This window comes from Hordeum vulgare, chromosome 4H, assembly GCF_904849725.1.
Source record: "Hordeum vulgare subsp. vulgare chromosome 4H, MorexV3_pseudomolecules_assembly, whole genome shotgun sequence".
Classification (NCBI taxonomy): domain Eukaryota; kingdom Viridiplantae; phylum Streptophyta; class Magnoliopsida; order Poales; family Poaceae; genus Hordeum; species Hordeum vulgare.
In genome coordinates, this window is record NC_058521.1 from 55,922,290 (window position 1) to 56,066,468 (window position 144,179).

Below are 144,179 nucleotides of genomic sequence, written 5' to 3' on the forward strand. Positions count from 1 at the left end.
TTCAGATCTGAAATTATTATGTTGTCACCAATATATGTGTGTTTTAGATCCAATCTTGCAAGTTGTAGTTACCTACTATGTGTTATGACCCGGCAACCCCAGAGTGACAATAACCGGAACCACTCCCGGTGATGACCATAGTTTGAGGAGTTCATGTGTTTACCAAGTGCTAACGCGTTGGTCTGGTTCTTTATTAAAAGGAGAACCTTAATATCCCGTAGTTTCCTTTTGGACCCCGCTGCCACGGGAGGGATGGACAATAGATGTCATGCAAGTTCTTTTCCCTAAGCACGTATGACGACACACGGAATGCATGCCTACATCACATTGACGAACGAGAGCTAGCCACATATCTCTCCGTGTTATAACTGTTGCATGATGAATATCATCCAAACAAATCACCGACCCATTGCCTACGAGTATGTTGCTACTGCAACAAAAGACCTTCCAACGGCGCCAGAAAAAGGAGTGTTGCTTGATACTCCTCAGCAACGGCACCAGTAATCCTTCAGCTGCGGCTACGCCTTAAGGGACTTCCTAGGCAAGTATGCAAAGGATTTCCCCCGTGGCCTTGGAGCCTTGTGTTGGTGTTCCCTCGAAGTGGAAAGGGTGATGTAGCATAGCGATGGTAAGTACTTCCCTTAGTTTGAGAACCAAGGTATCAATCCAGTGGAGGAGTATCTCAAGATCCTGCGCAAACACAAATACTTGCTCCCGGCCCTATGAAGGGGTTGTCAATCCCTTATAGATTGTTTGCGAAGTGAGAACTGAAAGCAACAAAGTAACAAAGCAAAGTAAAAGCGGAGGTGTAGACGATGGATGTGAATAGACCCGGGGGCCGTAGTGTTTACTAGTGGCTTCTCTCATGAAAGCAGGTAGACGGTGGGTGAACAAATTACTGTCGAGCAATTGATAGAACCGTGCAAAGTCGTGACGATATCTATGCAATGATTGTTTCTATAGGCATCATGTCCGAAACAAGTAGACCGATACTTTCTGCATCTACTACTATTACTCCACACATCGACCGCTATCCAGCATGCATCTAGTGTATTAAGTCCATAAGAACAGAGTAACGCCTTAAGCAAGATGACATGATGTAGATGGATAATCTCAAACCAATGATAAAAACCCCATCTTTTTACCCTTGATGGCAACAACTTGATGTGTGCCTTGCTGCCCCTACTGTCACTAGGAAAGGTCACCACATGGTAGAACCCAAAACCAAGCACTTCTCCCATTGGAAGAATCATAGATCTAGTTGGCCAAACAAAACCCAAGACTCGGAGAGACTTACAAGGATATCAAATCATGCATATAAGAAATCAGCAAAGACTCAAATATAAATCATAGATAATCCGATCACAAATCCACAATTCATCGGATGTCGACAAACACACCGCCAAAGAAGATTACATCGGATAGATCTCCATGAAGATCATGGAGAACTTTGTATTGAAGATCCAAGAGAGAGAAGAAGCCATCTAGCTACTAACTACCGACCCGTAGGTCTGAAGTGAACTACTCACGAGTCATTGGAGGGGCGATGATGATGATGAAGAAGCCCTCCAACTCCAAAGTCCCCTCCGGCAGGGCGCCGGGAAGGGTCTCCAAATGAGATCTCGCGGAAACGGAAGCTTGCGGCGGCGGAAAAGTATTTTCGAGGCTCCCCTGATTTTTTGCGGAATATTTGGGAATTTATAGGCCAAAGACCTAGGTCAGGGGGCGGCCAGGGAGGCCACAAGCCTGCCCACCGCCGCCTCCCCCCTGGTGGCGGAGTGGGGGCTTGTGGACTCCCTGGAGCCCACCTAGCTTGGCCCAAAAGCCCCGTGGTCTTCTTCCGTTCGGGAAAAAATCATTTCGCGGTTTTCTTCCGTTTGGACTCCGTTCCAAAATCAGTTCTGAAAAGAGTCAAAAACACGGAAAAAACGGGAACTGGCACTTGGCACTGAATTAATAAGTAAGTCCCAAAAAAGATATAAAAGGTACATAAAACATCCAAAGAAGACAAGATAACAGCGTCAAACCATCAAACATTATAGATACGTTTGAGACGTATCATTTGTCCCACTACTACTGTTACTTGTTTTGCTCTGCTGCTGTTACTATTGTTGCTGCTGTTGTTACTTGTTTTGCTCTGTTGTTGTTACTACTGTTGTTGCTCCTTTTACTTGCTACTGTTGCTACTTGCATCTGCTGTTACTTGCTACTGTTGCTACTTGCTACTGCTGTCACTACTGTTGTTCCTTGCCACTGCTGCTACTTGCTACACTGCTGCTACCTGCTATAATACTTTTCTGGCGCCATTGATACAATCGTTAGGAATAGTCTGCCGTCAATAGATCGTTTCTGACACCGTTGTTATCATATTACTTTGTTGTTGATACTTTGCTTGCAGATATTAATCTTTCAGTTGTGGTTGAATCTGACACATTCAGTTGCTAATACATGAGAGTATCCTCTCACTTCCTACTGGCGAATCAACAAATTTGGGTTGAATACTCTACCCTCGAAAACTGCCTCGATCCCACGTGCTGGTGGGTCATTGCAAGACAATTTCTAATTGTTGAGCAATCGAGAATAGCATTTGTCTAGCCATTGCCGGGGATCTGCTAAACAACATTTCTCTGGCACCGTTGCCGGGGAGGCGATTGCTATATTCTCTGAGTCACTTGGGATTTATAGCTGCTGGTCACTATGAAGAATCTGAAGGATCCAAAAACCAAAGTCTTGCCCTCAACTACGAGGGGAGGTAAGGACTTGCCATCTAGCTCTGCACTTGATTCACCTTCAGTTATGAGTAAGTTTGCGACATCACCTCTTGCTAGAAATCTTGATATGTCGCGTGTGCTTGATGATACTTATGATGCTACTATGCCTGATACTACTAGAGATGCTATGCCTGATACTGCTAGAGATGCTATGCCTGATACTGCTTTGCCTGATGATGCTAGAGATGTTGTTTTGCCTGATGATGCTATGCTTGATACTGCTAGAGATACTACTTTGCCTGATGTTCCATTAGGGGTATTCCTTGATGCTCATATTGCTAGAGTTACTGCCAATGCTTGTGATGCTTCTGAAACTGCCGATACTATTGAGATAGAACCTGCTTTTGCTCCTGCTAGATCTAGCTCTCCTAGATATGAGTTTCCTGATATACCTGAGGGTTACGTTATGGAGGGAGAGATAGCTGAGGATTTTCTTGCGTGTAAGGATGTCTATGACGCTGAGAAATTACTTCTCAAGCTAGGATGAAATACGACCTGAAGTTTGCCACTTCACCTATCTTTATCACCGATAAGGATTATGAATTCTCTTTCTACCCTGAGATAATCTCTCTAGTCGAATCTGATCCTTTCCACGGTTATGAGTCTGAGATGGTCGTAGCCCATTTTACCAAACTACACGATATAGCCACCCTTTTCACGAGTGAGGAGAAGATCCGCCACTACTATATCCTTAAGTTGTTTCCTTTCTCTTTAAAGGATGACGCTAAAGCCTGGTTCACCTCTCTTGCTCCTGGATGTGTGGGTAGTCCCCAGGATATGGTCTATTACTTCTGTGAGAAATATTTCCCTGCCCATAAGAAGCAAGCTGCCTTGCAGGAAATATAGAACTTTGCTCAACTCCAAGAAGAGAGTCTCCCACAAGCTTGGGGGAGGCTCATCCAGCTACAGAATGTTTTGCGTGATCACCCTCTTAAGAAGAACGAGATACTTGATATCTTCTATAACGGACTTACCGATGCCTCTAAAGACCACCTAGATAGTTGTGTCGGTTGTGTTTTTAGGGAACGAACTATTGAACAAGCTGAGACCCTTCTGAATAACATCTTGATCAACGATAATGCTTGGACTATTCCCGAACCACCTCCTAAGCCAACTCCTAAGAAAAGAGGTATTCTATTCCTCAGTCCCGAAGATATGCAAGAAGCCAAGAAATCTATGCAAGAGAAAGGCATTAGATCTGGAGATGTCAAAAATCTACCACCTATCGAAGAGATCCATGGTCTCGATAACCCGATACAAGTAGTAGAAGTGAATTCTCTGCGTAGGTTTGATGAGAGTGATATTCCTTTTTACAAACCTGCTAGCCTATGCTTTGATGAATTTGACAACTTTGTTGCCAAACAACAGAGTTTCAATGATTATGTTAGCACACATTTGGAACAAAGTACTTGTATGCTTAGCCATTTAAGTGCTTGTGTAGACAGAAATGTCAATGATCTGAAGCTTCTGAGTAAACATGCCTCTATGATTACGACTCAGGTAGAACAAGTACTTAAAGCTCAGAATGACTTGCTCAATGAATTAAACGACAACTCTGTCAGAGTCATTACTAGAGGAGGCAAAATGACTCAGGAACCTTTGTATCCTGAAGGCCATCCTAAGAGAATTGATCAAGATTCTCAAGGAATTAATGCTGATACACCAGTCATCCTAAGGAGAAGAAGAAGGATGATAGAAACCTACATGCCAGTTCACCAAATACGATCACACCGGAAGAACCTGATGATATTTCTGCGTCTGATGCAGAAACACAATCTGGTGATGAACATGAACCTGGTGACAATATTGACAGTGATGTTCATAATAATGCTCAAACTAGCAATGATGAGGATGTGGAGATTGAACCTACGATTAATCCTGATAACCCACAACCTAAGAGATACGATAAGAATGACTTCACTGCTAGAAAGCATGGTAAAGAAAGGGAGCCATGGGTTCAGAGACCTATGCCCTTTCCTCCTAAGCCATCCAAGAAAAAGGATGATGAGGATTTTGAGCGCTTCGTTGAGACGAGAAGACCCATCTTTCTGCAGATGCGGTTAACTGATATGCTCAAAATGTCTCTGTATGCCAAGTACATGAAAGATATCATGACCAATAAACGGAAGATACTAGATCTTGAGATCTCCACCATGCTTGCCAATTACACTTTCAAAGGTGGAACTCCTAAGAAACTTGGTGATCCCGGGGTGCCCACTATACCTTGCTCCATTAAAGGAAACTACATAAGAACTGCTTTATGTGACCTTGGAGATGGTGTTAGTGTTATGCCGCTCTCTCTTTATCCTAGACTTGAATTGGATAAGTTGACACCCACTGAAATTTCTCTGCAAATGGCCGACAAATCAACTGCTTTCCCTATCGGCATTTGCGAGGATGTGCCTGTTGTGGTTGCTAGCACCACTATCTTAACAGACTTTGTTATCTTGGATATTCCCGAGGACGATGCCATGGCTGTCATCCTCGAAAGACCCTTTTTAAACACTGCAGGGGCTGTTATAGATTGCAACAAAGGCAACGTCACTTTCCATGTCAACAGTAATGAGCATACAGTGCACTTTCCGAAGAAACGATATCAAGTACATTGCATCAATGCTATCGAAAAGACTTCATCGATTCTTATTGGGAGCTTTGAATGCCCTATTCCTCGTGTCAAGATGAAGTATGATTTGCTTGTTGGGGAGATACATATCCCCATTGAGGTGACTTAGTGGCTATTCAATGATTCTCCGTTTCTTCTTGCGATGCAAAAAGGTTTTGTCATGAGGATTTGATCAACCCTATTGACGGAATTCTTTCGATGATCATGAAATTGATGAATCAAAGAGTCACATACCTCTATTTTAAGCTTTCACTTTCTGTTGCTTAGAAGAAAAATGATAGATTTAGTTTAGCTTTTCCTGTTTTCTGTTTTAGCGTCCCGGAGAAAAATACCCCGAAAATAAAAGTTCTTCGATGGTCCTGAAAATCTAGTATGATTTTTTCTGGAATACTTGAAAAATACTAGGCTTGAGATCTGGCCTCGGGGCCAGACCAGTGGGCCACAGCCCTGCAGTCGCCCCCCTGGTGGCGGCTAGCAAGCTTGTGGGGCCCACAAGGACCCCCTCCACTCATTCCAGCTCCCATCCTCTTCTTCCACCTCTAGAAAAAATTGTTTCGCAGCTCAAACCCATGTTCTTGCTCATTGGGATGTGATTTTCGATCTCCTTGCTCAAAACACCATTCTCCGAACCGTTTTGGGGAAAATACTCCTTGGTAAGTGACTCCTCCATTGGTCCAATTAGTTTTTGCTCTAGTGCTTTATCCTTCGCGTATTCTTGCTACCTTGGTGACCCTGTTCTTGAGCTAGAAATGTTGATTTTAGCTGGTCCCAAGTAGTTTTAGCGCGTGATACGGTCTCTAGGCACTAGTAGGAGTAGTTGCTACAAGTTGGGTTAATTCTTACTCACTTTTCTTTCGAAGTCTCTAAAAATTTCAGAATTTTTCAGATCTAAAAAGGGAAAAGATGAGGAGGTTCTTGAGAGGCTCTTCAAACCGTAACCCCAAGGAGGATGAGAAGAACCACCCCAAGTACGTGGTTCCTCGAGTCACAGAAGTTCGAGCGTGCGAGTGGCCAAGTGATGAATTTTTGCGCGCCGCTGGGCTTTATGAAGACTTTTATTACTTAGTGGAGAAAGCAGGTCTTACTGCGTTCGTTGAAGATAAGTGCTCACAATACCTCCTCCTCACAAATATTTTCGTTCAAAGCTTCAACTTTTATCCGAGGAAGAATCCTCCCATGGTTGAGTTCATGATATACGACATCCCCCAGTGCATGAAACTACAGGATTTTTGCAATGTATGCAAATTACCTTATGTTGGGGATATTCGTGACCCTCGTCCATGGGACTTGGAGGATTTCATAGGTACAATTGTTGTTGGAGAGGAGAGAGGAGTGTCTCGCGCTAGAATTGCTAGCATACATTTTTCCTATGCTTCGGTACTTCTCGTTATTTGTGGGAAAATGTTTGATTGGCCGTGGGGAGGCTGGATCACTTAGCTCTCCACACCTTGCGGTTTTGTGTGAAGGCCTTTATAACGATAAGACTTATAGCCTAGGTGCTATAGTAGCCCAGCAGTTGAACACCAACCGTTCCAAGGGTATCGTCTATGGAGGTATCTATGCTACCCGTCTTGCCAGACACTTTGAGATACCCGTTAGACCGGGGGAGGAATGAGAGATGCTTCTCCCTGAGAAATATCTGGATTATGACAGCATGGTTCTCCATGATTTTCTGGATAGAGATGCTAGTAGACGGATAATTTATAACCTGGTATTTAGTCAGGGTACTCAAGAGACTATTACTTTGCCTGCTCCTTCTTTGTTCGATCTTCATGCAGGCAGGTACACTATTATGCCCTCGGACATCTACGCATATTGGGGCTTGGCCCAACCACACGTGCCCGTGCCCGAGCCGCCAGTCGAGTACCAGACGCCAATTTATCAGTGGGAGCCAGAGGAGCTCACACAGCATTGGCATCCACAATCTGCTCCGGAGTATCCCGGAGCTGGTTATTTCCCACCTTGGGAGTAGACCAAGCTAGGCCAAAAGCCTAAGCTTGGGGGAGTACGTGTTCTCACCGACCTTAAATCCATGCTTATGCTTTCACTTTGTTAGTCGTTGTTTACACTTTGCCACTGTATAATCCATGCTAGTTTATTTTCGTTTTCTTGTTTTCTTGTTTTGTGTCCTTTTGAGAAAACCCAAAAAGATTTTTCTTTCTTCTTTTGCTTGTTGGGAGTTTTCCTGTGTAAATAGTTTTCTTTTTCTTTGGGTCAAGGTAGAAGATATTGGTTACAATGTTTAGTGGCTCTTGCATGCATACCTGTTTAGCTTTCAAAGAGCCATATTACTTTGTCTTCTCCTTTGTGTTTGCCTGCAGATTCAGCTTAGTCCATTGCACGAGCACTCTTATTATTGTTCACATCATTCGATCGTGCAAGTGAAAGGCAATAATGATAATATATGATGAAGTGACTGAGACTGGAAAAGCTGGTATGAACTCTACCTATTTTGTTTTTGTAAATATGACTAGCTTGTCATGCCTGATTCAGCTTTGTTGTGAGAGAACCATGTTTGGAATGACAACTTAGAGATCATAGTTTCTGATGCCATGCTTAACTAGCTGAGAGTTTATAATGGTTTGTCTTGAATGCCAACATAGATTTTGAGATGACTATGATGTAGTATGATAGGATGGTATTCTCCTTTGAATGATTCAAATGGCTTGACTTGGCGCATGTTCACGCATGTAGTTGAAACAAAATCAACATAGCCTTTATGATGTTCGTATTCATGGTGATTTGTATCCTGTTCATGCTTGCATTCAATGTTAGTCAAACTCATTGCATCTTGATGACTGTTGTCGCTCTCTAGTTGGTCGCTTCCCAGTCTTTTGCTAGCCTTCACTTGTACTAAGCGGAATACTGCTTGTGCATCCACTTCCATAAACCCAAAAGTTTTTCCATGAGAGTCCACCATACCTACCTATTTGCGGTATCTATCTGCCGTTCCAAGTAAATTTGCATGTGCCACTCTCTAAACCTTCAAGAAATAATCTATTTTGCATGCCCGAACCGCTCATGTGGTGACAGGGGGCTATTGGTATCTTCCATGTTAGGCGTGTTATCCTCGACATGTGTTTATTCACTGTCATTCACGATAAAGGGGCCAGTAATTGGAATGCCCAGTTCCACGCTTAAATCAAAAACATAACTGTAAAACAAGACTCCCCCCGGATTGATGTTAGTATGGACGGTACCCGAGGATTCGGCTAGCCGTGGAGTGTGATTGATTGGTGGTGGGGGAGTTAAAACTTTACTTTTCTGTTTGGGAACAGCCTATAGCATGAGTAGCATGGAAGATATTGAGAACTCTTGGTCATTGCATTGACAATGAAAGCATGCCACCCAAAATTATTATCTCTGTTTTCAAATCTTGAGCTCTGGCACCTCTGCAAATCAATGCTTCCCTCTGCGAAGGGCCTGTCTATTTATTTTCCTGTTAAGTCATCCTCTTCTTATATAAGCACCAATTAGAGAGCACCTCTGTCATTTTTATGCTTTGCTTTTGATTGATATTGAGTATGACTATGACTGGATCTTCGTTGCTATGAATTACAATGTTTAGTCGGCCCTTGATCTTTGAAAGTGCTCTGCATTTATGTTTTGCGGTCTCACAAAGAGCTAGCGAGATACCACCTATTCATATTGCTTCATGTTTGTTTTGATTGAATTGTTGGTATTTGAAACTCATTATTATTTGCTCGTTAGCTGATTATGCCATTGACATTAGTTTACTGTGAGAACTTTGTGTCACTTGCTTATGTGGTTAACTTGTGATCTTGTTGAAATTCTGGTTATGAGTTAGACATAGTTGCAACAACTAGATCAAACAGAGTTTGTCAAAGTTTTTCTTTCTCTCTCAGTTTGTCAACTGAGTTGCTTGAGGACAAGCAAGGTTTTAAGCTTGGGGGAGTTGATACGTCTCCATCGTATCTACTTTTCCAAACTCTTTTGCCCTTGTTTTGGACTCTAATTTGCATGATTTGAATGGAACTAACCTGGACTGACGCTGTTTTCAGCAGAATTGCCTTGGTGTTGTTTTTGTGCAGATATGAAAGTTCTCGGAACGTCCTGAAAATTTACGGAGAATATTTCTGGAAAATATGAAAAATACATGTGCAAAGATCCACCGGAGGGGATGGGCGAGTGGGCCACAAGCCTTGTAGCCCCCCCCCCTGGTGGCGGCTAGCAAGCTTGTGGGGCCCACATGGCTCTGCCGCCCCCAAACTCAGCTCTATAAATTCACTTTCGTCCCAGAAAAAATAAAAAGAGAAGATTTCGTCGTGTTTGCGATACGGAGGCGCCGCCACATCCTGTTCTTCATCTGGAGGGTAGATCTGGAGTCCGCTTTGGGCTCCGGAGAGGGGAAATCGTCGCCATCATCATCATCAACCTTCTTCCCTCTCCAATTCCATGAAGCTCTTCATCGTTCGTGAGTAATCTATTCATAGGCTCGCTGGGCGGTGATGAGTAGGCTGAGATCTATCATGTAATCGAGTTAGTTTTGACGGGGATTGATCCCTAGTATCCACTATGTTCTGAGATTGATGTTGCTACTACTTTGCCATGCTTAATGCTTGTCACTAGGGCCCGAGCGCCATGATTTCAGATCTGAAATTATTATGTTGTCACCAATATATGTGTGTTTTAGATCCAATCTTGCAAGTTGTAGTTACCTACTATTTGTTATGACCCGGCAACCCGGGAGTGACAATAACCGGAACCACTGCCGGTGATGACCATAGTTTAAGGAGTTCATGTGCTCACCAAGTGATAATGCGTTGGTCCGGTTCTTTATGAAAAGGAGAACCTTAATATCCCGTAGTTTCCTTTTGGACCCCGCTACCACGTGAGGGATGGACAATAGATGCCATGCAAGTTCTTTTCCCTAAGCACGTATGACGACACACGGAATGCATGCCTACATCACATGGACGAACGGGAGCTAGCCACATATCTCTCCGTGTTATAACTGTTGCATGATGAATATCATCCAAACAAATCACTGACTCATTGCCTACGAGTTTGTCCCACTGCTGTTGTTACTTGTTTTGCTCTGCTGCTGTTACTACTGTTGCTGCTGCTGTTACTTGTTTTGCTCTGCTGTTGTTACTACTGTCGTTGCTGTTGTTTCTTGCTCTACTGTTACTTGCTACTGTTTCTACTTGCTTCTGTTGTTACTTGCTACTGTTGATACTTGCTACTGTTGTCACTACTTTTGTTCCTTGCCACTGCTGCTACTCACTACACTGCTGCTACCTGCTACAATACTTTTCTGGAGCCATTGATACAATCGTTAGGAATAGTCTGTCGTCAACAGATCGTTTCTGACACCGTTGTTATCATATTACTTTGTTGTTGATACTTTGCATGCAGATATTAATCTTTCTGGTGTGGTTGAATCTGACGCATTTAGCTGCTAATACTTGAGAGTATCCTCTCACTTCCTACTGGCGAATCAACAAATTTGGGTTGAATACTCTACCCACGAAAACTGTCTCGATCCCACGCGCTAGTGGGTCATTGCAAGACAATTTCTAATTGTTGAGAAATCGAGAATAGCATTTGTCTAGCCATTGCCAGGGATCTGCTAAACACCCACCTTCCTCAAAACAGCCACCATATACTTTCCTCAGAACAGCCATCATATCTACCTATTATGGCATTTTCATAGCCATTCCGAGATATATTGCCATGCAACACCACCATCCCGTTTTTTATGACACGTACCATCACTTCCATATTGCTTATAGAGTCATATTATTTTCTAGATATCGATTTGTAATATTTGAGTTGTAAATAAATAAAAGTGTGATGATTTGCATTATTAAAGCATTGTCCCGTGTGAGAAAAGGATGATGGAAGCTATGATTCCCTTACAAGTTGGATGAGTCTCCGGACTTTACAAAAAATAAAAGAGGCCAGCGAAGCCCATAAAAAAAAGAGGCCAAATGCCCACCAAAAAAGAGAGAAAAGAGAGAAGGGACAATGCAACTATCTTTTTCCACACTTGTGCTTCAAAGTAGCACCATGTTCTTCATAGATTCTCCTATTTTGTCACTTTCATATAACTAGTGGAATTTCATCTTTTGTACAACCACTTAGTTTTCTTTTTGTGCTTTCATACACTTATAGCTCTAGTGCATTTGTTGCATGGCAATCCCTACTCACTCACATTGATATCTATTGATGGGCATCTCCATAGCCCGTTGATATGCCTAGTTGATGTGAGACCATCTTCTCTTTTTTCTTTGCAACCTCCACCATATTCTATTTCACCTATAGTGTTATATCCATGGCTCACGCTCATGTATTGCATGAGAGTTGAAAAGGTTTGAGAACATAAATGTGTGAAACAATTGTTTGACTATCATTGGGGTTGTGCATGATTTAGATACTTTGTGTCGGGAAGATGGAGCATAGATACACCATATGATTTTGTAGGGATAACTTCCTAAGGCCATGTTATTTCGAAAGGACACAACTGCCTTGTTAGTATGCTTGAAGTATTATTGTTTTTATGTCAATATTAGACTTTTGTTTTGAATCTTATGAATCTGAATATTCATGCCACAATAAAGAATATTACATGGATAAATATGTTAGGTAGCATTCCACATCAAAAATTCTGTTTTATCATTTACCTACTCGAGGACGAGCAGGAATTAAGCTTGGGGATGCTTGATACGTCTCCAACGTATCTATAATTTTTTATTGTTCCATGCTATTATATTATCTATTTTGGATGTTTTATATGCATCAACATGCTATTTTATATTATTTTTGGGACTAACCTATTAACCTAGAGCCTAGTGCCACCTTATGTTTTTTCCATTTTTTTAGTATTGCGGATAAGGAATATTAAACGGAGTCCAAACGGAATAAAATATCTGGAATGATTTTTCTTGGACCAGAAGAAACCTGCCAGACTTGGAGAGGGGGGCAGGAGACCTGCCGGGAGACGACAAGCCTACAGGGCGCGCCCTAGGAGGGGGGCCGTGCCCCCTGGCTTGTGGGCCCCCTACAGGCCTCCTAACCCTAATCTTCGTCCTTGAAATTCCCAAATATTCCCCCAATACCAGAACGACACCAAAATATACTTTTCTGCCGCCAGGAGCCTCTATTCCCATGAGATCCAATCTCAGAGCCTTTTCCGGAAATCTGCCGGAGGGGGAATCGATCACGGAGAGAATCTACGTCAACTCCATTGCCTCTCCGATGATGCGTGAGTAGTTCATCACACGCCTACGTGTCCATAGCTAGTATCTAGATGGCTTCTTCTCTATCTTTGTTCTTCATAATCTTCATGAAGATCTATCCGATGTAATACTCTTTTGCGGTGTGTTTGTCGAGATCCAATGAATTGTGGGTTTATGTTCAGATTATCTATGAATATTATTTGAATCTTCTCTAAATTCTTATGTGCATGATTTCATATCTTAGCAAGTCTCTTCGAGTTATTGGTTTGGTTTTGCCAAATAGATTGGAAATTCTTGCAATGGGAGAAGTGCTTAGTTTTGGGTTCAATCTTGTTGTGTCCTCACCGAGTGACAAAGTAGGGGTAGCGAGGCACGTATTGCATTGTTGCCATCAAGGATAAAAAGATGGGGTTTTCTTCATATTGCTTGAGTTTATCCCTCTACATCATGTCATCTTACCTAATGTGTTACTTTGTTCTTCATGAACTTAATACACTTGATGCAGGCAGGAGTCGGTCGATGTGTGGAGTAATAGTAATAGATGCACAATCTTTTCGGTCTACTTGACACGGATGTGATGCCTATATGCATAATCATTGCTTTGGATATCTTCATAATTATTCGCTTTTCTATCAATTTCTCGATAGTAATATGTTTATCCACCGTATTATTTTCCTTCATGAGAGAAGCCTCTTCTAAAACCTATGGCCCCGGGTCTATTTTCCTTATTATACTTTCAGATATATAAAACAAAAATACCAAAAATATATTACTGCCATTTATTTACTTTTGTTTTACTTTTAGTTCTAGCAATCTTTTATATCTATTTCTATCAGATCTTATCCTTGCAAATAACCGTGAAGGGATTGTCAACCCCTTTTTAGCGTTGGATGCAAGTGTTTGATTGTTTGTGTAGGTGCTAAGATTGGGGCCTTGCTTGTTCCTCCTACTAGATTGATACCTTGGTTCTCAACAAACTGAGGGAAATACTTATCTACTTTGATGCATCACCCTTTCCTCTTCAAGGGAAAACCAACGCAAGCTCAATAATTAGCAGTCGTGAGCTCTGTGTCCGGGCTCACCGGACGCTCCGTTGCTCGGCTAGTCGCGGCGGCAACCTGACCAGCAGAAGGACCAGCCCTGGTTGGTGGTGAGCCATGCACGGCCGAAGTAGCAGCCATCATCGGCTGTGTGAGCGTCTGCTCTATCTGCTGCTTTGGAACACCAGCATCCCAGGTAGGTGGTGTGCCACACATGGCAGAAGAAGGTATAGCAGTCAACACTGGTCGTGGGAGCATCTGCTCCATGTGCTACTTTGAAACTCCACCTCCCCGTAGCTTGCCTAAAGCCGATGATGGAACGAACGAACCAAATCTCAGCTAATTCGTTGTTCTGGGCATAGAAGGTGCGGGCTATTTACCAGAGAGCACAACCCTCGATTCTCTAGCAGAGGCGCCCATGTCCCGTCACCATCCGATGAGTCCTTCCGCCAATCTTGTGATCCATCACCCTGATGACCATCTTCAGTGTCCATATCCATGTGCTGACCCAGCTCCTGGAAATGAGCATTCTCCTCTATCTCAATCTCCAGATCATAACTCCTGCCAGCATAATTCCATCTAACAACATCATGTATGTGTTCAATACTGATCATGCTGACCAACAAGCAAGCTACACCATGTGCCCGAGTGAAGGTCATATCCACCTGTTTCATCTTCCCTATCAAAGAACCCATACTCAAGGTTACCAGAAAGTCATCCAATAGCGTGCTTGGTGCTCCAATAAAACAAACCCAAAACTGCGACACGGGAACCCCCTTCGGCTCCTTACTTGTCCAAGCTTCAAACTCAAGAACAAAAGAGTTGTTAGGAACCTTGCTCATCCCGAACTTTAAAAGTCTAGCAAGATCCTCCTTAGAGGTGAAGTCGACCTTGAAGCTCTGTTCATCCAGTGTCACTCGTGCCCACTGAAAGCTAGCAAGGACCAACTCCCGCAGGCGCTAAATCACCTGATCTTTGGAGCAACCGGTCCGAGCGTTGTCCACACTTGGAGCAACCGAGGTCGACATGGGCGACTTGAAGAACATAAATTCCGAAAAGCAAGCACCATAGATTGTTACCACTTGTTTTAGCCGCAAAATCAAAGGACAGCCCCCCAACTCATGATTTGGCTTGCGTCAAATGTCACAAAACTCAACCGAGCATTCTGCAGCAAAGTGTCCCGGTTCGCCACAACAAAACCAACTTAACTTTTCTTTCTTATGAGCCCACTTAGACGCCTTATCTTCTGCCTTGTTAGCGGCACGCGCAACCTCTGTACCCGTCTTAGCACGTAACTCAACCACAACCAACTTTTGAACTGTTTCTAGATCAACATCACACAAGACCACCTTAGCCGCCCTAGCCCTGTTGGTGGGCTTAGGTGGAAGCTCCTCATTGGGCGATGATACGTCTCAAACGTATCTATAATTTTTGATGGTTTCATGCTGTTATCTTGTCATCTTTGGATGTTTTATGTACCTTTTATATCTTTTTGGGACTAACTTATTAATTCAGTGCCAAGTGCGAGTTCCTGTTTTTTTCTGTGTTTTTGGCTCTTTTCAGATCTGATTTTGGAACGGAGTCCAAACGGAATAAATCCCCGAAATTATTTTTTCCTGAACGGAAGAAGATCAGGGGGCCTGTGGGCCAAGCCAGGAGGGCTACAGGGAGCCCACAAGCCCCCACTCTGCCACCAGGGGGCGGCAGTGGGCATGCTTGTGGCCTCCCTGGCGCCCCCCTGACCTAGATCTTGCGCCTATATATTCCCTAAAAATCAGAAAAAAGATCAAGGGAGCCACGAAAATACTTTTCCGCCGCCGCAAGCTTCCGTTTCCACGAGATCTCATCTGGAGACCCTTCCCGGCGCCCTGCCGGAGGGGACTTTGGAGTTGGAGGGCTTCTTCATCATCATCATCGCCCCTCCATTGACTCGTGAGTAGTTCACTTCAGGCCTACGGGTCCGTAGTTAGTAGCTAGATGGCTTGTTCTCTCTCTTGGATCTTCAATACAAAGTTCTCCATGATCTTCATGGAGATCTATCCGATGTAATCTTCTTTGGCGGTGTCTTTGTCGAGATCCGATGAATTGTGGATTTTTGATCAGATTATCTATGATATATATTTGAGTCTTTGCTGATTTCTTATATGCATGATTTGATATCCTTGTAAGTCTCTCCGAGTGTTGGGTTTTGTTTGGCCAACTAGATCTATGATTCTTGCAATGGGAGAAGTGCTTGGTTTTGGGTTCTTACCGTGTGGTGACCTTTCCCAGTGACAGTAGGGGCAGCAAGGCACACATTGTGTAGTTGCCATCAAGGGTAACAAGGTGGGCTCTGTCTTAGATATGAGATTGTCCATCTACATCATGTCATCTTGCTTAAGGCGTTACTCTGTTCTTTTGGACTTAATACACTAGATGCATGCTGGATAGCGGTCGACGTGTGGAGTAATAGTAGTAGATGCAGAAAGTATCGGTCTACTTGTTTTGGACGTGATGCCTATAGATATAATCATTGCTATAGATATCGTCACGAATTTGCGTGGTTCTATCAATTGCTCGACGGTAATTTGTTCACCCACCGTCTACTTGCTTTCATGAGAGAAGCCACTAGTAAACACTACGGCCCCCGGGTCTATTCACATCTATCATTTCCACTTTCGCTTTTACTTTGCTTTGTTACTTTGCTGCTTTCAGTTCTCACTTGGCAAACAATCTATAAGGGATTGACAACCCCTTCATAGCTTTTTGTGTTTGTGCAGGCTCTTGAGATACTCCTTCACTGGATCGATACCTTGGTTCTCAAATTGAGGGAAATACTTACCACCGCTGTGCTACATCACCGTTTCCGCTTCGAGGGAACACCAACGCAAGGCTCCAAGGCCACGGGGGAAATCATTTGCGTATTTGCCTAGGAAGTCCCTGAAGGCGTAGCCGTAGGAGAAGGATTCCTGGTGCCGTTGCTGAGGAGTATCAAGCAACACTCCTATTTGTGGCGCAGTTGGAAGGTCTTTTGTTGCAGTAGCAGAAGTATTTCTGGCACCGTTGCCGGGGAGGAGAGATCTATCCAAGTAGGTCTCACAAACTCATCTCTCGCCTTTACTTTTTTGCCAGTTGCCTCTCGTTTTCCTCTCCCCCACTTCACATTTGCCGTTTTCATTTGCCCTTTTCCTTTGTTATTTTCTTTTGCCTTTGCTGGTTTTCTTGCTTGCTTGTGTGCTTGTTTGTTTGTTGAAGTCATCATGGCTGAAAACACCAAACTTTGTGACTTCTCGAGCACCAATAATAATGATTTTATTAGTACTCCGATTGCTCCCGCCACTAGTGCAGAATCGTATGAAATCAACGCAGCTTTGCTGAATCTTGTTATGAAAGAGCAATTCTCGGGCCTTCCTAGTGAAGATGCCGCATCCCATCTCAATACCTTCATTGAGCTTTGTGATATTCAAAAGAAAAGAGATGTGGATAATGACGTGATTAAGTTGAAACTTTTTCCTTTCTCGTTGCGAGATCGCGCAAAAACTTGGTTTTCTTCTTTGCCTAAAAATAGTATCGATTCTTGGGATAAGTGCAAAGATGCTTAGATATCCAAGTATTTTCCGCCGGCTAAGATCATCTCCTTACGTAACGATATCATGAATTTCAAGCAACTTGATCATGAACACGTTGCACAATCTTGGGAGAGGATGAAGCTTATGATTAGAAATTGTCCCGCTCATGGCTTGAGTTTGTGGATGATTATACAAATCTTTTACGCTGGCTTGAATTTTGCTTCTCGCAATATCTTGGACTCCGCCTCAGGTGGAACGTTCATGGAAATCACATTAGGAGACGCTACAAAACTCCTAGACAATATCATGACCAACTACTCTCAGTGGCACACTGAAATGTCACCTGGTAGCAAAAAGGTACACGCTATAGAAGAGATTAACTCGCTTAGTGCTAAGATGGACGAGTTGATTAATTTGGTTGCTAGTAGAAACGCTACTATAGATCCTAATGACATGCCACTATCTTCTTTGATTGAGAGTAGCAACGCTAGTTTGGATGTGAATTTTGTTGGTAGGAACAATTTTGGCAACAACAATGCTTTTAGAGGAAACTATGTTCCTAGGCCTTTTCCTGGTAACTCCTCTAACAATTATGGAAATTCCTACAACAACACTTATGGAAATCATAACAAATTACCCTCTGATTTAGAGAGTAATATCAAAGAGTTCATCAACTCTCAAAAGATTTTCAATGCGTCCATAGAGGAAAAACTACTCAAAATAGACGATTTGGCTAAAAGCGTTGATAGGATGTCTTGTGATATTGATGCTTTGAAAGTTAGATGTGCTCCTCCCAAGGTTAATTTGGATGAAACTTTGAAATCTATGCGTGTCTCCATGAATGAGAGCAAAGAAAGAACCGCCCAAATTCGCGCTAGGCATGAATGGTTTAAAAGGGTGCGTTCTAGTGATGCAAATCACGAAGATCTTAAAGTGCTTGGTGTGTCTCCTCTTGAATCTTTGTTTTCGCGTGTCAAACCTATTTATGGAGGGGCTGGATATGAATCCACTTTGGTTGGAAAACGCCCCAATGATTCGGAGTCCACCTATCTTGATGATAAAGGTGTGGAGAGTGGAGTAGAAGAAATCAAATTTTTGGGTAGTAATGAAACTCCCACTTTGGATTTCAAGGAATTCAATTATGATAATTGCTCCTTGTTTGAATGCATTTCTTTGATGCAATCCATTGCAAACTCTCCACATGCTTATAGCCAAAGCAAAGCCTTTATCGCGCATATCGTAGATGCTATGATGAAATCTCTTCAAGAGAAGCTCGAACTAGAAGTCTCTATACCTAGAAAACTTCATGATGAGTGGGAACCTACTATCAAAATCAAGATCAAAAACTATGAGTGCAATACTTTGTGTGATTTGGGTGCTAGTGTTTCCGCGATTCCAAAGTCTTTATGTGATATTCTTGGTTTTCATGAGATTGAAGAATGTTCTCTTAATTTGCATCTTGCGGGTTCTAATGTCAAGAAACCCATGGGAAGGATCGATGATGTTCTTATTGTCGCAAATAAGAACTATGTACCCGTGGATTTCATTGTACTTGACCTAGATTGCAATCCTTCATGTCCCATTATTCTTGGTAGACCTTTCCTAAGGACTATTGGTGCTATCATCGATATGAAGGAATGGAATATTAGATTTCAATTTGGATCACTTTCATATAAAGAAAATAAGATTGCCTTATGAATCTATGATGAGGGCTACTTATGGTTTGAGCACCAAAGATGACTACGTGATTCCATCACATTTCGCCTAGCCAAGGGCGTTAAACAAAAGCGCTTGTTGGGAGGCAACCCAACGAATCTATCCTTTTTCTTTCTGTTTTGTGTTTTCCACACTTTCATAATTCTGTGATGATTGTGTTTTTTGTGTTTATTTTTGCGTTTGTTCCAAGCAAAACCGTTATGATTAGTCTTGGGGATGATCGTTTGGTCATGCTGGAAAAGACAGAAACTTTCCGCTCACGAAAAGAATTTTCATTTTTTTTGTGTAAGAGCATCTGAGTTGATTCTCTTTGCTTCTTATTTCTACACAAATTCTCCAGACTGTCGTAATTTTTAAGAATTTTTTAAGTACCAGAGGTGTACGAAATATACAGATTGCTACAGACTGGTCTGCTGTTAACAGATTCTGTTTTTTGTTGTGTTGGTTGCTTATTTTGATGAAACTATGGATAGTATCGGGGGGTATTATCCATGGAATATTGAAAATACAGTAACCCAACATCAGCACAAGTAGAATTTAAGTTTTCTACAGTACCTAAGGGAGTGGTGGTTTGCTTTCTCATACTAATGTTATCACGAGTTTCTGTTTAAGTTTCGTGTTGTGAAGTTTTGAAGTTTTGGGTGAAGTTCTTATGGACAAAGAGATAAAGAGTGGCAAGAGCTCAAGCTTGAGGACTCCCAAGGCACCCCAAGAGATTCAAGGATGCCGTAAAAGCCTAAGCTTGGGGATGCCCCGGGAAGGCATCCCCTCTCTCATCTTCAATCCATCGGTAACGTTACTTGGGGCTATATTTTTATTCACCACATGTTATGTGTTTTTGCTTGGAGCGTCTTGTATCATAGGAGTCTTTTATTTTTTTGTGTCACAATCATCCTTGTTGCACACCTAGAGAGAGATACATGCACTCACCGTGATTTTGTCGAGCTTCACTTATATCTTTTGGTAGACAATTCAGCTCACATGTGCTTCACTTATATCTTTTGAGCTAGATACTTTTGCTCTATGTGCTTCACTTATATCTTTTAGAGCACAGCGGTGCGTGGCTTGGTAGTTGATCTATGCTTTGAAAGTAGTCTCAAAAGGGGTAGTTATCCAAAGGGATACGAAAACTTCCACCTTCATGTGCATTGAATAGTTAGAGAAGTTTGATTCCTCTCAATTAGTTTTGACATATGGTTGTGGTAATATTGAAGTTATGCTAGTAAGTTGTTGTGGATCTAGAAATACTTGTGTTGAAGTTAGTGATTCCCGTAGCATGCACGTATGGTGAACCGCTATGTGATGAAATCTGAGCATGATTAGTCTATTGAATGTCATCCTTTGCGTGGCAGTCGGGATCGCGCGATGGTTTATACCTACCAACCCTTCCCCTGGGAGTATGCGTTGAATGCTTTGTTTCGATTACTAATAAAACTTTTGCAACAAGTATATGAGTTCTTCATGACTAATGTTGAGTCCATGGTTTAGATGCACTTTCACCTTCCACCATCACTATCTTCTTAGTGCCGTGCAACTTTCGCCGGTGCACAAAACCCAGCATTAGCCTCCCTCAAAACAACCACCATACCTACCTACTATGGCTTTTTCAAAGTCATTCTGAGATATATTGCCATGCAACTACCACCATGACATGTGTCATCACGTCTACATTGCTATTGCATGATCATAAGATAGCTAGCATGATGTTTCCATTAATGTCTATGCCATGCTAGATCATTGTCACGGTACACTACCGAAGGCATTCCATATAGAGTCATAGTTGCTCTAAGTTTTGAGTTGAAAGTGTGATGATCATAATTGATGGAGCATTGTCCCATGTGAGTAGATAAAAGAGCCCAAAGAAGCCCACCAAAATAAAAAAATAAAAAAAGAGGCCAAAGAGCCCACCAAAAAAATGAGAGAAAAAAGAGAGAAGGGACAATGTTACCACTTTTTCCACACTTGTGCATATTAAGCACCATGATCTTCATGATTGAGAGTTTCTCGTTTTGTCACCACCATATAGTTAGTGGGAAATTTTCATTATATAGCTTGGCTTGTATATTGCAATGATAGGCTTCCTCAAAATTGCCTTAGGTCTTCGTGAGCAAGCAAGTTGGATGCACACCCACTAGTTTACTTTAAGAGCTTTCACATACTCTTAGCTCTAGTGCATCATTTGTATGGCAATCCCTACTCATTCACATTGATATCTATTGATGAGCATCTCCACGGCTTATTGATATGCCTAGTTAATGTGACCATCTTCTCCTTGTTTTGTCTTGCAACCCCCACCACACTCCACACCATCTATAGTGCTATAACCATGGCTCACGCCCATGTATTGCGTGAGAGTTGAAAAGGTTTGAGAAAGTAAAGGTGTGAAACAATTACTTGGCCAATACCGGGGTTGTGCATGATTTAAATTCGTTGTGTAATGATGATAGAGCATAGCTAGGCTATATGCTTTTGTAGGGATAACTTTCTTTTGGCCTTGTTATTTTGAAAGTTCATGATTACCTTGCTAGTTTGCTTGAATTATTATTGTTTCCACGTCAATAGCAAACTATTGTTTTGAATCTAATGGATCTGAACATTCACCTCACATAAGAGGAGTTACAAAGGACATCTATGCTAGGTAGCATGAAAGCATCAAAAATTCATTCTTTATCACTTCCCTACTCGAGGACGAGCATGAGTTAAGCTTGGGGATGCTTGATACGTCTCAAACGTATCTATAATTTTTGATGGTTTCATGCTGTTATCTTGTCATCTTTGGATGTTTATGTACCTTTTATATCTTTTTTGGGACTACCTTATTAATTCAGTGCCAAGTGCCAGTTCCTGTTTTTTCTATGTTTTTGGCTCTTTTCAGATCTGATTTTGGAACGGAGTCCAAACGGAACAAAATCCCCGAAATGATTCTTTGCCAAAAGGAAGAAGATCAGGGGGCCTGTGGGCCAAGCCAGGAGGGCTACAGGGAGCCCACAAGCCCCCACTCCGCCACCAGGGGGGCGGCGGGCACGCTTGTGGCCTCCCTGGCGCCCCCCTGACCTATATCTTGCGCCTATATATTCCCTAAAAATTAGAAAAAAAATCAAGGGAGCCACGAAAATACTTTTCCGCCACCGCAAGCTTCCGTTTCCACGATATCTCATCTGGAGACCCTTCTCGGCGCCCTACCGGAGGGGACTTTGGAGTTGGAGGGCTCCTTCATCATCATCATCGCCCCTCCAATGACTCGTGAGTAGTTCACTTCAGACCTACGGGTCCGTAGTTAGTAGCTAGATGGCTTCTTCTCTCTCTTGAATTTTCAATACAAAGTTCTCCATGATCTTCATGGAGATCTATCCAATGTAATCTTCTTTGGCGGTGTGTTTGTCGAGATCCGATGAATTGTGGATTTGTGATCAGATTATCTATGATATATATTTGAGTCTTTGCTGATTTCTTATATGCATGATTTGATATCCTTGTAAGTCTCTCCGAGTCTTGGGTTTTGTTTGGCCAACTAGATCTATGATTCTTGCAATGGGAGAAGTGCTTGGTTTTGGGTTCTTACCGTGTGGTGACCTTTCCCAGTGACAGTAGGGGCAGCAAGGCACATATTGTGTAGTTGCCATCAAGGGTAACAAGGTGGGCTCTGTCGTAGATATGACATTGTCCATCTACATCATGTCATCTTGCTTAAGGTGTTACACTATTCTTTTGGACTTAATACACTAGATGCATGCTGGATAGCGGTCGACGTGTGGAGTAATAGTAGTAGATGCAGAAAGTATCGGTCTACTTGTTTTGGACGTGATGCCTATAGATATAATCATTGCCATAGATATCGTCACGACTTTGTGCGGTTCTATCAATTGCTCGACAGTAATTTGTTCACCCACCGTCTACTTGCTTTCATGAGAGAAGCCACTAGTAAACACTACGGCCCCCGGGTCTATTCACATCTATCGTTTCCACTTTCCCTTTTAATTTGCTTTGTTACTTTGCTGCTTTCAGTTCTCACTTGGCAAACAATATATAAGGGATTGACAACCCCTTCATAGTGTTGGGAGCAAGCTTTTTGTGTTTGTGCAGGCTCTTGAGATACTCCTTCACTGGATCGATACCTTGGTTCTCAAACTGAGGGAAATACTTATCACCGTTGTGCTACATCACCCTTTCCGCTTCGAGGGAACACCAAGGCAAGGCTCCAAGGCCACGGGGGAAATCCTTTGCATATTTGCCTAGGAAGTCCCTTAAGGTGTAGCCATAGCAGAAGGATTCCTGGTGTCGTTGCTGAGGAGTATCAAGCAACACTCCTATTTCTGGCGCCGTTGGAAGGTCTTTTGTTGCAGTAGCATGCGACAACTGCAACCTAGGATGGAGCGACTGACTGCCACCCCCTGCTCTTTGGTCTGTATGTGTCGCCCTGCGTGTACGCCAGCCTTGACACCCCCTCGACGAACCCACCGGCAGGACCACTGAAGACCCTCGTCGGTGCTACGGTATTGTTCCATCATAGCCCGCCCCCACCCGCCGATCAGGAGCCGCGGTGCTGACCAGCGCCATAAACATCGTAACCATCATCACCCCACTAGCCACGGGGCGGCACACGGCCAACTCCTGCGTTCGCAACCCCACAACCATGATTTGCAGGCGGTCCCGAACCTCCTGTCCGAGCATTGCCACGGCCAGCGCCAGGGTTACCTGGCCTCGAGGCCCGCCAGCGTCTACCCCGTGACCACCCCCACCACCCGGATTCTCCTTCGCAGCTTGCGACGGCGGGATGCCTCCACGGTCGACCATTGCTGTCGGCGGTAGCAAGCCCGGCACCCTGGTAGCACGCCCTGAAGCCAACCTTGATAATCCATGCGAGTTCCATCGCCTAACAACCCTAGGTGTCAGCGTCACCAGTGGTTCAACTGCCGCTACAGCTCCAGGCAATCCCTAGATAACTGCATCTGACGGTGCAGCTTGGGCCGAGGACTGGGCCACATACCCAGCCCCATCAGAACCCACGACTGGCTCATCATGGACAGGCCCAACTCGCCTAATAAGATTATTTAAACGCTCGGCCCGAATATTGCGGATCTCATTCGCCGAGTTCGTCGTCGGCACTGGCACCGCCGGTACTGGCCCCCGCCGTTGCTTCTTATTTCAAACGATCTTCCAATTCGAAGAATCTAAAAAATCTGACAATTTGAGATCAGGGACTCACCTTAGGTATCGTACCAACCCAAGGTCGAGGTGTCATCGATGTCGTCTTCTTCCTCGGCGATTTTCCGGCGGTCTCCAACACAGCGGCGGGCATCGATGATGCCACCGCTTTGGCATGCATTGTTGGCTCCGTCGGTGACACATCCCCGCAGTCGTCTTCCTCATCATCCTCATCAGCGAGAACCCAGAAACGTCCTCCGAATCTCTTTCACGCGATCCCCACAGCATGTGAATCCTCTGTTAGATCGACCAACTCCTTCGGCGGTGAGGTCGACTTATCCACCATCAAAATCAGGTGATGTACCATCACCGAGTAAATATCAATCTTTAGCAGACTCCCATGAACGATCTTGTCTTCCTCCTACAAGTACTTTCCAGTGAGAATGTCGATGTCCCGATCTCAGAAATGAGAGGTGCACAAAGCCCTCACATCTGGAACCCCATAGGATCTCGTTGGCCATCGCGTACCACACACCCACCTCTCCGCGACGGTCAGAGGCATCGCCGTGGTGGCCACCGACTGTCCGTACGACACCGCAGCGCCACCATCCTTCCCAGTCGACGGTGCATTGGGTGGACAAGGCGGGGTGAGAATGCGCGACCACCCGGCCCAGTCGGCGCATCAGGCGGATGAGACGGTGGCGAGAACGCGCCACCATCCAGCCCAGTCGACGGAGCATCAGGCGGTCGAGGCGGCAGCGGCAGCAGTTGCCCCGTAGTTGCCCTCACAATCGCCTCCCTCGCAGTCGCCCTCACATCGGATTTTGCATGTCTTGCCACAAGCTCCTTGAATGCCCAAACACCTCGTAGTTTTGCTCGAGCATCATACATTTGAGCATCAGTCACCACAAAAAGGATGTTTTTATATTTTTATGCTATTTTTTTATTTTATTGTTCATGGGTGTAGATGAGCCTACACACTTAATTGGGTTATCGGATAACACTCGCCTATAAACTACCCTGCTATGACCCGTCCAAGTAGTGGGCCATTGACGTATGTGATGTTTTTGCATCCGAGCTCAAATGAGCTCTCATGAACAGTAAATTCAAAAAATATTGTAAAATTGTGGTTTTTTGGACAAACTTTGACAAATGTTCTAAGTGCTCGTAAAATTTCATCATGAAATCTCATTTGTGGAAGTCATGGCAAAAAAAGACAAAATTGAAACTCTGAAAATGCTACTTCTAAAAGCATTTTGGAGCCTAATTTTGTTTTGTTTGCCATGGATTCAAATAATATGATTTCATATTGAAACTTTGCAAGCTATTAAAACATAAGTGCTCCCACTAGTTGAACCAGCATCTTCTACATGCCTTCATTGTTGATTTGTGAATTTTTTTATGTTGCATTCTTCATTCTTCGGCTTTGATTCTAAATAATAAGATGTTGCTTCCCCTCTAGTTTCTTCTCTAATTGCACATGCAGCCACATCATTAGCCTCAATTCTACCAATGAGTGCATGAACATCTATTAAGTTTCTTCCTATCAATAAATCGGCGTATTCTTCTTCCCAATACTAAAATAAGCATCCACCTTTCTACACACATGACCATCTTAATAAGCTACCAAAATTGAACCGAATGGGTTGACAAAGCCGAATGAAAACAAGAATATACCCCATCGTTTTTGCATTTGAAGGATACCCATCCGGGGTGTTGCGACTGTTAGATGTTAGTCGCAACACATCCTATGTCCAGTCATCGCACTATATGAGCGGCATCGGCGAGCCGGCGAGCCGCTGCGTGAGCGCCAAGCCTGGGCAACGACTGGACGAGTCCTTGATGGCAAACCCACAATGGCGGCTTGAGGATGAACCAGTACCTGCATCCGGCGTTGTGGCTTTGCGGGGACTGTGTGGGGTGCTCCGAGCCAATCCATGGCTTGGCACAGCCACCGGTGGCCAAAAACGCCAAATCCGGTGGCCCTGACAAACAACCGCCGATCTGCAACTTTTCGGCCGACCGAGGCAGGAGGAAGTGGTGGAGGCCAATCTCACGCATGTGGTGGCTCGCCGGCATGATCCCGATGGCTAGTATGGCCGAAATCGTAGGCGGCGTCCCGACGGTAACGGGCGGAAATAAGCGTAGGCTGAAATCTCCCCTCCCTCCCGCTCCTCCCGCCAACCTCTCCTTCTATATACAAGGCACCGACGGGGCGAGGGAGAGAACTTGCGTTCTTGCGAGTTGGGGTGGGAATTTTGCCGTGTCCCGTAAAAATACTTACCGGTCCAACGCGGTTGTGGGATCTGAGCGGGCAACTTTTTTCACGCGGAATCGTATTTTCGCGATTATTTTGCAGGTCGGGGCATTATACGGGGTCTGCTAGAGATGCTCTTAGTCCTTGTACAATGCAAGGTGCTTAGGGAAGGTTCTTAGAGAAATAAATCAGGTTTTTCTTAAGCACAGGTGTTTATTTATACAGGTTATACACTTAGTTAGGTGTCTCTCCTATAAAAATAGGCACGGATGCTTTACAATAACCCTGATTACTTTTCTAAGCACCTTCCTTAACACCTAGCATTGTACAAGGCTTTAGAACACTAATGCAAATGTCGTGTCTTTAGGGTGTATTTGGTTTTAGTCACCAACTGGAATGACATGGGTCGATCCTATTCCGAGGGCTCGTTCCTGTGTTTGGTATGTAACTAAAAGAGGACCCAACTCATTCCCACCGAGGGAATATTCGCGCCATATGTGGAACGCGCCATATGCGGAACGCGCCGGTACCTCCAAATTGGAGGAATCACGCGGAACCGGTCTGGCTCTCCCTCTGACTCCTCAATCCCGAGTAATTCGGCTCCTCTCCATCTTGTGTTGCCTCTCTCTCGTCTCTCCCCCTCTCGACCTAAGAGGAGCAGGTGCGGCCTAATCTGCGGGGCACAGTGGCCTAATCTACACGGCACGGCGGCGGTGACCTCATCTGCTGGTACACAGATCCATTGTGTGATGGGGTGCTGGAGCGACCAGGCATGCTGGGGGCTATGCTAACTTATTCTCTGTAAATTACTTCTTCAGTATTTAGCGATGATATATCATCTACTTTTTCTTCGCAAATCGTACCTTTCATATATTCTTGGTTCGTGTGTGTAAATTGCTTCTTTTTTGTTTGTATAGATGTATTGATGCAAGAGAAGTAGTCGTAACATATGTTTTTATCAAAATGAACCAAATTTATTTTATTCTGTCTCACCAATCAAAGCGTAACCGTTTCATTCCATATATTGTCTCAACCAAACTTATAAACGTAACCGACCCATTCTAGTGAAATGAAATGTCATGGAACCATGACATTCCGTTTTAATTTGTTCCGCAACCAAAAACACCCTTAGAATACTAGAAACATGGTGGTTGTCTAGGGTGATAGATGCAACCCGTGGCTCGGTAGTGGACGGGGAAATGCCCTGCTCATCTATTTGATGTGGTTTTGGTGGACTTTCCGTTCACCTATGGGTATGCTTCATTAAGGGTTATTTTTGACTGGTTATATCTATTTTTAAGGTTTATTTTTCTTTTCTTCTCATAGATTTCAGTTTTGAATAAGTTGAAGTATTTTGAAATACTCAATGAACATTTTTTGAATAGATAAACAATTTCCAAATACATGGTGAACATTTTTTTGGTATACACAGGGTTGTCAAAATCACGAATCTCTTGTGTGATTCTATGATTATCATCCAAACTAACACCTCTATTTCTAAGATGTTGGTATGTGGAATTTTCTACAATCTTGATAGTTGAGATTCCATGATTTGTTATCCTACCGTTGGCGCTTCGTATACATGTTTATCATTTCCATATACACAATGAATTTTTACAATTATATTCGGAATATATTTTAAATACATGGAAAACATACTTTTATTGCAACTATTTTTTTAAGAACTTGCAGGAACATGAATGAGCGTTTTAAAAAATAAGAACAAATTATTAAACATGTAATATATTTTTTAAATGTCATGTTTTTTTTATCACAATATTCTTTTTTGAAATTTTGTCATCAGTTGTTTAAACAAGTAAATATTTATTTGAATCATATGAACATGTTTTTCGAATATTAACTTGGAATGAAAAATGAATACTTTAAATAACAGTTAACATCTTGAAACAACCCTTGAGCATTTATAATATTTCAAATTTTTATGCAATTAATAAAACAAAAATATTTCTTCTAAGTATAGAACTCTTAAACATTTAGATAAGGTGTGTGTAGGACATATCTAGATGTGCCATAATTATTGCACATTCAAATAATTTAATCAAGCATAAAAAGAAAAAGAAATACAAATACGAATCTCTGTATAATATCAATGATATAAGATTTACATCCATAATACTTATTACACATCTAGATATACTTTAGCAAAACTGTTTTAGATAATATATAAAAAATAAAAACAGTAAAGAAAATAATTAGAGCTTGCACACCCTGTATGTTCTTTTAGTGGTACACCCTAAAGGTAGAGTGTGTCAAACGCGTGCGCTCACTGAATCAGCGAAACCTAACTGACGAATACTCTTTCTAGAGATCACTCCAACTTCTCAAAAATTGCATGTGTGTCACATGTCGTAATCTGAAAGTTTTTTTTCTCATAGATTTGTATTTTTCAGATATTTAATCTCTTAAATTATGCATCCAAATCACGAACTGTTTTTACCGTTGTATTTCTCGCGTCGAGATCTTTAAAACTAGATCCCATATTGATAGGTTTTGACGAAAAAATCAAACAGGAAGACCGTGTCTCTCGTGGAAGAAAAAAATGTGTTTTTCGCTCTCAACAGATACGACCGTGCCTTTCATAAAAGCAAACATGTGCCTCTCGCGGAAGCAAAAACTTGGCTCTCGTGAAAAAATAAATAGAAAAACACGTTTTTTTCATTTTCGAGAGACATGACCGTGCATCTCGCGAAAGCAGAACCGTATCTTCCGCGGAAGCAAAATCGTGCATCTCGTGAAGGAAAAGAAAACAAAAACCACGTTTTTTCTGTTTCGAAAGACACGACCATGCCTCTCGTGAAAGCAAAACCATGCCTCTTATGAAAGAAAAAAGAAAACAAAAAATACGTCTTTTATCGTTTCCGAGAGGCACGGCCATGCCTCTCGCGAAAGCAAAACAGTGTCTCTCGTGAAAGAAAAAACGTATTTTTCAAAATAAAAAAGCATGTTTTTCCATGATTTTTTAAATTATTTTGACGTTCAATAGCTAAGAAAAACCGACAAAAAATCAAAACGTCAAAATCCCATAAAAACACACTAAAAACCGAAAACACGTGCAAAAGAATAAAATAAAAATTCATAAACAACGTTCAGAAAGCGACACATAACGGCGGCTAAGAATGCGTTAAGTGACGGCGTGTATGGGTGATTGTTGAAAGGTTCTCGAAGGAGCGGTGGCTAACCAGTTGCTCTTATTAATCAGCTAACTTCATAAAAATAATGCTAACTGCGTCCAAAATCGATTCCTGAACCTGGCCATTGTGCGGTACGCTGTAGACTAGCGGGGAGATGAAGGGTGCGCTCGCCGCAGAACCCTATTCGGCGCTAATAGCGCTGGTTTTAGTTATTTTTGTTAACTGACACGCACTCTGCATCTTTCTTCTTTTCTTCTTTTTTTTTTGCTGGGACATCTTTCTACTTTTCCACCGCACAGCTAGTTATTGTTTTCGGCCATACCCTCCCCATCGGACAAACGTTCCAGGTTTTTGTGTTGGACTGTCTTTTTAACAATTATCCAATTATAAAAAAAATCCAATTTATTTTCTTATTTTTTTGTTTTATTTTCTCCTTAACTTTTTCTTCTGAAATTAACAAAAGATTACTGAAAATCGTGAGCAATTTCCGAACTCATGGGCTTTTTTTAATGCTTGATCATTTGCCAAATTCCTGGAATTTTTCAGGACCTTTTTCAAATTCATTAAAATAAATTCAAATATGTGATGTTTTTAATATTTATGAACTTATTTTATATTCATGACATTTATTTTCCAATTCATGATATTCTTTCAAATTTTATGTATAAACTGCATATCCATGATCTTTTTTTCGAACTTGAATTTATTTTCATATTCATGATTTTTTTAATCCGTGAACATTTTTAAAATTTGAGAACTGTTTCTGAATTCATGAATTGTTTCGAATTATAAATATATTTTTTCAAATCCATGAATTCTTTTTGGATGGGTCAAAAATGATTAATGTTTGAATATATTTGTATAATCCATCCTCTTCATATCATTGTTTCAGATGGAGTACAATTTTGGTAACTGTTTTTATTTTGTACTCCTTCAATTCCTTTATGCAAGGTCTATAATTTTTGGCACGGTGATCAAGGCGCATAAAACAAAATTACTCTTGACAAATTTATTGGTTAAAGGCCAGTAAATCAATAAGTCTAAGAAAGTAAGAGATACACACAACCGAGAGATGGTTTTCTTTTTTTATATTTAGTTAGAGATACAGGCCATCATGAGAGAGATACTTTCCTTTTTCCTTTGTGTGGAGGGCTAATAAGGAAATTAGAAGGATTCGCAAAAAATCCGCCTTCTATTGTGGAATTTTATCAAAAAAATACTACTTATGTAAAGGAATGGAGGGAGTACTTAACAAGATCGAACTATCCATCCGAGCTATCGAGGTAACGTGAATTTGCTATACGTCGCTCTTTGTGTCGGATTGTCGTCCTTATGGAGACAGCAACCGAACTAAGCCAACCCATTTATCTGTACCCTAATGATAATGCCTACACGTGTGACATCTCTACACTTCATTCGCATGCCATAATCTCCGTCTGTTTTGGTTTGCACGCACCTTGACGATTTCTGACTAAAATGGTGTGTCCCGTAAACGTAGTGGGGGAGGGGGGTAGAGTGCTCACCCACACGGCCTTGCACGACCCGCAATGCTCGATTGTCAGCTTCGCCGTGTGGGTGAACCCGTCCTCGTCCACACGATGCTTGTACGGTGATAGATGACAATTACTATTGTGTATATATGGCAACTAGTTAATTACACATGGCAATTATGATTGACCATACATGGCAACTATGGTTGAATCACACGTGGCAACTATTTAATCACACATGGCAACTACGAGTGACCATACATGACAATTATAATTTAACCATACATGGCAACTAATTAATCACATATGGCAATTATGATCGACCATACATGACAACTATGGTTGATCATATGTGGCAACTTCCATTAATTAGGCATGGCAATTATAGTTAACAAAGACAGAGAAGTTGCCATGTTTACAACTAAAGTTGTCATCCCCGGATAACTAAAGGTCCCATTAAAACTGTTAGGGCAGAATTGCTTCGTGCCACATGTGCGGGGTGGGGATGCCTAGTTGCTAATGGACGTGTGCACGAAGTAGGTGCGTCCGGACGTGTGGACAATTTTAATGTTCACCCACACAGAATCGTATGGGCTGCCTCCTGAATATGCCACACAAGATTGTGTGGTCGGGTATCTAATATGCTACACATGTGGTGAATACCGTGACCCTTAACGGTAACACCATAAAAAAACGTTCTGGTTTCGTGACTTTGTGGAAGGTTCCTTCTGGGACGGTCCTGAGGTTTTGGGGGGGGGGGGGGGCAGGAAAAACTAAAATTTGGGACCCTTAATATAAACATCACAACCTAATACTCAATATATATGTACACACACACAAACATGTTATCCATAACACTACAAATATATGTCACTATGGTCTCACAATTAGCTGGGGGCATATATGGATGATGAATATGGAGAAAATAGACAAAGGCCTCATTGTCTATCACAAAACATCCATAGAAATACAAAGCCATGTCCAACAATAGTCATGCAACAAGCTATAGAAGTACACTATATGTTGGAGATACCAAAGATTTGGAGGCAGGTAACTCTACGAATTGTCCTTTTTTTTGCCTCTGAAGTTCTTAGACTGAATAATGCATGGTAAGATTTCAATCCTAAACGGCGGTATCCGTAAAATTAAGATAGATTACTAAGTCCATATGAATAATATGAAAAATATTCTTTCATGTATTTAAAAAATATACCAAACAATACTACAACAGTACAAAGCTAGTTTTACCAGTTATCTAACCGAGTAAATCTAGAATTAATTAGCCCATTTATATTGTCATCTAACTGTTAATACTAAAACTAGCTGCTAATATTAGTATCGAAAAGATCACACTGTTTTTAATTTATTTGAGATCCACGTGTACCTCATAAGAACATCGTTTTCAAACTGCCAAAACATAATGGTCAGTGATACATATGTTGGAAGATATCGAGCGGCCAAAATGCTCACACCCACGGATGACGTGCAGCGCCACTATGCAAAATCGTGCGAAAGCAAAACCATGCCTCTCGCGGAAAGAAATGTGTTTTTTCCTTTCCGAGAGGCACGGACGCGCCTCTCACAAAGGCAAAATTATGCCTCTCGCACAAGTAAACCATGCCTCTCACGAAAAAAAAGCGTTTTCTTTCCTTTTAGAGAGGCACGGCCGTGTCTCCCGCGAAGGTAAAATCGTGCCTCTCGCGGAAGCAAAACCGTGTCTCCCACAAAAAAAAGAACAAAAAACACATTTTTTTTTCATTTTTGAGAGGCATGACCGTGCCTCTTACAAAAAAACAAATAGAAAACGTATGTTTTATGCAAAAATTTCTTTTTGGAACTTTTTTTTCGTCAAAAAACTAAGAAAGACCGGTGAAAACCGAAACACCAAAAAAAACGTGTGTGAATTTCTTTTCCAAAAAAAACGCTCGAAACACAACACGTGACAACGGATGAGAACGCGTCAATGACGACACGTGGGAATCTTTGCTGAAAGGCTTTTAAAGAATCACTCGCTAACTAGTTGCTCTTCAGTATAGCATACACGTGTGTCTAGGATGCTGCTACCTGCTTATGAGGTCCCTGGATGTTGGGGGAGCTCCTATACAGTCCTCTAAGCGCGGAAGAAAAGCAAAAAAGTTCTCTATTCCGGTGCTTGAAGGCATGCCGTCGCGGGCCAGCCCAGAAACATGCGGAAGAAAAGCAAAAAAGTGCAATAATCATACTGACTATATGGTAAAAGTGGGATTCAAACTCAAGACCTCATCACCAACTTCGTTGCCCTAACCACTAGACCCAGCTGTCATACAAGTCCACTAAGTGAAACAAAGAACTATTTAAACCATTGTTTCAATATTACACCAAAATTTATTATATATCCAATATTAATTGTCTTAAAATAAATTCAAAAAAAATATATACCACGAATTTTGAGAAATTTTCAATAATTTTGAAAAAAAAACTTCATAACCTTTGAAAAAAGTTCATCGATTTTGAAAAAAGCTTGCCAACATTTTAAAAAGTCAACAAATCTAAAAAGTGTTCTTCATAAAGTAAAAAAGTTCATATATTTTAAGAAAAAAACATCAATGTCAAAATAAATTCATTGAATTTGAAAAACAATATCCATCAAATTTGAAAAAAGTTTATCGGATTTGAAAATGTTCATCGTTTAAGAACAAATCACAAGTTTGAAGAAAAGTCCACACATTTAGCAAAAAAATACCAAAGAAAAACCAAACAAATCCATTCCAAGAAAAAAGAGAAAAAAAATGAAAAAAAATCCACGAACTAAAAGAGCATAAAAAGAACTAAGCTAGCGCAATGTGTTGAGTAGTCCTGAAGTTTGTCTCGTCTCTGTACTGTGAGGTCTCTTGTTCGAACCAGCTTGTCTCACCATAGTTTCGAAGTTTTCAACAGAAAAGAGAAAAAAGAAAGGGGAAGATGGGCCGAGACCAACTAGCCCCGCCCTTTAGGCGCAAGTTTGCAAGCGGGCCCTTAAGCGCTAAATAGTAAATGCTGATGTTGGGGGCCCGGGGCGGCCACCCCCTGCCCCCCTCAGGGCCGGCCCTGGGTTCCTTTTGTCTTTTTTACTTTTTATGCTTCTTCTTTTTTTCGTTTCTGTCTTCTTTTTTTCCGTCTTCCTGTTCTTTTTAGAAATGTTCCTAAATTTCAAAAAAAATAAAGTGTCACCATTTTAATTTTTGTTCACAAATTGAAAAAATATTCACTTTTTCAAAAAATATATGTTTTTCCAAAAATAAACACTTTTTTTTGAAAACATAGACTTCACATTCGTAATTTAAGAATGAAAAAATTGATACGCCGCTGAAGTTCATTCATGTTGTTTCCCCTTGCTCTTTATTCAATAATGGTCGAGTAGATTATTATGAATGGCGCGCTTGTAATCAACACTATTAGTCTCCACGTCGAGTGACTAGATGCATGCGTCATTAGGTCCAAATCACATGTTCGATTCCTTTTGGTCTCTCCTTTTTCACCATTTTTCCCGATAGCCTGGCCCTATTCTGCGTGGGGACATGTGCGTCGTGCTAAAATGCTTCATTAGGGAGTGAAACTAACCAATAATTACTTTGGTGGGCTGAGAGAGGACCAGTTGGCGTGATCTCTGACGTGACTATGTGTCGCATATTCGGTGCTCTCTTAGATGTTTAAATATCTTTGTATGCTGAAAGGATCGATATGGTTGGCTAGAGGGGGGGGCGAATAGACAACGACCACTTTTTAATTAATCTTAACAAGTTAAGGTAAACACTATACGGGTTCACAAATAATATGACAATGAGGTGAACCCTATAGAAGCTAACAACAAGAGCTATTAAGACAAGTAAGATATAGTCACAAGCATAAGCAAATACAAAGTAAAGGTTAGAGATAACCACAAGTGGAACCGATGGAGACGAGGATGTGTTACCGAAGTTCCTTCCCTTTGACAGGAAGTACGTCTTCATTGGAGCGGTGTGGAGCCACAATGCTCCCCAAAAAGCCACTAAGGCCACCGTATTCTCCTCACGCCCTCGCACGATGCAAGGTGCCGTGATTACACTATAGGTGCCCTTGAAGGCGGCGACCGAACCTTTACAAACAAGGTTGGGACAACTCCACACAAAGCTTGGACGCTCCCAACTAAACCACGAAGCTTCACCACAATGGAATATGGCTTCGAGGTGACCTCAACCGTCTAGGATGCTCAAACACCCAAGAGTAACAAGATCCGCAAGGGATTGGTGGGGGAATCAACTTTTCTCTTGGTGGAAGTGTGGATCTAGGCCTTCTCAACCAATCCCTAAAGAATCAACAAGTTTGATTGGCTAGGGAGAGAGATCGGGCACTTTAGAGCTTGTGGAGCAGCAATGGAGCTTAGAGAGGTAAGAGATAGGGTTCCTCAGCTAGAAGAACCCTTTATATAGTGGGGGGGGGGAAATCAGACCGTTTTCCCACTCTCTGCCCGAGTACCAGCGGTAGTACCGCTGTGCCGGAGCGGTACTACCGCTGGCTGCAGTGGTACTACCGCTGGGCCTCCAGCGGTACTACCGCTGACACCAGCGGTACTACCGTTGGCCCCTTGGTAGTGCACAAGCACTACTACCGCCGGGAAAGTTTCGCAAAAGGGTCCGTCCACGAACTACCGCTAGGTAGGTGGAACAAAACACCTGGAGCGGTACTACCGCTGACCAGGGGCGGTACTACCGCTGGATGCAGCGGTACTACCGCTCGCAGTCCAGCGGTACTACCGCTGGGGACCATTTTGCAGAGATAATCGAGACGAATAGGCGAGGGCCGCTCCAAAAGATAAGGAAAGGGAGAATGTGAAATGTGCGTGTGTAAAGATAGATTCCACCCAAACCTTTCCACTACGGATCCCCTCTTAATAGTACGGCTTTCCTATGACTCAAATAAAGAGAATCGTAGAGAGCGTCGTGCTTCCGTTCCAGAAGAGAGGAGACGTGTCGTCTTGTGCCGTTGACGAGTGTTACCTGAAACCTTGACACACACGATTAGTCCTGTACGGTACTGTCATCAATCACCAAAATTACTTAGGCATAAACTATGCCTCAACAATCTCCCCCTTTTTGGTGGATTGATGACAATACGGGATTTGCACAGAGAATAATATGAGAACAAAAAGATAGAGATATATGACAATACGGGACATATGACTCACAGCATATGATGGAAATAAATCTCACATAAGATCATGTCTCACAAAAGATAGCAAACGAGAATCAAACCAAGTTCGAAGCAAACCATACGAGATAAAGCAAAGCAATGCAAAGTTCGAAATGAAAGCAAATCCTAGACTCTCTCCCCCTTTGGCACAAGACACCAAAAAGGGGCACACCTAATGCCACAGGTAACTACTCCTCGTCTTCAGGATCACCAGACTCGTCTGTCCCCTCCTGGTCGGTCTGCTCCTCCTCTTCTGCCTCATCGCCAGACCACTGGTACCCCTGAGCCTGCATCCAAGTGGCCTCAGGAGTGATGTCGTCCTCTGAGCCGCTGGAGATGTCCACATCCAAGGTCCTGAGAACACGCTTATGCCTCTGGCGGCTCTGCTTCTGAGCCACATGTGTCTGGTACTGACCCTTGGCCTGCATACAGAAAAGTGTCTTCATCTTGTCCTGCAGTTTGATCGCCCAAGATGGCATGACAGACGAGCGGGACTGAGAGGCAGTTCCTCTGTCAGCAGCGGTCTCTGTATCTGTATCCATGTGCTGAGAGGATGCAGATGGGTTGGCCCACTTGTCCTTGACGCGAAGCCTGATCGGGTCATGCACAATGTAATCAGACTGTGCGTAGAGCACCTCATCCGGAAAAGCATGTTCCCACTTATGGCAAATGTATGCGAACAGGTAAGGCCCGTAGATAGGAACCTTACAATTGATGATGCAGTTCCAGAGCTCTGTGAACATCACATCTGAAATATCCAGCTGAGCAGACTCCTGAGACATAGCCTCCTCACACAGTAACAACATCTCAGCCAAGTATCCATGGACCTCATCAAAGTTACCACTCCGAGGGAAGAGGGTGTTGCGAAAGATCCGATGCATGATGTCCAGGTGCTTGGGAAGCACCCCCATCCTCAGATACAGTGACTGCAGTCTGTCCTTTGCGGGGGCCCTATCGGTGGGGGCTGCAGCATGAGGACGCAGCCCAAGAGGAGTGTCAGCACCCTGAAAGTCAATGTGAAGGAACTGCATGAACTCAGTCCAGGAACCGGTCATCTTCTTCGACCCAGTCATCCAGATCATGGAACGCTGTGCATCAGGAGAGAAATGGACTCTGACATAAAACTGAGCCACTGTAGTGGGATCAAAGTCCGCCTTGAAGGTGATGATGTCTTTGATGCCTAGTTTGTCAACCAGAGAGAGGGCATCACCAAAGTAGTCCATGTTCCGCTAAAGATGTGCCAGATCAATCCACTGAACAGAGACATGGTTCTTCTTGAAGGAAGCAATCACATCCCGATAGATCCTGCACTGGTCCCTTGCCCAGACATTTTCAACCCCATCGATCACTTCCCTCTCCTTGAGATAGGGGTTCTTGGTGCGAAAGTGCAGAAAGTCCTTGGGGGACATTGTACGGATATTGACCCTCTTGTCCTTGTGAGCGACCTTCTTGAAGGACTTCTTCTTGGGAGGCAGACCAGACGTGGCAGACCCCTCGGGCGCCTCTGTGTTGCGAAACTGTTTGGACGCCGTGTCCCGTGGGGGGTTCGAACGGCAAGCAGAGCCACCTGTGACACAGACCACAAAGCGAAAAAGAGGCGACAAGAAAACTCAAGGCAATGAATCTTGAAAACGCAGAAAAAGTAAACATGCATTGCTAAGCATAAAACACACAAAAAAAACACCGTGAATGCTCCTCGCGGTAGTACCGCCACCCCTGGCGGTAGTACCGCTGGGGGTCATAGCGGTAGTACCGCTACCCCTGGCGGTAGTACCGCTGGGGGGTTTGACTTTCAGATCTGACATATAAAACTCGTTTTCGAGGGCATGGACTGAATATGAACACTAAGACGTACACCCCAGCCCTACTGTCATGAGGAACACATAGTAACAAGAGGTACAAACATGCCTAGGCAAGAGAGAGCACGTTTTAGATATAATCCAAAAGTTCAAGTATTCGATCTAAGACGATGAAATCCTAGAGCATGGCAGCAATCACAACAATTAACCATCAGACCTATACTCCCCTCAAATATTCCCTTCATGCCATCCAATAACTAGCCATAGGATCAACAAGATGAATCCAATCCCCAATGCTCCTAACCCTAGAACACAAAGAACAACCAAATAGAAGAAGGGAGGAGCTTTACCGGGATTCATGGCTCTTGGAGTAGGAAGAAGAGATGAAGCAACCCTTCCACACCAACGGGGAGACGGAGCTCCACGAAGTGAGATCCAAACAGGGGGTTTTCGGGCTAGGGGAGGGAGGAGCCGCGAGGAAGAAGAAACAGATGCAAAAATCGGGCTCCCCCTCCCTTTATATAGCCCAAGGGGTACGGGCCAGCGGTAGTACCGCTGTGGCCCTGGCGGTAGTACCGCTAGCTGGCGGTAGTACCGCCAGGTGCAGCGGTAGTACCGCTGGGGTCCTGGCGGTAGTACCGCTCCCCCTGGCGGTAGTACCGCTCCCCCTTGAAACCCTAGAAATTTTCTAGCTGGTTGTGTTAGATTTTGAAACCTGGCGGTAGTACCGCTGGGGTCCTCGCGGTAGTACCGCTACCCCTGGCGGTAGTACCGCTCCCCCTTGAAACCCTAGAAATTTTCTAGCTGGTTGTGTTAGATTTTGAAACCTGGCGGTAGTACCGCCATACCTAGCGGTAGTACCGCCATACCTAGTGGTAGTACCGCTGGGGTCCTGGCGGTAGTACCGCTGTACATGTTTCAACACGGCTAAGGAAAAAAGGGAAACTTGGGCACATGACAAGTGAGTAAAAAGGGATGACATCCAAGAAAATGAACTGACTTGTCATTGTATATCCTCTCCTTTATACGCAAGAGAGGATGGAGGGGCGGTGGCCGAGGCCACCTATGTTTGAGACAATGGTATGACACCGCGAAGAATTATCCTTGGGTTCATGACCAATGCTCGTCTTTGAAGCACAAGTGCCATTTGACAATGGCTAAAGTGAAAGACTAGATTGATTTACGCATAATGGGGGGAGGGAGAGTTCATTGAGAGAACAACACTCCCCCTATGTCCATGCCTACATCTAGACCAAGATGAAATGTAAAGTGAGGTGCAACATGCCTAGTTTCAATCCACATTACTTGAATCAATGATATTTAGCTCATGCCTTAACTCCCGGAACCTTGCTTCATCTAGTGGCTTGGTGAAAATATCTGCAAGTTGCTCTTCAGTGTGGATGAAGTGAACCTCAATATCACCTAGCTTGATATGTTCAAGGATGAAGTGATGACGAATATCAATATGTTTGGTTTTGCTATGTTGCACTGGGTTGAGGGAAATCTTGATGGCGCTTTGATTGTCACATAGAAGAGGCACTTTGTCACAAGTGACACCATAATCCTTTAAAGTTTGCCTCATCCATAGCAATTGTGCACAACAACTTGCAGCTGCCACATACTCAGCTTCGGTGGATGATAAGGAGACACAATTCTGCTTCTTTGAAGACCAACTTACCAAAGAGCGACCAAGGAATTGGCACCCTCCAGATGTTGACTTCCTCTCCACACAACCTCAAGCCCAATCTGAGTCAGAATAGCCAACTAGATTGAAGTTTGCTCCTTTGGGATACCAGAGGCCAAAGTTTGGGGTATGAGCCAAATATCGAAAGATTCGTTTGACAGCCATGTAATGACTTTCTTTTGGTGCGGATTGAAACCGTGCACATATCCCTACACTCAACATAATATCTGGTCTAGATGCACAGAGGTAAAGGAGGGATCCAATCATGGAGCGGTATACCTTTTGATCCACTGCTTTACCATTGGGATCACTGTCAAGCTTGCATCTGGTTGGCATGGGGAACTTGACCGGTTTGACATCTTCGAGCTCGAACCGTTTGAGCATGTCTTGAGTGTACTTTGCTTGTTTGATGAATGTCCCTTCTAGACCTTGTTTAATCTCGAACCCGAGGAAAAACTTCAACTCTCCCATCATGGACATCTCAAACTTCTCAGTCATTAGCGCAGCAAATTCTTCATTGAATGAAATGTTAGGAGAGCCAAAGATAATATCATCAACATATAGTTGGCATATGAACAAATCCCCTTTAACCCTCTTAGTAAAAAGAGTGGGATCAATCTTCCCAATTTCAAACCCACGATCTTGTAACAACTCAGTAAGGTACTCATACCACGCGCGTGGGGCTTGTTTAAGGCCATAGAGTGCCTTATTGAGTTTGTACACATGATTGGGGAGCTTGGGATGTTCGAATCCCGGGGGTTGTTTGACATATACCAACTCATTCAAAGGACCATTAAGAAATGCACTTTTCACATCCATTTGCTATAATTTGAAGTTATGATGAGAAGCAAAAGCAAGTAACATGCGAATAGATTCTAGACGAGCAACACGGGCAAAGGTTTCATCGTAGTCGATACCCTCGACTTGGGAGTAGCCTTGAGCCACCAATCTTGCCTTGTTTTGAATCACAATTCCATTTGCATCTTGCTTGTTCTTAAATATCCATTTGGTCCCAATGACATTATGTTCCTTCGTTGGTCGAGGCACTAAATCCCAGACTTGGTTGCGCTCGAAGTTGTTAAGTTCTTCGTGCATGGCCATAAGCCAATCCTCATCATCGAGCGCTTCCTGTACCTGTTGAGGTTCACAATACGAGACAAACGTGTGATGCTCACAATAATTCCAAAGCTGTTGACGGGTAGATACTCCCCTTTTTAAACTACCAAGAACATTCTTCATTAGATGTGACTTGGATCTCAGCTTGTTCGCATTCTTGGCTGCTCGACGCTCCAAGAGTTCTTCATTAGATAACGGAGGAGCATCGACTTGTATCTTTTGTTTGCCCTTGCATCTTGAGCCGGTTGTTGGAGCTCCAGACGGGAATTGTGAGACAGTCTCCTAATCATCTTGTCCTTCGACTTGAGCAGGTTCACTAGTTTGATCTTGTATTAGTGGTTTCTCTTGATCTTGATCTTGTGCTGGTTCAGGGTCTTGTAGTAGTGCTTGAATATCATGGGGCATATCACCATTGTTAGGCAATTGATCTTGACCGTGAGCTTGATCAACTTGTTGAGAGTCTTCTCTTTGTTCATCGGAAGCGTGTGGGGCTTGTGGGGTGATGGCTCCACTTGAGTAGAGCATTGTCCTTCTCCTTCGGCCACAAGGGGTTCCTCAATGGGGAGTATTTGACCAACCCCCATTCTTCTTATGGCTTCGGAAGGAATTTCATCACCTATATCACAAAGACCACTTTGCTCCACTTGGGAGCCATTATTTTCGTCAAACTCTACATTACACGTCTCCTCAATTAGTCCGGTGGACTTGTTGAGGACACGGTAAGCATGAGATTTTGTAGCATAACCAACAAAGATACCCTCATGTGCTCTAGAATCAAATTTAGCTAACCGAGCTCCCTTTTTAAGAATGAAACACTTACAACCGAATACCCGGAAGTACTTGAGATTGGGTTTGTTTCCAGTTAGAATCTCATACGGAGTCTTGTTCAAGCCTTTGCGGATGTAGAGCCGATTGGACGCATGACATGCTGTGTTGATGGCCTCTGCCCAGAAGTTGTATGGAGATTTGAATTCTGCCATCATTGTTCTTGCAGCGTCTATCAAGGTCCGGTTCTTCCTTTCTGCCACGCCGTTTTGCTGAGGGGTATATGGTGCAGAATATTGGTGCTTTATTCCCTCATCACCTAGAAACTCATCTAGGGTGTAGTTCTTGAACTCGGTGCCGTTGTCACTCCTAATCATCAAGATCTTTGCTTCATGTTGACGTTGCGCTTCATTAGCAAAGTTGATGACCGGTTGTTGAGTTTCACTCTTCCTTTTGAAGAAATATACCCAGGTATATCTTGAGTAGTCGTCAACAATCACTAAGCAATATTTTCTGCCTCCAAGACTATCAAATGTTGGAGGACCAAACAGATCCATATGGAGAAGTTCCAATGGCCTCTTAGTGTAGATAAGAGTCATTGGACGATGAGCAGTTTCATGAATCTTTCCTTCAATGCAAGCACTGCAAACACGATCTTTAGCAAAGCTCACATTTTTTAGTCCACGAACATGGTCCCCTGTCAGAAGACTTTGCAAAGATCTCATATTGACATGAGCTAAACGGCGATGCCAAAGCCAGCCCACGTCAACTTTAGCCATTAAACATGTCGCAGTCTTAGTGGGTCGCTTCGAGAAGTTCACCACATAGAGACCATTTTCGACATGTCCAACATAGGCTACTTTAAGAGTCTTGCTCCTTAGGAGGACCACAGTGTCGATATTAAAGAATGTGGAAAAACCCATGATTGCAAGTTGACGAACCGAAAGTAAATTGTAGGCAAGTGACTCAACAAGCATGACCTTCTCAATAGATAAATCTTGAGAGACGACCACCTTACCAAATCCCAATACCTTTGACGAGGATGCATCGGCGAATTGGACATGGGTGGGCATAGATGGAGAAGGATGCACATCCACCACTAAGTCCTTGCTTCCGGTCATATGATTTGTTGCTCCACTATCGAGCAACCATGACACCCCACCGGAAGCAAACTCCTGCAATAGATCAAGGCTTGGTTTTAGGTACCCATTTTTTAATGGGTCCTTTCATGTTAGAGACAAGGGTCTTAGGAACCCAGATAGCCCATTCAATATCTTCATCGTAGGAACCAACAAATTTGGCATAAACATGCCCATCACTAGCACAACATAACACATAAGAGGAATTGAGTTTGCCGGCTGTGTTAGTAGGAGCGGTTTTTCCCTTCTTGGGGTTCCCATAGTCCACCTTGTTCCTGTTCACCTTCTGAGTCCCCTCACCCTCTTTGACAAAGATGTCCATGAGGGTGAGAGATCGTTTGTCCTTGTTCTTCCTTTTACCTTTTGACTTGGAGGTAAGTCCAAGTCCTTCCTTTCCTACAACACCCTTTTGAGTGCTCAAAAGATCGTTCAGACTCTTGTCACCTTGTCTGCATGCCACAAGGCCCTTCTCAAGTTTCTCCTTTAACTTGGCATTTTCCTCCACAAGATGAACATGCTCACAACAAGGGTTAGTTGCACAAGTATTATCAATTAACACAAAGGGAGGACAAGTAGAGATCTCCTTGGTAAGCTTTGCTTGGAGTTGATCATGAGACTCTTTCAGAGAGAAATGAACACCTTTCAAGGCTTTGTGGGCCTTGTCAAGTATGTCAAACTCTTCCTTGAGTCTGTCACGGCCAACTTCAAGAGCATACTTTTCAGATTTAAGCATGCGAGTAAGAACAACATCATGATCTAGTTTCTTTTGCATTTTAGCGCAGTCATCGTTATATGACTCCTCAAGAGCCAAACGAAGAGTGCGCTCTTCTTCTAGAGCACTAGATAATTCGGCAATTTCATCGACATAGTCACGGCTATGTCCCTGAAGCTCGGAGATGGTCTCCTCATGAGACTCAATGAGGTCAGTGGCCTCACCCGGTTGTTCCAAGAGAGCAACAAAGTGCTTCTTGGGTTCTCCCTTAATAGTGCATAGAAACTTATCAAGATCATGCTCATTAAGTTCTCCAACATCACTACCTTCTACACAATTTAACAATGAAGGAGCAGAAGTAATGTTGGTCTTAATGATGGGAGTTACCTGATTGGTACCTTTTGCCATGAGGCACTTGGTGATGTGGTTCTCGTTGGGGGCGTTGAAGAGAGACACCTTCTGGGAAGAGGTAGTGGCGATAGCAACAGTTGCCGTTGCCACTGTATCATCATCATCGCCATCATCATCAGAAGGATACTCCTCCAGGGCCACCATCCCTTTTGGGTGAGGTTTCTTCACAAAGTTGTTCTTGATTGGAAATGATTTGGTTTTGTCTTTGCGAATGAGCTTGCCTCCGTTGTCTTCCCTCTTCTCATAGGGACATTCTGCCACGAAGTGACTCACGTTGCCACAGTTATAACATGTCCTCACTCGTTGTTTGGGTCTGAATCCACTCGAGTTGTTCTTGTTGAAGGTGGGTCTTGAGTTCCTTTTATTTCCCGAGAATTGCCTTGATGCAAGAGCCATGTGCTCATGATAAGCATACTTTGTGTCTTTAGGGCAGCTCTCCTCTTCCTCATCATCTTCTTCTTCTTCTTCAAGCATTGCTCTTGCTTTCAACGCAAGGTTGGGTGAAGTGGTTTTTGATCAGACACGAGCAAGTGCATTGTCGGCTGTTTCGTTCATGATTGACATTGGAATGAACTCATCCAACACTTCACTGGAAGACAAGGAGTGGAAGTCTGGCCGCTCACGAATGACAGATGACATGGCTTTATTGAAAGGCATGATGGCTTTGAGAAACTTGCGCTTGACCCATGTATCATCCACATCCTTACTCCCATGATCCTTTAGTGCCACAGCAATAGCAGTCACCCTCCGATAGAGATCACGAGGGTCCTCGTCTTCCTTCATCACAAACTCATCGGCCTTATCAAGTATCACTTCATAGTTGGATCGTTGAATACTTGAGCTTCCCTTGTACAGTACCATAATATGCTCCCAACAATCCTTGGACAATGTGAAGGGACGCAAGTGGGGAAGATCTTCAGGTGGCACAGCAGACTGGAGAATAAACAACGCAGAGTGATTATATTGATTGTCTGCATCTTCTCTTGGAGTGAGGTTGCTTGGGTCATGGGGATAATATCCTTGCTCGATAATTCTCCACAAGTTTGTTGAGCTGTGATTCAAATGAGACTTAATAGAAAATACCCAGTTAGCAAAGTCACCTTTCACAAGTTTAGGAGGAGGACCAACAGGATTAAGACGAGGTGCGAGAACGGGTCCTCCATATGTCATGGGAGGTGGAACCGAAGCATATGTTCCAGTCCCATCCTTTTCGTGAGGTGAAGCAGGTTACATACCTTTAGCCGCTTCCTTAGAGGAGTTGGCCTCCGAATCGGAAATGGTGGGTTTAACCACTAAAGCCGGTTCGGGTGAACTTTTAAGACCATCAATTAATTCTTTAAGCATGGTTTTGACTTCGCTCGTCAAGGACGTCTTGAGGGCTGCCATAGCCGTATTCAAGTCGTCCCTTGTGACCGAAGTCAAGTCCATGTCCTCGGGTTGCCCACGGTTAACTTCCTCTCCGCCTCCCATACTCTTCGGGTGGTTAAACCCTTAATAAAGAGACGTGGCTCTGATACCAATTGAAAGGATCGATATGGTTGGCTAGAGGGGGGGGTGGATAGACAACGACCACTTTTTAATTAATCTTAACAAGTTAAGGTAAACACTATACGGGTTCACGAATAATATGACAATGAGGTGAACCCTATAGAAGCTAACAACAAGAGCTATTAAGACAAGTAAGATATAGTCACAAGCATAAGCAAATACAAAGTAAAGGTTAGAGATAACCACAAGTGGAACCGATGGAGACGAGGATGTGTTACCGAAGTTCCTTCCCTTTGACAGGAAGTACGTCTCCGTTGGAGCGGTGTGGAGGCACAATGCTCCCCAAAAAGCCACTAAGGCCACCGTATACTCCTCACGCCCTCGCACGATGCAAGGTGCCGTGATTCCACTATAGGTGCCCTTGAAGGCGGCGACCGAACCTTTACAAACAAGGTTGGGGCAACTCCACACAAAGCTTGGAGGCTCCCAACTAAACCACGAAGCTTCACCACAATGGAATATGGCTTCGAGGTGACCTCAACCGTCTAGGATGCTCAAACACCCAAGAGTAACAAGATCCGCAAGGGATTGGTGGGGGAATCAACTTTTCTCTTGGTGGAAGTGTGGATCTAGGCCTTCTCAACCAATCCCTAAAGAATCAACAAGTTTGATTGGCTAGGGAGAGAGATCGGGCACTTTAGAGCTTGTGGAGCAGCAATGGAGCTTAGAGAGGTAAGAGATAGGGTTCCTCAGCTAGAAGAACCCTTTATATAGTGGGGGGGAATCAGACCGTTTTCCCACTCTCTGCCCGAGTACCAGCGGTACTACCGCTGTGCCGGAGCGGTACTACCGCTGCCTGGCGGTACTACCGCTGGCTGCAGCGGTACTACCGCTGGGCCTCCAGCGGTACTACCGTTGGCCCCTTGGTAGTGCACAAGCACTACTACCGCCGGGAAAGTCTTCACAAAAGGGTCCGTCCACGAACTACCGCTAGGTAGGTGGAACAAAACACCTGGAGCGGTACTACCGCTGACCAGGGGCGGTACTACCGCTGGATGCAGCGGTACTACCGCTAGCAGTCCAGCGGTACTACCGCTGGTCCCAGCGGTACTACCGCTGGGGACCATTTTGCAGAGATAATCGAGACGAATAGGCGAGGGCCGCTCCAAAAGATAAGGAAATGGAGAATGTGAAATGTGCGTGTGTAAAGATAGATTCCACCCAAACCTTTCCACTACGGATCCCCTCTTAATAGTACGGCTTTCCTATGACTCAAATAAAGAGAATCATAGAGAGCGCCGTGCTTCCGTTCGAGAAGAGAGGAGACGTGTCGTCTTGTGCCGTTGACGAGTGTTACCTGAAACCTTGACACACACGATTAGTCCTGTACGGTACTGTCATCAATCACCAAAATTCCTTAGGCATAAACTATGCCTCAACATATGCATTTTCAGGTTTTAGATGGTATTTTCCCGTCTTCTAGTTTTTGGCCGATTTTTATTCGTTTTGGAGAAGAAATTAAAAATAAAGTTGTACGAAGAAACATTTTTCTTAAACCATGCCTTCACGGAAAGCCGGAAAAATAGGGGAAAGCAATCTAAAATCTTTTTTCAGGCGAAAAATGATAGATGTACAATGTGCCACTTGTCCAATCCTAAGAAAGTGAAAATAACATTTGCAATGAAAACCCTTAATTAGAGATCTCATTATATAGGAGGTCCCATGCAAATGATCCCGCAAGCGAGCGAGGAAAGACTCACTGGGTCGCGGTCTAGTTAGAGTGAATTCAATCTCCGGCCGTGATTTCAAGTGCGTGAAGTGCCAGGCGTTCGTCCTCCAAGCACATGTTCTTTTCTTTTCCATTATTTCAATTCCCTTTTCCTTTTTTATATTTTTAAATATTGTAGATACAAATATGTTAAAGATTATCTAATTCAAAATTTCCAAAATAATCACCATGCATTAAAAAATGGAGTATGACGTAAATAAAAGGCGAAATTAAAAAAACAATGTTTATACCATTTAAAAAGTGTTGGTGATATTTAAAAATGTTCATGTGTTTCAAAATATATTCATGAAAATTTTAAAATGTGTTTCTACAATGTATTTTTTTGCATATTTCATAAGTAAACTCATACGATTGAGAACAATGTTCATGAATCCAGGCTTTATAGTGTAAAATTGTTCACCATCTCTTAAAAATGTGTTCAGCTTGTATCACAAATATACCGTGTATGCCAAAAAAAATATAACCTGTATTAAATTTCTATGACATGTATTTGAGAAAACAATAAAATACAAAGACAAACGATTCGAAAACACATATACACATGAAGGAGAGGACAAACCCACAGAAACTTCTATAACGGTCCAAATCATTGCAGAGGAGCTTTTTAAAGTCACTCTAGAAAGTAGTCGGCTCACTAACTTCAAGCCCGATACAAGATAAGCTACCATCTCACTGTCGGTGAGATATAGCTCCCGCGAGGTGAGTGCACCTTATAACTTGCAAGGAGCGAGCATATACGCTACTGAATACTGACCTTCAATCTGAAGAAGTCCTATAAAAATATTGTACTGGGCCAGCTATATTTTCGTATGCGGTCCAAAAAACCTAGCAGACCAAACATATGTTTCAGACCAATTGCGCAACAGCCTACATGGGTGAGTAAGAAAGTGTAGGTCAAAATTAGGGGAACTCCTATCTGCCACACGCCGCGACAAATTGCTGCCGCTTCGAACAGGTAGGGAGGCTAACGAAGCGACTGGACCGGTCCTGTTAACCAGCTCGTTTTTTTTCTCTTTTTCCCAGTTTCGCTTTTTATTTACTTATTTTCCTTTTTATTTTTTGCTTTATTTTCTCTTATTCTTTATTTCCTTTTGTGTTTGTCTTTATATTTTTTTTTCTAAAGGTAACAGTTTTGAAATGTTTTGAATTTATGAAACTCAAACACTTTTGTATTTAAGAACCAAATTTATAAATGGATATCTTTTACAATTTCTGAAGAATTGTTCAGAACACAAACATTTTTTGATTATGTGAAAAATCCTTGAAACTATGATTTTTGTCTGAAAACAGGTACATTTTTTCAAATTCTTATACTTTTCTAAAGCGCGAACATTATTTTGGAAACATGGATGCTTTTAAAACTTAATACTCAAATTTGTAAAATAGGAACATTTGTTTCATTTTTACTACTTTTTGAAATACATAAACATTTTCGAAAACATAAACAACTTCTTAGTCTATGAACAAATTTTAAGACATGATCATTTTTAAAACTTAGAACATTTTTTTTAAAAGATCATTTTTTGAAATTTTTGAACTGGGAACATTTTTGAACGTATGTATACTTTTTGAAAGAGGAACATTTTTTAAACCTACATACATTATTTTGAAAAGGCAAACGTTTTTTAAAACTTCCGAACATTTTTAGAATCGGTTAACAAAATTTGAACAAATTTTTGAAAAAGAGAAACATTTTTTGTAAAACGGGAACATTTTTTTATAAAAATGTGTAAACAAGAATTGTTTTTCGAAATTGTGACCAATTTATGAAAATAGGAACATTTTTGAAAAATAATGCAGTTTTTTTAATATGAGACAATTTTTGAAACAGGAATATTTTTGAAAATATGAACATATTATAAAAGGAAGAACATTTTGTAATTCCTGATTATTTTAAGCACAAACATTTAAATATAAATTGTCAACAAATTTTGTGCGCGGTGTTTTTTTTAAATTCAAAACAAAATCAGTAAATGTCAAACAGGAAAAATAGATAAAGAACAAAATAACTAAAGTGAAAGAAAAAATGAAAACGAGAACAATAAAATTTTTAAAACAAAGAATATTTTTTTTAAATCCAAAACATTTTTTGAAAATATCAAACATTTTTTGAAAATCGTAAACATTTTTGAAGTTATGAAACTTCTTAAAAAATCCAACTATTTAAAATTTAGAACTTTTTTATAAAAGAAAGTACATTTTCTGAGTTTCAAGAACAATTTTCAAACATGAACTTAGCTCAAAAAATAAAATGACCTTAGGAAAAACAAAAAAAAAAGAAACAGAAAAAACAAACAGAAAAATGAAAAGGGGACAAAAAAAAAGCGGTTCAGAAAACCCCTTGAAGGTTCCCAAAACCGGTGACAATCGAAACTGGGGCTGCGGAGCCTCGTCTATTCGCCGCAAAATGCGGCCAACGGGATTTCCCCACAACTATCCCAAGGGCAAGTCCAATCATGACCCATCAAATGGACCTTACCATATGTCCACACACATGTCTCGAAGTCTCCATCGATATGCGGACGTGAAGACCATTAAACCAGTCACCAAATGTTCATTCTTGGATCAAACTCCTTCTTTAACACGGATAAATCAATCAAAATTTTACCATCCATTTAAATAGTTTCAAACATATGCAATCACAACAAAAAGCACATGATGCTTGATAATGTTTTCCACATGAATCAATTCCAAAAGCTCCCGTTCTCGCTGTCCATGCTAATGCCTCAATTTTCAGCCTCCTTTTCACTCTTCATTTGCACAAAGTAGCACGGTAGTTTTAAACATATTTTGCCGCATCATGATTCAAGTTTGTTGCCTTCATCGCAAGCTTCTTATACTCGAACTTGAGCTTCTTGTTTTGCATGTGAATGAACATATCAAACCTGTGTGTCTTTTTTATCACTTGACCTCATAGCGCTCAACAGGTGCCTCCCCCTTCTTGGTCATGATGTCCTCAAACTTCTACGTCATCTTGGCTGCCATCCCTTCTCGTTTCTACTTCTACAACCCACTTCCTCTCCCGGTTCTTAGGCACATGGGAGGTCAAGGTATTTTTGTCATTGCGGCAGTTGGATTACCATATTCATGTTGATTGGTCATGACAGGTCTTGTGGTACAAAATGCACGTGCAGGCCATCAAAGGAAGACAATGATATGCTCAACAATTTGCAACATTGCGAAACTCAATGAAATAACCAACACACAAATTAACAAGCCACAAAACTTACAAGCTCATGGATTGACGCACAACTTGGCCACTGGTTGAGCACTTGTTTGTACGTGTCGCAAAACTTGTTGATGGACTCTTGTATGATCTAACGTCCATGGTCTTGTCACTACTGATTGCAATTATGGATCACTTCCGTGCGGTAGGGCTCGTATCACTTTTTCTCATGAAACCACTCACGCACGCATTATCAAAATGTCGTTCCATTTTTATCCATGCCATGTAACAGATCCACGGTAGTGGACAACCACACCTCACATATCAACTCGTCCTCCTTGTTCGAGTATGCCAATCCCATCCTCTTATTCTTTGGGTTAGCCCCGGCAATCAGTGGTCGTTTGACTCAAAGTCTGGCTGCTTGGTATTGGTGGACTCTAAATCTGGTTGCTTAGTGTCCGACTGCCACTCTTCTTTGGCCAGGAGTCATCCACTTGTCCGCCTTCATAGCCACCTCCGTCGTGCATAATTTCCATCAGAATCCCGTCCTTTGCCACCATAACATTTGGTTGAGGCATTCCATCAAACAGGACGAGACGTCGATGAACGAGAGCTCCATATTGGAAGCTCGCGATGAGACAAGCGTGCGCAACTCCTAAATTGTCAAGGTCGACAACTTATGACACTTGATGGTCGGAGGTGAAGGAGAACACAGATCGCCGTGATGGTTGTTGCGTGTTTGGTGTACTGCGGTGTTGAGAGGACTAGGCATATTATTGCCCAAGCACCACCCGACTAGTCGCCACCACCTTCTTCGTCATCTCCTTCCCCTTGAGGCACTGACCTTGGTGTAACGTAGATTTGACCTTGCGAGGAAACACATCTAGCTCCGGGTCCAGCGAGACAATGAATCATTGGCTCCTCCGAGGGCTCCACCACAACTCGAACGAGAGAGAGGGAGTGGGAGAGGACGGACTTTCACACCGAAGGAGGGGCTGGATTGTACAAATGCACGGGCTTCGGTATCGTCTTAGGCGGGTTCGTGTTGTCGGAGTCCGACTTGGCGGACCCCCCTTACGTTCCCCTAAACGTCCACAAGTTTGGTGACGGTTTGTGGAATTTCGATCGTCTTTACTAGTTCAAATAATTTTATTGACCGATGTTGGATGACTAAAGTGTCCTCACTATTCGGTCTTACATTTGTGGAAAGTTTGGTGATGCACGTTAGAGGTGCCCTGACCTCCTTTTTTTACGTTCATATACACGTGCATACAATGACCCATATGAACATACACACGCACATCATATTCCAATGAGCATCTTCGAAAGACTGTGCCGGCATATAATCTTGAGATTTATGAAGTCGCTGTAGGCACCTCGTCATCGACGGAAACGTCTCCTCCCACAAAATGTGCATCGCCGTAAATCCTAAAATAAATTCAGAAATAAATGTGAGCATAAGAATTTGAACCGTGATGCGCTAGGCTTGGGGATATCAGAGTTACTCTAACCATCTAACCACGGGTTGGTTCGCGGTGCCCTAACCTTCTAGAGAGTAGCCTTCATGCATGTTCCATTTTATTTGTTTTTTAGAGTGAATACAGCTCATTTTATATCTGCACGTCACTCTGTACTTCTACTCGTTGGATTTTCTACCGGTTCAGTCATATACCAAATGCCGAAGATCTCGCTCCCATATGAATTGCTTAAATTCTTGCTCCATTAAACTTCTGATCCGTCACATGTCATGCCGTCTCATCCAGCACGTATCTTCTTCATGAGTATGTATAAACAATTTACACACTGATAAGCATGCAGCACTTTTCAATTCATCTAGTGCGGGACATGAGCTAGCTATGCAACAAACCTACAGCACTGGAATATATCCTGGATCGCACTGAGTATATCCTATGTGTGCACGTTGTTACTTATTTCTCTCGTCCTCTTATCCAAGGAGCTTTGTTTCATTTTACTTGTCCAACGAACTTGTGAGACAATGTTTCATGGACGGGAAACATCAGAACTCTGCTGTATGTATTTTTATTATTTTTTGAAATAAAATACGAAGTCCAGAAAGTAAAAAAGAAAAACGCAGACAAACACCAGTGAAAACATGTACACTACTAGGTGCTTAGACAAAAGATAAATAATTGCTTCCTCAAGCATTAGTGCTTATTTGTGTTATTTTCTACTCTCTCCTTTCACATATATAAGATGTTTTGGATATTTCAACATGGACTACATGCAAATTGAAATTAATGAACAAACACATTAAAACGTGCCTATATACATTCGATTCACAAAGAAATTAGAACATCTTATATTTATGAACGGAAAGAGTACATTTTGGGGGACTATTATGGTTTTTACCATTTGAAACTTTTGATTTAGAGGTCATGGATCAAGGGCCCCGCCTTGATAGCCTATTTGGCACAAATACCGTTGGTGAAATCATGTGATCCATGATAGCAACCTCCCCTCCTTAATGCGGCAAAAGTTAATATGCACCCATGACTCGTGGAAAAGGTAAGCGCATTTTCTTTTATTAGATCGTCTAAGCACAAATGTACGGTTGTGCTTTCAACAAGTGCATGCCACTATCCTTGGCTGCTCATGCTCAGCCGGCCAGATGGCAGCAAGTGCAATCACATCTATTCATGGTCTCTATCCTATGGCCGTTTTCAGTCAAAATTTATAGCACCACAATGAATTGTGTCCATAACATTATACTGTAAAAGGTTTGAGCTAAATTTGACTTAACGGTGAACTTTTTCATGTAAAAAATCGTTTTTAATTATAGTATAAATCTTTTTAAATTAATTTGATTATTGACAAGTTAATCAAGAAGAAAAATCATTTGCCGATAAGGCAATTACTCAAGAAACTATGATAGTCTAGATTTGTCATGTAAAATTATCAAAGCAGGTGGCGTGTTATGTCGATAGAGATGTGGCCGACATTACACTATGGCCACATGTTATATGGTTCCTTGATGAATCATAGAGCTGACACGTGTTCAATAATGTTTTCCTACCTTATCAACTTACTAATCGCGGGTAATAAGACTTCAATCATGCATGTTGATAAATAATTAAAAACTTATGGAAACTCTACTTAAGCTGATAAGCTCTATTCTGCAAGCTTATTTTGAAGATGTACATTCCAAGATCTTGATCAAGATTATTTCCCCTATTCCCAATATGGATTATAGTACCTTACATCTAGGGCATCCTTTCATATATTCTACTTGGAAAGAATATATGTGTTGCCTACAATTTCTTAATTGATAAGTTCATAGCTAAAATCATCGGTTATACAGCTAATAGGCTCTGCCATGGTTAAATTTAAATTGATAAGTTCATAACACATCTTCCATCCGTCTAATAAAAAATCATTTCCAAGCATACTTCTATTCTCCGAAAATTCTATTGGACTCATATTGAACTCGACAGTTCCTCTAAACCCTCTTCGCCTTGGCACTTTGTTGAAATTATGTACGTGAGGGTGTCTTATGTATTGGAGATCTGCACCTTATGAATAATTATTTAGTTGGTTTGATTGCTTGGGACTTAATTAAGGATCCCTATTCTTTTGCTAATTCAGCTTTGATGCCTAGATATTTTCACAATAGCTTCATGTGGAAAGCTCCTCTATTTAAATTTAAATCTGCCTGTTGGATTTCTGTTTCAAAAGGTCCACTGCGTATGCATCAGTCTTGCCTTGAAAATTTTGCTAAAGGTGACTACAACATTTGGTCTAATCACTGGTGCCCGGACTGGAGAAACATCTATGACCACTTAAAGTCCAATTTGAATTTGACATATCCCAAAGTAGTCAATGGCCTTTGGCATAGTAATTCTAAAGCCTAGGACACTAAGACAATTTCTAGAGATTTGATGATTATTTTAAAGGTCAAATTTTACTAGTCATCATTATCATTCCAGATTTAAATAATGAGATGTGTTCGATTCATACCCCTAATGAGTCATGTACTTAAAATGTGTTTACAAAACTTTCTTGCACGCATCTTCTTCTCCTCCTCAAGGTTTGTGTGGAACCATTACTTATGAGTAAAGATCTATTCTCAACTGGTTTGGGAAAACAATTCTAATGCACCAAGAGTAAAAAAAATTGCATGACGCCTTATACGTCGAGCCATCACTTATGGTGTAAGAGCATCTATAAACTCTTCTCATATTAAAGAAATGTTGCAGGTGTGATCTTATTGGATCTAATTTCTACCTTTTATTTCATCACAACTTTAGCGGAGCTGTTTCGTTCAAGATGGGTGTCAAAACTGACATTGTTTACTATTCTCTTTACCCCCCTTTCAATCATTCAGTTCTTTCTTGAAGTTGCTCACCCTGACTTAAATCTGGAAATTTATTCTTTCTCATTTGGAATATTTGGAAGTCTCGTGAAAAGAAAATATGATCTCCTTTGCAGACCCACTATGTTAGAAAATCAATATTATTGTGATATTTTGAATTTTCATTTTCCCCTTTCTCAAGCACATCCATGGTGCATCGTTTATTTGACTCTCAAGGTAGGAGCCACACTCTGTTATGATGAATAATACACTTTTGAATATACTCATAATCATAATGTAGAAACTCTAATGAATGCCTCTAGCAGTGTACCAGGATGTGCAATCATCTATAGTAAATATGCTAAACAATGAGTAGCAGTGGTTGTGCCACATCAATAGCATGTCAGCTCTAAATGATTATGCAAAGAAAAATGATAACAACATATCGCATATGTAGTCACGTAATGTAAACGAACAATGTATGTTGCATGCTAATATATCTCGAAATGTCTATGCAAATGACATGGTAGGTAGGTATGATGACTGCTTTGGTGAAGATAATCGTTTTATGTGGGGAAGAACATGAGGAAGTTCTCATGTGTGGTTTGGATGTATCATCAAAGTACACACCTAGTCTCAATACCCCAATGCTACTACTCGTATCCCACGCAAGACTTACATCAAGTGATGTCATACCAATATGCTCAATCCAACATGACGAGATCTTAAAGGAAAAGACTCAATTCATCACAACTAGGTGGTAAGGGAAATACATCATATGATCCAACTATATTAACAAATCCCATGTTCTTGAGATCTTGCTGTCTCAAGAACATGAGAGAGAGAGAGAGATTGAACACATAGCTATTGATATATACCCTCAACCTCGAGGGTGAACTACTCCCTCCTCATCATGGTCTCTGCTGGGATGATGAAGATGGCCACTGGTGATGGTTTTCCCTCCCCGACAGGGTACTGGAGTCGCTCCAGATTTGTTTTTCGGCGATACACAGAGTTGAAGCGGCGGAGCGGAATTTCTCTCTTTATTTCTGGGGTTTCTGGGATTTATAAGATTTTTCGGCGTTGGAATCACGCGCAATGGAGCCACGTGGGCCCCACAAGCCATCAGGGCGCGGCCAAGGCCCAGGCCACGCCTTGTTGGCTTGTGCCTCCAGGGCATCCCTCCTCTGCTGGTTCTTCGCTCCAACGTTGCTCATATGTTTCAGAAAAAATCATAAAAAAGTTTCGCGCGATTTCGAGAACTTTCATTTTCTGTACACAAGAAACAACACCACGGTAATTCTGCTGAAAACAGTGTCAGTCCGGGTTAGTTCTAAATAAATCATATAAAGTGCATCAATACCATATAAATTTATTATAAACATAGGAAAATATGGCATGAATACTTCATAAATTATCGATGCGTTGGAGATGTATGAGTCACCCCCGAGTACTGATATATCGGACGATAAATCGCTGAATCTGAAGATTTATTGAACCGTGCTTATTACTACGCAATGCCTCCCCTTAGGCCCAAGTATGGTCAAGTTTCATGTAGTCAACATTCACATGACACAGCTAAAGGAAGCAAGAACATACATATCATCCAAATATCGAACGAATACCAACTTCAAATGATTACTCATAGCAAGACTTCTGATGTCCTCAAGAACAAAAGTAACTACTCATAAATCATCATCATGTTCAAGATCAGAGGTGTAATGAATATGATAAAGGTCTGACCATATTATCTTCCACCAAGTAAACCAACAAGCATCAACTACGAGACATAATCAACACTACCAGCAACCCACAAGTACCAATCTGAAGTTTTAAGACAAAGATTGAATACAAGAGATGAACTAGGATTTGAGATGACATGGTGCTGGTGAAGATGTTGATGAATATTGGTCCTCCCACAAAGGAGGAAGCATTGGTGATGACGATGGCTTTCATTTCCCCATTCCAGAGGGAAGTTTCCCCGGCAGAATTGCTCTACCGAAGAGCAAAAGGGCTCCTGCCCAGGTTTCCGCCTCGAGATGGCGGCTCTTCATACCAAAAGTATCCCTCTTATTTTTCTAGGTCAAAACCATCCATATAGAATAAGATGGGCACTTTAGGCCATTTGTGGGCCTCCCAAGGCATCGGGGTGTGCCCTAGGGAGTGGGCGCACCCCTGTTGCCTTGGGAGCAACACGTGGCCCCCCTCCAGTGGTTCTTGGATCCAATATTTATTATACATTTCATTAAAAATCTCCGTGAAGTTTTAGGTCATTTGGAGTCCACAAAAATTCCATCTTTTTCCATGGCCTTCAGGTCTAGAATTCCAGTTTTCGTCCATTTCTCTCTTTGTATAGTTCTCGCAAATTAAGAGAGAAAAGGCATTAGAATTGTATCATGAAGTGGAATAATGGCCAAAAACAATATAAATATCAATAGGAAATCATGATGTAAAATGGACGTATCAACCCACCACTGCTAGTTTTCATCACGTGCAAAATCTTGGAACAAATTACTTATGGCAGGTGGTTATTTTCGCTCGCCACTGCTCGACTGATACAAGTGGCAGGTTTGAGTTGCTACCCGCCAATGCTACATTTTGAAAGTAGAAGTGGGGGGTTCCTCTACATGTCCGCCAAAAATTTAAGGCCACTCATAAGCCTTTTCCCCATTAGTGCCCCCCTAACCCTAGCCACCAATGGAGGGCTTGCCCTCCAAGGGAAGTATCCCCGGCCCCCACATGGGCCACTTAGGCCCATTCGACCAACCCTCTAAAGGCCTGGCCTTTGGGTCTTCCAATGGCACCCTTGAAAATTCCAGGGAGCTCCAGAAAGATCCCGTATACCTCCTATGTCATTTGGGTAAACATTTCTCCTTGAAAATTTTATGAATTCTCTGTTTTATCCGGTTTTCTCCACACAAAAAGGGTTCCTCAGAGATAGTTCCGCTTCTCTCTCCAAAACACTTTCAATAGCTTTGAAACTATTTTGGTGATTTTGTCTCTTGTTCTTGACCCATTTAGTACTCAACAATTTATGTCCCTTAAGCCCGTGACCCTATAGGTTCGGTAGAATATAGACATGACTGGAACTATTTACTATCAATGATCAATAGACGAATTGTGGACATCCATATTGATCCCTATATCCACAAAAATAATATTCGAGCGAACCAGTAGTTATTGTATGTTATTCCTTTTGCTTTGCATTATGTTACAAAACCCGAGGTGTGATTTATTGTCATCCTGGTGCAACAACAACTTGATCACTATGCGAGTTTCTTCATTACCAGTTTTGTTCTATTTTCTCATTCTCGTGTTTCGGCATCCCCGTGATCGAATCATATTGTGTCCGGATAGACAATGATGGGTACCGTCATACCAAGAGGGCCTTGAGGATATTTATCCATCGCCAGAGGAGAAAATCCCAGTCTTGAGCTATCTAGTCACTTCTCATACTTTTCTGATGAACCTGTAAATTGCCGTTATGGTAACCCTATTACAATTGACATTTTGCAAACCCAAAAGTGCATCAACCAGTATGAAGGAACCCAATACCCCCATGGTCTAAGAAATTATGCTAATGACCTTTACTATATTATGAACTATTAACTTGTGACGAAAGAATCACAAAGTATAACATTCAACTGGGTCTGTTCAACACAAGTGTTTTTCTAACATTATGTCCTCGATACTACGATGGTCTAAGAAATTATGCAAAAATTAACTATACTCTATTATTAAATATTAACTTGTGACAAAAGGATCTCAAAGTATAACATTCAGTTGGGTCTGTTCAACACAAATGTTCTTTCTAACATTGTGTCTAAAGAAAAAAAAACTATGTCCTAATTGTGTTTTATTGCTTTTAGGGGGAGTACAAAGTACTAATGATCTATCTCAAGGTCACTATGTGTCTAATTGTGTTTAATCAACTAGCCTAACACCAGAGTTTTAGGATTACAAGGGTCCTAGTCGACTACATCGACGGAGAGGAGTCATCAACAAATAAGGGGTCCTTGTCTTGAACAGCAAGGCTTCTTGGGTTTCCTTGTAGATCGCCATGGGCCGCCTAAAGTGGTCAAGGACGAAACAAACAAAGTGGGTCCTCGGCCTGGCCCACCAGGCCGGGAGTGGACATGATGAGAGGACCCCTAGCACACACACCATTAGTGTGTGTGTTCGCGCGCTTGTTTCTCAGAGAAAAAACATATACCAAGTGGTACGGTGGTTAGAATGTCATAGTGTGTGTGCGTGTGTATGCGCACGCATGTACGCGTGCGTGTGCATGTGTATGCGCTTGTTCATCAGAGAAAAAACAGGTACGAAGTGGTGCGGTGGTTATGATGTCATAGTTGTACTTAGAATTGGCATTTGTAGCATGGTAGCACCTACAAAATCAGACAAGAAGGACCTCTTTGGGTTGTTGGAGTTTGAAATCATGGGAATAGGAAAATCCAAAATTTGGATGTCACATCCCATGAAATCCTACTGGATTACTGAATACAAGAGCTTTGCAATAGGTATCTTTGGATGGTGCGCAGGAAAAAGAACACATGAATTTTAGAGGATTGATAATAGAGAGTAGGGAGAGATAGTATAAGTGCATTGGGCCTTTTAGAAGTAAAATAAAATGAGGTTGAGGTTCCTATGAGGTGAGGAGCATATGAATGTATTCTATAAGAAGTTGGTGATCCAATTCTTTGATCCAAGAGGTTTTAATACAAAAATTTCCTATGGATTGGAATCCTATGAAATTCCTTGCAAAGAGGACGTGGGATGGATACATCAATTTTCTCTCAGTATTCCTCTGTGTGGTCAAGTTTTACCATAAACCTATAGCACCACTTATATATGTCATGGACATTTTTTAAAACCAATACATATAGACTAACAAAATGATTTTCCAGATGAGATGTTTTACGGTACATCTGAGCGAAATGGACCGTCCGTAAGAGCGAATTCGACGGTCCAGATCCGATGCAATACATAGACTTTAGGTGTATTATATCTGACCCCGAGGGTCATTTTCGGGAGAGGAAAAATTTCGAACTAGCAGCGGTTTCCCTCCCAAATTTTTCGAGGGCATTTTCGGTATCAATTTCAGCGGTATTTTAGGTCCGATTTTTATCCCATTCGCTAGGGTTTCGCCGCGGCAAGGTGTTGGCAAGATCCTCGACGGTGGGGATGGGCCGCCGCAAGATCGCCGACGGGGAGGGCATGGCGGGGAGTGTTTACCTCAGGCTCAGGCCCGTCTGGCGGAGGCAGCGGCGGCGGCGGGGGGTCGTCGTCGGGGCGCCGGCCGCGAGGGAGGCCGGCGGGATCCAAGAACAAGCCCAAGCCGCCGGTCATCATCACGCGGGAGAGCCCCAACACGCTGCGCTCCCACGTGCTGGAGATTGCCAGTGGCGCCGACATCATGGAGGCCGTAGCCACCTTCGTGCAACGGCGGCAGCGCGGGGTCTCTGTGCTCTCCGGCAGCGGGGTCGTCGGCAACGTCACCCTGCGCCAGCCCGCGGCACCGCCCGACTCCGTCATCACGCTCCACAGCCACTTCGGGATCCTCTCCCTCTCCGGCGCCTTCCTCCCGTTGCCATGCCCGTCGGAAGCCACCGGTCTCGCCGTCTACCTCGCCGATGGGCTGGGCCAGGTAGTGGGAGGCACGGTCATCGGGGAGCTCGTCGCGTCCGGGCCTGTCATGGTCGTCGCGACCACTTTCTCCAACGCCACCTACGAGTGCCTCCCGCTCGCCGATGAAGAGTCTGGGGAGGCGGCCACGACAGCCACCGGATCCGATGGGACGCAGCTGCCGGACGGACTGGCTCCGGGAGGAAACGGCGGGATGGGTGCGACAGTCGGCGTGCCCGGACTGCCAGACCCGTCATCGATGCCATTCTACAACCTGCCGCCCAACCTCATGCCTAATGGCGACGGTCAGATGCCACACGATGTGTTTGGCTCCTTCCGGCCGCCACCTCCTGCCTTCTAGCTACAGCTAGCTGGCCGGCAGCGAGGTGTCTCGACTCTCGATCGATCACCCTCTTTTTCTCTTGCTTCGTTCTTCTTTCTTTGAAGCTTCATGTATCACTGTTGTGATCTCTCTCCTTGTTTTGATCTAGGTGCTATATTGTTTAATTATTAGTTAGCTTTGATTGTTTGCCGGTGTGCTTAATTACTCATGGATCAAGGAGAAGCTGTAATTTTTGATCTCGTCGTCACTCGTGAGCACAGTTTTGATCACAATAGCACCGATGTAGCGTTTAGCATCATGTATAATTTAGTGTCTTCAAAGGCATTTCGCATAGCTTCAATCTAGACTATTTGTCATTGCTCGCTATTTAAAACTTTGATCATCAGAATGCTGATCTATCGTATACGTATGGTGTAGGCCATGTGCCAATCCTGTTTTTTCTCTTGACTTTTTTCTCGCCAAAACCGGATGAATGGATGAGAGGAACCCGATTTCTTCTCGTATAGCGTCTTCGCCCCATATATCTGTCCTGTTCATCTCTCGTCCAAACCATGCCACCCATTTGTTCTTTCAGATATCACATGATATGATGACGCATGGGCGTGATCGCCAATGATCATCAAGATAGGATACGTGGTTGGTACACAAATTTCTTGCCCTCCAATGTTTGATCTTGTAGCTTAGGTTTTTCTCGTTGGTTATGTTGTTTGCCAGGGACGGATTTTTTTGGGTGTTGGACGGATTGTTTTAGTGAACTAGCTATGCACATATGTGCGTGGAAGCTTTTTATTCATGTGCGAGCACCATAAGTTGGTCGCCAGATCTTGTGAATTTCACCTCTGGCCTACCTCAACTTGTTTGATATTGAAGTATTTGTTGTTGATGTTGTTAATGGATTGTTTTAGTCTCGGTAGAGAATGTTCCTCGTGACCTGATCCCGGTTCAAAAGGAAATAGGGGTAAAACTCCAAAAATACTTTATTGTCAAGAGCAATACAATGAATAGAAAGGAGATATTTATTTCAAATAAAGTATTGTAACCAATATTATTGAAGTTTTACAACTTAACTCATCCACAATGGACTAAGAACACAGCTAGGAAACCTTCTTGGGGACTAAAACCCAACGACACCCTACTCTATCGCTTTAAGGCCAAGTGTACACTCCACATGTAAGAATGATACACACTGCTGGACTAACTACTTGCATCTTCATAGTCTTCAACCGCAGCTGCATCCGATAGCCTAGCATGGTACGGCTTGAACCTTTTCTTGTATTTCATTTTGTTGTAGGGTGAATCGACAAGTACAACAGGTATCTCTCTTCTGAATTCGTCGATGTTTGCCTGCATGCGAGGATATGTTAGTATCGTTCCATAAGTTTGAGAAAATGACAGAATTTTAGGTGTTACTTTACATACTTGGTCATATTGCATCCTCAGTTTTTCTCCCGTAAATAATTCGATGTTCTTCAGCATGTACAGTGCACTGCAACATTTTATTTTGTTAGATCATCATTTTAGATATTAACAATCTAAAACAAAAACAAAAGCTAATATTATTGACTGACCTCTCATCGCCTTTTGGCACTATAATTTTCCGTACTGGCCATTGCATCACGTTAATGTCTTCCCATGCATTGCTTTCTATCCCATTGATTCGCATCGCTGCTCTCACGTACCTGCAAGCCCAATGGAATGAGAAGTTGCCTACGACTAATACTTACATACGATGTTAAATCCTTTGTTATAAGTAAATATGTTGAAATTCTCACCATGTTATGTACTTGTCTCGGTATCATACAATAGAAAAATGAATCAAGAACCTGAATCTCCTTCCTTCTGGGGTTTACAACCACAAGGAACCAGTGGACATTTAAACTGCGAGTAGGTAGGAAAACCTGGAGTGCACAGATAATTAGATCAACGTGTATAGTAATAAAAAAATATGTTCTACGTCAGGTTAAAATACCATATCATGTTTCAGGTAGCTGGTGCCTTGTGTTGTTCCAGGAATGCCTGTCAAAGCGTCCTCGTAGAGCTTCTCTATCCTACCATCTCTTTTGAGCTTAACGACGCCGGCCAGCCACTCAATGTAAACCAATTGGCCGTCCCTTGTGTCAGTTGGTTCATCATGACGCATGAGCTCGATCGCAGCATCAACCACCTAGAACAATAATCAAGTTAATTGTATCGTACAAAAATGAAACTTCATAAACTAATTTGTGAAATATCTTACTTCATCACACAACCATGGGACGTCAGTTGATTCAACTTTTTGGGTGAGGCATTGCAAATGCTTGGTTAGCATGACAATGTCATCAACTAAGACCATTTGTTCTTCACGATTTGCACTGTTGATCAATGACGCCACAAAATCCTGCCGAACCTCGTCTAGCTGGTCCCTCTGGGTTTCAGGAACTTCTGACCTCTTTTTTAAGTTGCTAGAGCCGATTTTCCTCTTTTTATTGTTCGTGTCCTCGGAATCATTTGTAGACTCTGATGGAGTCTTGTTTTTCCTTTTTTCTTCTGAGTAGAGTACGAAATATACTCGTCATTCTTAAATAATTGCAATGCCATCCTTTTCTTTTCGCCCCCATGATTTGGTGGCGTCGATTCGACCACACTTACTTCTTGTTGCTTTCGAAAGGATTCATCATGGTTGTTGAAAAGGACGTGGATGTCGCCTAGAGGGGGGGGGTGAATAGGCGCTTTAAAATAGTTAAGGTTTAGGCTTGAACAAATGCGGAATAAAACTAACGTTTAATATGTCAAGCACAAAACCTACAAACAACTAGGCTCACCTATGTGCACCAACAACTTATGCTAAGCAAGATAAACAACTAAGTGATAGCAAGATATATTACAATAAACAATATGTCTATCACAAAGTAAAGTGCATAAGTAAAGGGTTCGGGTAAGAGATAACCGAGGCACGGGGAGACGATGTTGTATCCCGAAGTTCACACCCTTGCGGATGCTAATCTCCGTTAGAGCGGTGTGGAGGCACAATGCTCCCCAAGATGCCACTAAGGCCACCGTAATCTCCTCACGCCCTCGCACAATGCAAGATGCCGTGATTCCACTAAGGGACCCTTGAGGGCGGTCACCGAACCCGTACACGTGGCAACCCTTGGGGGCGGTTACCGGTACCCGTACAAATTGCTCGGGGCAATCTCCACAACCTTATTGGAGACCCCGACGCTTCCCGGAGCTTCACACCACAATGATTGAGCTCCGAGACACCACCAAGCTTCTAGGACGCCAAAGCATCCACGAAGAACAATATCAAGGGTACTAAGTACCAAAGGTAGTAAGCTTCTCAACTTCTCACTTCCACGTATCACCGTGGAGAACTCAAACCGATGCAACTAATGCAATGGCAAGAACACACGAAGTGGTCAAGTCCCTCACACTCAAATCCCTCCACAACAACAAAAGCTATGGAGAAATATGAGAGGAAGAACAAGGAGCTCACAAAGAACTCCAAGATCAAGATCCAAGGGGTTCCCCTCACATAGAGGAGAAAGTGATTGGTGGAGATGTGGATCTAGATCTTCTCTCTCTTTTCCCTCAAGAACAAGCAAGAATCATTGGAGGGACAGAGAGTAATCAAGCTCTAAGAATGTCAACAATGGAGATAGAACAAGAGCTCAACAGATGGATAAGACCAAGGGGGAAGAAGACCCCCTTTATATAGTGGGGGAAGGAATCAGACCGTTACCCCCACTTTCTGCCCGAGCTCCAGCGGTACTACCGCTGGCTGCAGCGGTACTACCGCTGGCACTCCAGCGGTACTACCGCTGGCACTCCAGCGGTACTACCGTTGACTAGCGGTACTACCGCTGGCTGCAGCGGTACTACCGCTGGCACTAGCGGTACTACCGCTGGGCCCCTGGTAGTGCAACGGCACTACCACCGCCAAGAAAGTCTTCGCAAAAAGGTCCGTCCACGAACTACCGCTAGGTAGGTGGAACAGGGCACCTAGAGCGGTACTACCGCTGACCAGGGGCGATACTACCGCTGGCCAGCGGTACTACCGCTAGGGCCAGCGGTACTACCGCCAACTCTAGCGGTACTACCGCTAGGTCCAGCGGTACTACCGCTAGGTCGAGCGGTACTACCGCTCGCCACTGAAACAGCCATAACTTTCGCATACGAGCTCCGAATCGAGCAAACCGAAGCTTGTTGGATTCAGGACGACAAGGGCTATCCAAACCATGCGGTTATGAATATGCCAAAGATATAGAGATGTGAGATCTCTATGAATGAAGAACCGGCAAAAACTCCAACATCGAAAACATCATAGTAGATGCATATGGACTCCGTTTTCGATGAACTCGAGCTTGTCATGAAGATGACCATAAGCTCTAAAACTCACAAAGAGAAACACCAACTAAGAATCAAGAAGTATGATGCAAGGATGCAAATGGTTTGAGCTCTCAACGAACGATACGATCAAGCTACTCACTTAAGAGCCCCCCTTGATAGAACAACAATCTATCCTAACCAGAAAACCTATCAAGGGCAAACCTATACCTTGCACCTCATCCTCTAGAGCTAGATGATGATGATCCTGGCTTCCTCAAGATGGACCACCTTTCTTGATTGTGTTGGCTTGATGAAGACTAGTTTATTTCTCCCCCATACTCACTATGGGTGAGCCACTCTTCAGCATATCTTCACAAGTCCATTGCCACCATAATGGACGGCAAGCTTCAAGCATGCTATCTTCGTGCTGATCCACTTGAACTTGCACACCGCAATCTTGATGACGATCATAACTTGACGTCATACTCCATGGGTTGTATGAGATCTTCCCTTTGACGCAAGCCCATGGAAACACACCTAACCCCCACATAGAACTCTCACGAAGACCATGGGTTAGTACACAAACACGTAATGGACAATGCTTACCATACCATGGGATCACTTGATCCCTCTCGGTACATCTTGTACGCTTTGTGTGTTGATCATCTTGATTTACTCTTTGTCTGAGATCTTGATCAACCATTGATGATGATCACATCTTGACGTCATACTCCATGGGTTGTATGAGATCGTCCTTTTGACGCAAGCCCATGTAAACACACCTAACCCCCACACAGAACTCTCACGAAGACCATGGGTTAGTACACAAACACGTAATGGACAATGCTTACCATACCAAGGGATCACTTGATCCCTCTCGGTATATCTTGTACGCTTTGTGTGTTGATCATCTTGATTTACTCTTTGTCTGAGATCTTGATCAACCATGTGTCTCTATGACCATTCTTTGGATAATACCTTGGATACCATCTTGGTCATCATATAAACTCCTTGAACCCAACAGATGGATTTCAAGAAGTGCCTATGGACAAATCCTATAAATGTAACTTAAGGAAACCATTAGTCCATAGGAATTGTCATCAAGTACCAAAACCACATATGGAGATATATGCTCCAACAGTTGTCCTCATCTGTGAATGCACGGGGCTCTTCAGGCTCTCGCGATCCCGTAGCCTTCACAGAGTGGTGCTTACTCCGTCTGTTGAACGGATTCTGTCATATGAAATAAACCGCATGTTAGCCTTTAGCATATTCTTGCTCAGTTATAGGCTTGTCATGGCTTTGGAATGCATTTGCCGTTGCAAACTAAGAGCACCCTCGATATCATCTGCCTCTTTGAAAAGCCTATGAATATCATTGAGATGTTGTTTCATTTTTGCATCAATTCTTTCGACTGATTCATCCTGTACGTGGAATATCACATGTTATTTCTAAAACGACAATGATTGTTTCATAACTAAGTTAACATGCGTACGTCAAAATCTTCATCAAGGTTCTTCATGGAGGGCTCCATGTCATCATTTTTTTATTCCCTACTTACAATGGTGCTTGGCAGCGACCTGCGTGACATCCTTTTGTTTTCCCTGGTTAGAAGCCTGCTCAGCATTCTCAACAGAGGCCTCCATTGGGTGTGAGGGTGCCCCGAGGTCAGAAAGATGTATGTCCTCCACTCCTGGAAATATTCCATCGCGTTTTTTCTTAAAAAAACATGTTAGTCTGGGGTGTTTTCATAGTAAACCAATTTAGAAAAAACCTTGTACACGTAAATTTCCAATTATATATACTAATCTCATAATTCTATGCTTACGTTCAATTCTTTGACGAGGTCCTCCGTGAGCTTGCCATTTGTACAGGTACACCTAAGGCACTCATCCATTTTCTTTTCAAGGATGTACATCCTATCGACTTGTTCTGCACCTGCCTCCCGCACGAGGGAGACAACTTCTTGCAAATCGGTCAATACACGTCTCACGAGTACCTTAATCTGAGCCTTTGAAACAGTTAGAAAACATATAACTAGATACTAGTTGGAATGTTACAATATATATTTGTGTCTGATGTAACTCATTTACCTGAGCGTCAGTCTTCAGTTTGGCCAGCGTACCATCTTATGCTCGAATGAAAGGCCTCGTCGGGTCCTCAACATACTGCAGTTTAGTGTCGTTAGTATCATTTAGAAAATATATATGTTACATAAACCAGACAATGTGCTGACATTTTACCTCTTCAACTCCCAGATAATTATTCTGGATTATATTGTCAACCTTTTTTGCCTTCTCCTCGCTCCAGTTCTGGATCAGCGGCCTTAACCTTGATTCATACGAGATGCTAGAGTCTAATTGGTGCACTCTGAACTTCTCGTAGTACCATGTCTGCATGACAACAAAAGCAGTTAACAAACATTCTCGTACATTATGTAATGTATGTTAGGTAACTGATAATTGTACTACTGCGAATTACCTGCAGTGGTAGATTCCCTCCATAATTGCCTCACCATTTACATAATTCTTCACGCTATCCATAAGATAGTCAAGCGTTAGGTGTCCAAGATTTGTGCCCTTTATCGTCTCAACGTTTCTAACAATCCCAATATATTTGTTATGCACACACTCCTCTTTTGTTCGGCATACATATCTCGAAACTCAATTCAAAAGTATCTCCTAACTAAATCCAAAATAACTCCAAACTCCCTACAAAAATAATTATCTCCTAACTAAATCCAAAATATCTCGAAACTCAATTCAAAAGTATCTCCTAACTAAATCCAAAATAACTTTCTTTGAATTCAAATCTGCTGACAACTTTCTCATGCCACATAACCTAACTAACTCCATCTGTATGTCCTATGCAGAAGGGACGAGACAAGATGAGAGATTGCAGCGGCACTTACATCTCAGAGGTGGTTGCGAAGATCTGGCAAGGTGGACGACGATGACGATGATCTGGCCTCGCGTGAGGGAAGGGGCGTCCAATCGGGGAAGGAGGGGATTAGGCGGCCCCTCGAAAGATCTGGCGCCACATAACCCGAGGGGGATCGCCTGCGAGCGAGGGTGGAGGAGGATAAGGAGAAGGAGGGACTAGTGCGAGGGAGGGAGTGAAGGGGGAGAAGGAGGAGGATGGAGTGGCACGGCGGTGATAGGGTTCGAGAGGAGGTGACGAACCGCTATGACGGCAATTCAAGTGTTACATTAATGCAATTATTAATTTGAAATTTTAGGACAAAAATGCCCCTAGACTTAATTGGGCCATCTTAAACTTTAATATTCTTAGGTCGAAAATGCCCTTGGGCTTTAATAAAGCCCAATTAATATCATCTGTTGGATCGCTTATATAATACATGTGTTGTCGTGTATTATAATGTACCGTAAAATCTCTTTCCAGATTATCAATGAAAACTAAGGCGTTAAGCGTTTTTATATTAGGACCCATTCTCACATTCTTAGCAATTTCTCTCACCCCTAACACCTGCTTACAACCTAGGGATGTATGCTCTTAAAACTGCATGATATATAGGGATGGGTATGCTCCTTTTTCTCTAGACTACAGACATCAATCATGCAGCTCCAAACGGCGGAACCGGTCTAGCTCTCCAGCAAACCTCCGAAGCCACTAGTCACTTGAATAATACCCAAAAAACGAATGGCAGCTAGCTAGCTAACTAACGAATTCGTATCTGTCATATTGATCCATCGACGTTGCATTACGATTCCCCCTAATCATATACCACAAACTCATCAGATTACCCACTTGGACGATCACATTATCCTATGCGCAAGTATACAATATACATCCACGAGTGTCCACGGATCAGATGATGCTGTGTGAGGCCTATCATTTTCGCACTCGTTTGCTAGCTACTTTGCTTGCCGACCTAGCACAATTTGTCGCCATCACGTCTAATTTTAAACGGGGAAGATAGTGTGTTTTCACTTGCAAATTTGCATACATGTATGCATGCATCCAATTAAATATGCAAATGTTAGTGTATATTGACGTGGGACGGGGCGCTCATGGCAGCCCAGTTGTGCTCTTGAATAGTCACGTGTGGAGTGTGTCATCTTCTAACGGCGACGACCTTGGTTGGATTGACCATTTGGCGTCACATGAAAGGAGGAACAATTTGGAAGAGACCCGATGTACAGCAGGCAACGCCTTCTACGCACCATGTGTAACTTCCAATTAGCAATTTTGGACATCAATTACAGGAGAACACTTTGAATGATTAGAAGGACCGTAATATCTTCTGTCCACCGAAGAGTACATCCAACTATAAAATTTACCAAGAAAAATTGCTATTCACAGTAAATTTTGACTTTTTCAGAAGTCGTGTCCGCGTCCAACCTGAAGTTGCATGCGAGCGTGGCAGAGATTTTATCCTACGGCAGCGGCAGCGAATGCGAGAAGAACCCTCAGCTTCCGGGCAGGATGCAGGGCCACGAGTATACGTAGTACGTGGCGGTCACCAATACGAGTGCATGGCTGCATCTAATCTAATTCAATTCCGACCAGAAAAAGGCTACATAATTCTCGAAGGAATTATACTCCCTCCGTGTACGCAAATTGCCTTTGGAGGCCTTCAACTGCAAAATTCAAAAATCATGAAAATTCATATTTTAACATGTCAAAAAGTTTTGATTTTTTTTACAGAGATAGATGAAGGCATAATGCACAAGTGTGTAAATTTTCAGGACAAAATACGTTGTAATGAGGGATGTGAAAAAATATCTAAGATTTTTTATACATGATACTATTCATTCTTCCAGACCATGAACTCATCTTTTGTGTACAAGTCACATTTCGACGTATTTCAACCCGAAATTTTATACACATGCACCTCACATCCTTGTTTACTTATACAATTTTTTTTAATTTTTTAAAACAAAAAAAATACAAATTTTGAAGTTTTAAAAAATCCGGCCTCTATGGAGGCGAGACCCAACATGTCATTCCCCACTCTCCACATCGAGATTGACTGTACCACTATGGTGTCCATGTTCACTGGGTCAACAGTTAATAGGTCTATGGTTGCATTGCTATTGGAGGAAACAAGTCTACAACCGGACCTCTCAAACCCTTTTCAAACGGCCGGACAAACCACTCGGTCACTGTCCGGTCACAATAATTCGATCCATACATGCCTTTTAAACCAGCCTCAAACGTCCGGGCTGACCCACACCCCACAATTCCAGCCCAAATATGGGGCGGATATGGGGGAACCCGGGTGCGCCCTAGCACGCCTGCCACATTGGACCCGACAGCCTAACCCTACGGCAAAATTGCACCAAATTCATCGCAGAACTGTCGAATCCATTTTCGGTTTTCCTCTCTTCTTCCCCCGCGCTGTCCGTCTCGTACCTTCGCTGTCACGCTGATACGTCCAAAATGTATTTATAATTTATGCTTGTTCCATGATTTTTTGGGTGACAATGTTATATGTTTTGCTACACTTCTATATCATTTTACACATATTTGGACTAACCTACTAACTCAGTGCATCCAGTGCCAGTTTCTTTCTGCTGATGTCTATTTTGTAGGGGCTTTTACCCATTTTTCGAAGCCCGAAAAAATCCAGAAAAATATATAAAAAAACAGAGAAACGGAAGCTTTGGGATCACCGAAGGAGGGCCAGAGGGCACAGGGGCCTCCCAAGCGGCCTGCTGGCGCGGCCAGGCCCTAGGCCACGCCTGGGTGGGTCCCACCTCCTCCGGGGCCCTCCTTTGGCCCATATTTAGTATTCAGTGAGGAAACCCTCGCAGACTTTCTGGAATCGCGAATTTCTCCATCGTTTCGCCGCCGCAGCGCTTCCAAGATCGGGAGCGTCAGGAGACCTCTTCTCGGCACCCTGCCGGAGGGATGATTGACCTCTGGGAGCTTCTCCACCACCATGGACGCTTCCCGTACGTGCCGTGAGTAGTCCTTCTTGGACCATGAGTCCATGACCAGTAACTATGTGATGTCTTCTCTCTAATCTTGTGCTTCAATGGTTAGTCCTTGTGAGCTGCCCTACTTGATCAAGGCATCTATGTAATTCTCTTGCTTTTTCTATGCTCGCTTTGTTGGGATCCGATGGATTATGAGATTATGTTTAGATTGTTATGAGTTATATATTTGATTATCCTTTTATATTATGTTTCTTAGTGATTTTTGCATTTTCTCCGTTGCTTTTTATTGCTTTGGCTAAGTAGTAGATCATAACTTCAAGAGGGAGCGTTATGCATGATTGTAGGTTCGGGCCCCTCGATGTCTAGCTTGAGTGACAGAAACATGAGACTAGGGGATGTGTTTGTTGCCACCAGGGAGAAAACAACGGTGCTTGTGACCACGGTTGCAAGGATTGTTTACCTTACGCATAGTTCGTTAATGCAGTTGTCCGTTGCTTTGAGTTTACACTTTAGGTGGGGCTCGCAACTTAATACCGGAGAGATGTTCTAGATAGATATCTCAAGGTGGATGATTAGTAAGTAGATGCTGCTGAATAAACGGTCTACTTGTCTTGGCGTACTGCCCATTACTATTGAACCTCTAACTATCAAGGAGCATAATTAGCATTGAAGTGTGATCATAATTCTGTCAATTGCCCAACTGTGATTTGTTTACCCAAGCATAGTTGTTTATCGTCTTTTGGGAGAGAGACATCACTAGTGACCATCATGTGACTCCGGTCCATATCACCATCATTGTTTACACCTCCATCATTTACCGATTTCATTTACTTTCCCATTGCAATCAATGTTACCTTCCCGCTTGTGTTTTGATCATTTGCAAACTACAAGGCCGGAGAGATTGACAACCTCTTTGTACTCGTTGGGAGCAAAGTTATTTGTTGTGTGTGCAGGTCCACGTCTTCTGCTAGCGCCAGGGTGGAAGCCACCTACTTGTTGAGCCTAGGAGTCCTCCTGGATCGATAAACCTTACAGTCTCCGTTTAAGGGAAATTTGCTGCTGACTACATCTCCACCTTCCGCTTTGGGTAACCAACGAGGGGCGAGAAGTATATCCATCAACTCGTCATCACAGCCGCGCTCTGTCGCCTAGTAGTCTCTGCCACCCCGGCCGCTCGGTCAAAGGGGTCATCTCTCCCAACCACTTCGCGCAGGATGTCGTCCTCGGCCTGGAAGACACCACGGTAAATCCGGAAACTCTCTGGCCGTGTCTTGTGCCAAATGTGTTCGGCAGAATGCCTGACCGGATTTGTTGGTCAAAATTTTAGGAGAAACGATGGATTTCGATGCTTCCTCCGGCGAGGAGTATGGACAGACAGAGATTGATCAACTGATTCAAGATGAGTTCTTCGATTCATCGTATTCGGACGAAGAAGTGGACATGATGATGCTCATGAGCATGGAAGAGGAAATGGACCGGGAAGTGGAGCACATCCTCAATTTCGAGGGCTCAATCAAAGGGAGAAGAGTCATCAATCGAGATAGGGTATCCGGAGCAAAGCTATTGCAGAAGGATTACTTTGATCCGAACTAACTTTTTCGGATGATACATTTTTTCATCGTCGTTTTCGCATGCGAAAACCATTGTATTTGCACGTTGTGGAGGGAGTGGAGGCACACGATAACTACTTCAAGCTCACAAGGAATTGTTGCAGTCAACTCTCTTTCTCTGCCAAGCAGAAGTGCACGACTGCTATGAGGATGCTTGCACTTGGTACTACGGCGGATGCCGTTGGTGAGATGGTCAGGATGGGGCAGAGTACATGCGTGAAAACTACTGTCAAGTTTTCTCGTGATGTGGTGATGGTGTTTGGAGCAGAGTATCTGAGAAATCCAAATGCACAAGACACGGAGAAGTTGTTTCCTATTGGACATGCCAGAGTGTTTCCAGGAATGCTCGGATCAATCAATTGCATGCGTTGGCAATAGAAGAGCTGCCACAAAGGTTTATGAGAAATATACCAAGGTCACACAAAAGAGGCCATCATCATACTAGAGGCGGTGGTGTTACATGACTTATGGATTTGACGCTTTCTTTGTTTGGAGAAGATGATTGATTGTGAACTTCAAATAAAATTAATGTAAAAACTTTTTATAATCGGTACCAACATTTGTTTTACGTGCGGTGTTTATTATCGGATGATCGGCGTGCATGGTTTTGTATGGATTTGAGACTCCGGGTATGAGGTACGTGGATGCATGGAGCAAAATATGAGATGCATGTCCTAATGCGTTCGCTCGCGTGTCCAGACACGTCCGTGGGCGTATAGGGGGCGGATTTGTTTAATCCGGTTGTAGATGCTCTTCGTAGAGAAGGAAATCAGGTGAGCCATGAGTTGGCTCGGATAGGAAGGGCGCCACGCACGGCTGCCCCCCCACCCCCCAACACACACACACACACAAAATATGCATCGATGGAAATTATCCCGTTGTATAATTTTGAATGTGGCACCCCTTGTTGATGCATGAAAAGTTATATTTTTGCAAAGAAAATGAATTCAACGAGCTTCAGGCAAAAAAAATAAAATAAAAAAAGATAAAATAAGCTAGAATAGCCCTGTTTCCAAAAGTTTTGCATGGGCCCAAAGTTTGTTTTCTTTTATTTCACCAAGAGCTGCTGAAATATCCAAACTCCACGAAATTTGGCATGAGGATGATAGGCATGAGCATCTGGCACTACAAAATAATCAGATCTTTTTAATTGTGTCGCTATTTCAGCAACTTTATTTTCATTCACGGAAGTATAAGCACCTGAGAGACAAAATGCCGCAATTCGGCTCCCGAGCTCATGTTCCCTTGCATGAACAGTAAATTCAAAGAAATACTAGAATAAATAAATAATACTCCCTCCGTCCCAAAATAACTGTCTCAACTTTGTACTAGAGTTAGTACAAAGTTGTACTAAGCTTAAGACACTTATTTTGAGACGGAGGGAGTAATAATAAGTCTTTTTCTTTTTTTATGGAAGGTGTTCGAGTGCGTGATATTCGTGCCAAACTTTGTTGTGTTTGGACTTCTAAGTAGCTCTCAACAAAATGAAAAACTGGGTCTGTGAGAAAGTTTACTCTTTGCACACTATTCAAATTGATTTTTTCTCGTATTGCCACGAGCTCTTCAAATGTCCAAACACAATAAGATTGCCCTCAAACATCTTTCATGCAAAAAAAGTAAATCTGATTTTTTTGAATTTGTCTAGCATTTTTTAAGGACGTGGCTATCGAGCACAGCAACGCCCACTCGCGATAGCGAGCGCACATGAGAACAACCAACAACGTGCATTCATTAGCATTTCAAAAGATTCAAAAAAATCATAACTTTTGAACCGAGCGTGAGAATGACGATCCGTTTTTACGGATGTGTTTCTTACGACGAGCTCTTCAAAACTAAATCCTATATAGATAGGTTTCGAGGATCTTTTTTTGAGCAACTTTATGTGCTAGATGAGGCAACTTTAGTGCTATAGGCAAGCAACTCATTTCCCCCTTAGTATGACTATCTATCACCAAAGAATTCTTCTAAGTTGGTTAGCACGAGTAACAGTTGACAACATTTATCTCTAAAAGCTTTACATAATTAAACAATGATGACCAGTTGCCTATGATTGATGTTTAGTTGCCTACAAATACTGTAAAATTGCTCAATTTTGATGCTGAGTTGCCTACAAAATACTATGAAATTGCTCAATTTTGATGCTCGGTTGCCTATTACTGATGATCAATTGCCTACGTTTGATGTTCAGTTGCCTGCCATTAATGCTCAGTTGCCTGGTATTTATGAATAGTTAGCAATTTTTAGTGTGTTTTTTGCGCAACTCTAGCATTTCAACATGCAACTCATGTGTATACACAGGATGCAATTCATCTAGCATTAAAGTTGCTTCTGTTTAGTATTAAAGTTGCCTCATATTTCATCGAAGTTGCTTTTGATAACATTTCTTTAAAACATATTCATATGGGATCTCGTTTTGAAGAGTTCGTCACGGAGAACCCAACGGTGAAAACATATCATAATTTCGACACACGGTTTGATAGTTATAGCTTTTTGAAAAAAAAATCACACATGAATTAATGGACATCTAACGCATGGGGAGCCGAGCATGCACATCCGACGCATAATTTAACCATTTCGATTTGAAAATAGCTGACCACATTTGCCATATGGTTGCTAAAGGGTGAAGTTATTTAACCTTCTAGTCATGATAAATTATTTTGAAGGATTTTTTGTTGATAGACGATCATATTACGCACACTAATAAGAAGTTGCTTTTTTTAGCATTAAAGTTGCCTAAATATTACATCACAGTTGCTAGAAAAAGTTTATCGAAACATATCCATATGAGATCTAGTTTTGAAAAGCTCGTCGTAAGAAACACAGCTGTGAAAACGGATCGTTGTTCTCAAGCTTGGTTCAAAAGTTATAGTATTTTAAAGAAAAAATCGGAATGAAATAGAATGACTTGCTGCACAGGGTGCGATCGTTCGAACCAAGTAATGCAGTTGCACTTTTTAGAATTTGTTTTTTTTTTAATTTACTGTTCGCATGGTGTAGATGAGCCTGGGCTAAAAATTGATATTCAGTTTTGACAGTTTATTAATTTAAATGGTAAAAACGTCCTACATATGTTAATATGGGGGATAGAAAACAGACTATTATTCCGTAAATGAAATAAGAACGCTGACCGAAATTCTATTTTTTTATTATATTAAACTGATGCGAGACTGTTGATGGATCGTCTTTTTTACAGTCTCTTCTTTTTTGCTGGTTTTTCCTCTCTCTTCTGTATCCGTCATCACGAGCATTGTGTAAGCCTGTAGTCACATGATTTATTTCTTTGCTTTTTTGAGAAACTTAATCACATGATGTTGATGTTCGGTATGGACCCGCGGACAGATGAAACGTTTCTAGTAGCTGAATCATACCATCAAATGATGGCCCTTTTTAAGAACATTATGATTATGCATTTCAGCATTTATAATGCTATGATGTGCTCTCTTGAATCGCCGCGGAATCAAACAGATCATTGCATCGAACGATGTCTGAGCCCAGGCCTTTCTGAAACATTGCATGCATCATGCATGCCCAGAGTGCGACGCCACGAGCCCAAACCCAGATTTATCTAAGTACGAAATCCAAGGGAAAACGCATGAATTAAAGCACCACCTTGGTTGGTAGGGGTACTGGCCATGCGATGCGTAGTGTCATGTGAATCCTGTAGCTTTGGGATTTGCATGGGTCACTGCTGACCTCATTTCCGAGCGCCTTTTCACCCAACCCGACGATGACCCGCTGCGAGTTGCCCGCGTTGCAGGGGTACTCCCACGTTGCTGGAGCAAAAATGACAGCTGTCGGGAGGCTCGTCGATCTTCATTCGGAATTTTTTTGAGCAAAATTACAATCGGGTAAATTCTGCGTAGATTGCAAACGTAGGATTTTTAACTTAGAACTGGGGTTCTCGTTCTTCTCCGGTAATTTTTTCTATTTACTTAAAAGGGCTTCCCTAAATATATAGCCAACTCGGGTTAAAAAAACCAGTTCTAAGAGCATCTCTAGCAGATCCCGTAAAATGACCGAACCCGCAAAATAACCATCAAAATACAGGTCGGGGCAGAAAATGTTGCCAGACCAAACCCCGTAACCGCGTCTGACCAGTAATTTTTTTTGCGGGGCGCGGTAAAATGCCCACCCCAACCCATGAAAACGAACGTTCTCCCCCACACCCCCCCGACCCCGTCGGTGCCCTATATATATCTAGAAGTGGTTGGTTGGTGGGACATTTCACCCATGCTTTTACCCCACCCACCGCCGCCGGAAGCCGCCTTCGATTCCGGCCACGCCAGCCGTTGGGATTACGCCGGTGGACCACCGCAGGCCCTAGATCGACCTTCCCCATGCCCTCGTCGCTCGGCTCACCGGTAAGCTACAGACCTGCAGCTGTTTTGTCGCGACCATCGGATTTGGCTTTTCCGGCCACCGGCGGTTGCACCACAGTCATGGATTGGTCGGGGAGCACCCCGCACAGCCCCGGTAAAGCTCCAGCACCGCATGCAGGTATTGGTTCATCCTCTAGTCGTCGGTGTCGGTTTGCCGGCAAGGACTCTTTCGGCAATCGCCCGGGCTCGTTGTCGTGCAGCGGCTTGCCGGCTTGCCGATGCCACTCATACAGTACGACGACTACCTAGAAAGAGTGTTGTGGCTCACATCCAACACACGGCAGCACATCAGATGGGTATTCTTCAAATGCAAAAACGACGGGGTATGCTCTTCTTCCTCTTCGGCTTTGTCAACTGATTTGGTTAAATTACAGGAGCTTAGTGAGGTCTTCATTTATGTAGGAAGATGGATGCTCATTTTGGTATTGGGAAGAAGAATACATCGATGTATTGATAGAAAGAAACTTAATAGATGTACGCGCACTCCTTAGTATAATTGAGTCTAACGATGCAACTGCATGTGCAATTACAAAAGAAAGTAGAGTGAAAGCAACGTCTAATTTTTTAGAATCAAAGCCAAAGAATGAAGAATGCAAGTTGAAGAACCTCCAGATCAATAATGAATGCATGGAGAAGATTTTGATCCAACTAGTGGGAGGAGTTATAGAAGTTGGATATCATCCAAATTGTCTAACTGTGGTTCTTGTTTTCTTTGGCCTTGCTGTTTTAGCAAAGATTTGATGAATTATGATGTATTCAATGCCTTTAAAGAAAATAAAGAAGCAACTAAATTTGTTTTCATGCCTAAAAATGCAATGCAAATAACAGATTTTGCGGGTCGGCGTGGGCGGCTGTCGAGCAGACCTCGTAAAACGGACCCGTATAAATCCTTTTATACGGGTCCGTTTTACAGGATCTGCTCGATAGCTACCCACGTCGGCCCGTAAAAGCGTTTTTCCACGACCTGCAAACGACTTTTACGGGACGGCTTTATACCGGGTCTGCTAGAGATGTTCTAAGTAGCTTTACTCAGACTTCCGAATATTACATGCTCAATGCTTTGGATCAGACTAAGAACTTACACAGTAATTTTTAGTGTAAAAATTACTATGACATCTCTCAAAAGTATCTTCTACATGGACCACGGTATCATCTTTAGAACACGAAATACTATCAAGACTCTAGTGAAGGAACTGCAATCATATCGGAGGAGGGATACTGTCATTCCTACACCTACACGAAGTTGACTACCTTCATAATTTTCAAAAAAGCTCTTGGGCCGCCCATCCAAAAAAAAAAAAACAGGAAGCCATGAACATTAAATGTAATTGGTCTGCGCAAAAAGCCAAAAACATGCCGTCCGAGTAAAAAAAAGGCGTGGCTAAAAGAACAAGTTTAGTTGCCACTCTTCGAGGAGAGACAGGCATGCGGAGCCAATTGCCAACATATCGATTTAGACCCCCATCACAATCTCGGATCATGCTCTTCAGCGATCGATGCCTGCACTTTCATGTGAGGGGTGGTACGTGCTAAAGATGGATCTAGGAGCTTTCGTTGCGTTACACGTCGTACACTACATGAAAGGGAGTCGTTGAAAATGATTTGTGTCCGATTCCTGTCCGCATGTTGCGTGACCACTTAGATTAATTCAAAGTTTTAAAGCACAATTAGAGGTGCAAACGGGTAGTTTAAGGGTAACCACGGCCCTATTTAGTCCAACCGAATAAACTAAAATTTCAGAAGTGATGAAATAAAAATTTCTATCAAGGGACATAATGGCATTATTTGTTTGACACCGGTTATCGGAAGAGATGCCGATGATCCCCTCCCACACGTGCCCTAGCAACTGCGGCCTTCCCATCCCACCGTGTTGCCTCCTCGGCAGCCTCCCCCCCCCCTCTCCCCTACATCCTAGATGATTCTTTACTCTCACTCTTATGGTGCGTCGCCACTGCCCCTCTGTTGGCGGACCATGACCACCACCTTCCCTAAGCCCCCTACCACCTCCTCCACCAGTCAACGACACATGTCCCTTGCAATGACAATGGCGACACACTTTATGGGGTCTCTTGCTAGGCAAGCCCGGTCGAATTAGTAAAGAGAATATATTAATATTATTAGGGCATTGTTTATATCCGACATCTGCACCAACTCACAATGGTGCTTACTGCCCAACCCTTTGCCAATGGTGCATAATGTGATCCTTCTGAAGTTCACAATGGGTGCTTGCATTTTCAATCTCCTTATAGGTCTGAAGAAAAGCTCTAATTTGGTCAGGGTCTCTAGCTAGTTTGACACGGCTACCCACATTGTCATAGAAAAACTCCAAGTTAATGTCTCTCTCATCTTCGATAATCATATTGTGAAGAATAACACAACATGTCATGATGTGTTTCAAGGATCGTTTGTCCCAAAACCGAGCAGGACCACGAACAATGACAAACCTAGATTGCAAAACCCCAAATGCTCTTTCAATGTCTTTTCAGACTGCCTCTTGTGCCTTGCAAATTCACACCCTTTCCTAGTTTGGGGATCTTTGATGCTCTTCACAAATGTGCACCAAGAAGGGTATATACCATCTGAAAGATAGTATCCTTTTGTGTACTGATGTCCATTAATAGTGTAGCTGCAAGCTCGAGCATCACCACTAGCAAGCCTAGCAAACAAATGAGACCGTTGCAACACATTGATATCATTGAGATTATCCGACTAAAAAAAACAATGTCAAATCCATAAATCATGTGATGCTACGGCCTCTAGCACAATTGTTGCATCACGAGACTTGCCACAATACATTTCTTGCCATGCATTTGAGCAATTTTTCCAAGTCCAATGCATACAATATATGCTTCCTAGCATGCGAGGCCAACCTCTTCTGTCATTAATTGCCATCAAATTTTTTGTGTCTTCCTCGTTCGGTGCCCAAAGATATTCAAGACCAACGACACGGATGATCATTTTGGCAAACCTACGCACTCACTCAATTGTACTACCTTCAGAGTGCGAAGGTACTCATCGACATAGTCAGCCGGAATGTCGTATGCAATTATCCGCATAACTGCCGAGATTTTTTGATATGCACTATATCCCTTCAAGCCCGCATCATTTTTTGAGTAAAATACCGACAATTGGCCTCGCAAGCTTGAACAATTTTCACAAAGAGGGATATGCGCATACGGTACCTTCTCCGGAAAAGGTGCGGCGAATATATTGGATTGGCCGCGAAGTAGTCTTGCATCAGCATCTCGTTCCCGGCATGACGATTGCGAGGAATGCAAAGACGACCGACCCTCGCCGCTTCTTTCGGTTCTCGTCTTCGTGCTCTTCACGGCAAGGGCCATCACCAAAGTCTCTAGCGAAATGTGAGAAGCATCGTCTCAACATTCGAGTCATCCGAATCGAATGAATCGTTGAGCAAAAACTTCTCACACAGGCTCAATTTCATCTCCGGCGGTGGCTCTCCGACCGCGGTGGATTGGCGGATCCGGGGGAGCCAGTGCAGCGGCTCGGCAGAAGAGGGCAGGGGCCCCCCTGCGGCGCGATTCAGCCCACAGATTTGGCCGGAATCGTCGGTGGCGGACGTGCGAAACCAATGACAAGGCGGCTGCGGAAGGGGGTGGGGAGTGGGCGCGGGTTGAAATGTCCCTCGTACTAACCGCTTTCCTACGATACAGGGCACCGTATAGGCGAGGCGGAAATCGGTGTTTTCGCGAGTCGAGAAGGAGATTTATCACGCCCTTAAAAAATACGGATGCGTTTGCGGGATCTGATTAGGCAACATTTTCACGCAAATTCGTATTTTAACGATTATTTTATGGATCGGGCATTTATACTATTTATACTAGGTCTGCTAGCTCAAGAATGCCACAACTAGTCGCCACGCCGCACCCGCTTCAGCGACATGGCTAACTCCCGATGTTCGACGTCGACATGCACGCTATCGAGGGCAACCTTCGTCTTCTTGGTAAAAGGAATTTGTTCTCGTAAACAATGCAAGCGTATTGTTGTACATGTATTTGTATTGTGTGTATTTATTTGTATTTTTATGAGGAAATTAAACTACCGCAAAACCGGATGACACTGCGTATTTTCCAGATTTTTTATTAAATAAACGCTTTTGCTTCGATAGACCCCTTTTATAAAACTAGCAAAAGGGCCCGTGCGTTGCAACGAGAGAAAAAAATACCACACGCTTTTAGTCTTTTTATAATCATTTTAATTTATTAAAATAATAAGCTAACTAACTAATGTAGTCAGTCCTATCCTATTTTATTGAGAAATCAATCCATTCATTGTTAATTACACCATGATGAGAAATTGAGCGGGACAAGCAAATCAAAACAAAGAGGCTATGTGAATTGATCAATGGACTGTTATCTTATTTCACTCATGGGGTAGAGAATGTGGGATCAAATGACAAACTGAAGGTGGTGTTTCATTCTCTGTCTCTACAACAATACAATCTTACATTCAATACATTCATTCATCAGCAAACAAATCCCCACAAAACAAAATTTCTTGCCGGTGCTTGGCACACGGTTGGAGGCATGGGGAGGGGATCTCACCAGATGATGAGTTCCTGCCGGAGGAGGGGATACGATGAGGGGAGCAAGCGTTAGGCGCCTCTATCTGGCCATAAGGAGTCGTCGTTGCCGCGCCATAACCTCGGAGTTCCCCGTGTGAGCCATGGAGGCCCGCCTCCACCTGTAAGTACTTCGCTCCGTCGCGCCGCCGCCGTTCTGCATCGAGCAGACGCATCATCCCCAGTCATTGTAGCTGTCGCGTTGATTTGATCCAGAAGCTGTGCTCAAGCGCCGAAACGGGGGCAGCAAGCGGGCATAGGTACAGTCGCGGAGGCGGGTGGGTTGAGATCGATAACAGTGATGGTTGAGGTCGGCCGCGGCAGCGAGTCGTGTGGCAGCGGCCTGGACACACGCCAGGGTGGACCAGGGTCGACGCGATGCGCTCGAGCGCCGCAACGGGAGCAGTGAGTGGGGAGAGGTACGGCCGCGGAGGCGGGTCGGTTGAGATCGGCAGCGGTGGCGGTTGAGGTCGGCCGCGGCGGCGAGTGGTGTGGCGGCTGCCTGGGCACAGGCCAGGGTGACCTAGGGTCGACGGGAGGAGGCGATGCATACGGGTATAATTTTTGCAGCGAATCGTTTTTTTCCTTTTGCGTTACAGATAAATGATGAAGCGCGAGTTGAATAATAAAAATTACACGGACTTTTTTTTTATAAAAGTGCTGCGGTGGGTTTTCCGACGGAAGCAATAGCCTCTTTATTATTAGGTATAGATATAGATGTAGAAGGGAAAACTACATTTTGTACATGAGTCTACCAAAATACACCTCACAAATAAACAGTAACGTTAAAAATCTGACGTCAGATATTTTTTTTTGCGGGGGTGACATCAGATTTTTAACCTGGGTAAACCGAACTTTTTTTTAATGCTTGGCATGCTTGCTAGTAAATGAAATTGTCATTCTGACGATGACTAAATTTACCACAAAAAACGTTTGATTTGTCATACTATAAAAAAATCTGGCATTCAATTTATAGCGAAATCATAAATAAAAGGCACTTCGCATGCCATGTGCTGACGTTCCCGGACCCAGGCCGGTCCCTCACGAGCCACCAGCAGCCAACGGAAGGAGGCAAAGCGGGCCGCATGCCACAGTTCAAACGGCACTCCCGCAAGCAACAACCTCCGCCCTTCGCTTCCTTTCGCTTCCTTCCCTTTCCTTTCATTTCCCTTCCCTCGTGTCCCTCCCATCATCACCGGCCAACAATCCGAAAATATTGCTCTTCCCCCTGCGCCCAGATACCGACCTCTACATTTATGTATTTATGTGTCTACTCGGCACATCTCATGGGCGCATCATTGCCGCCCACAAAAGACACAGCTCCCGGCAGCCACCTGAAATAGCAAGCAAGCTCTTCTTCCAGCCAGCGCTCCCTCCCTCCCTCTCCTGTCCTGTCCGTCTCAGCTTCTCCTCTGATCTTCCTTCATCGCGGCCGAGCTTCCTGAGTTCTTGCTCCTTTGGGTGTCTGCTTTCCGTTTGATGAGAATTCTTGGAGGGCGGGGACAAGAGACGAAAGAAGGCGAAGTTCGGTTCAGCGATGCGTGCGGGCAGAGTGGGATCGAGTTGATGAGGTATCTGAGAGGTATGTGGGTTCGAGCTATACTCTGTTCGTACTCTGTTTTGTTTCATGGTTTTGCATTCTTGTTGGTGTTATAGAGTTCACTCCACATGTAGCTATTTAGCTGACAGGATCATTGTTGGTGCTTACACACAATCTAATAACCATCATGTTTGCCTTCCTCCATGTAAACCGTAAACCATCGTCAGTCTTTACTGCAGATAGGAGGACTGGGCTGGCAGATTAGCCCATTCTGTTTCTTCTAAGTACTGTATATGTTAACGCCATGACAGTTTGTCCAGTTTTTCCCCCTATGTTTCTTTTTTCACTTCAGAGAATATATTAGACAACTCTGAGATGTCATTAAAATGAAGAGTTTCTGGAGTGGCCTCATTGCTTCATAGCAACTAATCTGGATACTCTGAATGTTTTTTCATTTGCGATGGACCCATATCCCCACGAAAATGGATTTCTTTCGCATAATTATGGCCCCGAAAGAACACCAAATTCATCTTTGTCCAGATAGAACTCGTCAGGATTTAAAACATGGATGGCTTTCAGCAAATCACCGGCAGGATTTATTTTCTCATCAATTGATATTCCATTTCTATATTTCCATCCGTTTTTGCATCGATGTTTTACCTGCCCTGGGCTTACCAGGGTTTTACCATGATTACATCAGACAAATTATCCATGAAGCTTTTTTCGATGGTTTCTAATTCAAAGCTCACAAGTCCAAGAATTTATGGAGGATGGATGGCAAAATATATCATGATTTAAATAGGTAGACAGTTAGGGAAATCTAAGTACCAGGTAGGAGACCTGTTCAAAAAATTAGTTTCCTTCAGAAAAGATTGTACGAATTCCACCTTTAATTTTTTTTACAGCAGTTTAAAGTTTTTGAGTTAATTTGTGCAGGAGATGTTCATAGAAACTATCATGTTAACTGTTTTTTTAATCATCATCGTCAGTTTTGGATTGTAAATAGAAAATGAAATATGCACATTGACAATAGTATTTTCTTAATTCGACAAGTCAAAAAAACCAACTAGTAAATGACCTTAGCCCTACCCCCAATAGTGGTAGATTAGGAGGGTGCTTGGATCCAAGGGACTAAAACTAGTCTGACTAAAACTAGTCTCTTTAAGAGGCTAAAGTTCCAAGCACCCCTGACTAAAGAGAGGCTAAAACTAGTCTTGAGGCTAAAATCTTTTAGTCAGGGATACCCCTACTAAAATATGCATTAGTACTCTCTCTCCTCATTTAACTCGTCAGCCGAGTTCCGGATTGGAGGATTTGGAGGATAATAAATGCTCATTAACTTGATTTTAGTCTCTTTAGTATTTGGAGCCAAGCATGGGTGAGGCTAGCAAGTTTTAGTCTCACTATTTTTAGTCATGGGACTAAACCTATCCAAGCACCCTCTAGAACATCTACACCGGACCTTGCAAATCCGGTCTTTCAAACGCCCGCGGACACTGACCGGTCATGCCTCAGATTTTCCTCTTCACATCGAACTCTCTTATATTTCATCTCTCTTGTCCATACAAAAACATGCAAAATATATCCTAGGTACTACTACTGATCTTCTTTCTCGTCGAAGTTGGCCTATGCCGGAGCCTGAGCCACGTGCGCCGCCTCCTCTGCCGCCTCCTGCGCCATCTCCTCCGTTGCCCGCGCTTCCTCCATCTGACGCCTGGCCACCGCAACCGACTCAGAGCGGATGGAGTTGAGGATGGCCAGCTGCTCCGGCCATAGATCGACCGCCGCCGGCGGCTCCTCCTCCGGCTCCTGCGGCGGCGCCTCCTCCTCCAACGCATCCTCCGCCTCCTCCTCTGGTGCTCGTGGACCCTCCTTGGGCTCCTCCCCCATCTCATCCCCCTCCTTGAAATCCACCTTGGGTTCCAGAGGCAACCCCGCTTCCCTTCGAATTAGGACCCGCTGAAGGAGGAAGAGACGGTGCTAGATCGTGGAATGCCGGCGGCGTGGTGGCATGGCTGACGGGCTCAGAGAGGGAAGTCCTCGGGTGGCGGCGGAGAGGGAGGTCGCGGATGTGCTAGGGCTGGGGGGCGCTGACCGGCTTAAATAGCCGGCCCCGACCCCGGAGCGGTGCCACGCGGCGTTCACACCGCGTCGACGGTCGAGGCGCCTGTCGGACCGTCGGGTTTCCCGGTGAGTTCGTATGGGGCCAAGCCGTCAGGACGACATGGCGGGCGTGCCTAGGCGCGCCCGAGCTTCCCTATATCCGCCCCATATTTGGACTGAAAATGGGACGTGCGGGTCACTACGCCGGTTTGAGAGGCCCGTCTGGATCGAATTTTTATGAGCGGACAATGACCGGACGGCTATTCCAAACGTTTGAGGAGGGTTTGTGGGTCCGGCTGTAGATGCTCTTAGTTGTCCAGTTTTCATATGTGCTAATGCAATCCATCAAGAAGAACAGAACAACCCGTCTGTAGAACTCGAAATCAAAATTTATCCACTATATAGAATCCAAGACCCCAATCATTTGTAATTATCCATGACCAGGTGCTAGATAATTTGGCCCTGAGACAAAGTAAGTTGGGCTATTTCTTTTCAAAAATATATGATAACATGTATATATTCCCAAAGTGGATTTAATTCGCTGGCCAATAAGTTTCGCTTTACAGGTCGATCATATCGTATCATTTCTAGGTCGCACTAGTTGTCCGTCGAAGCACCACGGTTTTTTGCCCACGTGTCATGCTAACACACAGAAGGCGCACAGAAATGGCAAGTGGGTAAAGCATAACCCCACTGAAATTGCCTTAACCATCTTTTCATCCCGGTGTGTGCATTTCATCATCTGACCCCATTACATGCTGGCAAGTGCTCTGGCCTTTTTGCCCCCATTACCTGCTTAATTTAGTGGAGAAAATAGTCGATGTGCAATGCTGACAGTCTAGTGCAGTTTTGGCCCTGGTAAAAATGAAAGGGAAACATGGGAGGGAGTGGATGGTGGTAGCTGGGAGGTCATCTTCTCTGGAACATGTATAGTAATTAACAGACCAAAGCAACTTTGGAATGTCCAAATCAGACACCAATTGTACAATGTTCTGACGGCCAGTTAACTGTTTGAGGCTGACATTGGCTTTGTCCTGCGATCTTGTGCACGAGACAAATATTCCACTCTAAAAAGAAGTCTCTTAAGGCCTTGGAGTTTTTCTTCTTCCCTTTTTTGTTGGTTCTAGCTGAAGAGGGGTATGATTAGCAAACAGTGGGGCAGACAGAGAACATATACTCCTTCCGTTCCTAAATATAAGACCTTTTAGAGATTGTACTATAAACTACATATGGATGTACAGTATATAGACATATTTTAGAGTGTACATTCACTCATTTTGCTCCGTATGTAGTCTCCTAGTGAAATCTCTAAAAGGTCTTATATTTTGGAACGGAGGGAGTATATACCAATTCATGTACAGTGAGGAATGAAAATGTAAAGTACAAGTGTCATAACTAGAATGCTGATGGTTAAGGTTTGAGGTTTTTTTTCCGACTAATGTCGTTTCTTCTAGAATACTTCTAAAATTATGTCTAGAATGCATTTGAGAGAGTGTTTGTATTTTTCAGACAAAAACCTTCCTTTCATTGGCTAATAAGTAACAAGTTTCATCTCTTGCAAATTTTCAGGTGTTCTAAAGCAAGCTTCAGGGCAATACTAATTACCCATGTGATCAGTTCTTTCTGGATTTGTCAATACCAATCCTTGCAATGAGAAAACACATCCTATTCTGCCTGCAGCTTACCATACTCGTTTCCCTCTCTGTGAACTCAACCTGCCAAACTGATCCCCAAACAGAGGCACTCCTCCAATTCAAGGCCAGTTTAGCTGACCCTTTGAACTATCTTCAGACATGGACAAAAGCCACGCCCCCGTGCCAGTTTCTCGGCGTCCGGTGCAACGCAGGCTTGGTGACTGAGATCTCGCTGTCGAGCATGAACCTCTCCGGCACGATCTCGCCGTCAATCGCCGCGCTCCGCGGCCTGGAGCGGCTCGATCTGGACACCAATTCGTTGTCAGGAACTGTACCTTCTGAGCTGATCAGCTGCACCCAGCTCCGGTTCCTGAACATTTCATGGAACACCCTGACCGGAGAGCTGCCGGATTTTTCGGCCCTGACGGTGCTAGAGAGCCTCGACGTCGCGAACAATGGCTTCTCGGGCCGGTTTCCGGCGTGGGTGGGCGACATGACCGGCCTGGTGTACCTCAGCATGGGCTGCAACAACTACGATCAAGGGGAGATGCCTCCGAGCATTGGGAACCTCAAGAACCTGACGTATCTGTACCTGTCGAACTGCAGCTTGAGAGGGGCGATACCCGACTCCGTCTTCGAGCTGACCCTGCTGGAGACGCTGGATTTGTCCTTGAACAATCTCGCCGGCGAGATCCCGAGGGCCATCGGCAACCTCAGGAAAGTGTGGAAGATCGAGCTGTACAAGAACAGCCTCACCGGCGAGCTCCCGCCGGAGCTTGGCAGGCTCGCGGAGCTGCGGGAGATCGACGCCTCCCGTAACCAGCTCAGCGGCGGCATCCCGGCAGCATTTGCCAAGCTCAAGAACTTGCAGGTGATCCAGCTCTACCGGAACAACCTGTCCGGGGCGATCCCGGCTGAGTGGGCCGAGCTCAGGTCCCTGAAGAGCTTCTCCGTCTACGAGAACCGTTTCGCCGGCGAGTTCCCGGCCAACTTCGGCCGGTTCTCGTCGCTCGGCAGCGTGGACATCTCCGAGAACGGCTTCACCGGGCCGTTCCCGAGGCACCTCTGCAACGGCAAGAGCCTGCAGTTCCTTCTCGCCCTGCAGAACGGCTTCTCCGGCGAGGTCCCGGAGGAGTACTCCGCGTGCAAAACCCTCCAAAGGTTCCGGATCAACAAGAACCAGCTCACCGGCAGCATCCCGGAGAGGCTGTGGGGGCTCCCCGCCGTGACGATCATCGACGTATCGGACAATGGGTTCACCGGGACCATATCGCCGCTGATCGGCGAGGCGCAGAATCTGAACCAGCTCTGGGTGCAGAACAACAGGCTCAGTGGCACGATCCCGGCGGAAACCGGCCGGCTCGGGCAGCTCCAGAAGCTCTACCTGTCCAACAATTCTTTCTCGGGGACAATACCGTCGCAGATTGGGAACCTGGCACAGCTGACGGCGCTGCACCTGGAAGACAACGCACTGGGTGGCGCATTGCCCGCCGATATAGGCGGCTGCTCCAGGCTCGTCGAGATCGACGTCTCCCGGAACGAGCTCACGGGGCCGATCCCCGCCTCGCTGTCGCTGCTGTCGTCTCTCAACTCACTCAACATGTCACGCAACGCCATCACCGGGATGATCCCGGCCCAGCTTCAGGCGCTGAAGCTGAGCTCCGTCGACTTCTCGGCGAACCGGCTTACCGGCAGCGTGCCGCCCGGGCTGCTCGTGATCGCCGGCGACGAGGCGTTCGCCGGGAATCCCGGTCTCTGCGTCCATGGCTGGTCTGAGCTCGGCGCGTGCAATACGGACGACCACCACAGGGACGGCCTCGCGAGGAGATCGCTTGTCGTCTTGCCGGTCATTGTGTCGGTCATGGTGCTGCTTGTGGTTGGCATACTGTTCGTCAGCTACAGAAGCTTCAAGCTCGAGGAGCAGAGGAGGAGGGACCTGGAGCACGGCGACGGGTGCGAGCAGTGGAAGCTGGAGTCGTTCCACCCGCCGGAGCTCGACGCAGACGAGATATGCGGCGTCGGGGAGGAGAACCTCGTCGGGTCGGGCGGCACGGGGCGCGTGTACCGGCTGCAGCTCAAGGACGGCGGCGGCACTGTGGCCGTGAAGCGGCTGTGGAAGGGCGACGCCGCGCGGGTCATGGCCGCGGAGATGTCCATCCTCGGTACGATCCGGCACCGGAATGTACTCAAGCTACACGCCTGCCTGTCGCGCGGCGAGCTCAACTTCATCGTCTACGAGTATATGCCGCGGGGCAACCTGTACCAGGCCCTACGCCGGGAGGCCAAGGGCGGCGGCGGCGAACCCGAGCTGGACTGGCCGCGGCGGTGCAAGGTCGCGCTCGGCGCCGCCAAGGGGCTCATGTACCTTCACCACGACTGCACACCGGCGGTCATCCACCGCGACATCAAGTCCACCAACATACTTCTCGATGAGGACTACGAGGCCAAGATCGCCGACTTCGGCATCGCCAGAGTCGCCGCCAAGAACTCCGAGGAGTTCAGCTGCTTCGCCGGAACCCACGGCTACCTCGCTCCCGGTGAGTCAGACAGACGTTTATAATGCCTATCCAGTTAATTAACCGTGTCAGTGAGTTGCAGCTTACGAATTCTCCATGCCATGTCCTCAGAGCTCGCCTACTCCCTCAAGGTGACGGAGAAGACGGACGTGTACAGCTTCGGCGTCGTGCTGATGGAGCTGGTCACCGGCCGGAGCCCGATCGACGCTCGCTTCGGCGAGGGCAAGGACATCGTGTTCTGGCTGTCGAGCAAGCTCGGCACGCAGAGAATGGACGACGTCGTGGACCCGCGCCTCGCAGCGTCGTCCGCCAAGGGCAAGGAGGAGATGCTCAAGGTGCTCAGGATCGCCATGCTCTGCACAACCAAGCTGCCGGCCGGGCGGCCGGCAATGAGGGACGTGGTGAACATGCTCACGGACGCCTGCGCGGGGTCATGTAGCCCGCGCGGTCACCCGCCGGTGTGGAGCTGCAGCAAAAGCGCCTGCTGAATTTTAGAGTAGACTCTGACTCCTGCGTACCACCGTCTTATCTCTGTTTTTGTAAGCAAAATACTGACGTGATCTTTGTGGTGTATTAGTCGGATCATTTATGTTTGCAGGTATATTGTAAAGTGTTTACGATCATATTTTGGGTGCATATTGAAATGTTTTAGACTGGATCCACTGTAGGGGATGGGTTGGAAGGAACACACGTAAGGTCTGTTTGCCGATATATTAACCAGTTCACAGCATCTCCAACGGGCGCTTCGACCGGCACCCAAAAAACGAATTTACAGCACGCGGCTATCTTTCTTTAAAGCATCTCCAACAGCCGTGCTAAACAAGCGCCGCACCGAAAATTAGGCCATTTTAGCGCGCGCAACCCGGCGGGTGGCTCCAGCGAGCGCGTAATAACCGCGCGCGTGGTATAAGGAGTTGGGCGCGCGGTCGGATTCGCTATCTCGCCCGATGTATTTGGGGCGCCCGCTTTCGTGCGCGCCACACTCGAGCGCTCGCGCCGCACTCTCTCCTCTCCGCCTCCTACGCCCCGCGTGCCGGCGTCGGCGAACTGCACCCATGGATGCACGCGCCGACACCACGCTCACCCCACTGTACAGCCGCGACCCCTCCCCCGCCGCCGCCGGAAACCCTAGCGCGGGGAGCGGTGACCTCGCCACCTGATGACCCACAAGTATAGGGGGTCAATCGTAGTCCTTTCAATAAGTAAGAGTGTCGAACCCAACGAGGAGCAGAAGGCTCTGATAAACGGTTTTCAGCAAGGTAATAACTACAATCACTGAAAGTAGCGGTAACAAGTGATGGTGTAGTGAGGTGAAACGTAGCAAGCGAAAAGTGACAAGTAACAAGTAGTAGCAATGGTGCAGCAAGTGGCCCAATCCCTTTTGTAACAAGGGACAAGACTGAACAAAGTCTTATAGGAGGAAAAACGCTCCCGAGGACACACGGGAATTTCTGTCATGCCAGTTTCATCATGTTCATATGATTCGCGTTCGTTACTTTGATAGTTTGATATGTGGGTGGACCGGCGCTTGGGTACTGCCCTTACTTGGACAAGCATCCCATTTATGATTAACCCCTCTCGCAAGCATCCGCAACTATGAAAGAAGAATTAAGACAACCTCTAACCATAGCATTAAACTAGTGGATCCAAATCAGCCCCTTACGAAGCAACGCATAGACTGGGGTTTAAGCTTCTGTCACTCCAGCAACCCATCATCTACTTACTACTCCTCAATGCCTTCCTCTAGGCCCAAATATGGTGAAGTGTTATGTAGTCGACGTTCACATAACACCAGTAGAGAAAAAGACAACATACATCATTATCAAAATACCGAACGAATATCAAATTCACATGACTATTATTAACATGACTTATCCCATGTCCTCAGGAACAAAAGTAACTACTCACAAAGCATAATCATAATCATGATCAGAGGTGTAATGAATAGCATCAAGGATCAGAGGTGTAATTAACACTACTAGTAACAAGTACCAATCGGAGTCGCGAGACGGAGATTGGTTACAAGAGATGAACTAGGGATTGGAGAGGAGATGGTGCTGATGAAGATGTTGATGAAGACGCCTCCCCTCCGACGAGAGGAGTGTTGGTGATGACGATGGCGACGATTTCCCCCTCCGGGAGGGAAGTTTCCCCGGCGGGATCGTTGTCACGCCCAAGATGCGACCCTATCCTCAATCCGGCACGAAGGCCTCGTGAGGGATAGAAGCGCATCTCATCGCGTCGCAAGAATGGATATCATTACAAGTACATGTACTGAAAAGAAGAGATATATATAGAGTTGGCTTACACTCGCCACAAGTTACATCAGAGTCACATCAGTACATTACATAATCATCAAGAGTAAGAGCAGGGTCCGACTACGGATGAAAACAAACGAGAAAAATAAGAACGACGTCCATCCTTGCTATCCCAGGCTGCCGGCCTGGAACCTATCCTAGATCGATGAAGAAGAAGAAGAAGAAGCAACTCCAAATGAACAATCAACGCGCTCGCGTCACGTAACCTTTACCTGTACCTGCAACTGGTGTTGTAGTAATCTGTGAGCCACAGGGGACTCAACAATCTCATTTCCAAAGGTATCAAGACTAACAAAGCTTAATGGGTGAGGTAAGGTGAAGTGGTGAGGTTGCAGCAGCGACTAAGCATAGATTTGGTGGCTAACTTACGAGTGCCAGAAATAAGAGGGGGAAGATCTACGCATAGCGGACGTGAACTACATATGACCAAATGAATGATCCTGAACACCTACCTACGTCAGACATAACCCCACCGTGTCCTCGATTGGAGAAGGAACTCACGAAAGAGACAGTCACGGTTACACACACAGTTGGCAAGTTTTAATTAAATTAACTTCAAGTTATCTAGAACCAGTGTTAAACAAAGTTTTCACGTTGCCACATAACCGCGGGCACGGCTTTCCGAAAGATTTAACCCTGCAGGGGTGCTCCAACTAGTCCATCACAAATTACCACAAGCCGCATAGAAATCCTCAATCACGAAGCTCGCGATCTCGTCGGATTCCCTAGTGGAAAACCTCAACTCTGAGATTACCCAAAGCATCACTGGAATCCCGATGCACAAGATATCTCGTCAAAGGTAAAACTAATCCAGCAAGGCCGCCCGACGTGTCGACGATCCCGATAGGAGTCGCGTACCTCGTTCTCAGGACACGACGGATGAGCGATGGTTACCACGCCAAACGCCGAGTTGCCCCGGGTAGCGTTAATAAGCTGCTCTGTTATGGACCAACACTCATGAGGAGCACTGGCCCGGGGGTTGATTAAATTATCCTCGGGGTCCGGAAAGTCCCTATGCAATTTTATTAGGTGATTAGGCAAATGTAGTACCAATGTTGGCCCTTGCCAGACCAGCTTTAATCTAAAACGAATTATCAAGGGGGTTCCCATAACAACCCCGATCGTGTTAGGAGCGCTCAATTATGGAACATAACACCGGTAGCCGGAAACTAAGGGGGGCAAAGGTGGAACAAAACACCAGGCTAGAAAGGCCGAGCCTTCCACCTTTTACCAAGTATATAGGTGCATTAAATTAAATAGCATTAAATATGGTGATATAACAAGGAACCCATGTTTTCACATGGAAGCAATGCACCTGCAACTAGCAACGCTAACACAGGGTTAAGCAAGCAGTAAAATAGCCAATCAGTGGTTTGCTAGGTTGAACAGGTTGAAGGTTAACATGGCATTGTTGAGAAGGCTGATATTCAACATGTGGTAGGCAACGAGACATAAACGACAGCATCGAAATAACTAGCATGGCAATGATAGTAATGGTATCTGGGGAAATGATCATCTTGCCTGAGATCCCGCTTGGAAGAAGAATGCCTCCGTGAAGCAGACGAACCGACGTATCCGAACGGGTCCTCACATCCGACACGCTTGCGGAACTCTATCGAGACGAAGCAAACCGGAAACACAAATCAACACACGGAATTCACCACACGATGCACAACACAAATGATGCATGAACAGCTGAATACATGCAAGTCACGGCATGCCAAATCACGACAAACAAACACTACACATTAAGTGAAGTTCAATATGCAACGAGTTGCATATTGACGAAAACTCCACGTTAATTATTTAGTTCTATCCCGATTAGATACACGGTAATATTAAATGTTGTTAAACATGGCAAGAGGGTGAAGCACAAATTAACCTACCTAGCTAGGCATTTTAAATGAGGTCGGAAATGACATATAGCATCTCCGATATGACCCCATGCGTTAAATCTTAATTCTCCCCAGATTTGTCCTAATCACATTTTAGGTTTGTTAAACAACGAAACAAAGTGGAGCATGAGATCCTACACGTCGTTCTACTCGATTTACATATATAGAACATCTCCAACGGAGCTACGGTTAAATAACTACGACCTAAACCGTTTCTATTACGTCGACATGCAAACCCAAGTAAACAACACACTAACAGCCTTAAACATGCATGAGAGTTGGTTTTTGTGAAACTACAGAAAATTCTAAGCAACTTTCAAGTTGAAATCATTTTAATCCGAGGCACGGTTTAAAAGTTGCACCATTTCTTTAAAACCTACTATTTTCTGCAAGCTAGCAAATTCGCATGAGGGAAAAAAAGACATAGGCCGAATTGCTATAGCTTGCAGCGGCCCAGGAGTGGACGTGCCTGTGAATGACAAAGGTGCCCCGCTTGACAGCTAAAGAAAGAAAATAAAAGCCATGTCCGATATGACCCCATGCGTTAAATCTTAATTCTCCCCAGATTTGTCCTAATCACATTTTAGGTTTGTTAAACAACGAAACAAAGTGGAGCATGAGATCCTACACGTCGTTCTACTCGATTTACATATATAGAACATCTCCAACGGAGCTATGGTTAAATAACTACGACCTAAACCGTTTCTATTACGTCGACATGCAAACCCAAGTAAACAACACACTAACAGCCTTAAACATGCATGAGAGTTGGTTTTTGTGAAACTACAGAAAATTCTAAGCAACTTTCAAGTTGAAATCATTTTAATCCGAGGCACGGTTTAAAAGTTGCAGCCGTTTCTTTAAAACCTGCTATTTTCTGCAAGCTAGCAAATTCGCATGAGGGAAAAAAAGACATAGGCCGAATTGCTATAGCTTGCAGCGGCCCAGGAGTGGACGTGCCTGTGAATGACAAAGGTGCCCCGCCTGACAGCTAAAGAAAGAAAATAAAAGCCAAAAAAATATGATGCTCCTCATACTCGAACCCAGAACCTACTGGAGGTGGGCGAGCGCATTGTCCAGTTGGGCTAGCCACTGGTTTGCGAATTAACAGCGGCTTGACAGCAACTGAAATAGATGAAGGAGGTCATCCTCGAGACAAAAGTAAACGCATAAACAAGACCATGCAGCGACGAGGATTTGAACCCACAACCTGTTGGTGCGGGCGTCGTGAGCTAACCAGAAGGACTAACTAAACTATGTGCTGAAAATGCAACCTTGCGTGCTATGAAGTACACCTTCGGATGGATCTACCATGAGCAGAAAAGGCACAACCTGCAGCGGTTGGGTGCGATGCAGGGGGGGTTCAGCTCGTCAGAGACTGCAGGGGAGGCGCCGACGGGGATCTTCGCCAGCGGGCCGGGCAGATCCGAACGAGGGGGGGGGGGCGTTCCCGAGGCTGGAGAAGCTTCCGGCGGCTCGGGATCCATCGGTGACGGCCATCCATGGCATCCCTAGGGCTGCTGCTCCTGGTTCAGACAAGCAGAGACAGGAGGGAGATTAGGGAGGGAAAAAGGGAAAACGGGGGAGAGAGGAGGAGAGCACAGGGAAGGAGAAGGCTGGGCGAGGCACTGGCCTAGGTGACAGAGACGGCCGACGAGCTGCAAGGCGGCGAGATCCGCCCATGGCGGCGTTAGCTGCAGAGGTCCCTGTGTGAGAGAGAGAGAGAGAACCGAGAGAGATGAGATCAGTGAGAGAGAGAGAGAGAGCTGCGGGAGTAGGAGGATGCTAGGCTACCAGAACGCACCCTCATGGTACCCCGGCTGCGGCAGGACGCGGCGAGGTCCGGCAGGCACGCGACAAAGGAGCTGCGGGCTCTGGTCGCCGGGCATGTCCAGGGACAACATGGCGAGGTAGCCATCGGGCGGCTGGCTACAATGGTTCGGCTCGGGCTCTCGTTGCCGGTTGGCTTGGTGGGGAAAGCAAGGTGGGGCTAGGGGATGGATCGGGAGAGATCCCGAGGAAGGAGATGGGTCAAGGGGTTGGCGGCGGCGGTTGGGACAGGGGAAGGATCCCTAAAAATTAGGTTTTGGGTGGATTAGTCTACGGTCCAAATATAGCTAGCAGGTTAGTTGTAGGTTCATCTCGACCCTCCGATTTAGACCGGGTGGTCGAGATAAATAGGTTAGGAAGTTCACTAGACAAACCAAAGACAGTTTGCGATAAAACGGGGTTGATCCGGATCCAACGGTCACGACCGCCGGGCTCGGGTTCCGGGAGGTTTTCGGACTGGATTGCGCGCAGGTCGGTGCACTGTGCAGAGAGGCTATCCGGAGATAAGAGGGAAAACGGGCAGCCCGGCATCGGGGTTTCAAACACCGAAAGACGCCCGACGATAGACCGAATACGGTGCCGCTATGGTCGACCGTTCGGGCACCGGACGGACTTCGATTGCGACGAAACTCGACAGGCGGTCTACCTATATTAAAATAAGACCGCACGTCAAATCTCAACCCAATCAGAGAAAGTTTAACGCACATTTTTAAAACAGGGTTTCGACGGTGCCGCGGGCGCGTGCGAGTGCGGTCAGGCTCGGAACGAACAACGACGAACGCGAAGAGAAGCGGCAACTAATAACGGATGCAAGTTTTGAAAAGGGCGATAACGGAGATGCCGATGCAATGCAGATGATGCGAATGATGCGATGATGATGCGACAAATGAAAATACCCACACGACGAAAATGGAAAGAAAGGGGAATCTTCTGGAACGTCGGCATCGGGCTGTCACAATCGTCCTGCCGGAGCTCTAGATTGGATCTGCTCAAGTTCTGCCTCGTGGCGGCAGCGAAACCACGAAAAAGCTCCCGATTGATTTTTTCTGGAACGAAACCCTTCATATAGCAAAAGAGGGGGGCTAGTGGGCCGTCAGGGAGCCCACAAGCTTGCCAACCGCCACCAGGGGGGTGGCGGTGGCAGGGCTTGTGGCGCCCTGATAGCTCCCCTCTGGTACTTCTTTAGCCCAGTATTTTTATATAATCCCAAAAAATTCCACGTAAATTTTCAGGGCATTTGGAGTTGTGCAGAATAGTGGACTAAGATTTGCTCCTTTTCCAGTCCAGAATTCCAGCTGCCTGAATTCTCCCTCTTCAAATAAACCTTGCAAAATAAGAAAGAAAAGGCATAAATATGGTACCACAAAGTAATATAACAGCCCATAAAGCAATAAATATCAACATGAAAGCATGATGCAAAATGGACGTATCAACTCCCCCAAGCTTAGACCTCGCTTGTCCTCAAGCGAAAACCAAGTTCCATAAACATGTCCACATGTTTAGAGGCGAAGGTGTCGATAAAACATAATACGGACATGAGGGCATCATGATCACACATAGAACAACAATACATCATAAAGATTCTTATGGGAAAGTAACAATTCCTTCACAAAGCAAAGCATGAAGCAAAAACTTTACCGAGAAGTAACCAACAACAGTCCAAAGTCATTGAGGCAATTGCAATTTATCACAACATCAGAAAGAGTCAAATAAGAGCTTGTAAGGCAAACCCACATACTCAATCATCTCTTTGTTTTCCACAATTGTTACAACTCACGTGGTACTCATGGTGTCAAAGTTTCAGCTGGACACAGAGGAAGATAGGGGCTTATAGTTTTGCCTCCTAACTATTTACCTCAAGGGTAAAGTCAACAATAATAAAGCATAAGTACTCAACTCCAAGTTGATATATAAATATAGATCTTTCCCAAGAATGTAACGGTAGCCAAGACAAAGGCAAAAATAGGGAATTGGTGAAGATCACCATGACTCTTACAAGGGCAAAAAGTAAAGGTACAAGATAGGCCCTTCGCAGAGGGAAGCAGAGGTTGTTATGCGCTTTTGAGGTTTGAATGCGTGTCCTCTTAGTGCGGAGGAACGTCACTTTATATTGCCTCCTGTGATAAAGAACTTTATTATGAAGTCTGTCGCTTTTATGTCTTCCTCATCACAGGTTCGTACAAAGCTTATTTTCCACACACTAATAGATCATACATATTAGAGAGCAATTTTTATTGCTTGCACCGATGACAACTTACTTGAAGGATCTTATTCAATCCATAGGCAGGTATGGTGGACTCTCATGGCAAAACTGGGTTGAAGGTTTATGGATGCACAAGTAGTATCTCTACTTAGTGCGGGAGTTTTGGCTAATATGAGGTGGAAGCAATCGTCACATGCTAAGGGATCTCTAATCATATAACATTGTTTAAAACCAAGCAAACACAATTCATTATGTTGTCTTCCTTGTCCAACATCTACTCCTAAGCATGTAATAGTTTGGTGAGTGCTTACAATTGTAAAAAGTGTCTAAGATGATATATTTATATGTGAACCTCTCTTTCATTATTACTTCTTATTAATTGCAACAATGACTGAGGTCTATGTTGAGTTATTCTCAACAAGTTTCAATCATCGTACGTGTCATATGTGAAGTTATCACTTTCCATAATATCGTCTCATGATCTTTCATGCTATCGTTCTTTTCATACTTTTGATCATGGCACAAAGCAAAGCCCTTGACTAAGATACTCTTTATTATATAGCTCGCAAGCTCGAATACATCGGGGGAGACACAAGGCAAAAGACTCAAACTAAACACTAAAGACTTATTCCTCTAAGAGAAGAAATAAAAACTGAAAAGGAAAAACTAAAACAAAGGTAAAAGCAAAAGATATAAAGGTGATACATACCAGGGCAACTCCCCCAAGCTTGGAAAAAGCCAAGGGGATTGCCAATACCAATGCTTAGTTGTCTTCCTTTGGTGGTGATGGTGGTGGAGCTGTTGAAGCAGTCTTGAGCTTGTCTAATTTCCACTTGAGCAAAAAGTTCTGCTCCCTGAGATCGTCATTTTCCTCCTCAAGCTTCAACACTCTATGGCAAAGTTCCTGCTTACTCTCCTGCAAGAAACAAGAAGGGATAAACAAGGTCTTAGGCTTCTTCCGTTGGTCAGGGAGGCTTGACTTCTTGAACTCCACATGAGTGCGTCCAGGTTGAGGTAGAGGAGCCTTCTCTTCATCGGAACTCGTTTGTTCCTTCCCCTTGGGCTCATAGTCCTCTTCCTCGTCAGTGGTCCAGCCATATGGTTCCAAGTCCCCATAGACCTTGGGGTTAGCAAGGTAGTCAGCCACATAGCTCTCCCCCTCTGAATCCTGAGAAGACATCTTGACCTAGATCTGCAGCAGACAACAGGCTCGAAACAAAAATAGAGGAAAACTGCGCGAAACGGAGATCAAAACCTTCGGGCGAATATATAATGATTTTTTCTGGACCAGAAGGAGTGCTCCGCAAGAAAACGGAGTTCGGGAGGCACATGAGGTGCCCACAAGCCCTCTATCCGCCACCATGGGGGGTAGGTGGCGGCTTCCAAGCTTGTGGCCGCCTCGTGCGCTCTTCGGACTGCTTTTTATTTTTCTAATTTTCCAAAAATTCCAAAACGGAGGAAATTTCCTATTGGAAAAGCATCGGAGTCCAATTTCTTACAGAAATAGATACCTCTTCGTTTTCAGGGTCTGAAACAGGCTCATAAACATCTCTTATGTACTCGTCTGGAGTTATGACATTGATGATATTGGTCTCAACATTTATGGGAGTACCAGAGATGTAATGGTTGATTCTTTGCCCATTTACCACTCTAGGAAAATTTCCTTCTGTGTTATTGATTTTCATGGCACCGGAACGATATACTTCCTCGATAACATAAGGACCTTCCCATTTAGAGAGAAGCTTGCCTGCGAAGAATCTTAAACGAGAATTGTATAGTAGGACATAATCACCTACATTGAACTCTCGTTTCTGTATTCGTTTATCGTGCCATCTCTTAACCTTTTCCTTGAACAACTTGGCATTCTCATATGCCTCGACCATCCATTCATCTAACGAGCTGATATCAAACAACCGCTTCTCACAGGCAAGTTTGAAGTCAAAGTTGAGCTCTTTGATTGCCCAATAAGCTTTGTGTTCCAGCTCAAGAGGTAAATGACAGGCCTTACCGTAAACCATTTTATACGGCGACATGCCCATGGGATTCTTATAAGCAGTCCTATAAGCCCATAGTGCATCGTCAAGTTTGCTAGACCAATTCTTTCGAGATCTATTGACGGTCTTTTGTAGGATCAATTTGATCTCCCTATTACTCAGCTCCACTTGACCACTAGACTGAGGATGACAAGGAGATGCAACTCTATGGTTGACATCATACTTAGCGAGCATCTTGCGGAAAACACCATGAATGAAGTGTGAACCACCATCAGTCATCAAATATCTAGGGACTCTAAATCTTGGGAAAATGACTTCTTTAAGCATCTTAATAGAGGTGTGGTGATCAGCATTTTTAGTGGGGATAGCTTCTACCCACTTAGTGACGTAATCCACAACAACTAAGATGTGAGTGTACCCATTGGAACTCGGGAAGGGTCCCATATAATCGAAGCCCCAAACATCAAATGGTTCAATGACAAGTGAATAGTTCATAGGCATTTCCTGACGCTTACTGATGTTCCCTATTCTTTGGCATTCGTCACAAGACAAGACAAACTTACAGGCATCCTTGAAGAGAGTGGGCCAATAGAAACCTGATTGCAATACCTTATGGGCAGTTCTATCTCCAGTGTGGTGTCCTCCGTAGGCTTCGGAATGACACTTCTGCAAGATCTGTCCCTGTTCATGTTCAGCCACACAACGTCTAGTAACACCATCTACTCCTTCCTTATAAAGGTGAGGATCATCCCAAAAGTAGTGTCTCAAATCAAAGAAGAATTTCTTCTTTTGCTGATAGGTGAAACTGGCTGGTATGTATTTGGCTACGATATAATTTCCGTAATCGGCATACCACGGTGCACTATGTGAAGTGCGGATGACACTTAATTGCTCATCAGGAAAGCTGTCATCAATAGGTCGTGGGTCATCAAGGACATTCTCTAGCCTAGACAAGTTATCTGCTACAGGGTTATCAGCACCCTTTTGGTCAACGACATGCAAATCAAATTCCTGTAGCAGGAGAACCCATCTGATCGGCCTAGGCTTAGCATCCTTCTTCTCCATAAGGTACTTAATAGCAGCATGATCAGAGTGAATAGTGACTTTGGAGTCAAATATGTAAGATCTGAACTTTTCACATGCAAACACGACTGCTAAAAACTCCTTTTCCGTAGTGGCATAGTTTCTTTGGGCACTGTCTAGAGTTTTACTAGCGTAGTGAATGACATTCAACTTCTTGTCAACTCTTTGTCCTAGAACAGCACCAACAGCATAATCACTAGAATCGCACATGATTTCAAAGGGCAAGTTCCAGTTAGGTGGTTGAACAATAGGTGCGGTTATCAAAGCCTTCTTGAGTATTTCGAAAGCTTCCTCACAATCCTCATAAAAAACAAAAGGAACATCCTTCTGCAAGAGGTTGGTAAGAGGCCTAGAAATCTTAGAGAAGTCTTTAATGAACCTTCTATAGAAACCAACATGACCTAGGAAACTTCGTATACCTCTGATATCTGTGGGGCAAGGCATTTTCTCAATTGCATCAACCCTAGCCTTATCAACTTCAATGCCTCTTTCAGAAATTTTGTGTCCTAAGACGATACCTTCGTCAACGATAAAGTGGCACTTCTCCCAATTCAAGACGAGGTTGGTATCTTCACATCTTTGTAAGACTCGATCAAGATTGCTGAGGCAATCATCAAAGGAAGACCCGTAAACGGAGAAGTCATCCATGAAAACCTCTACAATCTTTTCACAAAAGTCAGAGAATATAGCCATCCTACATCTTTGAAAGGTGGCAGGTGCATTGCATAAGCCAAAAGGCATACGTCTATAAGCAAAGGTACCGAAGGAGCAGGTGAAAGTGGTTTTCAACTGATCAGATTGTGCAACAGGTATTTGCGAGAAACCTAAATAACCGTCTAGAAAGCAAAAGTTTGTGTGTGTTTTGATAGCCTTTCTAGCATTTGGTCGATAAACGACAAAGGATAATGATCTTTCCTGGTTGCCTTGTTCAGTTTCTGGAAGTCTATCACCATCCTATAGCCACTAATAATCCTTTGTGGGATTAGTTCATCCTTATCATTAGGAACGACGGTGTTACCTCCCTTCTTAGGTACGCAATGTATTGGACTTACCCAATCACTATGAGCAACATGATAAATGATTCCTGCTTCCAGAAGCTTTAATATTTCTTTTCTAACGACCTCTTTCATCTTAGGATTTAATCTCCTTTGATGATCAGCAATTGGTTTAGAATCATGATCGGTTTTAATGTTGTGCTGACATAGAGTGGGACTAATACCCTTAAGATCTTCAAGAGTATATCCAATAGCAGCACGGTGCTTCCTCAGAGTTTTTAGTAACTTCTTCTCTTCGTGCTCTGAGAGGAGAGCACTAATAATAACATGACATATCTCCTTCTCATCAAGATAGGCATACTTAAGAGTACCAGGCAACTGTTTAAGCTCGAACACAGGATCACCCTTTGGTGGGGGAGGATCCCCAAGTAGTTCAACAGGCAGATTATTCTTGAGAATAGGATATTGTTCTAAGACAATTTTATCTATCTCATCTCTTTCCTCCATATGCATATCATTTTCATGCTCAAGCAGATATTGCTCTAAAGTATCTGTAGGAGGTACGACAATAGAGGCAAGAGAAATGATTTCATCCCTACCAGACGACTCTTTTTCATGGGGTTGTCTTCCAAACTTGGAGAAGTTAAATTCATGAGACACACCTTCGAAACTAACAGTGACGGTCTGCTTAATGCAATCAATGTGAGCATTGACAGCGTTGAGAAAGGGTCTACCAAATATGATGGGACAAAAGCTATCTTGTGCAGTACCAAGGACGAGGAAATCAGTAGGATACTTCGTCTTACCACGCATGACTTCTACGTTTCTCACAATTCCCAGAGGGCAGATGGTGTCTCTATTAGCTAGCGTAATAGTGACATCAATGGGTTCTAGCTCAACAGGTGCAATCTCATCTTTGATTTCATCATATAAGGAATGGGGTATTGCACTAATACTAGCTCCCATATCACATAAACCATGGTAACGGTGATCTCCTATCTTGACAGAAACAACGGGCAGGCCAACTATAGGTCCGTATTTGTCTTTCGCGTGAGGTTTAGCAATTCTAGCAGAGTCCTCACAGAATTTGATAACATGCCCGTCTACGTCTTCGGTTAAGAGATCTTTAATAATAGCAACACTAGGTTCAACTATAATCTCCTTAGGGTATGGTGGTTTCTCAGCGTATCACAGTTGGAGCTTTAGAATAATCCTTTATCCTAGCAGGGTATGGTGGTTTCTCAGCATAGGCACAAGGAACAACAGGATCACTAAAAGCAATGAATTTCTCCTCAACTAGATTGGTTTTGACTATGTTGCTTTCTACAGGAGGATGATACTTAAACCACTTCTCTTTGGGAAGATCAACATGAGCAGCAAAAGATTCACATAGAGAAGCTACTATCTCAGAGTCAAGTCCATACTTAGCGCTAAAATCTCTAGAAGTGTTTGTCTCAACAAAAGATTTAACGCAATCAAACTGGAAATTCATACCTGACTCCTTACCTTCCTCCAGCTCCCAATCTTCAGAGTTACGTTTGATTCTTTCCAATAAATTCCACTTGTGGTCAATGTCCTTCTTCATAAAAGAATCGGTACAAGAAGTGTCAAGCATGGTACGATCTTCATGAGAAAGCCGAGCATAAAAGTTTTGAGTGATGATTTCTCTCGAGAGCTCATGATTGGGGCATGAATATAGCATTGATTTAAGCCTCCCCCAAGCTTGAGCTATGCTTTCCCTGTCACGAGGCCAACAGTTATAAATAAAGTTCGGATCACAATGTACTAAATGCATAGGATAGAACTTTTGATGAAATTCCAATTTCAACCGATTGTAGTCCCATGATCCAGTATCATCACATAGCCTATACCATGTCAACGCCTTATCCTTCAAATATAAAGGAAATAATTTCTTCTTTACCTCATTCTCGGGCAAACCTGCAAGCTTAAATAAACCACAAACTTCATCTACATAGATCAGATGCAAGTCTGGATGTGAAGATCCATCTCCTGTAAAAGGATTAGCCAACACTTTCTCAAGCATACCCGAAGGAATTTCATAAAAGATATTTTTAGTAGGTACCTCAGGTTGAGGAACAAATCCTGGTGTTTCTGTTCGTGGTGAAGATACCCCGAACAAACTCCTCAAAGGAATAGTTTCCATAGTGACAAGTGACAATAAATTTCAGCACAGTATAAAAATGTTTCCTTACCAATTTCCACTTACCAAAGGCACTTCACTCCCCGGTAACGGCATCAGAAAAGAGTCTTGATGACCCACAAGTATAGGGGATCAATTGTAGTCCTTTCGATAAGTAAGAGTGTCGAACCCAACGAGGAGCAGAAGGCTCTGATAAATGGTTTTCATCAAGGTAATAACTGCAAGCACTGAAAGTAGCGGTAACAAGTGATGGTGTAGTGAGGTGAAACGTAGCAAGCGAAAAGTGACAAGTAACAAGTAGTAGCAATGGCGCAGCAAGTGGCCCAATCCCTTTTGTAGCAAGGGACAAGCCTGAACAAAGTCTTATAGGAGGAAAAACGCTCCCGAGGACACACGGGAATTTCTGTCATGCCAGTTTCATCATGTTCATATGATTCGCGTTCGTTACTTTGATAGTTTGATATGTGGGTGGACCGGCGCTTGGGTACTGCCCTTACTTGGAAAAGCATCCCACTTATGATTAACCCCTACCGCAAGCATACACAACTACGGAAGAAGAATTAAGACAACGTCTAACCATAGCATTAAACTAGTGGATCCAAATCAGCCCCTTACGAAGCAACACATAGACTGGGGTTTAAGCTTCTGTCACTCCAGCAACCCATCATCTACTTACTACTCCTCAATGCCTTCCTCTAGGCCCAAATATGGTGAAGTGTTATGTAGTCGACGTTCACATAACACCACTAGAGAAAAAGACAACATACAACATATCAAAATACCGAACGAATATCAAATTCACATGACTATTATTAACATGACTTATCCCATGTCCTCAGGAACAAAAGTAACTACTCACAAAGCATAATCATAATCATGATCAAAGGTGTAATGAATAGCATCAAGGATCTGAACATAAACTCTTCCACCAAGTAATCCAACTAGCATCAACTACAAAGAGTAATCAACACTACTAGTAACCTTACAAGTACCAATCGGAGTCGCGAGACGGAGATTGGTTACAAGAGATGAACTAGGGATTGGAGAGGAGATGGTGCTGATGAAGATGCCTCCCCTCCGACGAGAGGAGTGTTGGTGATGACGATGGCGACGATTTCCCCCTCCGGGAGGGAAGTTTCCCCGGCAGGATCGTCCTGCCGGAGCTCTAGATTGGATCTGCTCAAGTTCCGCCTCATGGCAGCGGGGAAACCACGAAAAAGCTCCCGGTTGATTTTTTCTGGAATGAAACCCTTCATATAGCAAAAGAGGGGGGCTAGTGGGCCGTCAGGGAGCCCACAAGCTTGCCAACCGCCACCCGGGGGGGGGGACTTGGCGGTGGCATGGCTTGTGGCGCCCTGGTAGCTCTCCTTTGGTACTTCTTTAGCCCAGTATTTTTTATATAATCCCAAAATATTCCACGTAAATTTTCAGGGCATTTGGAGTTGTGCAGAATAGTGGACTAAGATTTGCTCTTTTTCCAGTCCAGAATTCCAGCTGCCTGAATTCTCCCTCTTCAAATAAACCTTGCAAAATAAGAGAGAAAAGGCATAAATATGGTACCACAAAGTAATATAACAGCCCATAAAGCAATAAATATCAACATGAAAGCATGATGCAAAATGGACGTATCACCACCGCCGGAGCTCCGCCGAGCATCGGCCTCGCGCGCAGCCTCTTCTTGCCGCCACGGATGGCCACGGCCACGGGTGGCGCCGCAACGGCGCCGTCCCATGCCGCCGCCGCCCCCTCGAAGCTCCCCAATGCGGTGCGGCCGAAGAAGGGCAAGACATCCGCGAAGAAGAACAAGACGGCGGACGGCTCCGGCAGCTCGAAGGCGAGGGGAAAGAAGCTTGCAGGGCGTTTGCCGGGCGCGGCGGCTATCGAAGCGCCGGCGAGCTCACTCGTTGAGCCGGCCGCCGACGCGCACCACGTGTTTGACGAATTTCACATGTTCATTGCATTTTGATGAATGTTTCAAACTCATTTTGTGTCCAAAATGCGATATATGTGAAATGCTTGGCGAGTCGCGCACGCTGCATTTTTTGCGCGCTGCTGGAGCGGCATGTGCGCGCTGCATTTTAGCACGGCTGTTGGAGCCAGTGCTGGTGGCCGCGCTAAACCAGCTAAAGCGCGCGCGACAAACAAGTTTTTTGCGCGCGACGCGAAGCGCGGCTGTTGGAGATGCTCTTAACGCGTCGACGAACGTCGACTCCAGCGACCGCAACACATTTTAGCGCGCGCGACGCTTCAGGAGACGCTGCAAATCAAAACGCAAAACTAGCCCAACACATGCATAGATTTGATACATAGTTCATCATATACTCCATCCGTTCCTAAATATAAGTGTTTTGGTTCCACTAGTGGACTACATACAGATGTATATAGACATATTTTAGATTGTAGATTCACACATTTTACTCCGTATATAGACTCCTAGTGAAATCTCTTAAAAGACTTATATTTAGAAACGGAGGAGTAGATAATAAACTAGTCCAACACGATAATATAGATAATAAAACTAGTCCAACACGATAATAAAACTAGCATATATAGATAAAACTACTCCGAGTCGTCATTGTCGCTGCTGTCCGAGGTAGATAGCCATGCGTCCTCCCAACGTTCATCGTCAGAAGTGAAGATGGACGTCCCACCGTTGTTGACGACCTCGCACTGCGATATAGCGAGTGCCTTGCGCCGACGCCTATCGTCCAGCTCCTCGCGACGCCTTGCTGCCCTCTCCGCCCAAAAGGCGTTCTCGACGGCGACGTGCTCCGGATGGCGCCAGCGCCACTCCGCCATGGCTCGCTCGTCCTCCTCGGCGACGAGGAGCCGGCGCTGCCGCCGACGGTGTTCCTCACGGTCCTGGTTTGTTATCAGACGAGACGGAGGAGTGAGGTCATGCGCCTGCTCGCGCGTGTAGACATCCTGGAAGTTCATCTACGCACGAGGCCTCCCTAGGCGCCACGCCGCCGCGTCGTACGCGCGGGCGGCCTCGTGCGAGCTTTTGAAGGTGCCGAGGTCGAGGTGAACGTCGTCGGACCTGATCTCGGCATAGTAGACACGGGGGGGGGGGCGCTCACGGACGCCGCGGTAGCCTGAGGATCCACGGCGGCGCGACGACACGGTGGCAGAGGGAGCGGATCGGAAGCGGCAGAGACAGCGACGAGGAAGCGGCAGAGGGCGCGTGGCTATGGGCAGCCGCGTGACGAGCGCCACATTTTATAGGCGCGTTGAAAGCGGTGCACCAAATCTACCGCGTGGCTGCCTGCTTTCTCCCTCGAGCGCAATAGTTTACCGTGCGCGTTATTTTTCTGCGTTCGCTGGAGCGCGCGATTTCATCCCGCGCATGCTAAAAATTCAGTTTACCCCCCGCGCGCATTTTTGGCGCCGCTGTTGGAGATGCTCTCAGATGCTAGGTTTCTCGTGATGGAGCCAGTTCACCAGGATTCAAGTGCTTGACTTCACACTGGTGACCGCATCGTGTTTTTTTGTGATACGGTGGTAGCATCGTTAAGCACAAGACAGTGCATACCGAGGCCGCCAAATTTGATGGGAGTGCATATGTTGACTCAAGCCACGCTAGCATGCGATAGATTGACACTATGATGATCACCACGTTTAGGGGGATGATGCGTCCGCTAATTGGATCAATCCCATTTTCCATGTCGGCAGCTGGTTAGCAAATTTGTCCAAATGGGGATGGGGCCGGGTTTGCTAGGTTTAGAGTGGGATAGAGGCAACCCGAGTTACTTGATTGGGAAAGACCCGATGGTGCAGGGAAGTTAGTGATGAGTTCTTCCAAATCAATATTTTAACATTGAATATGGACTAAATTGCTCTTTGTCGTGTTCTCTAGAAGGCTAGAGGTGTCTCCGAAGAGATTTAAATGACGTATCGCCGCGTAGATCTCGCGGAGATAAATGAAAGAACAACACAACAGTGACGACGAAAAGGAAGGTTGTCAGGCCTAGTGGCGGGCGTGGCCCACAAGAGCCAAGAAGTCCAACCCAAAGAACCAGGGGCTCGAGTGGGTGTGAGGCGCGGCCTACTTAACTGTCGTTCACCAGAGGAAGAGGTATCCAGTGGATCACGAAACCGGCGGGGGCTCTCTTCCCCTTCCTCCTTCCCCAATTAGTGTACTCAGATGTTGTATCCCCAAATTGCTAGCTGATTCGTGGTGATTGAGTAATAGATTGAGAGAGGAATTGTTAGGTTGCTAACATCTAGTATTCAGAGCCTGGATCTTCGCGTTGGCGCATGCAATCGAGATGTGTCTTCAGCGTTCGGTGAGGAATCAGATCGAAGCCATGGAGCCGACGTTCAAGGAGTACTTCGACAAGCTGTCGAACTCCCTTGACGTGGTCCACACCGACATCCGCGCCAACACGACGCAACTCGCGGATCTGGCCAAGTGGTGCCCCGTTCTGGAGCGACGGGTGGATCAGTTATCCATGCCGGTCGTGGAGCTCCGGCTTCGGCCGCAAGTGAGGAGCATCCGGCGGTGGCACAAGCGCCACTGCTTCCCACTTTAGGCGCGCCTCTGCGTGACCACGCCGACACCAACAAGGATGCGGGTGGCGACGATGCCGTCGGGCCAATGGGCCATGGAATCGACGTTCTACATCAGGGTTTGGCACCGGCGTTCGCGTCGGTGTCCCCCCAGCCAACGGTCCGTTCGCTGATCTTTCTTTAGTTCTGATAGCTTCTCCTTTCACGCATGCTAGCCAGTTGCTCGCGGTAATCAGGCAGGCGCATCCATCGACCGCCTTTCCCCAGTTTGCAAGCGAGAATCCATGCATGTCGAACTCTCTGTGCGAGCAATACTTCCATATGTTTGCCATCCATGAGAAGTTGTGCGTTCCCATGGCTATCCTGAATTTTTCAGGGTCGGCTGCAGTGTGGTTATAATCGGTGCAGAAGAGAATTTCTGACTTTGACTAGGAACCATTCGCAACTCTGTTTTGCAACCGCTTTGGCAGGGATCAGCATCAACTTCTCATACGGCACTGTCGCAGATTACAATGAATGATTTGAGCAAATTATTAGCCATCTCTGTGCTTATTCTGAATCAATTCATCCTTACTATTATCTCACCCGTTTTGTCGGGGGTCTTCGAGCCCACATTCGCGCCATTCTCCTGGTGCAGCAGCCGCCTGATCTGGACACGACGTGTGCGCTGGCTCTGCTATAGGAGGAGGTGGCGGAAGGCAATTTTGTCGAACGTCCTCGACCAATGCATGCAACCAAGGCAGCTAATCTGGCGAGTCGGGCGCACGTGGGCGTGCCCATGGCGCTACCACCACCACCCGCGCAAGGGCGACCTCCTACTGCGGCGACCACTCAATGTGTCGCGAGGGAGACGGAGGTCGCGGTGACGGCTCCAAGATCAAGGCCTTGTGGGAGTACCGACGAGCCCGCGGGCTTTGCTTCAAGTGTGGGGAGTGTTAGGGGCAGAATCACACCTGTCTCGTCAATGTACAACTCCACATCGTCGAAGAACTGCTGGAGTTGTTCAACATCTACAGAGATGATGGACTTCAGGTCGCGCCAATGGAGACGGCGATGGTCATCTCGCGCCAAGCTCTCATAGGTGGGATGCCACACAAGGCCATCGAACTGCAGGCGTGTCTTCAAGGGCAAGTTGTTCTGGTGCTGGTGGATTCAGGCAGTTCCACTTATTTCATCGACGCCCATCTTGCAGCCTCGCTTCACGGTGTGGTGCCAGTGGTCAGGCCTTGTCATGTCAAGGTCGCGGATGGGGGGGCTCAGTTGCGTCTCGCACATTCCCAACTGTCACTGATTATCTCAAAACTAAGAGTTTGTGACTGACATTAAGATCCTTCCATTGGGCGCGTATGACGCGATACTTGGCATGGACTGGTTGGAAGAACACAACCCTATGAGTGTGGATTGGAGGGGCAAACATCTCCTGATCACTAATCCAACAGGGCCGGCACATCTCCAAGGGTAGACGAACGACACCCGGCGTGCACTGAAATCAACAACCTGCAGCTCTAATTTTTACAACGTCAGGGGGAGGTAGCTCAAGTGGTGCAGCTGTACCAGGTGTGCAACTCTGATGAAATCTTCACACCTGCTCTAGGCAACGTCCAAGCTATAATCGATCAATTCAAGGACATATTCAAAGAACCCAAGGGATTACCACCAAGGTATGCTTGCGACCACCGGATACCCTTGATGCCAGGGGCACAACCTGTTAACTTGCGGCCTTACAGGTACAAACCGAAACACAAGTCTTAACTTGAGCGACGGGTCAAGGAATTGCCAACAGTAGGAATTATTCAAAAGAGTCATAGTCCCTTCTCTTCCCCGGTCATTCTGGTCAAGAAGAAGGACGACACATGGCGGATGTGCGTTGATTATAGCCACTTGAACGCTATGATAGTGGTTGGGAAGTATCCAGTGCCTGTGATTGAGGAGCTGCTTGATGAACTGCATGGGGCTCAATGGCTCCCCAAGATGGATTTATGTGCAGGGTATCATCAAATTCGCTTGGCGAAGGGAGAAGAATTTAAAACAGCTTTCCAGACTCACTCATGTCACTTTGAATTCAAGTTGGTCTCGTTTGGCCTCACAAGCGGGCCATGCACTTTCAATGGAGCTATGACAGTTACCTTAAACCTACTCATTAGAGTTTGTGTGTTGTTGTTTTTTGACGACATTCTGGTGTTTAGCAAGACACTCCAAGACCATGTGGAACATTTGCGACAAGTGTTTGAACTGCTCCATCATGATCAATGGCAAGTGAACCTAAGCAAGTGTGCTTTTTGTCAGCAGCGCATCGTCTACCTGACCTAGCCAAGATCTAGCCAAGTGATTAGCTCTGAAGGGGTGGCAACTGACCTAGCCAAGATCCGAGCAGTGGAACAATGGCCGACTCCCACAAATGTTAAGCAGGTTCGTCAGTTTTTGGGGCTGGCAGGGTACTACCACCGTTTTGTCAAGCAGTTCGGAGTCTTGGCCCGTCCTCTGTTCAATATGCTCAAGAAGGGCTCCCCATTCATATGGACAGACAACACGGAGCAAAGTTTTTAGTTACGCAAAAAGGGATTGATCACAGCTCCTGTGCCGGCATTACCTGATTTCAGCAACAAGTTCACACTGGAGACTGACGCATGTGACACAGGAATTGGAGCAATCCTGCAAGAGGATGGTCACCCGATAGCTTTCATGATTAAATCTCTTTGCAACAAATATCGGAGACTCTCTACCTACGAGAAGGAGTACGTGGCCATAATCGCCGTAGTAGATTGGTAGCGCCCCTACCTCCAAACTGACGAGTTCATCATAAAGACGGATCAACGCAGCTTAGTTCACTTGCACGAACAACGTCTAGTTACTCCTTGGCAGTAGAGAGCATTCACTAAACTCTTGGGGCTGAAGTACCGCATCATCTAGAAAAAGGGAGTAGAGAACGCGGGTGCAGATGCGTTATCCCGCCTATTGAGAGTAGTGAACCTATTCAGCGTATCGTCCTGTCAGCTAACATGGCTAGAAGATGTGATCTCCAGTTACAATAGCAATCCACACGCCCAGAAACTCCTGGAACAATTGTCGATCAGGAACGATCCAAAAGGTCATTTGAAGTTGGTTTAGGTCATCATGTGCTTCCATGACCACATCTGGTTGGGAGGCAGCACGACATTGCAGCACCAAATGGTCGGGGCATTCCATGACAGCCCCGTTGGGGGCCACTCTGGGTTTCCAGCAACTTACAAGCGCATGTGGCGACTGTTTGCTTGGCCAAAAATGAAGACACACATTGAGAACTATGTGAAGTGTTGCCAAGTCTGTCTGCATACAAAGACCGAGCGAGTGGCTTCCCTAGGGCTTCTCCAACCTCTACTCGTGCCAAAGGTAGCATGGGACATGATTACCATGGATTTTATCGATGGGTTACTGCAATCAAGTCAGTTCAACTACATCTGGGTCTTGGTCGATCGCATGACAAAATTCGCCCATTTTCTGCCCTTGGCCCATCCCTACACTGCTTCTCGGGTAGCTCTCCTATTCATGCAACACATATACCCCATCCATGATTTTCCCAACTCCATTGTGTCCGACCGGGATCCTGTCTTTTCCTCTCATTTTTGGCAAGAACTATTTCGCTACGCCGGCACAGAGTTGCGCATGAGCACTACAAATCATCCTCAGACTAACGGGCAATCCGAGCATGTCAACCAGTCCATGGAAACCTTCCTCCGCTGTTTTACTCATGCATGTCCGAAACGGTGGAGCCACTGGATACCGCTTGCTCAGTTTTGGTACAATTCATCCCCACACTCCACTATAAGCATGACACCATTCAAGGAAATGTTTGGCCATGAACCACGGCAATGGGGAATCACACCTGTTTCGGCCTCCTCGGTTCCATCTCTACATTAGTGGCTGGATGAGCGAGCAGTTGTGCAAGATCTACTGCAGCAATACCTTCAGCAAGCAAGACATCATATGAAGCACCAAGCTGACAAGAGGCATTCAGGACGCTCGTTTTCTGTGGGGGAGCTGGTGTTCTTGAAGCTCCAACCATATGTTCAGACTTCAGTCGCGAAGAGAGCTAACCATAAGCTATCATTTCGGTTCTATGACCTTTTTCCTATCATCGCCAAGATCAACGAGGTTCCTTACAAGCTGGAGCTCCCAGCAAAGGAGAATGTCCACCCGTTGTTCCATGTATCACTCCTTCGTTGTGCTGTGCTTCCAGGTACGACTGTACAATCTGAATTACCTAACAACTCCAATGCTCTGGCGGTACTAGCCTCCATTCTCGACACTCGTTGGTGACACAAGAATGGTCGCATGGTTGAATAGGTATTCGTGCATTGGTCCGATCGCGCTTCCATCGACGACACGTGGGAGAACAAAGCGGAGCTGCAAGCACGATTTCCTGAAGCAGAGGCTTGGGGGCAAGCCTCATCTCAAAAATGAGGGGGTGTCAGGCCTAGTGGCAGGGTGAGGCTGGCAGCCTCGCTAGCCACGTGGCCCACAAGAGACAAGAAGCCCAACCCAAGGAACGAGGGGCCCGAGTGGGTGCGATTCGTGGCCTACTTAAGTGCCATTCACCAGAGGAAGAGGTATCTAGTGGATCACGACACAGAACCGGCAGTGACTCTCTTCCCTTCCTCCTTCTTCCCCAATTCGTGTACTCAGATGTTGTATCCCCAAATTGGTACCTAGTTCATGGTAATTGAGTAATAGATCGAGAGAGGAATCATTAGATTGCTAACAAAGGCCCTATGTTTGATGCCCAAGGGGGTGGAGGAAGGAGAATCTACTCATTGTAATTGTCGGATCAACACGTCGAGAACATCAATGATGAGAGGGAAGTTCATTTGGAAAATGGGATCTCCCCGACGAAGGCCGCATGCGTGCGTTATCAGATCCGATGGATTCCCATTTATTAGGACATGAGAGAAGGACGTGTGTAGCAGCACCAACACAATAAGGTTGATCCAGTTGTAACCAAAACTCCAATGCTGAAGAATCTCCGGAAGAAAAAAACGACGCCACCGAGTCAAAGGTCTTGGAGGTGTCAAGTTTTAGGACTAGAGACGAGATATGTTTCTTGTGGAGGAACTTGACCTTTTATTGGACAAGGAAGATATGTCCTAGATTGGGCGATTGATGACCCACAAGTGTAGGGGATCTATTGTAGCCTTTTCGATGAGTAAGAGTGTCGAACCCAACGAGGAGCAGAAGGTATTGACAAGCGATCTTAAGCAAGGAATAACTGCAAGTACTGAAAGGTTACTTTTTATGGGTTTTCTAGTATAAGCAACAAGGAAATAAATGCAAGGAAAGTAAATGGTGTCGAGGTGCAGCAAGTGGCCCAATCCTTTTGAACACAAAGGATAAGCCAAGGGACTAAACTTATAAAGACTAAGGCGTCCGTGAGGACACACGGGAGAGATAGTCAAGTGCTTTCACCATATTCTGTCTAGTACTATGTTTTGTATTGCTAAGTGTTATGTGGGTGGATCTTAACTAGTGCACCGTCTAGGCTAAGACAAGTACACTCTTATGATAAATACCCCTTGCAAGCATCCGAAAATACAAGAGAGAAATTAAGGCAAAGCCTAACCATAGCAATAAGCTTTAGGATCCAATACTCCCTCGTGCAAAAGTATGCGAACTGGGTTCAGGTTTCTGTCACTCCGGCAACCCACCACACGCATTCTTTATACACGATGCATTCCCCTAGGTCCTTAAAAGGCGAAGTGTTATGTAGTCGACGTTCACATAACACAACTAGAAGAATAACACCATAACTTAAATATCAATCAACACATATTACTTCAACATCATATGACTACTAGCAACTAGACTTCTCCCATGTCCTCAAGAACTAAAGGAACTACTCACGAGACATAAACGCGATCATGATCAGAGGTGATGAAAATATGATAAACAATATGGTCATAACAATAATTCTCCAACAAAGCTCAATAACATTCACCACAAAAGAGTAATCAACACCTGTAGAGTAGAGGGGATGAATAGTGCAAGGTACAACTCCGATTGCAATGGTAAAGTGAGATGGGGTGAAGATGGAGATGGTGCTGGTGATGATGATGATGGTGATGATGATCTCGATGATGCCCGTGACGATTGTGATGACTATGAGGACGATCTCCCCTTCCAGGAGGAGTTCTCCTCGGCAGAATCTGCCCGCCGAAAAGGTCTTTTCTTCTCTCTAGGTTTCCGCCCCGGATCGGCGGCGGAACTCCGGAAAAACTTCTGTTCCCGAAACTTTTAGGTCACGAGGGTCATATATGCCAAAGGAGAGCACCGGAGCTGGGACCCACCACCCAGTTCATGATGGCACTGTTGGGGAACGTCGCATGGGAAACAAATTTTTTCCTATGCACACGCAATACCTATCATGGTGATGTTCATCTATGAGAGGATATTTCCGATCTACGTACCCTTGTAGATCGCACAGCGGTAAGCGTTAAGAAATGCGGACGATGTAGTGGAACAACTTGCGTGATTCAAATAACCGTAGTCGTACACTCCATCCCACGATCTCATCACGATCCGTCCCGCGAACTTCATCGCGATCCGTCCCGCGATCTCATCATGATCCTTCCCGATCTAGTGCCGAACGGACGGCACCTCCGCGTTCAGCACACGTACATCGCGATGATGATCTCGGCGTTCTTGATCCAGCAAGAGAGACACAGAGGTAGATGAGTTCTCCGGCAGCGTGACGATTCTTCAGAGGTTGGTGGTGATCTATTCTAGCAGGGCTCCGCCCGAGCTTCGTAGAAATACGATCTAGAGGGAAATCTACGAAGTAGAGGTGTCGGGATGCACGTGGCAAAAAATTGTGTCAAAACACCCAAGACCTTCAGTATGTAAAGGAGGAGGGGAGGGACCTTGCCTTGAGGCTCAAGGGAGGCTCAAGGGTTTGGCCGAAGGGGGAGGAGGAGTCCCTCTCCAATTCGGTTTGGAGGTGGAGGAGTCCTCCTCTTTTGTCCCACCTCCTCTCCTTTTTTTCCTTTTCTCCCTTGTTGGTTTTTTTCTTCTTCCTGCGCAAGGGCCCTCTTGGTCTTGCCCACAGCTACTACAACAAAAGTCCTTCCAATGGCGCCAGAAATAGGCGTGTTGACGGCACCAGGAATCCTTCTGCTACGGCTACACCTTAAGGGACTTCCTAGGCAAATATGCAAAGGATTTCCCCCGTGGCATTGGAGCCTTGCGTTGGTGTTCCCTCGAAGCGTAAAGGGTGATGTAGCGCAACGGTGGTAAGTATTTCCCTCAATTTGAGAACCAAGGTATCGATCCAGTGAAGGAGTATCTCAAGTGCGTGCACAAACACAAAAAGCCTGCTCCCAACGCTATGAAGGGGTTGTCAATCCCTTATAGATTGTTCACCAAGTGAGAACTGAAAGCAACAAAGTAACAAAGCAAAGTAAAAGCGAAAGTGGAAACGATAGGTGTGAATAGACCCGGGGGCCGTAGTGTTTACTAGTGGCTTCTCTCATGAAAGCAAGTAGACAGCGGGTGAACAAATTACTGTCGAGCAATTGATAGAACCGCGCAAAGTCGTGACGTCATCTATGGCAATGATTATATCTATAGGCATCACGTTCAAAACAAGTAGACCGATACTTTCTGCATCTACTACTATTACTCCACACGTCGACCGCTATCCAGCATGCATCTAGTGCATTAAGTCCGAAAGAACAGAGTAACGCCTTAAGCAAGATGACATGATGTATTTTCGTGGATCCCTCTATTTTTTCTGTGTTTTAGGGAATATATAGGCGAATGATCTAGGTCAGTGGGGCGCCAGGGAGGCCACAAGCCTACCATCCACCGCCCCCTGGTGGCGGATGGGGGGCTTGTGGGCCCCCTGTAGCCCTCCTGGCTTGGCCCTCAAGCCCCCTGATCTTCTTTCGTTCGGGAAAAATTTATTTCGGGGATTTTATTCCGTTTGGACTCCGTTCCAAAATCAGATCTGAAAAGAGCCAAAAACACAAAAAAACAGGAACTGGCACTTGGCACTGAATTAATAAGTTAGTCCCAAAAAAGATATAAAAGGTACATAAAACATCCAAGGATGACAAGATAACAACATGAAACCATCAAAATTTATAGATACGTTAGAGACGTATCAAGCATCCCCAAGCTTAACTCCTGCTCGTCCTCGAGTAGGGAAGTGATAAAGAATGAATTTTTGATGCTTTCATGCTACCTAGCATAGATGTCCTTTGTAACTCCTCTTATGTGACGTGAATGTTCAGATCCATTAGATTCAAAACAATAGTTTGCTATTGACGTGGAAACAATAATAATTCAAGCAAACTAGCAACGTAATCATGAACTTTCAAAATAACAAGGCCAAAAGAAAGTTATCCCTACAAAAGCATATAGTCTCGCTATGCTCTATCATCATTGCAAAACGAATTTAAATCATGCACAACCCCAGTATTGGCCAAGTAATTGTTTCACACCTTTACTTTCTCAAACCTTTTCAACTCTCACGCAATACATGAGCGTGAGCCATGGTTTTAGCACTATAAGTGGTGTGGAGTGTGGTGGAGGTTGAAATACAAAATAAGGAGAAGATGATCACATTAACTAGGCATATCAATGAGTTGTGGAGATGCTCATCAATAGATATCAATGTGAATGAGTAGGGATTGCCATACAAATGATGCACTAGAGCTATGATTATGTGAAAGCTCTTAAAGAAAACTAGTGGGTGTGCATCCAACTTGCTTGCTCACGAAGACCTAAGGCAATTTTGAGGAAGCCTATCATTGGAATATACAAGCCAAGTTATATAATGAAAATTTCCCACTAGCTATATGGTGGTGACAAAACGAGAGACTCTCAATCATGAAGATCATCGTGCTTAATATGCACAAGTGTGGAAAGGTGGTAGCATTGTCCCTTCTCTCTTTTTCTCTCATATTTTTTTTAATATTTTTTTGGTGGGCTCTTTGGCCTATTTTTTTTGGTGGGCATCTTTGGCCTCTTTTATTTCCTCACATGGGACAATGCTCCATCAATCATGATCATCACACTTTCAACTCAAAACTTAGAGCAACGATGACTCTATATGGAATGCCTTTGGTAGTGTACCGTGACAATGATCTAGCATGGCATAGACATTAATGGAAACATCATGCTAGCTATCTTATGATCATGCAATGGCAATGTAGACGTGGTGGCACATGTCATGGTGGTAGTTGCATGTCAATATATCTCGGAATGACTTTGAAAAAGCCATAGTAGGTAGGTATGGTGGCTGTTTTGAGGGAGGCTAATGGTGGGTTTGTGCACCGGCGAAAGTTGCACGACACTAAGAAGATAGTGATGGTGGAAGGAGAAAGTGCATCTAAACCATGGACTCAACATTAGTCATGAAGAACTCATATACTTGTTGCAAAAGGTTTATTAGTAATCGAAACAAAGCATTCAACGCATACTCCTAGGGGAAGGGTTGGTAGGTATAAACCATCACGCGATCCCGACCGCCATGCAAAGGATGACAATCAATAGACTAATCATGCTCAGATTTCATCACATAGCGGTTCACCATACGTGCATGTTACGGGAATCACTAACTTCAACACAAGTATTTCTAGATCCACAACACCTTACTAGCATGACTTCAATATTACCAAGACCACAAGTCAAAACTAATTGAGACGAATCAAACTTCTCTAACTATTCAATGCACATGAAGGTGGAAGTTTTTGTATCCCTTTGGATAACTACCCCTTTTGAGACTACTTTCAAAGCATAGATCAACTACCAAGCCACGCACCGCTGTGCTCTAAAAGATATAAGTGAAGCACATAGAGCAAAAGTATCTAGCTCAAAAGGTATAAGTGAAGCACATGTGAACTGAATTGTCTACCAAAAGATATAAGTGAAGCTCGACAAAATCACGGTGAGTGCATGTCTCTCTCTCTAGATGTGCATCAAGGATGATTGTGACACAACAAAAATAAAAGACTCCTACGATACAAGACGCTCCAAGCAAAAACACATAACATGTGGTGAATAAAAATATAGCCCCAAGTAACGTTACCGATGGATTAAAGACGAGAGAGGGGATGCCTTCCCGGGGCATCCCCAAGCTTAGGATTTTATAGCATCCTTGAATCTCTTGGGGTGCCTTGGGCATCCCCAAGCTTGAGCTCTTGCCACTCTTTATCTCTTTGTCCATAAGAACTTCACCCAAAACTTGAAAACTTCACAACACGAAACTTAAACAGAAACTCGTGATAACATTAGTATGAGAAAGCAAACCACCACTTCCTTAGGTACTGTAGCAAACTTAAATTCTACTTACTATGATGTTGGGTTACTGTAGTTTCAATCTTCCATGGCTAATACCCCCCGATACTATCCATAGTTTCATCAAAATAAGCAACCAACACAATAAAAACAAAATCTGTTAACAGCAGACCAGTCTGTAGCAATCTGTATATTTCGTGTACTTATGTTAATTCCAAAATTCTGAAAAATTACGAAAGTCTTAATAATGTGCTTAGCAATCAGCAGCAAAAATAATCAACTCAAAATCTCTTACATAAAAAAAATGAAAATTCTTTTCGTGAGCAGAAAGTTTGTGTCTTTTCCAGCATGACCAAACGATCATCCCCAAGACTAATCATAACGGTTTTGCTTGGCACAAACGCAAAAAGAAACACAAAAAACACAATCATAACAGAATTATGAGAGTGTGGAAAACACAAAACAGAAAGAAAAAGGATAGATTCGTTGGGTTGCCTCCCAACAAGCGCTTTTGTTTAACGCCCTTAGCTAGGCATAAAAGCGATAAAATCTAAGTCTAACATACTTCCTATGCATATGCATTTTATAGGGAAACAAATTGGCAAGACAACCAATATTTACCAAGGCATCCGAGTGGATTTTGCTTCCGTAGTGCATCCTCAGTCCAATGGACAAGCAGAGCGGGCAAACAGACTTATTTTGCAAGGTTTGAAGCCCCGACTCCTACGAGAGATAGGACATGCCGCTGGCGCTTGGGTTACCGAGCTACCTTCAATGCTTTGGGGACTTCGCACAACCCCGAACAGATCTACAGGGCGATCACCGTTCTTCCTCGTTTATGGAGCAGAAGCGGTCCTTCCGAGTGACTTGCTTCACAATGCGCCACGAGTCGAACTCTTCTCCGAAGCCGAAGCAGAACAAGCAAGGCAAGACGGAGTGGATCTCCTGGAGGAGGAGCGCGAGATGGCACTAACTCGCTCGACCATTTATCAACAAAATCCGCGGCGTTTTCATGCACGCCACGTCAGAAGTCGCACGTTCCAAGCAGGCGACCTGGTGCTCCGAGTGGATCAGCAAAGACCTCACAAGTTGGCTCCGGCCTGGGAAGGACCCTTCATCATCTCCAAGGTGCTGAACAACGGAGCATACAGACTCTACAACATCGAGAGGGAGACAGACGAGCCGCGTGCATGGAACGGAGATCTCCTGAAGCGCTTCTACACGTGACCGTCGACTGAAGCAATCTAAAGAACAAGTATTGGTGAAATAATATATAGCAGATTGAGTTTTTTGCAGGTTCAAAGTTCTTCCGCAGTCGCACACTCCGGTCTCAAAAAAAAACTTAGCTGCGATCCAAAATCGCCGAAGTATTAACTTTCTCCGAGTGTGCACTTCACGTCACACTCGGGGGCTTAGCTGCGATCCAGAATCGCCTAAGTATTAACTTTCTCCGAGTGTGCATTTCACGTCACACTCGGGGGCTTAGCTGCGATCCAGAATCGCCTAAGTATTAACTTTCTCCGAGTGTGCACTTCACGTCACACCCGGAGGCTTAGCTGCGATCCAGAATCGCCTAAATATTAACTTTCTCCGAGTGTGCACTTCACGTCACACTCGGGGGCTTAGCTGCGATCCAGAATCGCCTAAGTATTAACTTTCTCCGAGTGTGCACTTCATGTCACACTCGGGGGCTTAGCTGCGATCCAGAATCGCCTAAGTATTAACTTTCTCCGAGTGTGCACTTCACGTCACACTCGGGGGCTTAGCTGCGATCCAGAATCGCCTAAGTATTAACTTTCTCCGAGTGTGCACTTCACGTCACACCCGGAGGCTTAGCTGCGATCCAGAATCGCCTAAGTATTAACTTTCTCTGAGTGTGCACTTCACGTCACACTCGGGGGCTTAGCTGCGATCCAGAATCGCCTAAGTATTAACTTTCTCCGAGTGTGCACTTCACGTCACACTCGGGGGCTTAGCTGCGATCCAGAATCGCCTAAGTATTAACTTTCTCCGAGTGTGCACTTCACGTCACACCCGGGGGCTTAGCTGCGATCCAGAATCGCCTAAGTATTAACTTTCTCCGAGTGTGCACTTCACGTCACACTCGGGGGCTTAGCTGCGATCTAGAATTGCCTAAGTATTAACTTTCTCCGAGTGTGCACTTAACGTCACACTCGGGGGCTTAGCTGCGATCCAGAATCGCCTAAGTATTAACTATCTCCGAGTGTGCACTTCACGTCACACTCGGGGGCTTAGCTGCGATCCAGAACCGCCTAAGTATTAACTTTCTCCGAGTGTGCACTTCACGTCACACTCGGGGGCTTAGCTGCGATCCAGAATCGCCTAAGTATTAACTTTCTCCGAGTGTGCACTTAACGTCACATTCGGGGGCTTAGCTGCTATCCAGAATCGCCTAAGTATTAACTTTCTCCGAGTGCGCACTTAACATCACACTCGGGGGCTTAGCTGCGATCCAGAATCGCCTAAGTACTAACTTTCTCCGAGTGTGCACTTAACGTCACACTCGGGGACTTAGCTGCGATCCAGAATCGCCTAAGTATTAACCTTCTCCGGGTGTGCACTTAACGTCACACTCGGGGACTTAGGGAATTCCATGGACCTTCAATGAGGTTCAGGCAGATGTCAAAACATCTGACATGTTCCGAATGTTTGCCTTTGGCTTCACCAAGAAACGCCAAACAAAAACTCGAGTCAACATTGCAACAGAAGAGCAAAAGATTTGATTCAAAGTTCAACCAAAGATAGTAGTTCCGTGTGGATCAAGCTTACCCACACCGAACCACGAATGTGACGGCCATCAGCAGTGGCCAAAGTTTCTTACAGATCAACACTCGGCATACCGAGGATAAAAGTGTTTTTACGCTTCATCTGGATTAACACCAGGACTGGAGGGCTCTACGAACGTGTCCAGATCAATACCGTCGGCGATATGGGTAGCACTTTCAAGGAAGGTTTCCATGAAGTCTTCAAATCGAAGTTTCTTCGTGTTGGCCACCTTCAACGTCTTCAACTTCTCCTCGCGCACCTCCTTGCAATGGACTCGGACCAGAGATAGAGCAACATCTGCACCACAACGAGCTGCAGATTTCTTCCACGACTGCACTCGGTTCGGAATCTCCTCCAGTCGGGTCATCAGGTTCTCCATCTCCTACCGCGACTCATCTTCTGGCCAAAGCTCCTTGTCGATTCGGCCGACGACTTCTCTCAGTCGACCGATGAAAGGACCAACTTTGCCCACGCGGATGTGCGCACGGAGCAGATCCCGATTGGCGTCCTCGCCGAGTGGAACGTTCTCGAGAATCGACCGCTCTACATCAGCCGCTTCAGCTTCAGCGTCAAAGCAAAAATCTGCGACAACAGGACAAGCAGACAATAAGTGCCGAGTGTGATGCGCATAACACAACCACTCGGAAAGAGCAAGACTTACCAGCCAGACGTGTCATCATCTGCCGAGCCCAGTCGCTGACGTATTTCTCCTGTGCTCTGCACCGTTTGTTCAACACGTCCATCTGACCCATCAGCACAGTCCTCTGTTTCCCCATCTTTTCCACTTCTTCAGTCAACACCTTGTTTGCTTCACGCGCCTGCTCCAATGACTTCTCTCGTCCCGCCAGAGCATCCTTCATTCCAGCCATTGCAAGCAGCGCCGCATCAAGCTCACCAGCTAACTGATTCTTCTCCGCCCTGAGAGTCTCATAGGCTGTTCCCATTTCACAAGTTTTCTGCCAGCAAACACCAAGGGACAATCAGAAAATCCAACAACAAAAGTTTAAGTTCTTAAGACCCCTGCCGACGCAAGCAGTCGACAGCGGCCTCGGGGACTACACCAAGTGGGTTCACTAAGAGTGACCCCACTGGCATGCAACTCAAGCAGGCCCGCCCTATTGAGATGCATGTTACCACCTACGCCTACGAGGCCAATACTACCCGACCTGAGTACAAATTACTCTCGGGGACTCTTACAGTAAGTGCACTCCGAGTGCCACTACTACGCGCACTCGGTCATGTTATTTACAGACCTGACCAAAGCAATGACAATATGTATAAAGGCAACTGCCGGTGCAAGCACTCGACAGAAGTCTCGGGGACTACACCCACTGGGTTCACTCAGAGTGAACCCATTGCGAACAACAGGTGCTATCCAAAAACACCTAGTGGGTTACAAGAGAAAAGTAAATACTTACTAGCCCACTTACTCGGATATCATCCCGCAGCTCCAGGCTCCGCTGGTACAAGGACGCGACGGAGTCGTAGGCCCTCTTGGCCTCCCCAGCCATCAGCTCCGCCTGCACCATGGCTCCCTTGGCCGCTCCCACCTGCTCCTCCGGGAGATGCTGGATGTTGAACTCGACATTCGACGAGCCTGGCATCGTCGGAAGCTCCTGAGGCATCCCGAGGTCCGCTCCAGTCGGCACCTCAACCACCAGCGCCGGTTCAGTCGGTGGCAGCGCCTCAGTCGGCGGCACATTGGCGGCGAGAGCAGCAACAGGCGGAGCGGCCTCAAGAACGGGCTCCGCAGCCTGTTCAGCTCTCCCCTGATCGCCCTCGTCCACGCAAATCGCCCCTGATAGACCGAATGACGCAAGATCTCAGAAAAAGAAAGAGGCAAAACCTATGATAGAATAAAACACTCGAAGTCATTACAACGCACCTGGCTGGGACGAGACGACGTTGTCCGTGTCCATGGGGTCATCTTCTTGGCGCGCCGGAGAGGTGGCAGAAGTAGCAACTCTGTCGAGTGAAATCCATTCGACCAATGAACAAGAATTCACTCGGATATCAGAAGAAATTAGAGGATCGATACACTTACGTGGAGGTGACGGGGACAACAACCCTCATCCGCGGCAGAGCCTTCCGAGGTTTGGACCCACTCGGTTTGGCCGCCTTGGAAGACTGACCCGCAGGCTCAGCGGCAGCATCCCTGGCCCTTTTGGTGCTCCAAGCCCTCGGGACCACCAGGGCAGTGGGCGGAGCACTCGAAGATGCTGGAGGGGCCGAGGGAACGGCAGGCTCGTGTCGGCGCTTGGTCCGATGCTCTGTTTGCGGAGGCGTCGAGTCCTGCTCTTCGTCTTCCTCCTCTTCCTCGCTGGTCTCTTCCTCCGACTCCCCGTTGTCGGAGACATATTCAGCGCTCTCCATGCTGCCCTCCTGGCTGCCTTCCTCCTCCTCGACCGGGTTGCCGTTCGAGACGGGAGAAAACCAGTTGGTCCACTCCTGCATAAAATTCAGTCGGCGACATCAGACGTCACACAGAGATTCAAGCAAACGATAAGATTAAGACAATTAGGAGCACTCGACAAGTGCCACTCACCTGATTCGGAGGAGGATTATCCGCGCAGAAGGGCTTCACTCGCCGAGATCCTTTGGGATTCTCGCAGGGGCCTGTGATCTGGAGCACCCAGGAGGTCACCCTCTCCTCAGTCACGCCCACGACGTTGGTCCGAGTGGAATCCTCGGGCCCCGTATAATGCCACATGGCGTGGTCGCGAGCCTGCAGGGGCTGGATACGTCGACCGAGGAAGACCTCCAGTAAGTCTATGCCAGTGACCCCCCCTCTTGACGACATCTACGAGCGCCCCGACCAGAGGCTGGATGTCGTTCTTCTCCGCCCTCGTGAGCGCGAGTTGCTTAGGTGGGGCGGGCCGATCTAAGCTAAAGGGAGGCAACCCTGTCGAAGCATTCGGGCAGGCGATATCCTGGCAGTAGAACCACGTCGACTGCCAGTTCCTGACCGACTCACTTAGCTGGAGGGTGGGATAACTGCTCCGACTCTTTTTCTGGAAACCTAGACCCCCGCAGAGCTGGAGAAGATGTGTTTTATCATCCGACTGGCTAAGTCGTCTGATGGTCTGGGATCTAGCAGAAAATATGTGCTTGAACAGCCCCCAATGGGGAGGACAGCCAATGAAACACTCGCATAGGACTATAAAGGCAGAGAGATGGGCAATGGCGTTCGGGGGAAAGTGGTGAAGTTGTGCCCCGAAGTGATTCATGATGCCCTTGAAGAAAGGATGCGGGGGCAAGGAGAAACCTCGATAGACGTGGCTGAGAAGCAAGACGCGCTCCCCCTCCCGGGGCGCAGGCTCAACCTCGTTCTCTGCCGGCAGCCTCCAAGTCTTGTGCACGATCATCCCGTGCTCGGCCAGCTGCAGCAGATCCCCCTCCGTCACCGTGGAGGGGAGGAAGTCGCCTTGAATCCACCCCGCCGGCAGCGGCCGCTGCCGCCGCTGAGCAGGAGCCGCCGCCTTCCCCTTTTCTTCCTCGCCTCCATCTTGCTCGTCTGACCCTTGGTCATGGCGGAAGCTACGAGCCCGCGGGAGGAAGGGGGAGGGAAGAGTGTAGAGGCGCTGGAGGTGGCGAGAGAGACGGAGCAGGCAAAGGCAAGAGATTCGGCGAGCGTAACGAAGAACCCTCGCCACCGAGATTTAAGTAGGGCTCCGACTGGGTCGCTGGCGGGTGGGCCCGAAACCTTATCCCCCGACCCACCGCGGCGATATTAGTGGAGAGGTTGAAGGCGCGAGAATCGAGGCGTCAAGCGCTACTCGAGCGCGATGGCGTCATCCCCGCTGAGCGTGCGGAACCCGAAATTTGAGATCCCGGAAAATCCGCCGCTGTTAGTTGACCGGTCGCGTCAATAGATGCCGCAGAAGCACTCGGCTTCCGACAGTCTGTTTCGCGAGTACTTCGACTCGGATCGTTGGTCAGAAAAGATAAAATGGATCGGGGCAGGCAACGCCCAAGCCAAATCTGTTCCAGTCGGATCCAAACTTCAAGCACCGCTTCGTCGTTTCAACCCCAATCCATTCGGGGACTAATGATGGGGTCATAGTCCTAGGGTAGGGTCATAAGCCTGTCATGTAGGTCCTACCCAAGGACTACCCCTCACAAAGGACAAGGCCCTTAGTCAGTCCCGACTGAATTAAGGAGTCCCCATCATCCAGTCGGTAACAGGTCCTCAACCATCCAGTCGGAGACTAGCATTCAGAGGGTACCAAGCTAACCGACTGGCTACACTCGGTACATCGTAACCTCTTTGGAGGGAAACGGCCGTACGTTTCCGGGTGCATTTATTAGCATTTAGAGCATACGTTACCTGTAACGTACGCATTCAATCCCCACTACTCCACCCCTGTACCGGAACCGTTGTGGAGGGCAACGCACTCTATATAAGCCGCCCTCCCCCACTGGTAGAGGGGTTAGCAACTCATTGTATTCCCTATTCCACTCGACAACAAAGCTCCCTGAGCACTGAGACGTAGGGTTATTACCTCCACCGCAGAGGGGCCCGAACTCATACATCCTCGCCGTAGCTGGGACTCTGCCCATCCTTTTCGTACCCTACACATCTACTGTCAGGCTTATACCCACGAAAATAAATATGCCACATGTTTAAAGAGAGAGGTGTCGACAAAACAAAATATGGACATGCATGCATCATGATGATAATCAGAACAACAGTATCATCATATAATCTCTTATGCTAAAGTGATAATTCCTTCACAAAGTAAAGTATGGATCAAGAACCTTATTGAGAATTAACAACCAATAGCCTTTAGTCATTGAAGCAATCGTAATTTATCATAACGTCGGAAGAGTCAAATAAGAGCTTGTAAAGCAAATCCACATACTCAATCATCCTTTCGTCTTCTACAATTGCTAAAACTCATGTGGTACTCATGAGATCAAAGTTCCAGTTGGACATAGAGAAAGATAGGGGCTTATAGTTTCGCCTCCCAACTACTTACCTCAAGGGTAATGGCAACAATAATAATTCATGAATACTTACTTCCAAGTTGACATATGAATATAGATCTTTCCCTAGCACATGATGTTAGCCAAGATAAAGGCGAAATAAGGAATTGGTGTCGACCACCATGACACTTTGAAGGACAAAAAGTAAAGGTACAAGATAGGACCTTCGTAGAGGGAAGCAGAGGTTGTCATGTGCTTTTGAGGTTTGGATGTGTGACCTCTTAGTGTGAAGGAACGTCACTTTATATTGCCTCGTGTGATAAAGAACTTTATTATGCAGTCTGTCGCTTTTATGTCTTCCTCATCACAGGTTCGTACAAAGCTTATTTTCCACACACTAATAGATCATACATATTTAGGGAGCAATTTTTTATTGCTTGCACCGATGACAACTTACTTGAGGGATCTTATTCAATCCATAGGTATGTATGGTGGACTGTCATGGCAAAACTGGGTTGAAGGTTTATGGATGCACAAGTAGTATCTCTACTTAGTGCGGAAGTTTTGGCTGATATGAGGTGGAAGCAAGCGTCACATGCTAAGGGATCTCTAGTCATATAACATTGTTCGGAACCAAGCAAACATAATTCATTATGTTGTCTTCCTTGTCCAACATCTACTTCTAAGCATGTAATAGTTTAATGAGTGTTCACAATCATAGATGGTGTCCAAGATGATATATTTATATGTTAACCTCCCTTTCTTTATTATTCTTATTAATTGCAACAATGACGAAGGTCTACATTTGTCCACCCTTAACAAGTTTCAATCAACATTCTTTTTATATGTGAGGTCATCACTTCCCATAAGATCATAACATGATCTTTCATGCTTTTGTTCTTTTATCATTCTTTTCTTTAGATCACGGCATGAAGCAAGGCCCTTAAGTAAAACTCTCTTTATTATATGACTCATGAGCTCGAATACATTGGGGGTGACACAAAGAAAAACTCAAGCCTAAAACACTAAGAACTTTATTCTACTAGAGAAAGATAAAACCAAAAAGGATTGAACTAAGAAAAAGGTAAAGGCAAAAGATGTGAAGGTGATACGATATCGGGGCAACTCCCCCAATCTTGGCACAAGCCAAGGGGATTGCCCATACCCGTGCTTAGTTGTCTTCCTTCGAAGGTGATGGTGGTGGAGTTGTTGCAACCTGGGTTTGATCCTCCGTCTTCCAAGGCATAGGTGCTCCATCATGGAAAGATGATCGAGTCTCCGGAATCCTCAAATCTGCAGCCAACCGTATTGATTTAAATCTATACTCATACTTACAGTTTTGGTTCTGCAGGTCGTAGATCTGGGTTTGGAGGTGATCGATTCTGTCATAGAGCCTGGAGAGGTGCTTCCCGATGTCATTGGCATCGATCTTGTGCTTGTTGGTGAACTCCGTGATCATCATGTGGTTGGCGTTGAGTCCGCGTTCCACCATCCCTTGGCACTTGAAGACTTGCTCCTCCATTGCTTTGAGCCTCGCCTCAACGCTTTCGGTCTTCTTGGGCCCCTCAACATCACGGATGTGCAGCACCCCCTCATGCATCTCGATAGAATGAGGGTGTTGCAGCACTCCCGCGAGGTAGGGATTGATGACCTTCTCGAAGAACTTGTCCTTCAGAACTTTTGGGGACGCCATAACGATCTAGATCTGTCTGCACAGTAGCTCGAAACGAAAACAGAGGATAACTGCGTGATACGAGGGTCAGACCTTTCGGGAGAATATATAATGATTTTTTTTGACCAGAAGGAGTACTCCGGAAGAAAACGGAGTCCGGGAGGCACACGAGGTGGTCACAAGCCCCCCAGGCGTGGCCAGGGGGGTGGTCCGCGCCTGGCAGGCTTGTCGCCTCCTCGTGCGCTTTCCGGACTACTTTAAATTTTCTATTTTTCTAAAAATTCCAAAACAGAGGAAAAATCCTACTGGAAAAGTTTTGGAGTCGGTTTACTTACCGAATCACATACCTCTTCGTTTTTGGAGTCTGAAACAGGCTGATAAATATCCCTTATGTACTCCTCCGGAGTTATGGTATTAATAACATTGCTTTCAACATTTATGGGAGTACCTGAGATATAATGCTTGATTCTTTGCCCATTTACCACTCTCGTAAAAGTACCTTCCGTGTTGTTGACCTTGATGGCACCAGAACGATTTACTTCCTCAATAATGTATGGACCTTCCCATTTAGAGAGAAGCTTGCCTGAAAAACTCTTAAACGAGAATTATATAGCAAGACATAATCACCTACGTTGAACTCACATTTTTGTATCCTTTTATCATGCCACCTCTTAACCTTTTCTTTGAACAACTTGGCATTTTCATATGCTTGAGCTCTCCATTCATCAAGTGAGCTAATATCAAATAACCTCTTCTCACCAACAAGTTTGAAATCAAAGTTGAGCTCTTTGATTGCCCAATAAGCCTTATGCTCTAGCTCAAGAGGTAAATGACATGCTTTACCGTAAACCATTTTGTATGGAGACATGCCCATGGGATTCTTATAAGCAGTTCTATAAGCCCACAGTGCATCATCACGCTTCTTAGACCAATTCTTTCTAGACATATTGACAGTCTTTTGCAGAATTAGTTTAATCTCTCTATTACTTAGCTCTACTTGACCACTGGACTGAGGATGATAGGGAGATGCAATTCTATGGTTGACATCATACTTAGCAAGCGTTTTACGGAAAGCACCATGAATGAAATGTGAACCACCATCAGTCATTAGATATCTAGGGACTCCAAATCAAGGGAACTTCTTTAAGCATCCTGATAGAGGTGTTGTGATCAGCACTACTAGTTGAGATAGCTTCTACCCACTTAGTAACGTAATCAACAGCAACTAGGATATGAGTATACCCGTTGGATTTTGTAAAAGGTCCCATATAATCAAAACCCCAAACATCAAATGGTTTACTGACAAGTGAATAATTCATAGGCATTTCCTGACATTTACTGATATTACCTATTCTTTGACATTCGTCACAAGACAAGACAAACTTACGGGCATCCTTGAAGAGAGTGGGCCAATAGAAACTTGATTGCAATACCTTGTGTGCAGTTCTATCTCCCGCATGGTGTCCTCCGTAAGCCTCGGAGTGACACTTCTGTAGGATATGTCCCTGTTCATGTTCGGGTACACAACGTCTAATAACACCATCTACTCCTTCCTTATAAAGGTGAGGATCATCCCAAAAGTAATGTCTCAAATGAGAGAAGAATTTCTTGTTTTGCTCGTATGTGAAACTAGGTGGTATATATTTGGCAACGATATAGTTTGCATAATCAGCATACCATGGTGTACTACGTGAAGCATTGATGACATTCAATTGCTCATCAGGAAAGCTATCATCAATAGGTTGTGGGTCATGAAGAACATTCTCCAACCTAGACAAGTTATCTGCTATGGGGTTCTCAACACCCTTCCTATCAACAACATGCAAATCAAATTCTTGTAGCAAGAGAACCCATATGATAAGTCTAGGTTTAGCATCTTTCTTTTCCATAAGATACTTAATAGCAGCATGATCCATGTGAATAGTCACCTTGGAATCAACAATGTAAGACCTGAACTTTTCACATGCAAACACCACTGCTAAAAATTCCTTTTCAGTAGTAGGATAGTTTCTTTGGGCACTGTCTAGAGTTTTACTAGTATAATGAATAACATTCAACTTCTTATCAACTCTTTGTCCTAGAACAGCACCAACAACATAATCACTAGCATCACACATGATTTCAAAAGGTAAGTTCCAATCAGGTGGTTGAACAATAGGTGCAGTTATCAAGGCCTTCTTAAGTATTTCGAAGGCTTCCTCACAACCATCGTAAAAAACAAAAGGAATATCCTTTTGCAAGAGATTGGTAAGAGGCCTAGAAATCCTAGAAAAGTTCTTAATGAACCTTCTATAGTAACCAACATGACCAAGGAAACTTCTTATACCTTTGATATGTGTAGGGCATGGCATTTTCTCGATCGCATCAACCTTAGCCTTATCGACTTCAATACCTCTTTCAGAAATTTTATGTCCTAAGACGATGCCTTCATTAACCATAAAGTGGCACTTCTCCCAATTCAAGACAAGATTGGTATCTTTACATATCTGCAAGACTCGATCAAGGTTGCTGAGGCAATCATCAAAAGAAGACACGTAAACGGAGAAGTCATCCATGAAAACCTCAACAATATTTTCACATAAGTCAAAGAATATAGCCATCATACATCTTTGAAAGGTAGCAGGTGCATTACATAATACAGAAGGCATACGTCTGTAAGCAAAGGTACCGAAAGGGCAGGTGAAAGTGGTTTTCTCCTGATCAGATTGTGCAACAGGTATTTGGGAGAAACCAGAATAACCATCTAGAAAGCAGAAGTGTGTGTGTTTAGACAGTCTTTCTAGCATTTGGTCGATAAAAGGCAAAGGGTAATGATCTTTCCTAGTGGCCTTATTCAATTTCCTAAAATCAGTCACCATCCTATAGCCAGTGATAATCCTCTGTTGGATCAATTCATCCTTATCATTAGGGACAACGGTAATACCTCCCTTCTTAGGGACGCAATGCACCGGACTTACCCAATCACTATGAGCAACAGGATAGATCATACCTGCTTCCAGGAGCTTTAGTATTTCTTTTCTTACTACCTCTTTCATCTTAGGATTTAATCTCCGTTGATGATCGACAACTGGTTTGGAATCAGGATCGATTTTAATCTTGTGCTGGCATAGAGTGGGACTAATGCTCTTAAGATCATCAAGAGTATATCCTATAGCACCACGGTGCTTCCTCAGAGTTTTTAGTAACTTCTTTTCTTCATGCTCTGAGAGGCTAGCACTAATAATAACAGGATATATCTCTTTTTCATCAAGATAAGCATACTTAAGAGTATCAGACAACTGTTTAAGCTCGAACACAGGATCACCCTTTGGTGGGGGCGGATCTCCAAGCAGTTCAACACGCAAATTATTCTTAAGGATAGGATGTTGTTCAAAGATAACTCTATCTATCTCATTCCTTTCATCCATATGCATATCATTTTCATGCTCAAGCAAGTATTTCTCTAAAGGATCAGTAGGAGGCACAACAATAGAAGCTAGAGCAATAAATTAATCCTTACTAGGCAACTCTTTTTCATGAGGTTGTCTACCAAACTTGGAGAAATTGAACTCATGTGACACACCTTCAAAGCCAACAGTGACAGTTTGCTTCTCACAGTCAATATGAGCATTGACAGTATTGAGAAAAGGCCTGCCAAATATGATGGGACAAAAGCTATCTTGTGTGGTAGCAAGAACAAGAAAATCAGTAGGATACTTAGTTTTACCACACAAGACTTCAACATCTCTAACAATTCCCAAAGGGCATATAGTATCTCTATTAGCAAGTTGAATAGTGACATCAATAGGTTCCATCTCGACAGGTGCAATCTCGTCTTTAATTTCATCATACAAAGATTGAGGTATTGCACTAACACTAGCACCCACGTCACATAAACCATGATAACAATGATCTCCTATCTTAACAGAAACAACAGGCGGGCCGACAACAGGCCTATGTTTGTCTCTAGCATGTGGTTTAGCAATTCTAGCAACATCTTCACAGAAGTGAATATCATGGCCATCAACATTGTCGGACAGGAGATCTTTGATAATAGCAATGATATGTTCAACTCTAATTTGCTCACGGGGTGTAGGTGTTCTAATGTAGCCCCTACGTATCACAGTTGACGCTTTAGAATGATCCTTTATTCTAACAGGGAAAGGTGGTCTCTCAATGTAAGCACTAGGAAGAGTAGGATCATTATAAGCGATGACTTTCTCTTCAACTAGATTGGGTTTAGCTACATTGACTTCTAAGGGAGGATGATATTTAAACCACTTCTCTTTAGGGAGATCAATATGAGCAGAAAATGATTCACACAATGAAGCTACTATCTCAGAGTCAAGTCCATATTTAGCGCTAAAATCACAAAAAGTATTTGTTTCAACAAAGGATTTAACGCAATCAAACTTGAGATTCATACCTGACTCCTTACCTTCATCAAACTCCCAATCTTCAGAGTTGTGTTTAATTCTTTCCAATAAATTCCTTTTGAAGTCAATATCTCTCTTCATAAAAGAACCGGTACAAGAAGTGTCAAGCATGGTGCGATTATCATGAGAAAGCTGAGCATAAAAGTTCTGAATGCTAATTTCGCTCGAGAGCTCATGGTTGGGGCATGAATATAACATTGACTTAAGCCTCCCCCAAGCTTGAGCAATACTTTATCCATCACGAGGCCAGAAATTATAGATATAATTCCGATCACGATGTACCAAATGCATAGGATAAAACTTTTGATGAAATTCCAATTTCAATCGGTTGTAGCTCCATGATCCAGTATCATCACATAGCCTATACCATGTCAATGCTTTATCCCTCAAAGATAAGGGAAATACCTTCTTATTTACCTCATCCTCGGGCAAACCTGCAAGCTTAAATAAACCACAAACTTCATCTACATAGATTAGATGCAAGTCGGGATGTGATGTTCCATCTCCTGTAAAAGGATTAGCCAGCAGTTTCTCAAGCATACCCGAAGGAAATTCATAGAAAATATTTTCAGTAGGTGCAGACGGTTGAGGAGCAACTCCTTTTTCTTCCGTTCGAGGTGAAGATACCCCAAACAAGCTCCTCAAAGGATTAGTTTCCATAGTGACAAGTGACAATAAATTTCAGCATACTATATAAATGTTTCCTTACCAAATTCCACTTACCAAAGGCGCTTCACTCCCCGGCAACGGCGCCAGGAAAGAGTCTTGATGACCCACAAGTGTAGGGGATCTATCGTAGTCCTTTCGATAAGTAAGAGTTTCAAACCAACAAGGAGCAGAAGGATCTGACAAGTGGTTTTCAGCAAGGTATTCTCTGCAAGCACTGAAATTATCGGTAACATATAGTTGTGTGGTAAGATGATTCGTAGCAAGTAGCAAGTAACAATAGTAACAACGGTGCAGCAAAGTGGCCCAATCCATTTTGTATCAAGGGACAAGCCTGGACAAACTCTTATAGGAGGTAAAGCGCTCCCGAGGACACATGGGAATTTCTGTCAAGCTAGTTTTCATCATGTTCATATGATTCGCGTTCGCTACTTTGATAGTTTGATATGTGGGTGGACCGGTGCTTGGGTGCTGCCCTTACTTGGAAAAACATCCCACTTATGATTAACCCCTCTCGCAAGCATCCGCAACTACGAAAGAAGAATTAAGACAAAGTCTAACCATAGCATTAAACTAGTGGATCCAAATCAGCCCCTTACGAAGCAACGCATAAACTAGGGTTTTAGCTTCGGTCACTCTAGCAACCCATCATCTACTTACTACTTCCCAATGTTTTTTTCCTTCCTCTAGGCCCAAATAACGGTGAAGTGTTATGTAGTCGACGTTCACATAACACCACTAGAGGAAAAACAACATACAACGCATCAAAATATCGAACAAATACCAAATTCACATGACTACTTATAGCAAGACTTATCCCATGTCCTCAGGAACAAAAGTGACTACTCACAAAGTATAATTATGTTCATGACCAGAGAGGTATTGAATAGCATCAAGGATCTGAACATATAATTTTCCACCGAGTAATCCAACTAGCATCAACTACAAAGAGTAATTAACACTACTAGAGTAATTAACACTACTAGCAGCCTTACAAGTACCAATCGGACTCGCAAGACGGAGATTGGTTACAAGAGATGAACTAGGGTTTGGAGATGAGATGGTGCTGATGAAGATGTTGATGGTGCTGGTGATGACCATGGCGATGATTTCCCCCTCCGGGAGGGAAGTTTCCCCGGCAGGACGGCCCTGCCGGAGCTCTAGATTGGTTCGGCTCAAGTTCCGCCTCGTGGCGGCGGCGATTCCTCCCAAAAGCCTCCTCCTGATTTTTTCTGGAACAAAACCCTCCTTATAGCAAAAGATGGGAGCCAGAGGGCCAACAGGGAGCCCACAAGCCCCCTAGGCGCGGCCAGGGGGGTAGGTCGCGCCTAGCAGGCTTGTGGCCTCCTTGTGGCTCCCCTCTCATACTTCTTCCGCCCAGTATTTTTTATAAATTCCAAAATAATTCCTCGTTGATTTTCACGGCTTTTGGAGTTGCGTAGTATAGGTATCTCAAACCTGCTCCTCTTTCAGGCCAGAATTCCAGCTGCCGACATTCTCCCTCTTCTTGTAAACCTTACAAAATAAGAGAGAAAAGGCATAAGTATTGTACCATGAAGTGTAATAACAACCCATAAAGCGATAAATATCAACATAAAAGCATGATTCAAAATGGACGTATCACACTGAACCAAGTACTAGAAAGTCGGTAGGATATTTTACCTTTCCACATAGGACTTCAACATCTCGCACAAGTCCTATAGGAGAGATAGTTTCTTTGTTTGCAAGATGAATAGTAACATCAACGTCTTTAATTTCACATGGTAGAATCTCATTCATGATCTCTTGATAAAGTGAAAAAGGAACAGCACTAGCACGGGATCCCAAATCACATAGCCCGTAATAATTATGTTCTCCTATTTTGACAGATACAACTGGAGTACCTGAAATTGGGCCTTTATTCTTTGTTGTAAGGAGGTTAGTAGAAACAACACAAAAATTTATATTGGAATCCTCAATATTACTAGTAACAAGATCATTGACTAATGCAACTTGAGGATTGACCTTAATCAGGTCCTCATGCTCACCAGTCGTTCTTTCACTTTTATTCAGTATGCCTATGACAAAAGAATGCTTCCTCATTCTTGTGGGAAAAGGGGGCTTTTCATATAAAACCGCAGGCAATATAGGGTCAACAACATTGATATCAACAGGTACTTCCTTAAAAGGTTTATGGTGTTGATCCTCCCTCTTCTTAGAAGAGTCAATATGAGAGGCAAAGTCTTTGCAAAAATCAATTAGAAGTTGGGAATCAAGACCAATCTTAGCACAAAAGGTATTGAAGTAATCAGTTTTAACATAGCTCTCAATGTAATCATGCTCATAATTTATAACGGCTTTAATACCTTTATCAATCTCCCAAGCTTCAGTGTTCTTCTGGATCCTTTCAATAAGATCCCACCTAGCTTCATTGCTTTTGTTGGAGAATGCCCCACTATAGGAAGCATCAAACATCTCTTTATCTTGACGAGAAAGCCTTGAATAAAAAATTGTAAGAATAATTTCCTTGGGAAGCTCATGATCGGGACATTTGAGCATTAGGGACTTCAGTCTCCCCCAAGCTTGAGCGATGCTTTCTCCATCACGAGACCAAAAGTTATAAATATAGTTCATGTCTCGATGTATATCATGAAGAGGATAACACTTTGGATAAAAGAGAGGCATAAGGTCTTGCCAGTTTAGCAAATGAGAGTTATCAAGAAGCCTATACCAATCCAAAGCCTTATATTTTAATGATAGAGAGAATAACTTTCTCATAACAAAATCCGTCGATATACCTGCAAGCGTAAATAAGGAGCATAGTTGTGAAAATATAGCAAGTGTTCACCTGGGTGTCTATCTCCTGCATATCGATTAGCCAAGACACAATCAATAATACGAGTTGGTATTTCAAAGGGCACAATTTCAGTAGGTGGGGGAGGTTCCTCCAGCACAATAGCGTTGGGGCGGTTCCCCACAAGCAACAAACCAAGAGCAGAGTTTTCCATAGGGACAAAAAGTGGAAACAGCAAAATAAAAACAACACGCACAGTGTAAAGGTTTCCTTACCAATAGCGCTACACTCCCCGACAACGGCGCCAGAAAATGGTCTTGATGACCCACAAGTGTAGGGGGTCTATCGTAGCCTTTTCGATAAGTAAGAGTGTCGAACCCAACGAGGAGCAGAAGGTATTGACAAGCGATCTTGAGCAAGGAATAACTGCAAGTACTGAAAGGTAACTTTTTATGGGTTTTCTAGTATAAGCAACAAGGAAATAAATGCAAGGAAATTAAATGGTGCCGAGGTGCAGCAAGTGGCCCAATCCTTTTGAAAACAAAGGATAAGCCGAGGGACTAAACTTATAAAGACTAAGGCGTTCCTGAGGACACACAAGAGAGATAGTCAAGTGCTTTCGCCATATTCTGTCTAGTACTATGTTTTGTATTCATAAGTGTTATGTGGGTGGATCTTAACTAGTGCACCGTCTAGGCTAAGACAAGTACACTCTTATGATTAATCCTGCTTGCAAGCGTCCACAAATACAAGAGATAAATTAAGAGATAAATACAAGTGTTATGTAGTTGACGTTCACATAACACCACTAGAAGAATAACACCATAACTTAAATATCAATCAACACATATTACTTCAACATCATATGACTACTAGCAACTAGACTTCTCCCATGTCCTCAAGAACTAAAGGAACTACTCACGATACATAAAAGAGATCATGATCAGAGGTGATGAAAATATGATAAACAATCTGGTCATAACAATAATTCTCCAACAAAACTCAATAGAATTCACCACAAAAGAGTAATCAACACCGGTAGAGTAGAGGGGATGAATAGTGCAAGGTACAACTCTGATTGCTATGGTAAAGTGAGATGCGGTGAAGATGGAGATGGTGCTGGTGATGATGATGATGGTGATGATGATCTCGATGATGCCCGTGACGATGGTGATGACGATGAGGACGATCTCCCCGTCCGAGAGAGTTCTCCCCGGCGGAATCTGCCCACCGGAAAGGTCTTTTCTTCTGTGTAGGTTTCCGCCCCAGAGCGGCGGCGGAACTCCGGAAAAACTTCTGTTCCTGAAACTTTTATGTCACGAGGGTCATATAGGCCAAAGGAGAGCACCGGAGGCGGGACCCACCACCCAGGCGGCCTCTGGGCGCGGCCTAGGGCTGACCCGCGCCACTAGGTCACCTGGGTGCCTGGTGGCCTCCTCCGCCCCTTCTTCGGCCTGTCTTCGCAACTCGTTCGGAAACTTCTTCCCTGTAAATTTCAGCGCAGTTGGAGATGTTATGATATGGAAACTCTTCATGCTATTTTCTCCGCTGAATCCTGCGTCTGCTGTTTCAGCACCGGAAAGTGGGAAACTGTGTAAAATAAGCCAAAACACTATAAGTACATCATCATATTGTGAAATATATCAATGAATAGAGACAAATTATGATACAAAATAGTGATGCATTTTGGACGTATCAGTGGTCCTTGAAAAACAAGCTCTAATTAATGTGTAGGTATAGAAAATGTATGCTACAAGATCACACACATGAACGCAATGAAAATGGCATGTAACGATAATCTCATCGATGACGAGTGTAGCAGAAGGAGTGTAGTCTGCCAGCGAAGCATGGCGATTCCTGCAGCTAGGTTCTATCTCACAACCATGAGAATTTCTCTAAGCCAATTGTCGATCAAGAGTCGAGGTGGACAACCCCTCCAAGTGTGTTTCAGAATAGTAATCCGGCAGCACTTGGACGTCCAGCTGGCAGAGAATAAGATTTGTCTAAGTCTTTCTAGCTTCATAGGTGATGGAGTTGGGACCCTCGTTTGCCTTGACCCTTGGGTGAGCTGTTCCCTACTAAGCAAGGAGTTCCCGAGCTTGTTTTTGCTATTTGTGTGAATGCTTTTTTGTTGGTTTCCTCGACCGTGCACCATGGGACTTTGAACGCCTCATTCCAATGAACCTTTAGGCCCAACAAAACCATTGATTGGGTCAGCCTAAGAGTGGACCTTCCGCTGATCTGTCCGAACTACTCGGGTGTCATATTTTACCGCTTGAACCGCTCGTGGTTCTTCTCGGTTAGCTCGGCATACCATGCCTTGTGTAGGTGGTCATATATTGCGTGACCACACCTCTGTGAAAAACCTCCTATACCTTGAAGATCAAGATCTTTGTGTGGTAGCTTCTCCGTGATCGTCTCCCATCATGAATGGAGTAGGACAAGTGGAACGGACTTGGCAATGGACTTTGTATTCTTTGTTGGGTCCCAGAAGTTGGGAACCACATCTTCTTGGCCTGCTCTGACAGTCGTTTTCTTTGGTCCTTTATTCATAAGAGTCCAGGGCATAATTGGGAGGACCTGAAGGTGGTTGATTTCCTTCAAATTCGGGCCAACCAGAACGGGAGGAGGAGACTCCTCTTCTGGTTAGTGTGTGCGGTCAAGACATGTACCCTATGGATGACCCGTAAGAAAATGGTGATTTAGTGAGTATTCTTGCAATGGGCCACTCACTCTATATTCAAATTCATAGTTTTATGCAGCTTTGGCACCCACTTTCATGAAGCGGGATCGGGGCCGACTTGACAACTTCATGGACACGATGACTGTAGCAACTCGTTGTCTTGTCCCATCGAGAGCCATTGAGCAATCAGGCACTTGGTGGCTTTTTTCTATTTTTGTGGTTGTTCTACTTGGGCATGTGTGTGTTGTTGCACCATCAGACTATTTTTTCCCTGCAATTAGTCTTCTTCTATGGACATGATGCCTGTTTTATCTATAAAACAGAGCGTAAGCTTATTTCGAGCAAAAATGTGTACGGACCTTGGGCCAGTATATCAGGACAACCTGGGTGCAAACCGCTCGAGAAAGAGAAAACATTGAGGAGGAGAGAGCACTCATGGCATGTTTCCCTTCTATCTCACATAGTACTACTACTTTGCCTCAGGTATTGTGGATCCAGCTACACTTGAAGCAATTTCTTGTCGGGAAGCACTGGCATTGGCGACAGACCTGGTATTACAGAAGTGTTGATCGCCACAGATTGTAAATAGCTGGTTGAGAAAATCAAGACGACATCCACAGGTATACATGGCATCATTAGTAAGGAAATCATAGCAACTATGTGTGAATTTGCTTCCACCTCTTTAATCTATGAGAGTAGAGACTCAAATTTCAAGGCACATAGCCTCGCTAAACTCGCTTTAGGTATTTGAAGAGGGCATCTCTTGTGGCTCCTCCAAGATCTTGACCAAAATTATATCCGTATGAAGGCCCCTGATAAGTGCCACATGTGGGGCACGAACACATGGCAATTCTGAACGTTTTTATGGCAAGCTTAGTGGTGCGAGGGTGGCAACTTTAGTTGTTAAGCATGACAACTTTCTTTTTACATGGCAAAATTCCGTTTCTTGGGTTTGTTGGGCCAGAGTGCTTTGTGCCACACATGAGGCACTTATCATTTGGGTATGAATATGGTTACCAATCAATAAAGTGGAGTTCCTCTGCTCTGGCTAGTAGTTTAGGTCAGTGTTTTTAGTCGTTGAAGATGCGGCCCCGTGATGAATGGTGGTGTTTCTTCTTTGAGTTTGTCTTCCGAGCTTCAATCCTCCTCGAGTTTGTCTGTTTGGATGTAGTCGATGGAGGTCCGGTGTAGATTCATGTTGTCTCCTTTGGGCCCTGAGGTTATGGTTTTTGGTCATTTGCTGAGATTTTGTGCGAGGTGCTTCACATCTATGCAGGGGTTCAACGACGACGGCTATGACTCGAGGACGTTGTTCCTTAGGGGCCCGTACACGAAGATTTCCCATCTCTCATTGACAAAGTCAGGCCGACTCCAGTAGGGGAGCAGTGACATCCGTTCACTCTGGCAGTAGTAGTGGTTATTTGATGTTCTCGGAATCTTGATATAATTTTATTATTTTGAGATTTTTTTGATCGGTTTTTATTATGTTTGAGATGTTGTGTACTTCGGGTGAAGTTTTATAATATATCTAATCCTTTTGAAAAATAAAGAGGAACACAATAAAGTGGAGTGGGTTAAGAAGTAAAGAGACACTGGTGGTACTACTTTTCCTAAAACAAAAACCTACTAGTGATGCTGATAGCCTAGCTAGTTTTGCAGCTGATCCCCAGACTACGTCTGGACTGGGGATCCTCCATCTTTTTTGGCTAATGTACTAGCAAATGATGTAACCACTATACCAGCTTAATATAAGACCGCCATGAAGGCTTTCCATAAAAAAAACTACTAATGTGTGGTTGGGTGGTAGGTTAGGTGGTTTACTATGGGACGTACGGGGTGCTCGTGGGTGCTTGGGAATGGGAGAAATCCTTGGCGTCTTGTTCAGCTCTGACACGGTGACGCATGCGGGCGCCGCTGGGCCGTCTTGAAAGGCGTTGGGTATGCCCCTCCCCCACTACCCTCCGCCTACTAGGTGAAACCCTAGGACTAGTCTGGGCAAAAGTGGCGTCGTCGTCGCATACTTTTTGAAGGTGTTGCTTAATACGTGATGCTCGAAGTGCTCGAAGCGTGGTAGTAATTCTATGTAGGGTGCAGGGGTTGCCGGTCATCTTTGTTTCGTTGATCTACCGGTGTCGACATTTGTTTCTCTTTCTTTCTTCACTCGTTTTTTCTTTTGGGATAGTTTGGGATTCAGCCCCAGCGTTTCGGATGTATTGATTGGTTGCTTTATAATATAAAGCAGGAGGAAACCCATTATCTAAAAAAAAACTACTAGTGTTGCTGTTGTACGGGAGTGGATATGATCTCCCAGATGATTTAGCCACCGCACACACAGGGGCAACAACAGCATGGACAGCGAGCAGTGGGCTCCCCTCACATGAGTTGGTAGCGGCATGACACCATACTTATAGCATCTCCAACAGCCGCGCTAAACTAGCGCCGCGCCGCAAATTAGGCCGTTTTAGCGCGCGTGCAACGCGGCGGGTGGCTCCAGCGGGCGCGCAAAAACGGCGCGCGCGGCATATGCAGTTCAGCGCGCTGGCCGAAATGCAATTGCGCGCCACTTATTTGCTGCGCCAGCTCCCGCACGCTGGACTCTCGCACGCTCGCTCTCCCACTCCCACCCTCATCCGGCCGCGCCGCCGCCCGTGCCCCCCGGCGACCATTCAGGCGCTTCCCGGGCCTATCCCCGCGCCACCGCCGCCGCCGCCCGCGCCCCCCGGCGACCGTTCAGGCGCTTCCCCGTCATATCCTCACCGCCGCCACCGCCCGCGCCCCCCGGCGACCGTTCAGGCGCTTCCCCGGCCTATCCCCGCCGTCGCCGCCGCCCGCGCGCCCCAGCGACTGTTCAGGCGGCTAGAAAAGATGTGGAGAGAGCATTTGGGATTTTGCAAGCCCAATTTGCTATTGTGAGAGGACCGGCTAGATTTTGGGATCAAAAAATGTTTTGGTACATCATGCACACTTGTGTGATCATGCACAACCTGATCATCGAGAATGAGCGTGGCCAAGATTTAGACTACTCACAGTATGAGCTCTTGGGGCATCCCGTGCGAGTGCGACGGAGGGCTGAAAGGTAGCCCATTTTGTTGCCTCCTATGATGCCATTCAGCGTCCCGCAACGCACAATGAACTTCAGAAGGATATGATTGAAGAGTGGTGGGCATGGCATGGACGACAAAGAGCATGATTTCTGCATTCGACATTGTATTGTTCATGAACTATTGGTTGTGTTTATTGCATTATTTGTTGTACTGAACGATAAACTATTTGTTTGAGTTGTAATGACTATTTATTTTTGATCTATTTTGTTTGTTTGATCATTTTTGCTCCTATTTTTTGAAATGTATATGTGGTTTGTGCGTGCTGCGCGTGCTGTATTTTTGGGCGCTGCTGGAGCCGCGCGCGCGCACTGCATTATAGCGCAGCCATTGGAGCCAGCGCTCGCGGCCGCGCTAAACCAGCCGAAGCGCGCGCGGCAAATAGGTTTTTTGCGCGCGGCGCGAAGCGCGGCTGTTGGAGATGCTCTTACCCTTGTAAGCGCCTGCTGACGGGCTGATAATTTTATTCATTAACTTCCTGTACTAGTTGTACTTTATTTAGGCGGCGTCCTATTTGGTTCGAGTAGATACACTACTCTGCTAATTTAGTGATCCCGCTTAGACTAAGAGCATCTCCAACAGATGTGTGGTAGCGTGATAATCCACAAGTATAGGGAATCATAATAGTCTTCGAGGGAAGTATTCTACCCAAATTTGTTGATTCGACACAAGGGGAACCAAAGACTATTTATTGGCCTTAGCAATTGAGTTGTCAATTCAACCACACCAAGGTTATCTCTCTGGAGCAACAGTTTAGTAGCAAAGCAGAACAATAGTAGTAGCAATAACAACAGTAGCAATGGTGTTGTGGTAATTGTAATAGTAGCAATAGCAATAGTAACTTAGCAAGATTGAGTATACGAAAAGCGTAGGACATGGATTAGCAATGGATTGATATGGATGACATTCATCATGTAACAGTTACACACTAGAGCGACATAGAACTAGCGCCAATTCATCAATATAATGTAGGCATGTATTCCATATATAGTCATACGTGCTTGCGATAAGAACTTGTATAACATATTTTGTCCTACCCTCTCATGGAAGTGGGGTCCATAAGGAAACTAATGTACATTCAGACCCCCTTTTAATAGATAACCAGAAAAAAGCATTAACACTTAGTGCATACATGAACTCCTCAAACTACGACAATCACCGACAAGAATCTGAATTATTGTCACTTCCAGGTATGCGGATCATGACACGTAATAGGTGCATACAACTTGCAAGGCAGGATCTAAACACTTTCATATTCAGAGAAAACATAATAGGTTCCGATCTTAAATCATGGCACTTGGGCCCTAGTGACAAGTATTAAGCATAGCAAAGTCATAGCAATATCAAACTAAGAACATAGTGAATACTAGGGATCAATCCCTATCAAAATAACTCTATTACATGTTAAATCTCATCCACACACATCACTGTCCAGCAAGCCTACAAAGGAATTACTCCCTCCTGGTAGTGAGCATCATGGAATTATTGATGGAGAAGGGTTGGTGATGACGACGGCGAGGAATCTCCCTCTGCGGAGCCCCAAACGAACTCCAGATCAGCCCTCCCGACAAAGAACTGGGGTGGCAGCGCCTCCGTCTCGTAAAATGAGATGAAATTTTATTCTCTAATATTTTTGTCAGAATATGTGAATTTATAGGACTAGAGTTAGGGTCGGAGGAGCCGCATGGGCCTCATGACCTAATAGGGCGCGCTTAGGGTGGTGGGCGCACCCTGTTGGCTGGTGGCCCACTCGCAGCCCCCTATGGTGGTTCTTCGCACCATAATTCCTTATATATTCCAAAAATAATTCACAAAAAGTTTTGTCCGATTCTGGGAACTTTTATTTTTGCACAAAAATAACACCATGGTAGGCTGAAAACAACGTCAGTCTTGGGTTAGTTCCATTCAAATCATGTAAATTAGAGTCCAAAACAGCAAAAGTGGTTGAAAAAGTAGATACATTTGAGAGGTATCATAGTGCGGCATGCTAAAAAACTAGCTTCGAGATAATATCTTAGCACGAGCGAACATGTGGTAGCTTTAGTAGGTGCGACAAAATTTAGCACGCCACAGTAGCGCTTCACCAGGCACGATAAAATATAGCTTGCCCGCCCAGCTGCCACTTAGCACATATAAAACATCACATATATATTAATATTTGACAATTAAAACAACCTTATCTTGAACATTTAAAATTTGTAAAATGATGAGTTGAGCAATATAATGTAGTTCAAATTCATGGCATAGTTCAAATTCATCTAACCACAAGCAATACATGACAAATAAGTTCACACAAACGAATGAAACATCAAGAATCATGCATCATCTTCTTCCTTAGCTTCTTCCCCGTCTTCTTCCTTCTTGTCCTCCTCCTATTTTTCCTCCTTTTCATCATCTTCGAGCACCTCGGTGTTATTGGTGATGGTATCCTCTTCTAGGGGGGTACTCACCAGATTGTCTCGTGACCAATGGATCAAGCCGAGGACCTCCATGGCGGTTCACTCGTGGGCCACTTTGGGAAGCCCATGATGCATACAAGGGAGATTACACAAGACTTGGCGCACAAGACAAAGACTCTCCTAAACCCTAGGCCTCCGATGCATTATATAAACCGAGGTCAGGATAGTAAATAGACAATCTCATATGCATTACAACAATCTCGTGGTAGATATTTGTGCTATGTACTATCCCCGTATCAATACAATCGAAAGCATGACGTAGGGTATTATCTCCTCGAGAGAGTCTGAACCTGGGTAAAATCTTGTGTCCATGTTACAATCGTTACAAGACACCTAGCTTAGAACCCCTATCATGAGACATGTCGGATTCAGAACCGACATTGGTGAT

The 144,179-nt window shown here is 44.6% G+C and overlaps 2 protein-coding genes and 1 pseudogene across 2 annotated transcripts; 2 read left to right on the plus strand and 1 right to left on the minus strand.

Annotated features, from left to right (window-relative positions):
- Nucleotides 1–25,815: 25,815 nt before the first annotated feature.
- LOC123450265 (AT-hook motif nuclear-localized protein 23-like) lies at nt 25,816–60,495 on the plus strand. Its single transcript, XM_045127607.1, has 2 exons — nt 25,816–25,923; nt 59,650–60,495. The coding sequence occupies exons 1-2, from the start codon at nt 25,816–25,818 to the stop codon at nt 60,493–60,495; spliced, it is 954 nt and encodes a 317-aa protein (XP_044983542.1).
- Nucleotides 60,496–82,429: 21,934 nt separating this feature from the next.
- Nucleotides 82,430–89,703, plus strand: LOC123447855 (receptor protein-tyrosine kinase CEPR2). Its single transcript, XM_045124555.1, has 3 exons — nt 82,430–82,841; nt 86,472–89,073; nt 89,164–89,703. The coding sequence occupies exons 2-3, from the start codon at nt 86,553–86,555 to the stop codon at nt 89,538–89,540; spliced, it is 2,898 nt and encodes a 965-aa protein (XP_044980490.1). The 5' UTR covers nt 82,430–82,841; nt 86,472–86,552; the 3' UTR covers nt 89,541–89,703.
- Nucleotides 89,704–106,090: 16,387 nt separating this feature from the next.
- On the minus strand, nt 106,091–106,910 carry LOC123450266 (annotated as a pseudogene).
- Between the last annotated feature and the right edge of the window lie 37,269 nt (nt 106,911–144,179).

Excerpts from the sequence above, each read along its gene's own strand:
- LOC123450265 (XM_045127607.1), top strand. The coding sequence starts at position 25,816 with ATGAGCGGCATCGGCGAGCCGGCGAGCCGCTGCGTGAGCGCCAAGCCT. Across the intron at positions 25,924-59,649 it reads GGCGGCTTGAGGATGAACCA|GGTTTCGCCGCGGCAAGGTG; the intron begins GTACCTGCATCC and ends CCCATTCGCTAG.
- LOC123447855 (XM_045124555.1), top strand. The coding sequence starts at position 86,553 with ATGAGAAAACACATCCTATTCTGCCTGCAGCTTACCATACTCGTTTCC. Across the intron at positions 89,074-89,163 it reads CCACGGCTACCTCGCTCCCG|AGCTCGCCTACTCCCTCAAG; the intron begins GTGAGTCAGACA and ends CCATGTCCTCAG.